The sequence below is a fragment of the Pelmatolapia mariae genome, linkage group LG4 (genome assembly GCF_036321145.2).
Source record: "Pelmatolapia mariae isolate MD_Pm_ZW linkage group LG4, Pm_UMD_F_2, whole genome shotgun sequence".
NCBI classification, from domain to species: Eukaryota; Metazoa; Chordata; class Actinopteri; order Cichliformes; family Cichlidae; genus Pelmatolapia; species Pelmatolapia mariae.
The window spans coordinates 35,073,437-35,216,113 of record NC_086230.1 but is presented as its reverse complement, the minus strand read 5'-3'; the positions used below and the strand labels follow the sequence as shown (position 1 = coordinate 35,216,113).

Below are 142,677 nucleotides of genomic sequence, written 5' to 3'. Positions count from 1 at the left end.
GTATCGGTATCTGTGATACTGGCCCGTATTTATTTGGTATCGGATCGATACCAAAATATGCAACATCGCACACCACTAGTATCCAGTTGTTAAACTGTTTGCTCACATGGAAACGAAACATTCTCAGTACCACAGCTGCATGTTTGTGGAAACCTTCAGTGAGGCCACACTGTGGTTTAAGCTAAGAGCTCTTTTTTCATATACTCTGAGAAAAATAATATGCAAGTTACAACAGTAGTAGTTGTTTCATTGATTAGTGCAAGTTACAGTGCTGATGTAAACATCTATGTTTGTTGGGAGCAGTTCTGATTGTACAGTCTGACAGCTGCAGGGAGGAAGGACCTGCGGAAACGCTCCTTCATGCATCGAGGATGCAGCAGTCTGTCACTGAAGCAGCTCTGCAGTTCAGCAACATTTACATGCATGGGGTGGGAGACTCTGTCCATCAGAGATGTTATTTTGGCCAGAGTCCTTCTGTCTCCTACCACCTGCACTGGGTCCAGGGTGCATCCCAGAACAGAGCTGGCCTTCCTGATGAGTTTATCCAACCTCTTCCTCTCAGCTGCCGATAAACCGCTGCTCCAACACACAACACTGTAAAAAATGACAGATGCCACCACAGAGTCATAGAAGGTCTTTAAAAGCGCTCCCTGTACTCCAAATGACCTCAGCCGCCTCAGCAGGTAGAGTCTGCTCTGACCCTTCCTGTAAAGAGCATCAGTGTTGTGGCTCCAGTCCAGTTTATTATTCAGGTGAACACCCAGGTACCTATAAGAGTCCACTATCTCAATGTCCACTCCCTGGATGTTCACCGGTGTCAGTGTGGTGGGTCTGCGTCTCCGGAAGTCCACCACCAACTCCTTGGTTTTCCCGGCGTTGATCAGCAGGTGGTTCTGCTGACACCAGTCTACAAAGTCCAGAGTCCACTGTCTGTACTCTGAGTCGTCCTCACCTGTGATGAGGCCGACTATGGCAGAGTCGTCAGAGAACTTCTGTAGGAGGCAGCGTGGGGAGTTGATGGAGAAGTCTGCAGTGTAGAGGGTGAAGAGGAACGGTGCCAGCACAGATCCCTGTGGGGCCCCCGTACTGCAGACCAGCCTGTCAGAGACACAGCCCTGTGACCTCACATACTGTGGACGTTCTGTGAGGTAGTCCAGTATCCACTGGGACATGTGGTGGTCCACTCCTGATAGCTCCAGCTTGTCTTTCAGAAGTCGTGGCTGGATGGTGTTGAAAGCACTGGAGAAATCAAAGAACATGATCCTCACAGTGCTTCCAGGCTTCTCCAGGTGAGTCAGAGCTCAGTGCAGGAGGTAGATGATGGCGTCCTCCACCCCGATGCCAGGCTGGTAAGCAAACTGCAGCGGATCCAATGAAGACCTCACCAGGGGGCGCAGATGGTTTAGAACCAACCTCTCGAGGGTCTTCATCAGATGTGATGTCAGGGCTACCGGCCTGTAGCTGCTGAGGTCCTTGGGATGGGAGGTCTTTGGTACCGGTACCACACAGGAGGTCTTCCACAGCTGTGGTACTTTCCCCAGTGACAGGCTGGGGATGGTATGTGCGTTCCTTCTCAGGAAACACTGTCACCCGGTTACTAAAAGTGTAACGCCCTGCACACCTGTCGCTCCTGACAAATCGATGTTTTTTTTTTTTCAGGTAAGCTTAGCTGGAAATGAGTTCTTCAGTTAAATAAAAACACAGCAGCTGTTCTGGTCTGATGGAGGATTCCAGCTGTTCAGCAGTCCTGGCTCTGCTTCACCCTGTTGTTGCGTTCATGGACACTCAACAGCGCTGTTTCTCCATCATGGCGACGTGTGGCTTCGTCTCTGCCTGATGGAGCTGTAACATGCACGTGTGGGCGGCACGCTGAGCTGCTCGTAGATGCCGGTTTCTGGAAGCGTTCCTGATTTATCACAGAGTGGTGTTTGAAGGTCACGGTGATCGGCCTCGTCCCTGCGCACAGAGGTTCCTCCAGGGTCTCTGAGCATGCTGATGATGTCGTGTTGCGTAGATGATGAGATGTTCACAGTGAGGAACATGATTCAGTTTGTTGCTGGTTGTTGACGCTCTGCCTTTCTGATACACTCTTTTGATACCCGATCATGTGACCGACCTGCTGACAGGTCACATGATCCGCTGCTAAACAGCTGGAGGAAGCTGTTTAACAGAAACAGCTGTTTCTCTTTAGCACCGCTGACTTTCCCAGACTTTTTGCTTCCATCTAAACCTTTTAGAGACATTTTGATGTAATCAAATTGAAAAATTCTTAAAATGTTTCTTAGTTTAAACGTTTGACATGTTTGCTGTTCTTTTGTTAATAAAACACGTCTTCTGTTTTTATTGTGTCATGTGTTTGTTAAGAAACATAAATTAAGAACATTTTGATAATTGTTGCCAACTTAACTTTCCTTCCATGTCAGAAATCTCTGATTAGCAATAAGACTGTTAACAGTCGCGCACTCGTCGAGTTTTGGAACCTCAGCTTTGCTCCAGAGCGATCAGCAGAGACCGGCTCGGCTTCTCCTGCGGGGCGGGTCAGAGACGTCTCGGTGAGTGACGGCTGTCATCGTGTCATACAGTGAAAGTCAAGCATCACGCTGGGAGAAAGCCAGGAAGGGTCAGAGATCAGCTTAGGGTGTAGAAGCAGGTTAGGCGACATTCACTGATGGCAGCGAACCGAGAGGGCAGTTTCACTGTGATTTTAATCCCCTCCCCTCGCTGTGTGAAACGGGCAGGTTTACAGTCCTGAGGAGGGCGTGATCGGCTCCGAGCCCCGGCGATGAAAGATGGGACGCTGCGAGCTGGGCGTGGGGTTTCACAAAGGAATGGGGAGGGGTGGTCATAAACACAGTGACAGTCAGAGTAATGAGCAGGTTCAAAGGGCGGGGGATTAAAGTATTCCAGCTCAGGAGGTTTCCAAAGAAAAGTGATGACATTCAGCTGGCAAACACAGGCGATTGTTTGAGAGCAGAGAAAGTCTCCTCTGAGGAAGAGAGAGGCTTTTTTTTTTCTTTGCCTGTCCTGTTTGGTTCTTTAGGCCAACAAAGATACCCAACGGATTTACTTTACCAAGTGGATCATCACGGCTTTGCCATATTGGTCCATTTGATCGACCTTTGTTGTTATTACTTATTTTATTTTATTTGCAGTTGTTACAGATGGGACAGACATGGCTGGGGGAAAGGAAAGGGAGAGAGAAAGATGAAGGAAAAGAAAAACAGAGGGGAAGAGGGACAGTGAGGAAGGACACTGAAAAAGAAAAAACATCTCCCGGATCACCTGTTGAGAGAGAAAAAAGAAAAAAAGAGAGCAACATAATAAACACAACACCATCGCAGTAATCTAGCTAAGTGTAAATAACAGTAAATACTAAATAGTGAATGTTGTTGTGCAGCACGCAGGACCGAAAGGTGTAGTTTGTGTCTATGAACAGTGAACACAGGTGTTCACACAGGTGTTCACACAGGTCGAGGGGTGTCGAGGGGTCACCCAGCACCCACGGAGCAGAAGCCAGAGTGAGCCAAGCCGCAGACCCATATCCCATACCTTCCTCCTCCTGCTCATGTGTAGTGGTGCTGCGTGTTGTTCTAAAGTGCAAGAGACAGTCTTCTTATGTAACCGCCTGAAAACAGAGGGTTACATGAACGATACTCACAGAGCAGCTTTACTTTGAAGCAGCATAAATTAAAACATGTTGTTTTGGCTTTAATTAGAAATTATTGGTGTGTTTCTGAGTAAACGGCGTTCCTGAACGCCCACGTGTGTTTGCCCTCCTTTTACTCCGACGGCAGCGACCCTCGACCTGCCCGGACTCCACAGGTGTGTTCGCACCTGATAACCTCAGATCATTTCTCACAGAGCTCATCGACATGTCAGCCGTGTTTGGATTTCTCAATCCTCAACTGCCTCATAAAACACTCAGCGATCAGCTATTCCCCAGAAGATCTTGTGAATGAATCAGCCGCTCTCAGCTCACTGCAAAACGTCCCTGTGTTCATATCCCCGAGTTCTCAGTACACAGCTCTCTGTGTGAGTACTCTGATTACTGCCGCTGAGGAAAGATATAAAATAAAAAATATGATAAGACATACAGAGGTGATGTCAGAGTCTGCAGGAGCGACTTGGAGAAGGTCCCAGGTGGATTTGGACTAACCTTTCCTAAATCCCTGCAGAGATTTGATGTGACTGAATAAACGATGTTAGGGTGTGTTCAGATTAAGAGCTTTAACCTTTAAAGGTTAAACTCGTGTTTGTTCTGACACCTTCAGAGGCTCGCATGATGAAAACGGGACAATCTGTCGTGCAGGTAGCTCCTGAAGTATCCTGGAGAGGATACAGAGCTGGTTCAGTGTTTTCGCTCCTGAACACGAGGTTGGGCTCACAGGCGGAGCTGCGTTCAGGTCCAGAGACGCTCTCCCCGACCTCCAGCTCGAGGATCTGCAGATTTTTCGCTGCCTCTGTGACCTCAGCCCACAGAGCCATGTCCTGCACTTTAGAACAAACTGTCACATTTTTACAGCTTTCATTAAAAACATCAGAGCTCTGAACAGTTCACTGGTTATCTGATGAATATTTGATGATTTGCACTGATTGTAACTTTGTAGATTCATGTTTTTGTGCTGTGTTTGTGTTAAACTGCTTCACTGTTATCGCTCCTCTGCAGGGTGCCTCCTTATTCTAGCTTTGGCCCGTGTGTGCAGCAGAGAGCCTGACCGCAGCCTGCTGTTGCTGTCAGGCTGTTCCTCGAGGTGTTACCACCCCCCTCCGCACCCGTCATTCCTCAGGAGTCGCTGATGTTTACTGAGGCTTTTGCTGAAGCGTCGTCTGCTCATTAATCTCCCTCCTTTCAGGATGCAAAGGTCGTGCTGAGCCTGCAGGTGAAGCAGGGTTGATAAAAGCATTAGTGTGTTACAGGTTACATTTTTCCGTGACCCCCCCCCCCCATGCCTCGCCCAGCCTCACCTTCTGTTTGAGTGACAGCTCTTAGGCTGCAGGAGTTATAAAAAGGAGGAGAGCTCTGCAGCTCCTCACTCTGCTCTCTGTCGTCTTCAGCTACAGCAGGAACGCAGCATCGACCATGGCCTCCTTCACCCGCTCATACTCCCGCTCCGTCAGGTCCTCCGTGGGCAGCAGCGGCTCCATGAGGGCCAACAGCGTGTACGGTGGAGCTGGAGGCTCCGAAGTCCGCATCTCCTCCTCCTCCGTGGGTGGAGGGCTCAATGGCAGCCTCGGCGGAGGACTCGGCGGAGGCTACTCGTCCTCCGTCAGCTACAAAGTTTCTGGCATGGACGACAGCCTGATCGGCAACGAGAAGTTCACCATGCAGAACCTGAACGACCGCCTGGCCTCCTACCTGGAGAAGGTGCGCAAGCTGGAGAAGGCCAACGCCGAGCTGGAGCTGAAGATCAGGCAGTTTGTGGAGAACAAGGTCGGCCCCTCCACCCGGGACTACACCACCTTCTTCGTCACCATCAGCGACATCACTGCAAAGGTAAAGCTTCCTCATCCTCCCTCTGACAGCTGGTCCCACAGGTACTCTCACCTGCGCTCCGTTTTTAACCCTCTGTTTATTTCATGTTTACGTTATTTTGAATGATGATGTCACTGCGAGCTTCGTCCTGTTCCTTTGAACGTCGTTCATCATGATCTTCAGGATCTGTTCCTCTGCAGAACTTTAGTTTTCTACACTCTCTCCAAGCTGTGACACAGAGCGCCCTCTACAGGCCATACCCAGGCTTTACTTCTCACTCATCTTCAGTTTGTTTCTCACAGAAACACTTTGTTAATGTTTTTCCTCCGGACTCACTGAGCGGTCCTTGGTTGTTTTGAATGAAGCCTTCTTTCCAGCTTAGATCTTTAACTTTCTACTAACCTGTCCTTCAATGAAGTCATCAGCCCCCACGGTCACATCTTTTTAAATCTGAGGATTACGCTCACAGGACGCTGCTTTTAGTTCATGAAGGGACAACAAAAGGCTTCATTCAGCAGCGCTGCACCTCACCCCGCATCTGAACAAAACCCAGAAAGAGCTGCAGACAAAGGTAGCAAATCTCCCGTTTAACCAGAGAGGTGCCTTCAGAAATCAGAGGACTGAAGGATGTCTGATCTAAAATTAGAAAAGAGAACATAAAGCTTCAGTTCAAACCTGAGATTTACACGGTGTAGCTCAGTTAATACAAACTAAAAGTAAAATAATGCATTTATACAACTGTCAAATCTAATCACGCAGGAAGTCTCCAACTGAGTGAACCAGCACACAGTCTGAGGAGGATTTACTTTTCTGATCTGAACCTCAGTCGTCTCTGACAATCTGGGTTTTCCTCACGAAGATGAATAAAGTCTGTTTTAACTAGAATGAATTTTTGGTTAATTAAAAGTTCTGAAATATCTGGAAAATGAAAAGTGAATAAAAATGGAAAATGGGAAAGTATCACTGCTCTGTCTGATTGGTTAGAACTGGCAGGGGGCGGGGCAGTAATCAGTAATCCTGTGGCCCCGCCCCCTGCTGACTTTCACTGGCAGCCATGTATTTATCTTGATTAAGAAACATGACCTTGTGTTTCCTGTAGTACAAACACTCTTCAAAGTAAAAGACCTGCACTGCATCTTTAATTACAAAATAAAAGCACCTTAATGTGCTCTATGTGGAATTATTTTGCTCTTTATAAACAGCTGAGGATCAATAAAGTTTGATCTTCATTCATTATGATGTTTTTTGTCTCCAGATTCAGGAAGCCACCAAGAAAAACGGAGCCATTCACCTGAGCATCGACAACGCCCGGCTGGCTGCTGACGACTTCAGGACAAAGTGAGTCTGCAGGAACCCACAGAGTGGGGTGCAGTTCCTCTGACGCCCAGCAGAGGCTGCTGCAGCCATCAGTCCACATGTCTGATACAAGTCTGAGATCATGTGCTACTTAATGTTAGCACATAACTTTCCAACAAATCCAACATGGCGGAAACAGCAGTCCTGGGTTAAAAGGGACTTCTTCCTCCCCACTGTCGCCAAGTGGTGCTAATATGAGATGTTTTGGGTTCTCGAGACAAAATGAGGCTTCAGGTGGAGACATCGATGGAGCATCGTGACGTTCTGATAGAGTTGCCAACTGGGAAATTCCGTATAATGAGCAAATCTGGTTCATCCCTTATTCTATCTGCAATGTCACACACAGTGCATATTTACACTCTGCCCAGCTGGTTGTGTCCCTTATTTGATGGTTAAAAAATTGGCAACCCTAGCTTCAGATGATGCTTCGAGTCTCCATCAGCAGCAGCAGATCAGAGCGGCGTGTCACGGTGAACATTTGAAATAAAGCATGCACAGGAGCAGGATCTCCTCTGATATGAGTGTCATTGTTAATACTCCTGTTACTGCAGGGGAAAAGGTCCAATGATATTAGGAAGTTTGAACAGCAGGTGGCGCCACAGCAGCTCAGATTTAATCCCCACTGAGCCTCACCTGTGATCCATCCTCCTCATGCAGGTACGAGAACGAGCTTGCCATGCGTCAGTCGGTGGAGGCTGACATCAGCGGGCTCAAGAAAGTCCTGGATGACCTGACGCTGGCTAAGAGCGACCTGGAGATGCAGATTGAGGGCCTGAAGGAGGAGCTAATCTTCCTGAAGAAGAACCACGAGGAGGTGAGTGCTTCTGAAAAGGATTTAGATTCAGATCTCTGAGGTTTGAGTCACAGGGGTATCGCCAAACATGTAGAGGAACAGAAAGGAGATGAAGTCAAATCAGTGTTTTTGCCAGTGGAGTGTGGAGTCAGACGCTTAAACACAGATTTTGTTCTTTTACTGTAAGAAAACTTCTTTTTAGCTGAACTTGAGTGTGTGTGTGTGTGTGTGTGTGTGTGTGTGTGTGTGTGTGTGTGTGTGTGTGTGTAGGAGCTGCTCGCCATGCGGAATCAGATGAGCGGTCAGGTGCACGTGGAGGTGGACGCCGGTCCACAGCAGGACCTCACAAAGGTCATGGCTGAGATCAGAGAGCACTACGAGGCCGTCACCGCCAAAAACCAGAGAGAGCTCGAGTCCTGGTTCCAGACCAAGGTACCTACCGCCATGACATCACTTCCTGTGACCGCAGACGTCTCCTGTGTATTAACCTGTGTGCGTGTTTCCTGCGCAGACTGAGACTCTGAACAAAGAGGTCATCACTCAAACCACCTCGCTGCAGACATCCAGGTCAGAGGTCACGGAGGTCAAGCGCACGCTGCAGTCTCTGGAGATCGAGCTGCAGTCCATGTTGGGCATGGTGAGTGTCACATGACCTCTGTTCTGCAGCTGAAGGAGGAGGTCGAAGCAGACCAAATGATGAAGCTTCAGTTTGTTCACTGTAAAAGAGAGAGGGGCGAGCTGTGAACAGAGGCGGGCGAAAAACATCCGATGAACTTCAGGCTGTTTCTAACTTTCTGTCTGAACATTGACGGGTCACATGAGCCGAGGTTTGACTGAGACTGAAACCGAAAGCAGAGAGGAAGATCAGTAAAAACTAGGTTTTAGGATAGGAACGGCTGAGATGAGTCAAATCTGAGTAAGGGTCTGACTGTAGGTGTAGTTTTTGATCAGCTGACCTCACAAACGCTGCGTTCCTCTGCAGAAAGCGTCGCTGGAGGCCTCTCTGGCTGAGACGCAGAACCGCTACTCCATGCAGCTCTCCGGGTACCAGATGCAGGTGAGCCGCTTTTCATCCTGAGCTTGCGGGTTGTACCTGAGCACGCTGCTCTTCGGTCTCACCTGTGACTCTGTTGTCCTGCAGGTGACGTCACTGGAGGAGCAGCTGACGCAGCTGAGGGCCGACCTGGAGCGGCAGGGGCAGGAGTACCGGATGCTGCTGGACATCAAGACCCGGCTGGAGATGGAGATTGCTGAGTACAGGAGGCTGCTGGACGGAGAAGCCACCAGCAGGTGAGACTCGCGCTTCGATGAGTGAAGCTGAAGCTAATGGGCAACGCAGACGCTAACCTGTGCTCTGTTCTGATTGGTCCGCAGTGTCACCACCAAGTCCTCCTCGAGCACCACGACCAAGCGGGTGGTGACGGTGGTCCAGGAGGTGGTTGACGGGAAGGTGGTGTCCTCCTCTTCCTCCACGACCTCCTCTGTCCTAGCCAGCTGAGCCGCTGCAGACAGCCAATCAGCGTCTCCTCTCAGAGTGCTGACAATAAACCGAGAGTCCACATAAAAACTCAGAGTGTGTCTTTATTTCAGCGCCAGCACAGCCGACCTCCACGCCTTTAAGCTCAGAGAAGAAGAGCGCTCAGTTTTCCTCCAATCAGGGAGTCAGAAGCATCAGAGTAACCTGCAGCATACCTGCAGTGCATTCTGGGTAAAGTGTGGGACAACTGATTGTGTTTTTCCTTCTGGGTCAAATACATTTTTTAATAAGGTCATTTTTTATATGTAAAACATTCGGGGTACAAAGTGGCAGAAAAACCTGAACTGAGAGTCAGGTGAGCCCAGCAGGTGTCAGTCTGAAGGATGGTGCTGCCCCCTGCTGGGCCTGCACAGTCATGTTGGCTTCACTGTTCACGCCCTTCATTCGAACTCTATTTAAACCCCTCGGAGGGTTTTGGCAGCAGCTGCAGCGACTCTGCAGGCTGCTTCATGCCCCGCACCGCTGCAGCCTCAGTTTCCTCCCATCATGCCTCAGGGCGTCATTGCTCAGGTTGAGGTTAGTGGCTCTTATATAAATCAGAGCGTCAGGCAGCAAAAATATGATTGCATAAAAAAATGCACAAATCAAACATCATGAGTTTGACATGTTTTTTATGCTTTTTTAATACGTTTTTGTATTTGTTAGCGAAGTCCCAGCACAGCTGTACCCGTCACCATCACGAGGATTACTGAAGCCAACGCTGGCTCGATGTCCACACTTTGTAAACCAAAGCACTTTATGGCTGTAGCTCAGGCAGTAGTGCAGGTCATCTACTGATCAGAAGGTTGGTGGTTCGATTCCTGGCTTCCACTAGACTGCATGCCAAATATCCTTGGGCAAGATGCTAACCCCAAATTGCTCTCCATACTCTGATGCATCCATCGGAGTATGAGTGTGTGTGAATGTTAGTTATGGGTGCTCAGACGAGTAGAAAAGCGCTACGTAAGAACCAGTCCATTTACCACAGGAAGTCATCACTTTTAAACATTTAATCAGACACTTGATTTAAAACCCGTGAGAGGTGAAGGATGAGCAGGTTTGCACTGTGTCATCATGTTTTTGTGTTTCAACACGAGTTTTTCATAAAGAAGTAAAAGTAGAAACACAAAATCTCAAAGTCCTGAACACAGTCCTCACGTTGTGACACACACACTCACACTCGTTTACAGTACTTATGAGGACCCTCCCTGTCCTGATAACCTGGACTTAAAACCCCAAACCAACTTCAACCTAAAACTAGTTCTAAACATAAGCCTGAATCCAAATATTAGCCCTCACACGGCTCTGCGAGGGAAAAACGACGGGTCTTTATTTTGGAAAAGTTCATTTCCCGGTCCTTCCCCTCCACAGTCCCGTTGTGTGTGTCACTATTTAGAAGACGCTACACAAACAAAGGTGTTCTCACCCAATTTCCATGAAACTCGCACTTTATCAAAACGTGTCCTGACAACAACAGCGTTAGGAATCAGAAACCACCTCAGTATCCAGGAAGTCTTTCTAATTATCCTGAAAATATGATAGAAATAGAAAAGTAATTTCAGAGACAACCTCTACATTAAACAAATGTTGTAACTTTATGTGATCGTCAGCGTCACAAAGTGTCCAACACATCGTGACTTTCTTAAAGTCTTTCCCAACCGTGTTCCTGCTTTGGCACGCTGGTTTCTCTCACATATATAAAAGCTCGACTTTAACATAAATACGGTGACTTGAACACTGGTTTCAGTAACCCTCTGGCTCTGTGTGTGATTTTACTGCTTTTGCAGTTCTCACTGCATTTTAAAATGTTCTTTCCTCAAAGTCTTGGCTGCAAACTCGGTTCCCATAAAGGAGGATGTGAAAGAGCACGCTGAGGTTTAATGGGCAGGTTCAAACATCTATCCAAATCAACACACGTCAATAAAACTGCTCTAAAAATAGCGATAAACTGAGCGCCTGCTGTAGCGGAGCTGCTGCTTGGCACTGAACACGTTTACATCTCTAATCTGATGGTTGTGAACTCATAATTACAGTTTATGTGAGTCGGCCTGCAGCAGTGTGCTGACCTGTGCAGCACTAACACAACTTAAACACAGCGTGACAGTTACAGTGTCATTACCCTGCGTCCACGCCCACGCCGCAGGCCTGAATTTAAATGACTGTGTGCTCAATATAAACCTGACTCCCGTCTCAGAGCAGCCGAGTGTGTTGCTAATTAGATCCAAATTAGCTGTGAGATATTTCACAACTGTTCTTTCTTGTTGACTCGGTGAAAACTTGGCATCATATTCAAATCTCATCAGGACAAAAACATCTTTAATGTCTATTTCCAAATAAACACTTTCGTTGTTTTGCAAACATTTAAATTAGAGGGAGCATTTTTAATTGGTTGGCCATTTTTATTTTATGAAGAAGTCAAAATTTTCAATGATGCCAACGTCAGGTTTTTGTTTTAAAGAAACTGTTGGACTAAATTTGATCTTTGTCACGTTTTCAGTGGGAGAAACGTTTCATCATCACCAGGTGACTTCTTCAGTCTCAGCTGACTGCAGGTTTCAATCTTATAAACAGTACATTTGCATAATGACTGAAATCAGCCCACTGAAGGAACAATGGGCTGGGAGGTCAGTTCTTTCATCATAATTATGCAAATTCTCATGACCATTGATCAACAACCACTGACCAATATCCATGAGTACCATTCACAGAGAGTTGGGGAATGGCTGCAATCACAGCATTGTAAGATGGTGAAAGATGATTGAGCATGCACCAAGAGGTTTTAGTTTTGGCTCATGTGATTAGGTAGAGGATCAATAGGGGGTCCATGACCCTCTTGGGGACACTCCCATAGGGCTTAAACTTTCCAGGGAAAGTTCAGTTTCATGTTCTCTACGCCTGTTCCTCTCACTGTGGTTAATCTCATTGTTGGAGCTGATTATACAGAATCACCAGAGAATAGCCTGAACGCAGCAACTATAAACTCCGATAGGTTGGAGATCTAGGGTTGCCTACTACCACAAAGTGCCCTTGAGCAAGGACTTGAACTCAAAGTGGCAAATGTGGCTGACAGCCAGCCTGAAGCAGTGCTGAGCCGAGCCTACGTGAAGCTGCACCATCAGTTTGGTTTCGCTGGTTTCCATATTTTTATCTGCGCTCGCTCCTCTGGTTCACACCAGCCTGAGATCAGTTCTGCTGATGTTTCACAGTCCAGCTCATCAGTGTCACGTGCTTCACATGCATCAGGTCCACCTCTTCAGCCCACTTAGGCTCAGCTTTAGGCTCATGTCTGCTTTTGTTGTTGGAGAGATCATCTAAAAGGTAACACAGTTTCTCAAATTGTGTTTGATCAGCATGTCCCAACTTCAGCACACCAGTGACACCTCCTTGGTACTTCCCAATGGACCGACCTTTAACAGACGAACTCTAAGGCCAAACGGTGTTTTTGCCACTCTAAAGGTCATCTACCTTTTTTAATGCACATGTCTAGCCTGCAGCTGAACATGATCTTGAAATGGCAGCTGGTCATCTGGTAATATGTTAAAACCTTAAAATAAGACGAGCCAGTTAAGCTACATGAGACATTTCAAATTAAAATCACCTGAACTGATGGGAGTCGACTTGGACACTGATGCTCTTGTTCTGAAACAGCATCGTGTTCTCACAGAGCTGTGGACATGACCCGGGACCCGTCTCTGACCTGAACTCATTGTTGGAGCTGTTGGTTTGGTTCATCCTGAGACTGGTCTGTCTGTAAAGTACATCTTTGTACTGTGTTTTACCAGGAAAGGTTGTGAGTCTGTTGGCTTCATTCCCCCAGCAGACTGAACATGCTGCCGTGTTCAAAGAAGTGTGTGACAATTTTTTAAAATTAAATTCAAATTAAACCTGAGTCGACATTTTGAAGTGGAAGATTACAAAAAGAGACCTGGAGATTTGACTTTCAGCAGTAATAGTTCATAAATGGGCTCACACATGCCTGCAGGTTTGCATGCAGAGAAATATGAGCCTGTAAATCAGCCGTGGTGTTTTCAGCTGCAGGGCTCTGGCTGGTACATGTGACAGCAGATCTTCAACTGCCAGCCACATCCACTTCTTGTCATTCCAAAGATCAGACCTCATTTTGCTGTCGGCCACTTTGACTCCCAGTGAGTAATCGGTGCAGTTGAAGCGTTCCCCAGACTGACGCCTGAACACGAGCACCGTACATGGACGGCACAGTGCAGAGATTCAGAGAGAAACATTATAAAAGAAAAAATAAAATCAAATATAAACAGACAACAAAGTGATCAGCGATGCGGTTACAGTGCAGTATCAAGCTCTGACAGGAAAGTGATTCGCTGGTGTTGTCCAGCCACTTGTTGAAATTCTTGGGTTTTGATCTTGGAGGTTTATGTGAAATGTGTTGGTTCGGTCTTTGTGGAGATTCAACCTGTTGACAAAGCTACAGAGTTTCTGGTCGACCTTTGTGTGGGCACTCGATTCAGGACACGGTGGTTCTGTTTTGGTGCTGTGACTTATTGTGTTTGATTTGGGAATACTGGAGCTTAACAGTCCTTTGGACAGGACTGGCTCACAACTCAGGATTTGCGTTGGAATTTTGTTATTTTGTTATGTATTATTTCTTGACTAGCTGACCACACGCAGAAACTCTGTGATCTCGTCATGTCTCACGACTTCTTGATTTTGACTTGGAGCAGTCTGCTATTATTACATATATATTATAAATATATAACTCCACCTGATGAGTAATGAGCAGGTGGAGTTATTGCAATCAGTTCGGCTTTATATTTTAAATCAAATTTCATGACCTAGAAGCTCGCGTGTCTGCTGGGGTTTCTGCAAACCCTGAATTATACTCAGTGGAGCCTGAAACACATTACTGTGACACTTCAGATCTGCCTGAGCCACATTAACAGGTTGTAATGTTTTGGTGAGCTTTGCCTGTGATTCGTCCACACCCAGCACCTTCCACATACTCACACGGTGCTCTTTTCATGGTTTTCTGTGATGATAAAAAGTAAGATTCTTTTTTAAAAGTGGTTAAAGAAAATGAAGCACAGGTTGGAGTTCTGACCTGAGGACGGTTTTACAGTGGTCACCTCTGGGTTGGTCTTTGCATGTGTTGTGAGAGCTCTTTGTCTCGATGTGCTTCATTTCGAGGTTTTAATTTCGTCTCGCTCATCATGATTTGGACTTGCTGTAAAAATTCTTGGGACTTTTTAATATGTTTGGAGATCTGTCTTTGTTCTTCATTTGGGATTTCTCTATGTTGATTAATCTGAAACTCAATCTCAGACTTGTTGACAATAAACTGGAAAAGAGTCCTGATGGTTTTGTTTGGGGTTTTTTAACATTTATTTATTGGTTTTAACCGGTTTTACATGATACACCGTGAACATAAAAAATAAAAACAAAATAAAATAAAATAAATAATAATTTTAAAAAACCCACAACAACAACAAAAACAACATAATAATAGAAACAAAAACAAAGCAAACCATAACTGAAGGGAAGGGCAGATATACAAATCAAGTTAGCACTTCAGGCCGTTAAGTCCACAGTGTATACGTTAAGTTCTCTAAAAAGTTGTAGAATTTTGACCATATAGCCCCAAACTTGTCCAGTTTATTTCTTAATGCATAAGTTATTTTCTCCATAGTTAGTATAGATGTCAGTCCATTAAGCCACTGAGATAGTGCACATATTTTTTGATTTTTCCAACACATAGCAATACAGCGCTTGGCTTCCAAAAGTCCAATCGTTAACAGAGCTCTATTGTTTGCAGCAGGTACAAAATTACTCGGGTATATATTTAAAATACATATTTTAGGATGAAGTGGAATCACATCACCAATAATTTGACTCAACAGATTTATTACCTTTTCCCAAAAGACTTTCACATGTGGACACTCCCATATACAGTGAAATAAAGTGCCCCTGTCCACTCCACACTTAATACAGGTGTCTGGGATGTTTGAGTTAAAATGATGCATTTTTGACAGAGTAAGATATTGTCTTGTTAACCATTTATATTGAAGTAGTTTAGATTGCACATTAATTGTCTGACTCTGGGCCAAGGAGCCTGATTTATACCACTCATCATCAGATATATCCATTTGCAAATCATTCCTCCATGTCTCTAAAATAGACTGTGTTGATTCTTTGGAATTTTCCATAAATAATTTGTACAATGCAGAAACTTGGCCTCTCCCATTGAGATGATTTATAACTGTGTTCTCTAGAGAGGAGTAGGTGGGGATTTCTAAGCTGTTACCTTGTGTGGTTAAGATAAAATTTCTTAATTGAAGAAATTAAAAAAAAATGTTTGACAGGAATAGAAAAAGTACTTCTAAGTTGATCAAAAGACATATGAGTATTATTCCTAAATATATCAGACACTTTTCTTATACCTTGATCGAACCAAAATTTAAAGCCTGCATCCACCCTACCAGGAGGAAAGCTGTTATTCCCAAATATCGGAGTAAACATAGGCAGTTGTAACATTTCTTCCAAGTAGTTATGTGTTTCAAACCAGATCATTATAGTGTTTTTTAAAAAGAGGTTCTTAGTTTGCTTATTTAGTGTCTTCCTGTCGGCTGAGTAAAGATATAAGTTAGGGGGAATTTTGATTTCTGTATAGACTCCATAGAAACCCACACTGGAGTTTGCTCATTAACAAAATAAAACATTGCCGCTCTGATTTGAGCAGCCCAGAAGTACCACTTTAAATTTGGAACTTGTAAACGCTCTCTTTCATAAGGAAGGTATAGTAATGAGATTCTGAGTCTTGGTCTTCTGTTATTCCAAATAAAGTTTCGGAATAGTTTTTGCAAATCTAAAATCAAAGAGTTTGGTGGAGAGAGAGGTATTGATTGAAAAAGGTAAAGATATTTTGGCAAAATTGACATTTTTAGTATATTAATATGACCAATTAAAGATATAGGTAGTTTCATCCATCTGTTTAGAAGTGTAGTAACTGACGTCGTTAAGGAATTATAATTGGATGCCAGAATATTTTCAATTGAGGGAGTTAATTTCACACCCAGATAAGTAAACTCATGTTCAGATAGCAGAAAGGGAGTGTTGATTGGAGGATTTTGTCGTTCATTTATTCAAAAATAATATTTCGGATTTATCAAAATTTATTTTATAGCCCGAAAATGTACTAAATGTATTAATGAGACTTAATATGGATGGTACTGATTTGTTTAAATTGGTGCAGAACAGGATCACATCATCTGCATATAGGGCAATACGGTGGTCAACATTGCCTACTTTAATTCCTGATATGTTTTTATGATTCCGAATTGCCATTGCAAGAGGCTCAATTGCCAAGGTGAACAAGAGAGGTGACAAGGGGCACCCCTGTCTAGTTCCACGATATAATCTGAATGGTGCGGAAAAAAGACCATTAGTTAAAATCTCTGCTTGAGGGTTGGAGTATATCAATTGAATCTATTTAAAAAATCTGTTTCCAATACCAAACTTTTTCAAAACTTCAAATAAGAATGGCCATTCAATCCTGTCGAAGGCTTTTTCCGCATTCATTGAGATTAACGCATTGTCTATGGTCTCTTTTTTCTCATAAATGATATTCATGACCCTCTGTATATTGTGAAACCCCTGCCTCCCCTGGATAAAGCCATTCTGGTCTGAATGAATCATTTTAGGCAAGACTGTCTCTAGTCTCGTAGCTAATAGTTTGCAAAGTTTCTTGTAATCATAATTCAACAGTGAGATTGGTCTATAAGAACTACAATGTGTTGCTGGCTTATTAGGTTTCAGTAACAGAGTAATTGTTGCAACATTAAGTGAAGGGGGGAGAGACCCAGATTCAAATGATTCCTGATACATATCCAATAAGGGCTGGATCAATTTATCTTTAAATATTTTGAATATTTCTATTGGTATTGTGTCAGGTCCAGGAGTTTTGCCCCCTTTCATGTTCCTTATAGCATTAGTCATTTCTTCTACTGTTATATTAAGCTCTAGTTCATCCATATCGTTTTCCGTTAGTCTAGGAAAATGCAGCTGATCCAAAAAAAAATTTTGTTTTTATGAAAATGAATTTAAATGCTCAGTTTTGTATAGCTGTTTATAAAAAGTACAAAAAGAGTCATTAATATGTTTAGGATCAGCTGTGATCTGTCCTTCATCTGTAGTTATAGAATTTATTGTTCTTTCAGCCTGAGCCTGTTAAATACGCCAGGCCAGTATTTTACTTGCTTTTTCACCCTGTTCATAATATGACTGTTTCAGTCTTAGTAAACTTTTAGTAGCTTTATTTAATGACAAAATATTAAATTTAGTTCTGAGTTTATTTAACTCTAGAATTAGAGCATTAGATTTGGATATAAATATCTCTTCCTCAATATCTTTTATCTTTTCCTCCAAACGGACCAGTTCCATCCTGGATGCTTTATGTTTAAAGCTTGTAAAACTGATCATTTGCCCTCTCAGGAAAGCTTTAAAGGCCTCCCATTTTATAGTAGCCGTAGTTTGAGTTGTGTTATAAGCAAAGTAATAATCTATTTGCTTTCTAATGTATTCTAAGGTAAATAATGGTAAGTTGGGTAAATTTAGTTGAAACAAAACGGTGGAGTGATCTGATATGACAATACTATCATACCAGGATTTAGTTACCATGGGTACCAAAGATGCAGAACGTAAGAAATAGTCAATTCTGGAAAAGGTGCCATAAGTGCTAGAGTAGCAAGAGAAAGTAATCTTATCTGGGTGCATGTTTCTCCAAACATCAACTAAATTGAGTTCAGTCATAAATTGTAATATTTCCTTTCTAGACTGCTTATGAGCTGAATCGACTCCAGTTGATTTATCAACACTTGGATAAAGCGTGCAGTTAAAATCTCCCCCAATAATAAGATATCCCGAAAGTGGTGCAAGGGACAAAAACAGATTTCTAAAAAATGATGGATTGTCATTATTGCATCCATATATATTAACCAAGTTCAATTTGAGTGAGGCTATCTCACGTTGAACAATAAGATATCTGCCATAACTATCACTAATAGTGTTAGCATGGGTAAATGGTACTGAGTTATGAATTAGTGTAATTATGCCTCTGGATTGAGAATTATATGAAGCATGAAAAACGTGACCCGGCCATCGTCTCCTTACTCTAACAATGTTATCAGCAGTTAGGTGGGTCTCTTGTAGAAATATTACTTGGGCTTTAATTTGTCTAATTCGATTCATAACTTGTTTCAGTTTAACCAGTTTATTTAGCCCTCGAACATTCCAGGAGGTTATGCTCAGATCTGGAGCTGTCGGCATTTATAATAGGAAATATGTAGACATGTACAAGTCTGCCCTGAAGATAAAAACAAACAAACAAAAAAAAAACCCAACACAATAGTGCAAAAGAAAACAGGTGCACAGCGCGTAACATTAGAACACCAAGACAAAACTAAACCAAAGTACGTTTGTGATTCACACTTGTGTGCACCCGACCCATTCCAATTTAAACAGGCCCGGCTAATGTTCACGGCCGATCCACCATCTGCCATACCTTGCAGAGGAGCAGCCAAAACAAACAAGCAAACAAACAAAAGAAAACAAAGCCGCTCTCTAATAATAAAACTAATAAAGTAGAAAAGTTAACTAAGAATGGATGGTCAGATATTATAAAATAATAACAGTAAATTGCCACCACAACGAAAAAGAATTAAATCAGGCCATGACACTTCTATGCTCAAAGTATATTTGTTATTCACTGACTATATGGCCTGGAATGAAATTATCCTTAAATCCAACATTACAATCATGACAACAGAAGTGTAAGTGAGCATTTGCCTTTCAGGTCGTAACATTCTCTTGTCCATTTGGCTTGAGCTGTTGTACATATGAACTTGCCTCAGATGGATTAACAAAAATATATCGGTCCCCTTGAAAGGTTATCAACATCCTTGCTGGGTAGATAATGCCAAAACAGAGGTCCGGGATGCGAAGTGTTAACAGCTGGTTTTTTACCGGGTCAAACAACCTTCGTTGTTTACGGAGCTCCACTGAGAAATCTGGAAAAAACATGACTCTCTTGCCCTCATAAAGTACGCTGCCCTTTTGCCTGGCGATTCTTAGAACCCGAACCTTATCAGTAGAGTTTAACAACTTCAGTATCACCTCGCGGGGACGTGTTGGATTTAGTGTTGACTCTGAAACATCCTGGGGTCTCCCGATTCTGTGGGCTCGCTCAATCACTATGGGTTCTGGGAAAGATTGAATCCCAAGCACCTTTGGGATCCACTTAGTTAGGAATCCACACATATCTTTGCCCTCGTCTCCTTCAAGGAGGCCCACCAAGCGAATATTATTTCTTCGGCTATTATTCTCCAGCTCTTCTACCTTGCGTGCTAGTGTCTCCAACTTCGTTTCCAAAGCGGTATTCGTAGCTTTAACAGCAGCAATGTCGTCCTCGTTTGTTCCAATTCTGTCCTCTGCCAGCGCGACACGGTTTGCCAGAAGTTGTATATCACATCTTGCGGCTTTGATTTCGGCAAGCACAATATCAAATCTTTTCCCAAAGTCTACTTGCATTTACTGAAGTACGGATGTTGGGACAACTTCGCTAGCATTAGCATCCGTAGTTAGCTCATCTTCCGTAATCTCGCTAGCTTGTTGTTCCGGATCTTGGACAAGGCTAGGCTTTTGCTGTTTTGAATGTTCCTTCGTAGTTTTGGGAGGCATCGTATTCTTTTTCGTATTTGGCACTTCCAGTAAAGTTAGAATTTGATGGAAATTCGATTAAATAAGTGGTTAAATCCTTGAATGTTAGGAGCGGCTCTGCCACGCGACTGCTCAGCAGCGAACCAAAGCTGAAGTCTGATAGTTTTGTTGGTAAAAATCTCAGGACTTGCTCGTCTTGGTTTGGACTGTTTTGGCGGGTATATTGCTGATTTTGTTGCAGTTCTTTATTCTGTAACTTGACTTGGGGGTTCATAAAGACCTCTCTGCACTGAATCATACTTGTTATTAATCTCTGTCTCTCTTCCACAGCATGTCTTTATCCTGTCTTCCTTCTCTCACCCCAACCAATCACAGCAGATGGCCCCGCCCCTCCCTGAGCCTGGTTCTGCCGGAGGTTTCTTCCTGTTAAAAGGGAGTTTTTCCTTCCCACTGTCGCCAAAGTGCTTGCTCATAGGGGGTGATATGATTGCTGGGTTTTCCTCTGTATCTATTATTGTAGGGTCTACCTTACAATGTAAAGCGCCTTGAGGCGACTGTTGTTGTGATTTGGTGTTGTATAAATAAAATTGAATTGAATGAAGATGAACTTTGTGGTCTTCATTAGCTTTTTAACTTGGAAGTTAATGATCTTGTACTGACAGGTGACTTCCACCACTATACCAATGACACGCAGCTCTGTAATCCAGTAAAACCACCTGATTTAACAAACTTCTCCAACCTTACAGACAGTCTGACTGATAACAAGAAAAGGATACTGAACTCATATAAAACAGAAGTTTTTATAATTGACTCAGGCTACCTGCATCCAAGCATCAAGTCCTGGGATAGCTGAGTCTAACCTCACCTTTGAGAAACATTTAAACCAGTTTGCCCAGTCCTGACACTTGAATCAGTCCAGAGTTTTAGTGACACTCCGAATTCATTCATGCTTTTATTTTCTCAACATGGGAACAATTTTCCAACAGCTGTCAATCAGAGAGCATTAAGTAAACTTCAGATTGTTCACAGCGCAGCAGCCAGACTTCTTACAGGAAACAAGAGAATCTAGCATATATTTTGAAGCGCTTCAAGTCTCCAGCGTAGGCAGCACGAGATCCTCAGGTTCATAGGTATGAATATAAGGTGATCGAGCATTTGCTGCTGGACGACCTGCCTGAGGAACTCCGACTCATCTCATCAATGTCTTTGTTTAAATTGCTGCTGAAGCCTCATTTATATTGTTCAGATTTGATATTTCTGTTTCTTTTACTTTTAGATTCATATGTTATTCTTAAGTTGTTGGAGTCATGCTGAATCTCATTCTGGCTTTCATGTTGCGCTTCAGTCGTGTTCGGTTTTAATTGATTTTCATTTATTTTTTTAAACAATGATCTATTGATTTTTTTGGAACAACACAAACAGCAACAAATCAGCACAGCCAAATACAAATAAGAAAAAGAGAAGAAAAAAACAAATACAGGTACATGAGTTCCAGATGTACATGTCTGGGTCAAAATATGTGCAGCGTTTCACGTTTGAAGTTAAGGGAAAGAAAAAAGGAAAAAAAGGGGGGAGAGAGAGAAAAAAAAGGGGAATACAGCCATTAATTATTGTGTTTAAAAACAAAATGTGATCCCCTTTATGTAATAGCACAGCAAGGTTAGGAGGTAGGTGATCAAGCAAAGGCCGCCATATCCTACAGAATGCATCACAATTGCCCTTTATAATGGCACTAAGGCGCCCCCATTGGCAGCACCTTGAACATTTCTCTGTACCATTGTGTAACAGTGGGGGCTGTCTCTGATCCACTGAAACAGTACACATCGCCTCGCTAAATGTAAAAGTTTACCTAACAAAAGCATCTGTACAGAAGACAGAGAGAGCCCTTCTATAGACAGACCCAGAACAAACAACACAGGGTTCAGTGGGATCGTCTGCTGAAAGACTGAGCGAAGCTCTGTAGCAATATTTTTCCCAAAATCTGGTAATTAAAGGACATGGCCATATGCAATGGTAGTAGGTCCCCACATCCGTATTGCACTTTAAACAAAGAGGAGAAATCTGAGGATGAATTTTATTTAGAAACTCTGGCGTACGCTGCAGTCTGTGTACGATTCTGTAACGGCTTTCCTGGAGTCGGTTACAGGAAAACAATTTCTTGGCAGATCTAAAAGTTTGGGACCATCCTTCTGCACTAAGCTGAACTTCGAGGTCGGTTTCCCACCGAACCCTGGCCTTATCAGTGGTTACAAAATTCAAAGACAATAATTTCCCATAACAAAAAGAGATAAATTTCTTTTTTTGATTATTTCCTCCTTAAATTTAAGAAGAAAGCCTTCAATAGGATTCAAAACAGGCTGATTGGCTGGAAATTTAAGGGAATTTACAAAATGCCTTACTTGCAGGAACCCAAAGAAGTGTTTCTGTGGTGAATTATATTTAATTTGAATTTGATTAAAAGCCATAAAACTACCCCTTTCAAACAGATCGCAAATAAATCTTATATTTTTAGAACGCCAATCATCAAATATACTAATGCCAATACCTTTAAGCTTTATTCCTAATTAGAGGCTGCAGTGCACTAGAGAAACCTCTTCTTCTGACGTGGGCAGCAATATTATGCCAAACCTTAAGTGTAGGCAACAAAATGAAATGATTTCTGACACCAAGAGGAAGGTCAGCCAGATCAATAGATAAAAGACTAAGAGGCGAAAGAGGGTCACAGCACCAAGTATCTACTGGTGGCTCGCCTGGGTATAGAAAGGATTGTAACCACCCTGAGATTATTTGTGCGTGGCAAGCCCAGTAATAATATAAAAGGTTAGGAAGTGCCTGCCCCCCTCATCTGTAGGCAGTTGTAAAATCTGTATCTTTAGTCTAGATTTCTTCCCATGCCATATACATTTAGAAAGATATCCCTCAATCTCTGAGAATGTTTTTCTGTTGATCCTGAGAGGCAACATTTGTATGGGACATAATATTCTGGGTAAAACATTCATTTTGATTAAACTTATTCTACCCATCCAAGATGGGGGGGGGGGGGGTCAAACCACCTTCTGAGGTCATTCTTGATTGAGGCCACAATTGGTTTAAAGTTCAACTTGTACAACTCTGTTGTGTCTGCGGACACTCTGATACCTAAATATGTAAAACCTGTGGTCGACCACCTGAAAGGAAAATTAGGAGCAGTGTCCCACCTCCCCCCATCACCCAGTGGCAAAGCTTCAGATTTATCATAATTTATTTTATACCCTGAAAAAAGGCCAAATCGATTAATGATATGTGTCAGTGCAGGAATAGATGTTTCTGGCTTAGTGACAAAGAGCAACACGTCATCCGCGTAAAGGGAAATTCTGTATTCAGTGTTCAACAAGGTTACCCCACAGATCTCAGGGTCAGTTCTTACAGCCTCTGCCAGTGGCTCCAATGCAAGTGCAAACAGTAGAGGAGAAAGGGGGCGTCCCTGATGCGTTCCTCTACCCAGTGGGAAAACATCTGAGACCGAGCCGTTAACCAATACCCTTGCAGCCGGGGCCCCACACAATAGATTCAGATCCCAAACCAAATCTGTCCAATACATCAAATAGATACTCCCACTCCACCCAATCAAACGCTACTGGGGTCAGCCGGGAAGCTGGCCCCAGGGAGGGGCAAGAAGCCCCTCCCTTCTTTTCCTCCCCATCCCCGACTGCCTCCCTCTTCCCGCTCCACCACACCCACCCACACAAGTAGGGTCTGTGTATTCAACCCCACCTCTGGCGCCGGTGCCCACCTCTCAATTTTAAATCCATGTAGACATTGAGGGTTCTTGGGAGGGGCCGTGCTAACACCTGCTGCTCTCTGGCAGCAGCACCATGCCCTCCTGTGTTTTAAATGCACTTTAGAACAACACGCAGCAACACTACACATGAGCGGGAGGAGGGAGGTTTGGGGCCTTCACACACCCCTGTTCTCTGCTGGCCATCAGGGCGGGGGGGCTGGGCGGAGGTGTTGGCCTTCCGATTGGGATCTGGGATGTGGGGCCTCCCTGCTGCTGCGGAGCCAGGGCAGTCTGCTTGCCTCCACCCCGGGGGAAAGGGTAACATCTCCTGGGTCTAGGTGCCGTTTCCCCCTCTGGGGGCGAGGGTACCTGGAACCGGGGTATAGAGTATGTTTGGGGAAAGTGATTGTGTGTACAGTGTCCACTGATGCCCTCAGGGGTTGGTGCATTGGTGGTTCTTGGTGTCCGGGGCTGGGCGCTCAGGTATGTACCAGCTCACTCCCGATGGCTACTTGGCGGGGCCTGGCGCCTGTCGCTCGGTCAGGCCTCTTCCGGGGCGTAGGGGGCCCTCGGGCCTCCGGCCTCTGGTCCTGCGGCTCGGTTCACTCTGGCACAGCTGGCTGCCGGCAGAGCCAGCGGGCACGCCAGTGCAGCCCCCTCTGGCTTCTGCTCCGTGGCTGCTGGGTGACCCCTCGTCTGGGGCTCTCCTCAGCCCTTCCCAGGAGGGTGGCACAGATGCCCCTCCGGTGGTACTCCTTGGGCTCTCGCACACTGGGGCATCTGGATGTCTGGGGCCTGGATCTCCTCCATACCTGCTTCATGCCCTGGAGGACGGGGCTATGGCCCTCTACACCCTCTAGCAGACCGTTACATGGGGAAACCTTTGAATACAACCGCGCTGATCCACACAGGTGTGCACACGGGTGTTCACTGTTCGTAGACATAAACTACACCTTTCTTGGCTGCTACCTCAAAGCACATTGTGCGCTGTCAGTCCTGTGTGCTGCACAACAACATTCAATATTTAGTATTTACTGCTGTTTACACTTAGCTAGATTAATGCGATGGTGTTGTGTTTAGTATGTTGCTCTGTTTTGTTTGTTTTTTTTGCTTGTTTTCTCTTCTTTTTCTCTCAACAGGTGATCCAGGAGATTTTTTTAAGTGTCCTTTCTCACTGTCCCTCTTCCCCTCTGTTTTTCTTTTCCTTCATCTTTCTTTCTCCCTTTCCTATCCCCCAGTCATGTCTGTCCCGTCTGTAACAACTGAAATACGGCAAGGCCATGATGATCCACTTGGTAGAGTAAATCCATTGGGTATCCTTGTTGACCTTCAGACAACAGTTCTGACGGCTAAAGAACCAAATGGAACAGGCAAAAAAAAAAAAAAAAAAAAGAACTGGTAGAACCTCCTCCAATCGTCTAGATAAAATTTTGGACAGAATCTTGCAATCTACACCGAGTAAACTTACAGGTCTATAAGATGTACACAGATCTGCAGGTTTATCCTTCTTTAAGATCAGGGATATATGGGCAAGGTTTAAGGTGGGTGGAAGTGTGCCCCTCTCAAGAGATTCCACATACATTTTTAATAAAGGACCCACCATGTGTTTAGCCATTTTTTTTATAAAACTCTGGCCCAAACCCATCGGGGCCTGGAGCTTTTCCACTCTGTAAGGATTTGATTGCATCTAAGATGTCCTGTGCCCTAATAGGACTGCAAAGATCTAATCGACTTTCCTCTGATAGTATAGGGAGATTAACATTATCAAGAAACAATTTCCTAGCGTCTACAGTATTTTGACACTCAGGGGAATATAAGTCCTGATAGAACTCTTTCATTATTTTGCTGGTAAGTTTAGCCTCGAATTGTAAAACGCCTTTCTTATCTTTTAGAGAGGGTATTGCATAAGAGCCCTTTTTCCCCTGGGCAAGCCGGGCAAGTAAGCGTCCAGGTTTGTTGCCCGATTCAAATAATCTATGCTTTGCATAAAATATTGCAGTTTCTGCTTTCTGAGTTAGTAGCTGGTCCAGGGCTGATCTGGCTGCATCCAGTTTTTTAAGCACAGAAACAGACGAGGATTTCTTAAACTCCCTCTCCAAGTTAGTAATGTTGCGTTCAAGTACTAACTGTTTGGCTAAGTTGCTCTTCTTTTTCGCTGAGGTGAAAGAGATAATAGAGCCCCTGAGAAATGCCTTACACGCCTCCCATAGAGTAGAAGCACTAACCCCCAGTAAGTCATTTGTAGAAAGAAAAAGTTCCCACTGATCTTAAATATTTTACAAATTCAGGGTCACTAAGGAGAGCTGGGTTTAGCCACCAGTGTCTAGACAAAGGATCATAATAAGGTGGTAATAACTCCATTGAGACTGATGAGTGGTCTGAGAGAGCGCATGTGCTGATCAAACAACCCCGAGTTCTGTCAAGGACAGATCTACAAACAAACATGTAATCAATTCTGGAAAAAGAAAAACGGGGGCGTGAGAAAAATGTCTTTCACATGTGGATTACAAACTCTCCAGGCATCGAAAAGACCAAGATCTGAGCAGAAGTCCATTGTAGCCTTTGCCATTTTTGAAGGTGGTTGAGATTTTGGTGGATTATAATCAGTGTCAGGACTCAAACCACAGTTAAAATCCTAACCAATTATTACGTGATTCGGACACACAGAGGAGGTTTCTGAATAAAACAATCTATCAAAAGTATTTGGTGCATAAACACTTCTAATAGAATTTGTTCCCCATATAAAAGCCCAGTAATCAGAATAAATCGTCCGTCCGTGTCCCTTACAATAGTATTTAGAGTGAACGGTAGATTTTTATGGATCAATATTGCAGCGCCTCTACTTTCAGAGTTAAAAGAGGAATAGTACATTTGTCCCACCCAATCATGCTTGATGTTTAAGTGTTCAGAATCTGTGAGGTGAGTCTCTTGCAGTAATGCAATCTGAACTCTGTCTTTTTTGAGTGAGGAAAATATTTTGCGTCTCTTAATAACGTGATTAATTCCCTTGACATTGAGAGTTATAATTTTAATGTTGCTCATTGTAAAAGTTGTCAGTCACTGGACAAAAAGACCCATCATAATAAACACACTGTAGAAGATTTAACCCATGGGCTGGACTGGCCGTGCTGACATGAACAAAACCATCGTAAACGAATGGCAAAGGAACCTTTACACACAACAAACTGCATAAGAATATAGGAATTAGGATAAACGTCAAAATATCACAAACCAGAAACAAAAAAAACAAAACAAAACAAACAAAACAAACAAAACGAAAACGAAAAAGTCACCCACTGGGTGGTATTACAAGACCAGTGTAGCCAAAAGAAGTTTCACTCCACGGGAGAAAAGAGAAAAAAAAAAAAACTACCCCCGCTTCCCAAACCTGAATAAAATCGGGTTACTGTCAGTTGTGAAACAAAATGAAAGACTGAGTAAACACTTAGTACTGTATACTAGATATTGGCCCTGAGGCCACTTTAGGTACAAACAATGAACAAATCTCTATTTTCCCTTTAAACGGTCTCTTTTCCCTCAGGCTGCATTAAACACAGTGGACTTAGGCGTCCTATGGCGTGCTGAACCAATGTCATGTTCTAAGTTAAATCCAACAGTACCACAGTTTGTACAGGACAAGTATCAGTTGTCTTTTAATCCAGCGCATTGATGAAACTTTGTGCATCTTTAGTCGAATCAAATCAATCAATCGCGTAGGAAAAATCCTGGTGTATAAAGATCTGCTGTCCGTCGTAGTGAAGCTCTCACTGCTGCCATGATCCGCGGTTTGTCTCTGGAGTTGTGGAGCTTAATAATCACCGGCCTGGGGTGAGCACCCCGCGGGCCGAGGCCCCGGTGTGCACAGTCAGTTTTAATGCGGGCTTTACCCGTGGAGCTGTTCCCCAGCCCGAGCGTAGCAGGCAGCCAGGCTTCAACAAACTGAATAGGACTCTCACCCTCCGCGCCTTCTTTCAGATTAATAATGCGGATGTTGTCGCGCCTGCTGCGGTTCTCTAAATCATCCAAGCTTTTTGCCATGATCTTAATCTTCTCAGCTTGAGCCAGTCTTCCCGCGAGGTCAGTCACCCCGTCTTCCTCATCTGAGATTCTCTGCTCTGCCTCCGTGACGCGTTTGGAGACGTTTTCCAGCGAGGATGAAATTTTCTCCAGTGTCCCAGACAGTGTAGACAGTTTTTGTTCAATTACCTCACTGATGCTATTAGTCACCTCACGGATGAGAGCTGCGGTGTCCACCGGGGGCGAGGGCTGGTCGCCCACTGCTACTAGCATGTCAGTTTGGCTAGCACTGTTCGTCATGGCGGCCGTCGTCTTTCGAGTCTGTATCTTTGTCTGTTCGACATTACTTGTTGTCCAAAAAGCGTATTTAGTGCTGTTGTGTATTCCCAAAACTCTCAGTCAGTAGTTTAGATAAAAATATAGACAATAGCGCGCATTACACTGTAATAAATACAGGTGGGGGCGGGAGCACTGTGAAAGCACGTCTTCTAGCCAAACATCTTCACCGGAAGTCCTGTTTTAATTGATTTAAAGTTCTAAACAAGTTTTATTTCTTTCTAGTTTGTTTGGCTGCTTTTGGTGACCTCCACAGAAAATGAACTAATTATTATTATTATATTTGTGGGTACTGAATGGTCCTGTGTTGGAGCTGACCTGTGCATTGAGGGCCCCACTGCCACGCCACTGGAACCTGATGTGTGATAATCTCCTCTCTAACAGACTCCATTAAAGCTGAATTTATGGCTGAGCTGCTGGATTGCACTCACCTGCACAGGTGTACTTGATTTAAAGTGCTGAGTGTATATGTTGCTTGCTGTGAGGTGGAGGCTGGGCTGCAGAGGTTAACTTCACACAGAGTTTATACAACAAAGAGCGTTTCTTTGTGACAAAAGAGAGTCACTAAGATGCTGCTCTCCATGACGATCCTACAAACAGACGCTAAGCCGGGGGCGTTTTCCCACAGTGAGCACCTTAAATAGGACGCTGACAGGTGAAAGATGAGCGCTGGGTGCCAGAGGGCATTCCAGCTGCTGCCATCATCAAACTGAAGACTCTTTGTGCTGAGTGATGGAACACGATATTCACTTCATGTTATATAAAGTTATAGCACGCAGGCCAGAGGCACCGATGTAGTCACACCTTCATACCTTTGAAAAACAGAATCTGATGTGTTTCTGCAGATGTGACTGTAAAGTGGTGAAAACATGAACTTATTAATGCACTCTGCATGTTTTCCTCTAAACCATGTTTTTATGCGTAAAATGCTTTTCCACACACGCCCATTTCAACCCAGCTGTGTTTACTTCAATAAAGACTCGACGACAGCTTTGAAGCTGAAAAACTAGTTCATGCATTTATTACTTCCAGGCTGGACTACTGTAATTCATTATTATCAGGATGTCCTAAAAACTCCCTGAAAAGCCTTCAGTTAATCCAAAATGCTGCAGCAAGAGTCCTGACAGGGACTAGAAAGAGAGAGCCGGTTTCTCCTGTATTGGCTTCCCTTCATTGGCTTCCTGTTAAATCCAGAATTCAAAATCCTGCTCCTCACATACAAGGTCTTAAATAATCAGGCCCCATCTTATCTTAATGACCTTGTAGTACCATATCACCCTATTAGAGCACTTCGCTCTCACACTGCAGGCTTACTTGTTGTTCCTAGAGTATTTAAAAGTAGAATGGGAGGCAGAGCCTTCAGTTTTCAGGCCCCTCTTCTGTGGAACCAGCTTCCAGTTTGGATTCAGGAGACAGACACTATCTCTACTTTTAAGATTAGGCTTCAAACTTTCCTTTTTGCTAAAGCATATAGTTGTCCTTGTCCTGTCTTCCTGTCCCCACGACTCGACCCCGGAGAAGCAGAAGAAAATGGATGAAATGAATATGAATTAATTCTGCTGGAAGGTTTTAAAATGAGAGTCTATAGGACTGACTCACTGCTGGAGCTTCTAGTGGATGTCAGTGGATGTAACGAGTGTAACGAGAAAGAAGCAGAAATTCCCCTCAAACAACGAGAGGAGAAGTTAATAATGGAGGAATGTGCAGCTGAGGATCTGTCAGAGCAGCCGGGTCAGGACGAAGATTTGGTCTCAGCTGCTGTCGTGTTCAGACAGATAACATGGAAACATGAAGCCTCTGAGCTCTGCCGTGCCTCACACGGAGAACATCTCTCCCGTTTGTGTCTCATGAATCAAAATCAGAGAGACTTTATTAATCCCAGAGGGACACTGAGCGGTCACAGCAGCACACATACAACAAACGCCAAGCATTCATATAAAATGAAGTGTAGAAACAGAGATATCAATAGATAAATATTGAGCTATAGGTATAAATATAAACATGAATACACATAAAAATATAAAAGGACAAAAATATGTGTTTAAATATATGTCATGGTGTGCAAAAGTGCCGAATGAAGTCGGAGAAAAGAATTCAAACTGGAGGTAGGACATTGTGGACCGCGGCCCTCCCCTCTAACCCTGCCCTCCCCGATCCTCCCCCCTAACCCTGCCCTCCCCGATCCTCCCCCCTAACCCTGCACCCCGATCCTTCCACCCTAACCCTGCCCCTGTACGTGCAGTTCAGCCCACCTGAGAAGCTTTAAAAGCAGCGACCTCCTCACTCTCTCCTCACTTCTCTCCTGCTCCTTCCACTGGAGAAGACAGACTGACAAGCACCTCCTCTTTTCTGCTCCATCACTATGGCTACCATGATGCTCTCACGAAGCTCCATCGGCGGAGGCTTTGGCAGCAGCCGTTCATCCAAAAGCATGAGCTCGTACAGTGTTGCTGGAGGAGGCGGTAGTATCAGGGTCTCACAGGCCGGGAGAACCTTCGCCGCTGGCGCTGGTGGCGGCCTCGGTGGAGGAGCTGGTGCAGCTTTCAGTGCAGGTGGAGGTGGAGGATTTGCTGCAGGTGCAGGTGGAGGATTTGGTGCAGGCTTTGCTGCAGGTGGAGGATTTGGGGGTGGCTTTGGCGGAGGAGCAGGGATGGACGACAGCGTCATCGGCAACGAGAAGTTCACCATGCAGAACCTCAACGACCGTCTCGCCAACTATCTCGCCAAAGTGGCGTCGCTGGAGAAGGCCAACGGCGAGCTGGAGCTGAAGATCAAGCAGTTCGTGGAGACGAAGGCTGGCCCGGCCGCCAGGGACTACAGCGCCTTCTACACCACCATCGCCGAGCTGCATGCCAAGGTGAGGAAACGGGGCAGCACGGGAGATGGAGTTCAGGGGTCTCCGCTCCTATTGGTCCACATTTTAAAGTTTACATTTATGAAATCACATAATGTTTTATGAAAAGACATGAAAATAAAGTTTGAAATTGCATGGAAGCTCAAGTGAACAATGTTTTGTTGTGCCTTTAATACTCATATTTAAAGTTGGAGAAAACCTACATTTGATTTATTTATTTTTTTAACAAATCCACTCACAGTGCAGTCCAGACAGATGTTTGCACTGCTGGTGTTTCATTCATACTTTTACAATTTAAAAAAAAAAGCACTCAAACCTTCTGGTGATTTTGAGAAAGAATAGAAAATCTTTGTAATTACAGCAGCTTTTGACTTCCATAGAGAAGAGGGCCAAGAGGCTGGAAAGAAAAGAAGAGAAGTGTTAGTAATCTGGTGGGAGGCTCCCAGTGAGTGGATGGAAATCTGAGGTGAACCACACCTGTGTGAGAGTGCTCCGGGTGAAGCAGCCACGTCCTCCAAGACTGATGTCACCTGTAAACCAGTCACTTGTTTTTGGTCTTCGTTTAGCTCCAACAGGAAACACGAGCTTTGGTTTTTCACATAAAAGCAGCTGCTGCGACTGATGGGCGTGTTACGGCGTGAGGAGATCTGATTGGCTTTGTTGTTATTCTCTGTAATGTTTGATTTATTAACCCTTCTTTACTGAATGGCATCATCTGATTAGCATTATTGATAATCTACCATTGATTGATTTCCCCTTTTTTTTGTGGCTCTGTGCTGGTTTTCAGATCCAGGATGCCATCATCGCCAAAGGTACCGTCATGTTGAGCATCGACAACGCCCGGCTCGCATCAGACGACTTCAGGTTGAAGTCAGTGGCTCCTTTTTTTCCCTTTTATTTACCTTTTATTTCTCTTTCTGTGTTCTTTGTACTTTCTTGCTGCTGTTTTCTTCTGACAGAAAAATGGTGCTCTGAAATAGACGTCCTGACAGTGAAAACCTCCCTACTGTGATATTGCCTCTCTTCAGCCCCCTCTGCTGTCTGCTGGTAGAAAAACATCAAGAACAGACAAACTCAGTCTGATTTTTTGATTTTCTCTCCTCCAGAAAAATCCCCCAAACACCATCCAGCAAGAGCAAAAATTAGACTTGGTATACAGATTAGATAAACATGAGAACTCATTGGAGCTCATTTGTTAGAATTTAAAGATGATTTTAGCAGCTGTTTCTCAGAAAGTCTAAGATTCACTTCTCTTTATTAAAGTTTATTTGAACATTTAACTGTTTAATCCGTAGAAACAAGCCTCAAGATTACTAAAAGAAAAAAATAGTGATGAATAGAGTTCTGGTTTTTGTCTCGAAATCAGCACAAACACCAAATGCTGATAAAAGTTATTCACAGAATTGTTGTTTGGATTTTATTCATCAGAACTAACCCATTATTTTCTGTGTCTTTAACTTTAACAGGTACGAGAACGAGCTGGGGATGCGTCAGTCGGTCGAGGCCGACATCGCCGGGCTGAAGGCGTTGTTGGGAGAGGTGGACGTGGCCAAGACTGACCTGAACATGCAGATCGAAGCCCTGAAGGACGATCTGGCAAGCATGAAGAAGAACCACGAGGAGGTAAGCAGATCCGTCTCACACGCAATGTTAAAACATGCAAGTGCCCATACTGGTATCCTTAGCCCCGCCTCCCTGTCCTTTAGGACCTGGTGTCCATGCGCTCTCAGATGAGCGGTCAGGTGAATGTGGAGGTGGACGCTGCTCCTCAGCAGGACCTCAACAAAGTCATGGAGGAGATCAGAGAGCACTACGAAACCGTCGCCGCCAAAGCACTCAAAGACGCAGAGGGCTGGTTCCAGGCCAAGGTACGTCAGCTTTCTGCTATTCAACAGAAACCTGCAACAGCTTGTTTTTGTTCACTACTTCCTCTTCTTCTTCTTTCAGTCGGAGGTCCTCACCAAGGAGGTGGCAGCCACAGAAATGACACTGAAGACATCAACCGTGGAAGTGAAGGAAGTGAAGAGTCAGCTTCAGGCTCTGGAGATTGAGCTCCAGTCTCAGCTCAGCATGGTGAGACGAACCGTTTAACTCATAATTACATCAATACATTTTTAATAATAACTTTATCTAATGAGAGCAACTTATTAAAAATGTCAAACAGTTAATGATGAGCTTGAATATCAGTGGTCCAAGCATCGAGCCCTGAGGAACTCCATCCCTCTGAGGGTTTACTTACCGTATTTTCGGCAGTTTAAGGCGCACTTAAAATCCTTTAATTTTCTCAAAAATCAGCAGTGCGCCTTATAATCCAGTGCACCTTATGTATGAATTCTGGTTGTGTTTACTGACCTCGAAACAATTTTATGTGGTAGACAGTGCTGAAAAATCTGTCAAAAAATGTTTTAGTACAACTTTGCTAAGCTACGAAGCCGCACAATCCAAAGCCGGATTGTCGGAGCATTACAGCTCCCTTAGTCAGGAGCCTCGCAGAGTAATCTGGGTCCAAAACTCCGTCCGTTTCAGGTCCCAAAGTCAAACGAACACTGCAGCATCACTGAGAGTTAAAAACTGTCTAAAAACTGTCTTTCATCTTTAATAAAATGATCAGCGTTGCTGCTTTACCAGGTGTAACTGTGAAGTTTAACATCCAGGCATCCATGAAAACAGAAGTTATTACATTTAACAGAGTTAGAAGTTAGCAGGAAGTTAGCTCGCTAGTTTCCACCCAGTGTTTGGTGTAACGCGTTACTGTAATTAAATTACTTTTCCACTGAAAAAGTAGAGTAACTAATTACTGTTCATTTTTAAGTATTTTAATTACAGTTACTTACAATGTACTTGCGTTACATTGTAAAATAATTAAACTCGCTGAATATCATTACTTAATTTCATTAATTTATCTTCTAAACGTAGAAGTAAACTCTGCCGCTTTAACATCGCTGTAGTGCAGCTGCACGTCATTTTGCGCCAGTTTGCTGCATAGTTGTATTCTACAGCGGAAGATTTCGGACTCGGCTGAAGCGTGTGGCTGTTTTATGAAGTGGACATATTCCCGTCTCTTCACTTTTCTGAAACAAGCAGACAAGAACATTACAGTAATATGTAAGCTATGTCCTGGTGAGAAAAAACTATCGACTGCTGTTAATAGCGCGAGTAATCTACTGAAGCGCCTGACACAGCATAGACGAACACTTCTGAGGGATCCTTGTTCATCATCCATGGATAACACCGCGGCAACTCCTGCTAAGCAGGCAAAACTTGATTTTACTTCAGCAGCACAGAAAGCGTCTGAAGGTGAGCTTAAAAAATGTTTGCAGGCTACATTGTGGAAGACATGCTACCGCTGCGTACTGTAGAGTCTCCGTCTTTAAAAAAAATTATTTATTATTTAAAGAGTTTAATTTCTATTGTTTGTCCACTCAAGGTTTATAGGGATTTTAAGAAGTATTTAGTTAAATTACTTATTTAGTAATTAAGTTACTTTTCTGACACAGTAATTAGATAAGTATTTTAAATACAATATTGACTAAGTAATTAGTAATTAGTAATTAATTACTTTTTTAAAGTAACTTACCCAACACTGTTTCCACCTAAGCATGATATAGCATGTTCTGACTGAGAGATGACTGAAAAAGTCAAACGTACAGCTCTGTTATCACTTCCAACATAAATGAAGACAGAAAATTTTTGATAAAACAGAGGCAGTATAATGTCCTCAAAAGTGGATATCAGGCCCTTGTAGAGCAAAATTTAGTATTTTGGCCAAAAATGAGATGTCCACATATGTGGACGCCAGGTCCTAGGAGGTTAATATACTGCAACAACATGGAAATAGAGCAGCTGTGAGAGAATTCAACATTAACAATCAATCATACAGAAGTGGAGGAAGCAAGAAGAATGAGTTGAGTATAGTTGGACTTATCTGACTGTTTTGTTTCACTTAATGCGCCTTATAATCTGGTGCATCTTATGGTCCGAAAAATACGGTAAATCAGTGTTAATTTTCAGATTTTGAAGCACAAGTGCAAAAAGTAACATGCTAATGCAACCTAAATACACCACAGTCACATGACCTCAAAATCACCACCGCTAAGTTTTCCATGATGAAGTTTGATTTAGCTGCTTGTTAGCAAACATCTTTAACACTCATCAAAGCTTCAAAATTCATAAGTTTATGTTCGAGAACAAAAGAAGAGGGGGTAACAAAGGACACCTTTACAGGGTTTTGTAGTGTTAGCTAGCTTCCAGCTGATCCATATGAGCAGGTAACATACTGTTAGCTAACATTAGCCAGAGGAAAACCAGCTCGGGGTCAGTTCTGATCCCTGAAAATAAACAAGAATACAGCAGCCACTAATCTCTCTAATGTTAGTGCCAGAGGCTGCTGGACAGAGGGAGCTAGAAGAGGGCACAGAGGGGTCCTCATTCAAAATGTCAAAGGACAAAGTCAAAGAACAGGAATTGTGAGAGTACTAAGTTCTGGGTTTTAGAAAATCCTCCCTGGGGAGTAACATCAGGCTGGTTCAGTTACATCTTCACATCGTGGCCTCGTTTTCTCTGATTCCTAAAAGCCTGAGTCGCAGAGAGGTGGCTGAAATGTAGCCCAATGTCACGACCTCATCCACAGGTAGAGGTTCTGTCTCTGACCTGCTCGTGTTTTTACAGAAAATGTCCCTTGAAGCCCAACTCGCCGAAGTCCAGAGCAGCTACGGCATGAAGATGGAAGGATTCCAGATGAGGGTGAGTCCTGCTCTCATGGGGTCGCATCCAAATGTTCCGTCAGCTGCTTTCAGCTTTTACACTCACACCGGGTTCACCTGTGCAGGTGAGCAGTCTGGAGGAGCAGCTGGTGCAGCTCAGAGCAGACCTGGAGAGGCAGGGACAGGAGTACCAGATTCTCCTGGACATCAAGACCAGACTAGAGCTGGAGATCGCCGAGTACAGGAGGCTGCTCGACGGAGAGGGAGGCGGGTAAGAAGAGCTCACCAGGACGGCCTCAGCTCTCTGTGGCCCCTGCTCTCTCCTCCTTCTCCTTACAGAGGTTACTTGGAAAACTAAAATATACAGAGGAAATATCCTTAGTTTTAGTGTTACCATCGGCTGCTAACATCAGTTCAATCTGGAAAGTCCTGATGAATGTACCTTTAATGGTACATTGTGTAATTCCCCTCTGTAAAATGTAAACTGTTCACCACAAAGTTTTCTGAATATGCAGAATTAAAGCTCCTCGTTAGCTTTGAAGAAAAAGAGTGTTTATCTAAGGAGCCTGACAGTGTCCAAACTCACATTCATGTTCCTCTTCCTCTCGTGCTGGTCACAGAAAGTTGCACTGCCTCTTTGTGCCCTCTTGTGGTGCAAACTGGCATTACACAAAAGCATGGTCTGGCACTCGTTTTTACTTCAGTTTGTAGATGTTTCGGCTTCAGCTCATTTTGGTCAACTGATGTTGGAAACTCGGGAATTGCACTACAGCACCTACCTGTAAACGTGTGAGCGGGTTCTGCTTTTCAGACGAGCATCTCTGACCAGCTTTGTCTCATTTCCCACGCAGATCTTCGCTCTCCTCCTCTACCTCCACCACAACCAAAACAGTCATCACAAAGGTTGTGGAGGAAACCATCTGAGGCCAATCACGTGTCTGTCTGCCCGGGGTTGGAGTCGGATCTCCACCTTTCTTCACCTTCCTGCATGCTGGGCGAGCGCACACCTCCACCTGAAGATCGCTTCTCACCTTCACATCACACCAGTTTCCTGCTTCACAGGAAACCACAGCCGGTCTAAAGATGGAGGGTTTGTGAGGGGAAGCCTTTTCTTGGCTTATGCTGGTGAAAATTTACTGCTGTGCCTGCAGGTCTTCTGTGTGCCGCTTCAACAAATAAAACGCAACAAAACCCAAAAAGTGTCTGAAGTTAATGTCTGTGCTCACAAACTTCCGCGTTACTCAAACGAAACGGCTTTATTCTCAAATATCAACCAAAGGCAGTAAAAAGTATTTTTAAAACACACCTTCACATCCTTTTCACCTCATAGCAACTGTTTCTTCTGCTTCATGAACTGAAATTCAAAACGGATACATCTTTGCATCAGCTGTTAAAGAAATCGATCACAGTAAGATGAATTCTAAAAACTTTGAAAATTAAAGGTCCCAAACTACTCCAGCTTATTATTCACAATCACAGCTCTTACTCTGAGAAGGTGGATACCTGTAGGATGTTTCGAAAACTAGTTCTCAACATTTTTGCTGGACATGTTTCGGCGTTAGAGACCGAACAGCAGCAGCTCCTACCTGCAGTTCCTCTGGTGTCCAGCAGAGGCAGCAGTGAGTCAGTCCCCATAGACTCTCATGTTAAAGCTTTTGAGCAAAAACAAACATGTTTCCATACAACCTGTTTGGTCTCTATAGATAAACCCCCCCCTTCATGACTCTGTGAGGACGGCAGACTTCCTGTTTCTGAAAACAAGCCGACACATTCCAGCAGAAACAGACGGAAACTGCAACATGTATCATTAGTTTCTTTATTAACTTTCTTCCAGTACAAGATGCTCAATTGCCTCCACCTTCTGTTTCTCTTTTTTTAACTTTTATTACATTTTATTTTGTAGGAATTACATAATCAATAGATTTGTACACAGTGAGCGATCTAGACGGGAGGGGAGGGGGGGTTGGGCTCCTTTGTGCTGATGATGAATTTTGGTCCTCTGGAGCCCAACAACGCTAAAAACTGACTTTAACAAATTATTAAAAAATAATAATAATAATAATAATAAACGGTCACGTGATTATCATCAGCAACAAAAAGACGCCTGCCGTGTCCCGATCAATCAATACTGCTCAATAAAAACGTGGAAAAGATCAAAGAGTTTAACAGTACATCCACATCCTGCGAGTACCCACACCTGCAAGTAAAATACTAGTAAACTGGCAGGAAGTACTCTCACCTGAGTTTAAGTACTTTGACTGCCAAAAACACAAATGGACGAACCTGAAGAGGTCAGACCCCGTTCACCGAGAAATGCGACGTTTCTTCTTTTCACATAAAAACTACAACGCTGTAGCAGAGTCGGTCCAAGGTCAGATTCACGCGAGCTCGCAGACATGAACGTCGTACACTTATGAGAATACTGAAGGCTCTGTTAGGGGCTTCATGTTGCAGCTGTGGCTCAACCTCATGACCCACTACACCCGTTTATCGCCCACAGGGTTACCCTCGAGAATCAATGAGGAAAATCAAAACTGGAAGAACAGTGAGCTTCCCTTTCCATGAGCGGGATCGCTGATCGCTCTGCTGTCAGTGAACGCCACGCGTTCAAGTCACTGCCGGCTGACAAGCATGAGAGAAAGGAAAAACAAAACAAAAAAAAAAAAAAAACCCACAAAAAACTAACAATCCCCCCGGCTGGACAGAATAGGCACAGAGATTCCACCGAGTTTCAAAATAAAAGCCTAGTGTAGACCAAACCATTCCAGCAACACTGTAAAAAGTTACAGTTCCTGTAAAAAAAAAAAAAAAAAAAATAGGAGGGGAAAACTAGGAAAACAGTCGACCATCATCAATCTGATTCCTGGAATAACGTAAACACACATTTCTTTCTTTAATCTGAGCTCTGATCAGTAACTAAGTTTGTGATCAGCTTCTATATTTCTAATTTTAGAGATGTTGCACAAATGGAAGAAAGCAGTCTTACATATGTGTTTAATATGTGCATTGAAGGACATGTCCTGGTCAAAATGACTCCAAGGTTCCTCACAGTGTTACTGGAGGCCAAGGTAATGCCATCCAGAGTAAGAATCTGGTTAGATACCATATTTCTAAGATTTTCAGGGCCGAGTACAATAACCTCAGTTTGATCTGAATTAAGAAGCAGAAAGTTAGGGGCCATCCAGATCTCTAAATGTATGCTATGTCTTCTAATGATACTGCCTAAGGGAAGCATGTATAATGTAAACAGAATTGGTCCTAGCACTGAACCCTGTGGAACTCCATAATTGACCTCAGTGTGTGAAGAGGACTCTCCATTTACATGCACAAATTGGAGTCTATTAGATAGATATGATACAAACCACTGCAGTGCAGTACCTGTAATACCTACAGCGTGCTCTAATCACTCTAACAGGATATTATGGTCGACAGTATGGAACGCTGCACTGAGGTCTAGCAGGACAAGCACAGAGATGAGTCCACTGTCAGAGGCCATAAGAAGATCATTTGTAACCTTCACTAAAGCTGTTTCTGCCCATATGGAAAAGATATATATAAATCTTATAAAGTTTGTATCTGTCTTGTGTGAAACTTGTATGAAAAGCATACAAGAGTGAAAACAGATATAAGATCCCTTGAAAAATTATATAATGAAACTTGTATGTTTTGGATACTTACTAAAACAATATATGAAAGTAATGAGAAAGTGGCCACTTTCATGAGTAAATCATATAAGTTTTTACTATTTCTTTTCCATATGGGTGTGCTGAGCTCTGAAACCTGACTGAAACTCTTCAAATAAGCCATTCCTCTGCAGATGATCTGTTAGCTGTTTGACAACTACTCTTTCAAGGATGTTTGATATGAAAGGAAGGTTGGAGATTGGCCTATAATTAGCTAAGACTGCTGGGTCTAGAGATGCTTTTTAAGTAAAGGTTTAGCTACAACCAGCTTGAAGGCCTGTGGTACATAGCTGATTATTAGAGATAGGTTGATCATATTTAAGATTGAAGAATTAATTAATAGCAGGACTTCTTTGAGCAGTTTTGTAGGAATGGGGTCTAAAAGACACGTTGATGGTTTGGAGGAAGTAATTATTGAAGTTAACTCAGAAAGATCGATTGGAGAAAAAGAGTCTAACTTAACATCAATGGTACTAAAAGTAGCTGTAGATAATATTACATCTGTGGGATGATTATTGGTCATTTTTTCTCTAATGATTAAAGTTTTATTTGTGAAGAAGTTCATGAAGTCATTACTAGTTAACGTTAAAGGGATGGTTGGCTCAGTAGAGCTCTGACTGTTTGTCAGCCTGCCTACAGTGCTGAAGAGAAACCTGGGGTTGTTCTTATTTTCTTCAATCAGTGACGAATAGTAAGATGTTCTGGCTTTGTGGAGGGCTTTCTTATAAAGCAACAAACTATTTCTCCAGGCTGATCTCTTTGCAGGGACGGTGGAGAGCGCAGCAGACTCGTGAGATATTTCAGAGAAACCTGAATGAATCAGAACTGCAGCCGATATTGTTTGGGTCACATAGATTTATGTTACAGAGGAAGGATAAAGCTTCCATCAGTTATCAGCGACTCCACAGAGCGACTGGACTACGAAGCCCGATTCTAGTGCGCTGTAGAATGGAAGGCTGGGATTTTGGACCCTTTCATGTTCCTTTAGAGCGTACCGAGATGGCGTGGCGTGTCAGTGCCGTGAGTGTGCAGTTTTCGGTAAACGGGGTCACGGTCTGTCAGGAACTGCTGGTCTGAGTCAGTAAAAAACAGGAAATAGAAAAATGAAGTACTCAAACTGTTGGTCTCTTAAGTATTTGTGCTTGTTAAGGTCTCCAAAAATAAGTCCTGGTACTCTACAGTCAGTCCAGTTTAAAGATTATCTACAGCCCCACCCACCCGCCCGCCCCCCAGACACACGGTATATAACGTGTACGCACACAAAGACACTTGCATAAGAGCAAATGCGTCAGTCCGCCCTGCCCACAGATAAAATGCAAAAAGAGCACAAAAGGTATGAAAATGTAAGAAAAACTCATGAGGAAAAGCTTTATATATCGTATTTTTTTAAAAAAAGGAATAATACTTTGTTTTTCCGGAGGTTAAAGGGTTTGCAGTTAGCTACTGTCACTGCCCACGGCACTGCTGCCGCCGTCACTGCTGGTGCTCGCCGTGTCCGCTCGCTCTCGCTTGTGGATCTGCTCGTGTGCTTTGAGGTGGCCCGACTGGCTGAAAGTCTTCCCGCACTGGGGGCAGGCGTACGGCCGCTCGCCCGTGTGGATCTGCTGGTGCGCCTTCAGGTGGCCGAGACGGCCGAAGCTCTTCCCGCACTGCGTGCAGCCGAACGGCCGCTCGCCCGTGTGGATCTTCTCGTGGGTTTTTAAGACGCCCGAGTTGCTGAAAGTCTTTCCGCACTGCGAGCAGGTGAAGGGCTTCTCGCCGGTGTGGATCTGGATGTGGTTGCGGTAGCTCGTCTCCTTGGTGAAGCTCTTGCCGCAGTGCTGGCAGCAGTACGGACGCTCGCCCGTGTGGCTCAGGTGGTGCGCCTTCAGCTCCTTGGACTGGCTGAAGCTCTTGCCGCAGGTGGTGCAGATGAACGGGCGCTCGCCGGTGTGCAGCCGCTGGTGTGAGCGCAGGTCGTCGGCTTTGGTGAAGCCTTTGGGGCAGTGGGCGCAGACGTACGGTTTCTGGCCCGTGTGGATGAGCTGATGCCGCTTGAGGTTGCCCGCCTGGCCGAAGCTCTTGCCGCACTGTGAGCAGGTGTATGGCCGCTCGCCCGTGTGTATGCGCTGGTGCGTTTTCAGGTTTCCCAGCGTGCTGAAGTTTTTCCCGCACTGCGTGCAGGAGAATGGTTTTTCACCCTGCATGTTGCGAGGTTTCCTCACCGTCGGGCTCTGCGTTTTAGTCGTGACCACCAGACTCCCTCCTGCCCTTCCTGCCGCCATCATCGCCTCCGTGGAGGACTTCCCCACGTGTGCGGGCTGCAGCTCGTACAGTGCCCCCCCTCCGAACTCAGCGTCTGGTTTGCCGATCCCGTCCAAGAGCAGGGAGTCGGGGCGGAGCTTGTTGAGCTCCGTGCGCAGCTCGGCCATGTGGATGGACTCGAGGCCGTTGTGCTGCAGGTGGGCGGACATGGCGTTGGTCTCGGGGTACTCCGACTTGAGCGCGCTCAGCTCGGCGGTGTAGTAACACTGTAGGTCCACGTGGTGGTCCGACTTGATGTACTCCAGAGTGTCAGTGACCTGCAACAAGAAAACAGCTGCAGTCACATCTGCTCAACTTGAGCACGTTAGCATTTCACACTGAGACTTCTCTCAGCATCGAGCACATCAGGTCTGCTGACCAACATTTTATTAGTGAAGAAGTTCATGAAGTCATTACTAGTTAACGTTAAAGGGATGGTTGGCTCAACAGAGCTCTGACTGTTTGTCAGCCTGCCTACAGTGCTGAAGAGAAACCTGGGGTTGTTCTTATTTTCTTCAGTCAGTGATGATTTCTTATAAAGCAACAAACCATTTCTCCAGGCTAAATGATAAAGAACAGCAAATCAGCCTCTGATTTCTGGTCTGCTCTCAGTGACAAAACCTCAAGGAAGACAAGAAATGTGACCTTCAGCTGCTGATAAAGCAGATGTTCATGCACTCATGTTTGATGCTATTCTGCTGTTTTCACACTGCTGCGTGTCTGCGCTCTGTTCTCAGACACAAATCTTTGCATTTCTCTGCTCTTTGTTGCTATTGCTCAACTGACTCTACAGTAAACTGCATGATAAAAGACTACAGAGGAAGCATCACTGTCAGTACTAGACAGCATTAACGGGGATTCAATCACACCCTTTCTGTCCACACAGACCTGCAGCTTTTATGAACCCCCACTAGATCTGGGAAGACTTTCTGCAAGACGTCAGTGTCTGTGGGACGTTCACATCATCCATCGCGGGCCTGAGATACCTCCATGGACGGCTCTTTGTGCACTTCCAGTTTGCAGGTACTGGATTTTATACGCCTGTGCCAATCAGGCTTAAAAACACCTGAGTTCACAGAGGCGTGGCCCACACAGTGTGAGAATGACTTTATTGTGAATTCAGCTGTTTAAAAGGACAAATTTCACATGGCTGTGATAAAAACGCGCTGAGAGAGTCTTGTGTGACCGACCTCCATTAAAGGCTGTCTGAGAGTTTCAGCCCTGATCTGCTTTCAGACCTCAGACAATGAAGCAGCATCCTCACCACGATTCATCAAATAACTCGATTATTCAAACTAACAGTTTTTGCTTCGATAGCGAGAATGCCGACACGCTCGACTTTCTTCATTGCAGCCACCATGTGCGTCTTTAAAGGCTCACACACACACACACACACACAGCCAAAACTAAGGCATGTATCTTATTTTAACATCACTGTACTTGTAGTTTCTTACTAAGATGTTTTCTTTAAAAGAAATATAGCAGATAAATACAAAATGAAATGTTTTTTATAGATAACACTGCATTTTCAAAGAAAAGTATCCAGTTACTCGATTAATCAATAGAATACTCGATTACTAAACTGATGGCTAGCCTCAGGCCTAAAGCTCAGGCTCTGCTTCATATTCAAATAAGTGTTCAGAATGATGCAGTGCGTGGTTTGTCCCTCTGAGCTGTTTAAATGAGATAAACAGGCGTGGGATCAGCTCAGGTGTTTGCTTTAAAAGGATTTGCAGTCGTGAGCCTGATGATGAGGAGAAGCTCCTCGCAGCGACGACTCCCAGCTTCGTCTAACAACAGGCTCAGGACGAACACGGTGACGACACGAGCGTCGTTCACAGTGAGGCACCGCTGCTTCATCACTGCTGCTCATTACAGTAAAATATTTGAGCCAAAGACTCCACACCAGCGTCCTATGAAGCCTCTGTGACTGAACACAGAGTGGAAATGAGCGTGTGGGCTGTTGCCGACAGTTTGGTAAAACCTCAGCTCCCTCCATCTCCGGAACCATCTACACGAAGAAGGAACCTTCAACATAAAAACATCATCATGAACACAGTGAAGGACACCAGCGGAGGGAAGCCACTTCATATTTTGGGTTATCTAAGATTTCCTCCATCGCTGACCCGACTCACAAAAGAGAAAAGTCACGACAATCATGAAAGACAGCAACACAACAGCAGACACTACTAAACTGCAGAGAACCTATTATGCACTTTGACCATGAGCCACAGCCTTCTGATTGGTAGGGAGACAACCAATCAGAAGGTCAGTGGACTGAAGTGCCCTCGGGCAAGATACTGAACCCAGAGTGCGAGAGTGGGAATGTTAGACAAGGCGATTAGGCACAGGAAAGAGTGTTTGTGAATGAGGGTTGTAGTAAAAAGTCAGATAATATAAATCCAGATTATCATTAATTGTGTAGTGCTTTCCCACGCTGAGTTCAGAGTCGTTCAGTCAGCGTGATGTTTACAGCCTGATGTTATCGAGCATTTCAGTCAGTCTGACAGCGTTGCTATGAATTATGCGATGGAAATATCTCCTTTCATAAATGGACCCTCAAGTGTTTACTACACTAAAGGATCTCATGAAGCAGGGGTGGGGAACTCCAGGCCTCGAGGGCCGGTGTCCTGCAGGTTTTAGATCACACCCTGGGTCAACACACCTGAATCACATGATTAGTTCATTACAACTTCAGGAGATTTAAATCAGCTGTGTTGGATCGAGGACACCGGCCCTCGAGGCCTGGAGTCCCCCCATCCCTGTCATAAAGGAAGCACTGAGGCCTTTTCCTTCATATACAAACAGCTCTGACTCCAGGTCATCTCCAAAATGCTCTGATCTCCTAACAGGTTTCAACTTTGGGGATAAATCTTTGTTCGTAGAAAACACCAGAGTTCTGTGAACATCATCACCAGGAGCTTCTCTTAGTACAGCTGTCATCAGATCAGGTCCAGAGTCTCATAAAGGGAGAGCACGTCTAAAAACACTACGACTTCTCAAATATGGCAAAAATTAAACTCAGTTATTCAAGTCACAGTTATCACTTCGTTGTGTTGCTCTTACCACTTTTAATAACCTCTGTATGCTTTGGTTTACTCACAGGGCCTCCTCACACTCCTCTGACCCTCAGGTGTGCGACGAGTTACCTGCCAACCACACACCTGAGCTCTGAGCTGACCCCTGGGCTCCTCCTGCTTTGGTAAAATTTTCAGGGTTGCAAATTTACTGAATTTTAATCTCCGCCGTGATTTTGTCTCCCCGCACTTAATTAAACACGATCAACCAATAGTGACAGTTCATTCTCCCTACATGAGCCAATCACAGCTGTCCCCTGCACACCAGATTAAAGTCAGATAAACAAACAGGACACGACCAAAAGCCACAGCGGAAGGTGAAGCACTCGCAAAGAGCCTAACTGATTGGACCATCCGACAAAACATGACAACCTGCAGCATAACAGCCGCACGAAGGACGAGGAAAACAAGGCAGCAGCTGCAATCGTGAAGCGCCCAACATCACCTCAGATGTACACAAAGGTGAGAGCGTCCAGCGCACTAACAACATGAAGTGGACGCACACTCACAGCGTGCCTGGGATGGATCGCAAAACTTCTACAAAGATACCACCAACAACAAAACACACGCCACATCTTTATATAATATATTCAGACCTTTCAAACACAACAGAAGTAAATAATGAAACGAACAGCCTGGCGTTGATGGCGTCTGAGTTGGACTGAGCCTTTTACGCTGCTCTCTGACAGGATAAACAACCTCAGGGTTTCTGTTACATCAGCAGAATTTTAAACAGACTCTGGTGGGCGCTTTTTATTCACAGAATATGAAAAACTTTATTTATACCCAATGTATGAAGATACTTTGAAAAAGCACGAATGATAATAACGGTAATAACACAATAACAGCGTCGTCGCTCTCAGCTGCCGGCCTCTGGTGTTTTACCTGGGAGATGTAGTCGAACACTGAGCTCGGCTCGTAGTGCGACTTGTAGTCCAGCTCTGTTACGTCACTGTGGTGAAACGGCCCCAGGTGGTGGTTGCCGTGGTGACCGTGATGCTCAGACTTGATGTAGTCGAGGCCACTGATCTCCATCTTGATCTGGTCCTGGCCCAGCTCGGCGGTGGACAGCGGCTGGATCTCTGACAGGTCCACGGTCCTGATGGGCTCCAGGTCACCGTCCTCCGGCTCGCTCTTCACGCACGGCAGCATCACCAGCGGCTCTGCGATCTCCGCCGCCAGTGAACTGAGCGTGGGCGTGGGACAGTCGGAGGAGAGGAGGGCCAGAGTGGGCGTCGGGGTTGAGCCGATGGGCCCGGCGCCGCAGTCCACCTGCAGGGAGGAGTCCAGCGGCAGGGGAGGCGAGCCGCATTCGGGGGACAGGCCCAGGCTCAGGCACTCACTCTCCAAGTCTGTCATGGTGAGGGGGTGGAGCTAATCCTCCTCACCTGCTCCGTTTCAACACCTGAGGTATCGCTGAGGTTGGTAAAAGTCGTCCTCCTCCTCCACTCCCCTCCTGCTGGTGAAGTCTGCTGGCCCTCACAGGAGGAGGGGCTGGGGGGGGGGGGGGGGGGGGGTCCCTGAGAGCGTCCTCTGGAAAACGATGACGTAGTGGAAGATCAGCCAGATGTCAGCATGTATGGCTGACCATCACGAGCCTGTAGAGAGAAGACAGAGGAGTTGATTACCATGACAACAGCAGCTAAAGCCAATCAGAGTCTTCGGCGACGAAACATGAGGAAACCCCCAACACTGCAGCACCTCTGAGCATGAAAGCCAGGTATGCAAGCATATTCTGAAACCAGGATTCCCCCCGCCCCCCAGGGGCTTGAGGCCACCACCGTTAGTGTCTGGCCCTGGCGCCTAATGTGTGCAGACTGGTGAGACTCTACTGAGTTTTTGAGGCTGCACCTTCAGCATGAGCACGCCTGAAAAACTCAGTCTGAATAACTTTACAGCAAGCATTTTTACACTTTCAGGGGGGCAGATACCAGCGCCAATGATAGAGATGACTCTTGGGAACATCCCTATCGACAGCTGCTGCGGTTCCGTTTCTGCACTGGTGCATGACAACAGTAAGACTGCAGTCAGCCGGTCACCGCCATCATGCAGACAAAGCTGATGTGGTGGCAGCTGTAAATGGGGCACAGGTCGGCCTGCAGAGGTGCGCTGTTTGCAGGAGCAGGATGTCATTAGAGGAGACAGTCAGCTGCTGCAGCTGTGTGTGTGCAGCGGCCTCCCACACACATGCACTCTGAAAAGTTTTCAGGTAAAGTAGAACAGCCGCTCTGTGCACAGTGCTGCAGCTTCCTAGCCTCCCTGCCGCTCAGGTGAACATTACCTGCGCTCCTCCCTTCCATATTACCTGTCACCCCGCGAGCACTCAGGTGGCCCCTCCACTCGCCACGCAGCCGCCGCACTGCCTGCCTCCCGGGCTGCTGGCGGTGGTTCTCCCCAGAGGTTGCTCCTCTCCGCTCTCGCTCTAACACCTCCACATTCTTCACCAACTCTGCACAACTTTTACTGCGGTTCGCACACACAAGCTCACGGCTGCCAGCGGAAGGACACGCTCCGCAGCCGCCTCACAGCCCTACAAAGACGGGCAGGCTGCCATGTCTATCTGGCTGGCTGGCTGGCTGGCTAGCTAGCTAGCAGCTAGCCAGTGGCCATCTTGTTTATCGTCTGCAGCCTGCTAAGCTAGCGCGCTGCTGCTGCTGCTGCTGCTACTGCTAGCGGGGGGAGAAAGTGAGAGTGAGGCGGGGAGAGGGCGCCGCAGCGGTTAGCCTGGCCCCCTCCCCGGGGTTCCGGCGCTACGGCGAGCGGCTGACATCGCAACACAAAAGGAGCCAACAAACTACGGAGCCCGAGCGGCGGCACTACGGTCATCGAGCGTCCGGCGGCGCGGTAAAACGGCAGGAAACCGAGCGGAGCGACGCGGCGGCGAGCGGCGCGGCGACGCCGAGCAGGCGGCCGATAACGGCGGGACGTTACCTGCGGGTGGTCCGCTTCATGGCCGGCTGGCTGTCCACCTCGGTTCGGCTCCGCTGCCCGTCACTCGTAGCTCACTCCGCCGGACCCGCCACGTCCACCTCGGCAGAACACCCGCCGCCTCGCCTCCTCTCCTCCCCTCTATCACTGACTAATTCCGCTCCCTCCCTCCTTCTTACCTTCCTTTCCTCCCTCCTTCCTCTCTCGCTTCTCCCCCCCTTTCCTTCCTTCCCTCCCTTCTCGCTCGTGCACATACCCGACTGAACGGGTATGTAGGTAACTATGACAACGGTAGTAGGTGGGTACAGCTCTCGGTGTCTGCGCGCGCAGGGCGGTATGCGCTCGCTACATTGTTGCAGCACAGACACCGTCGTCCCCTCGCGCTCCCTTTGATCTCGGCTTGTTTCCATCCGCACGCGCCGGTGTGTTAATATGAATGAATAGGGAACAGCACGCGCCCGCTGAGCCGGGTCAAGGCGGTCAAGTGCAGTCGAGTGACGTCAGCGCGTGTCCATGGGGTGGGCGTCTTTTTTTTTTTTTTTTATTAAGGCGGGTATCAGCTGCTAAAACCGGGGTCAGCTAGCTGAACAAAAGCAGGTGGGCGTCTTTAAAAAATATCTTTGAAATAAAAGATTTTTTTCCTGCAAAAAATATCAAAAATAAGAGCGCCGCCATGTGTCCTGCTACCAGTTCAGAATTTTACAGAAACAAGTTCAGGGTGTATGAAACAGCTGACATTCGCATAGTTGCCAGTAGGTGTAGGTAAAACTTGACATTTATTCAAAGCCTCTTGAAATCAGATGACTCTTTCTGATACACCTTGTATTAATGCAGAACTGTTTTTTTTTATTGTTAATGTTGATCACAGTCACACAGATTGGCTGTCCTTATATGGTCATCTTAAGAGACCCTACCCACCTGTTTAAACCTGCCAATCAGGTGAATACTGGCTGAGGAAGGGGGCAAGGTGTTTGTTTCAGGGCAAAGTGAAGAGTGTGGTTTGATTCCAGACACCCAAATCCCCTTCGGGGGTCACTTAAAATCAAACAAGTGGACCTACCCACTGTGGCGCCCCCTTGTGACAAGGCGAAGCAGCTTATAGAAGCTTTGTGTCAAAGTTTGGTATTTTTAGCCTTTATGAACGTTTTGTATTTGAGTCTAAATTTGGAAACACTTTAACTAACCTCATACATAAGTGGACTACGAATATTTCAAGACAGCATTTATGTCTCTGAGGGGGTTTTTTTTAATCTGTTTAAACAGCATTTTGTTTAAATGTTGAAGCAACCAGGTCAAGTTGCTGAACATTTGTGAAATAATATTAAAGAACAGTCAGCGTTCCAGCCGGGTAGTTATGAACATTTATTTGTTTCCTTTGAATGTTAACACTACAAAGTATCCGTTCTGCTCAACTAAAACAGGCAAAACATTTATTTTTTTTTAAAAAACAGTCACCGTAGCCTTCATCATCATCATCATGGCAGACCGTTGTAAGTTGGTGTTTAATGACATTCAGCCCATGCAGCGCTGATAAAACCAGGCACAAAGTAAACAACCAACACATCAGAGTCTGATAACTCACTCAGAACTGACACTGGTCACACAAGGTCAAAGGTCACATCAAGTCTGACTTTTAAAAAAAAAAAAAACAAACAAAAAAAACAAATCCTGAAGCATTCAATCTACCATTTGGCTGATGTCCATTAAAAAAACAAAATTAAATTAAAAAACAGGGAACATTTTATAAAAAGTATTGCATCACATCCAAAAAATGAGATGAACTGTTCTTTGACATACAGCGTTCATCAAGGTTAAACAGGAAGTAGAAATCCATATTTAAAGTTTAAAACAAACCCACCCCCAAAACAAGTTCCCCCCTGTGTCTTCACAAAGAGCCTGACTTACAGGAAAACCTCCAACTGGAAATATTAACATGAAAAAAACAAAAGAAAACAAACCCGTTCACCCCTCATTCACACGTCTGCATCCAGCAATCAGAGGACCGCGAAGAGTTCCCTGAGGAACTCCTCGCCAACTTTTAAGGATTTTTATTAGTTTTTCGCTCACACCCAAAGTTTTAACTACAAAGGACTGAAGTACGAGTACCACACAACCACTTTTCACTGCTAACAAAAAAGAAAAAAAAAAAAAAAAGAGCTCTGCGATGAGATTGCACGAATGTTTCAGTACTAGAAATGATACGACGACACGTTACAGCCACGGACCTCTTCTGGAAGAGAAATGCATCTGGTCAGCTACAAACATAATAAATGAATAAAGACCACCAGCAGGGAAATGTTACTCATTAATTATAACTTAAGAGACCTTTTACTACTACGTGAGATCAGGGTTTCACTCAATTTTCACCATCTGGAAAGAGTTCGCTTTTTGCGTTGAGATAAGATCAGATTTAATGGAGCTCCAACATGTGCCTCAAACAGCACATAAACAAATGATGACAGTATTATCACGCATTTATGTTGATATCCAGGTTTTTAAACACAAAGTGTTACGCGACTCCTCTTCAAAGTTATTTCTAATATCATGTTTGTTTCTAGGCAGATGCATTCCTCTGTGTAAACAAGGACAGGAGTTGTCGTCATTGGTTAAACAGGTCACATGATATCTCCAACGATCAGTGGTCCGACTCTTCAGGGCAGCATTAAAGTCAAACAGACGAAGCTTGTTCCTACACACTGTACATAAAAGATGGACATAACGCTGTTCTCTAGTGTCCAGCAGGAGGCGGCTCCTCTGGTCCGAATGGGGAAAATGAGCATCCTGCTCAGCTGATCTGAGCTCAGTAAACCCTGTTCTGATGTGTTTATGGTTCAGGTCTGACTGAAGAAAACAGGAAGTTTATTTTGGAGATTTTGGTCCCATCAGTCTCGGAGGGGCAGGAAGTACGGAAGTCAGTGCAGAAATCCATCGTCTTGCATCACGTCTGCTTTCTGAAAGCTGAGACGGTAAAATCCGTCAGCTCAACTCTTCATAAATGCGCTGACCACTGTTTATGCCCATCTTTTACATACAGTCTATTTATGGCCTGTGATGGCAGCTGTGTGACATAAAAAGAAAAAAAAAGGCCTGATGTCATCATAAATGTGTGATCTCTCATTCAGGTCATCTCCTCTGGCACCTCCGCCCAGTTTTCCAGAGTTTTGTCCCGTTATGCCGAGTGAAGCTGCTTCACGCTTCAACTCTCAGGAAGTAAAACCTGACGAATGGAGCGATCCGGCCCGACCGATGGGAAAAATACAGTCTGGACTTTAGGTACTGGGTTCGGTTAATTCTGTCAGCACAAGCAGCCACACGAGGTTTTCAAAACTCCAACAAGTTCTCAGTTTTTACTGAAATGTAGAAATTTGAACAAAGCAGTTTTGTGGCTTTATTCATATATGCACAGTTTAGAGGTCCAGAACCCTAAAATCATATTAAATAAAATAATAACGGTGCAAATTTAGCGCTTCACACATCTGAAGTAAAAGGAGAGCTCTGGGCTTCTGTCAGGAAGGCCACGGAGACCCCCGAGGACTCACGGAGCAGCTGAAAGAAGCTTTTACGTCCTGATTTATCCGCCGCCCGGTGTTTGGCATTCCTCATCTGTCTACAGCTTTAACCACCCCTGATACATGAAAACTAAAGCAGAGACCAAAGAAACGCCCCACAGCCACGTCAGGAGTGCCAATGTTGGAGTCTGTCCACCAGAGGGTGCTCTGCCACTTTCCTATTGGCCAACACAGTTGATGGAAAGGCTGCTGCAGAGGAGGATGCTGGGATAGGGCAAGCTGGTTAATCCGTCAGCTGAAGCGAGGAGAGAGCGAGGGACGGCTGCAGGAGGCGCACAAGGAGGGAGCCTTAAAGAGAGATCGGCCAAATTGAGCTCAGGATTCGGATTTTTCTGAACTTTAACGGAACGTCCGATCCTTCTGCCGCTGGTGCGTAAAAACCACAAAAGCGAGCTTTTCTTATCACCTGATTTTGTACACACGGAGCAGCCACAGTCCTGACAGACAATTGAACTCCTGTTTGACAATAAAAAGAATTTCATTTTTACTGTGTTTACATACACGTTTAAATTCTTCACCAATGTAAACAGATATTTACTTAAACTCAACTTAATATCAAAAAACCAAAAAAAACCAAACATTTTTTGTCAGATTTTGGATTCCGTACGAATCAAACCTTCAAAGAATAAAGACATAAAAAACAAAGAAACATCTCATGGTTTTTATGTCAGACCAGGCCTGGGGAAAAAACTAAAATCTGCTCGTTGATCAGGTGAGATTTCGCCGCTGCGCTTCAGCTGAGGTAATGAGGTCTCATGGAAACAGGAAGTCAAAGAAACACTTGAAAAATGAGGTACGAAAACGAGACGAAGCGGTCGGTGAAGCAGAGACAGGACAGTAAAAAAGTCTGATTTTCGCCTGAGGAGACCAGAGTTCTGGATCCTCCAACGGTCAGACGCCCCCGGCTCGCAGACGGTTTCATTTTGTGAATTTCTGTTCCTTCTTCAAATTGAACCACGGAGCTCTGCAGAGCTCGCCGTCGTATTGCTTCAGAGTTTCAGAGTTTAAAAAAAGGTTCACACATTTACACAGCGTGAAACAACGGATTCTGTGATTGTTCGTGCTGACGTTTCTCAGAGATAAAAACTAACTCTCAGGATGAATAACTTCCTGTCACCTGATCCTTCCTCCCTCCATCCTCTTCCTCCGGCAAAACATGAAAACGACACGCAGAATAAATCTTTAGATTTTCTTATTCAGAGTTTGACTTGGCGAACACTAAAAGACTTAAAACAGATGTTTACGTTGCATTTAACTATTTGACAGAGTGAAAAATTTGAAATAATGAAAAATGTAAGAATGCAAATGTTAAAGCAAAAAAATTAAATTCAGGGGAAAAAAATTGCCACTCAAAGTGAAACGTTATGTTATGTTTTTTGGTAGGAATGGGCTTCCGTAGAGGACACAGCAGACTTACCAAAGAAGATCAATTCTTAGAATCATTTCCAGCTGATGAGCTACGGAAGCCCAGTTGTGCAAGAAAAGTGAAGATTTTGCCTTTATAAAATCAAAATGTTTCACAGCCTACGAAATCCTGAATTAATGAAGAATAAGTCAAAGTTTAGATCTCATAATCCAGCCTTCATGATAAAAAACTGACTGCTGCAGTTCCTCTAACGCCCAGCAGAGGCAGCAGTGAGTCAGTCCCCCTAGACTCCCATGTTAAAATAAACACGTTGGTCTCTGTGGATCATTTCCTTCTTTGTAGCACCTGTACGGGGGCAGAATGTTTTCACAACTCACCTGTTTAAAGGTTGCATTATTAGGGGCGTGGCCTCAGATAGGTGGATGGTAACACAGGTGGCTGTAGCTGCTAGCTTCACCTCACCCCATAATATGACTGCTGTGAGCTCAGCTGGTTTAACCAGTCTGAGCTGTGGGTAAAATGCTAACGCTGAGGTGACTCATAGCTTCATGGAGTTAAATTATGTCTGAACAACAAAAGATGAGAAAACAAAGAAATTCTGCAAGTGTGACACATTTTGTGTTGGTGAGATGGAAGGAGGAAGGAGCTCACCGCCGAGCTTCACATTGGAACTGAAGACACCTTCGATGGACAGGAAGTCGTTCCTTCCCTGTTTGTTTTCGTCCTCGGAGTTGATCGAGGAACGCTGATAAAACCACAGACATGCACTCGACGATAATCCAAAGAGAAACCTAAAAAAGGGCACTTCAAAACCAAACGAGTAGAAAACGTGTGCACGCTGCACAGACACAAACCAGCAGGCAGCGAGCAAAGAAGCAAAAAAACCAAGCCTACAATTTACAGGAGGAGGATGTGTGCGTGTGTTTTCCCTCGGTTACCCCTGACCTTTGACCTCCTCCGCCTCAAAAGTTTCTGCACTGGCTCAGATTCACGCTGTCGTCCGAGTCACCTCCAAAAAACGTTTCCAGGTTCTCAAATGTGCGAATTGGCCTCCGTATAAACCCAAAGACATGCAGATTTTACACCGATCTTCCTCCTGAATTTGAGGCTTTAATTTTGAAATTTTTCTAATAAACTTCAAATAAATGTCGGATTTTTCCTCGCATCCGTCCTCGCTCGTCTTCCTGTCAAACTGAAATCAAACTGTTTCAGCTTTCAGCAGTTTGCTCCAGATGAAACGTTAATAAACGTGACAATTTCAGATTTCTTTCTGTTTTGAGCTCAAATTTCAGAAAAATTACTGAATTAAAAAAATAATCTGAAAATAACCTAAACGAATTTCAGACGCAGCCCCGCGACTGCGTTTTGTTTCCACTGTCGAAAGTTTTTCTGGTTAAGAAATAAAAAAGTTAGAGACCTGAAAACTTTCAGGAATTTTAAATATTTGAAGAAACAAACGTCAAAGTTAGAAAAAAAACTTTGGCAGAACGTTTTCGTTCTAACGTTTCCTGTCGCTGAGCCGGATCTTTCAGAACCCGGGATCCCGCTCCGGGGGTACCGATGACAGCGAGGCCGCTCTGATTAGAGGTTAGTTTTGCAGTTACTTCCTGTGGCCTTCCAGAGTAAAAGTGTCTGTGTAACAGAATAAAACGTCCTGCTGCTCTCGCCTGCGTACCGTCTGGTCCCAGATCAGGATTGGTCGCTGTGATGCTGAGTCCGGATGTGGCTGTGGAGACGGGTTGCCGAGGAGAACCTTTTGCCGCAGTCGGAGCAGCGGAGTGGCGAGGCAGCTCCGGTGGGCGGCGATGAAGGCGACGATGTGGCGGCATTTCCGGCGCTGTGAGTCTGGCGGTGAGCCTTCAGGAGGGATATCCGGCTGAACCTGCGGCCGCACTCCTCGCACTCAGACCAAACCCGCCGCCGCTTCCGCTGAAAGACAGGAAGAGATGTCAGCTCGCCATCTAAACATTAAAAATCAACCTTTGTCTGCTTCCTGCCCTCTTGTGCGCTCCTCACCTTCATCCCTTTATCCTCCTCGTCTTCCTCCTCTCCCTCCTCCTCCTCCTCCTCTCTGCCAGTCTGAGCAGGCGGCTCGACGGCGTCTTGCGGCCTGATGGAGCCGTCAAACGCCAGAGACCCGAGCGTCTCCTTGGCGGTGGCTTCCTCATCGTCATCGAGCAGCTGGGAGGGGAGCGTGAGGAGGCGATGAAGCATGGAGGCTGAGGAGCGTTGACCTGAAGGAGGGAGCGAGGTCAAAGGTCACGGTTTCAGATTCCTCTCAGTGTCAATAAAAACATCATCAGATCTTTTTACAAACACAAGTTTTTTGACTTTTTATTCATGAAACTAAAAATCATCCATCCCGTCTCTCCCACTTCTCCTTATCAGGGTCATGGGGGGTGGAGCCTATCACGGCTGTGACAGGGCGAGAGGCGGGGCACACCTGGACAGGTCGCACCCAAAACTAAAACGCAGCCATGCAATATTCATACATATATGTATGAATACATATACATACTGGAAAAATACATATTAATACATATAAATGATTATTAATGTTGCTCTTTTTTATAAGATCCTTATTCAGTTGTTTCCATTCACGCTGCTTTTAAGGAGCATTTTCAAAAGGAGCTGTGTGTAAACATTACTATCATGCTTTTAGATGTTAAAACGTTACTACTGATAATTCCTTCTTACTTAATCATACATAAACCTGTTAATGTTACATTACATATTTCCTGAAGCACTGAGGATAAACTGCAGGTGCCTCACATGTGGGGCTGAGGGGGGGTCCTGGTGGAGGTCCGGGTGGAGGTCTGACAGCGGCGGCAGCGCTTATCAGACTGCCCGCAGCTTCTTCTTCATCAGGAGAAAACACCTCCATGTCCTCCAAAGGAGTCCAGCGGGGGTCCTGCTGTGGGGAGGAGGGGGAGGGCTCCAGGGTCACTGCCGGGGTGGGGGCGGGGACAATATGAGTCACACTCTCTCCTAACCCCCGCCCACTTCCTCCTCCTCCACCCCCGCCAACCTCTTTGACGTTCCAGACGTCGCTGCACCACTTCTGACCGAAGACTTTGTCCAGGATGGGAACCCAGTCCTGAGAGACGGACAGGACGGGGGGACGCTCCGGGACTTTGGGGGGGGGGGGGGGGGGGGGTAAAGAGGGGGTGGAAGAAGGTTAGCTTCAGCTAAAATAACAGTCACTCCACACACCTGATCTGACTCACCTGTGGAAACACAAAACAGGACACCAGCCACACCCAGTCAGGCTCACTGACAGCCAATCACAACCAACCACACCCAGTCAGGCTCACTGACAGCCAATCACAACCAACCAGCCCCGGACAGAGTACGACACTCAGTTCCTTCCAGCTGATCACTCACCGTGTGTCTGCGGCGTCTCTTTGGACGCAGTGACCACAGCGACCTCCTCACGGGCGTCCTCTGAGCCGCTCGGGGACACAGAGTCGTTCTCCGAGCCCCTCCTCCCCCTACCTCCGCCTTTCCCTTTGTCCCCGCCTCCTCGTTCAGCGCCCTTTCCCAGCCTCTTCTCCAGCAGCTGCTGCTCTCGCTCCATCTTGGTGATCTCCAGCAGCAGGTCGTCAAATGACGCCTCCACAATCTTCGTCAGCTCGCGCACGGCAAAGTCCAGGACCTGCTCCATGACGGACTTCAGCTGGTCTGTGGGACAGAGATGGGGGCGGGGCTAATTATTGGAGAGACTGGCTGTGAAATCACAGTTCATGATGAAACAGGTTGCAGGGCCAGCTGAACAGCGCCCAGCAGGGCGGAGCTTATTCACACAACTAAAACAACTATTTTCTGAAACTTTGATTGATCGATTGATTGGTTGGCTGATGGTTCTGTCACAGTGACAACGACTTTCATTAAAGCTGCTGGCAGCCGTGACCGAGCAGACGTCGCGGATCAGAGGATTGTCAGCACGCTACGATTCGGGGATACTTCAGTGACACTCTGTAAAACTCAGGCTTTCACCAGGTTCACCAGCTGTCAAGCATCGTCTGACCGTCAAAGCTTTTCCCTTCAGCATCATCATCCTTTCTATCCACACACAGCAGTGTGACCTTTGACCAGTGGGGTGTGTATGAGGACGTTAGGAAGTGAACTGATGCTTTCTGACGCCGCCATCGCTGATGTCCTGAACTCTGGCGGTGCATGACGGTGACCTGGTAATCTCGGCATGTGGGTGGGGGTGGGCTCAGCAGCGTGTTTGTGCGCTGCAGTCGACAGATGTGTGCATGCATGCGAGAGAGCGTCTTTTATCTCCTGCTCACGTGTCCCTGCATGTGGACGCTGCTGCAGTGCAGTGAGAGAGAGAGTGTGTGTGTGGCGTGAAGACCTCAGCACAGCGGGCGCTCATCGTGGGGTTACTCCGATTCAAATCATTTCCTGTTTTTTCCTTGAGTCTTTGTGGGAATTTCAGGATAAAGTGGAGTCCCTCACACTCCTGACGTCTTTCCCGCTCGTGTGATAAATGAAATGTTTCTCATCCTTAAACACGGCAGCTGCTGAGCAGCGAGCGGACGTTTGCTCGTCAGACATTTTTCTAACCTGCTGTGCAGTGAGATCATTTATGTAAACATCTGGAAAAAAGCTGTTTGTTTGACATAAAAAGTCATGTTATTGAATCAAAGTGCTCACAGTTTAAAACCTGCAAACACGACATGAGCAGAGCTCAGAGCTCTTTGGGTCTGTCTGAGCGTGCAGGAGAATCCTTCCGCAGGGACCTGACTGTAATGGCGAGTAAGGCGAACACACCGTGCGGGGGTGGGTTCAAATCAAATCACTTTTATTGTCACATCACATGTGCAGGTACACTGGTACAGTACATGTGAGTGAAATTCTTGTGTGCGAGCTTCACAAGCAACAGAGTTGTGCAAAACACAATAACGTAAAACAAGCAAAATATAAAAATGGCTAATCTAAAAAGTAATAAATATATGTACAATATGTAAAGGTATATACATTACTGAATGTGTATACTAAATATGTTTTTCTACGTGTGTGTGTTTGAGTGTGTATATAGTATGTATATACATGTTTTACAAATGAAATAGAGTAAACAATAAAATAAGATATATAAAATATACAGAGGTTGGTATGTGCAAAACAGTGGTATTTATATACAGTATGGAGTGCATAATGTTGAAGTTCCAGTAGTGAGGGTGAGGTGTCTATGAAGTGTTCAGCAGTCTGATGGCCTGATGGAAAAAGCTGTCTCTCAGTCTGCTGGTACGGGACCGGATGCTGCAGAACCTCCTTCCTGATGGAAGTAGTCTGAACAGTTTATGGCTGGGGTGACTGGAGTCCTTGATGATCCTCCCCGCTTTCCTCAGGCACCGCTTCCTGTAGATGTCTTGGAGGGAGGGAAGCTCACCTCCAATTATCCGTTCAGCACACCGCACTACTCTCTGGAGAGCTTTGCGGTTGTGAGCGGTGCTGTTGCCGTACCAGGTGGCGATGCATCCAGTGAGGATGCTCTCAATGGCACAGCGATAGAAGGTCCTGAGGATGCGGGGGCTCATGCCGAATCTTTTCAGTCTCCTGAGAAAGAAGAGGCGCTGCTGCGCCTTCTTCACTGTTTTGTTTGTGTGTACTGACCACGTAAGATCCTCAGCCAGATGTTCAGTTTCTGCATCCACGAGTCCACTCGGGTCCGACTTCAGCGTCATGGTGAATCATCCACAGAGAAACACTGACCGGGGAGGATTTCAGAGCAGCGTGACAGTTACGAGTTTAACCTCAGTGTGAACCAACACAGCTGGACTCGGTCAGAGCGCCAACAGACAATTGGAGACCGGCGTGCCGACACATTCAGCCTGAAACGAGCACGTAGGCGTGAGACGCCAGTCTGTAATGACCTCCTTCTGACTCCAGCCGAGCCGCTTCCTGCAGGGTGATCATGACCCGACAGGACGGGCACCTGTGCGGTCATCACCTGTGTGGAAGAGTACTGAAATCGTCCCGCCGGCCGAATCAGCTTCGTGCTGTGAAGTCTTTTCTTTCAGCATGATTCTCCGGCAGGCTCCTCCCACCTCCACAAATGAGGAACGCCACACTTGCGGACACCCGTGGCCTGGAGCGGTCGTGCTCCGGCTGATGAATATGACCCGACATCCATGAAACGTCACTGAGGCGTCACTCAAGTCACTGCGTCAGGTTGACAGTCAGCATGTCCTGTGCTCTAAATCACCAGGAGGAGGAGGAGGGGGGTCGGTCTCCCTCCCTTTCTCCTGCGGTCTTCTGCATGCCCCCCTCCTCCTCACCAGCACCCCTCCTTTCCTGCGGGGAGGGGGTGGCTAGTTTTACGATCCTCGGGCTGCACACCTCGCTTTTTATTTTCAGCCCTGCAGCGTTCACGCTCGAGTTCCTCGACTTCTCCTCGTGAAACTGCAGCGTTACCGTCTCTGACGTGACGCTCAGACAGGCGATTACACGCAAACGAGGCCGCTGAGTTCACGTTTCTCTGCAGGGTCACTGCTTCCAGCTTCACCTGTATCACAGACACATTAGAACCAATTGAAATGCTCCCCCAGCACATCGAGTGTTCTCGTCCAATCACCTGCAGGCCTCGCTTCTCTCGTAAAGCCTGACATCAGCCTGCACAGTTACACAAACATGGCGTGCTGATGGAAGCTGTCCGTGCAAGCTTCCACAGGGGGGGCTGACGAGCTCGTCCGGAGCGAGCGAGTCTGCAGAGCACAAACTTTTTTTCTTCTGGAAGTTTTCGTCACCTTTTTTCATCGAAAAGATGACATCACAGCTGCACGTGATAACACGTAGCACCGCCTCCAAACGCCACAGCCAGCTGCTCTCAGACTGGTCGCAGTGGTGGTGTTTCCATGGAAACCAGTAGAGCCCATGAAATACATGTCAAATCCAGCGAGCTTCCACCGCACACCCAATGTCACAAAAAAACCACTAAAACACGTGGAATCGTTCACGAATCATCAAGTAACTCGTGTCCACCGAGCACTGCAGGCTCCTTCACCTGGATCAGGGCTCAGCGGGCGCTCAGGTGTCCCACCACACGGTGTTTTAAGGTTTCTTGTTGAAGGCTGACGTGTTTTATTTGTTACAATCGAAAAAAAAAAGGATCAACTAAAACGTCCAGGCGAGGTCCAAGTAAGTCGACCTGGAAGGACGCCAAGGTAGCGTCAGACACGTCGTTTGTCGTCCACCTGAGACCGAACACCGTGTTGGACAGCGTTATCGTTTGGAAGCTGATTGGTCAGTCATGGATGACGTCATAATTACGTTGAATTTGTCAGAACTAAAGTAAAACAGTGTGGAGCACGAGGGCTGCCTCACAGCGCCTCCTGCTGGCCAGCAGGCATGTTTGTTTGTTTGTTTTTTGGAAAACGGGATTAATAGGAAGTGAAACGTGTGTGTGTGTGTGTGTGTGTGTGTGTTGTGTAACGGGTGCCTACCCACGACTCGTCCTCTCTGCTCCAGGCGGCGTGTGTCGGTGGGCACGCCAGGCCCCGTGCCCTGTCCCCCGGGCTGCTGCTCGGGTTTCGCCCGCCCGCTATCCGCCCTCTCCCCGGCTTTGTTCTTACCAGCCACCGGGGAGCCTCCTCCTCCTCCGTCGTCTGAAGCGGAGGCTCGGCCCCGTTTCTCCCGCGCCTGGAGCTGGAGCCGGAGCCGGCGGTTTTCCTGCTCCTTCACGGCCGTCTCCAGCAGGAGGCCGTTCAGGCTGGAGCCCACCGTCTTGCTTATTTCCTGGACGGCGAGCTGAACGACCTGCTCGAGCACGGACTCCAGCTGGCCCTGGAAGAACGACATATACACGGCCCCGTTCATGTTTGCGCGCCCTGCGGTGAGAGGGCTCTCTCATTCTTCTGTGCCCGAGCCCCCAGCCCACCGCCTGCCCGAGTCCCCGACGGAAATCTGGGTTAAAATCGGCGGCGGGTCGCGGAGCTCCTCCAGCGGCTCTTCGGCGCTGCTGCTGCGGCTGCTGCTGCTCTGTGAGTCGCGCGTGTTCAGCCGCTCCGGAGGAGGCCGGAAAGACCCGAGTAGAGGCGCAGCAGCATTTTCCCGCCCACATGTCTTGGCCCACGCTCGCGCCCTTGCAGTCAGTCACGCCATTTTGGCTGTGAGAAAATAACATCAGTCATTCCCAAACATCAGACTGCAGCTGACCCGGGACCAGCCGCAGCATCTCCTGCAGCTGCTCATAGAAAGCGCCATTATTAATTAATGTGAAGCCTAAATTCTGTGACCTTATGCATTTAGTGGACCCGCAGCACACACTGTATATAAAAGATGGCCACAGGCTACTGTTGCCGGTGAGCTCCGTCCTTTGAAGCCTCGCCTCCGTCACCGAGCTGGATCTAGGAGCCGGAAGTGAGGGTGGAGTTATCAACTTATGCTAGCATGCTAGGTGTGCAAGCTGCCTGATCCACAGGGAGCATCACACAGACATATGCTAATAATTGCTAGCATCCCAATGTTATACAAAGGCGGATTCAGGCTTCTGTGGGGAATCTTTGCATCACTGTTGGCATTTCTGCTCATGCTTAGCATTCTGTGTTAATGTGGTCTTCTCTCGCTGATTTAGAAGCGATATCAGATGATGGAAAAATAAAATGATGGGACTTCCTCTGCTCCTGGGCAGTAGCGGTTTTTGATACGGGCGACACGGGCGGTTGCCCGGGGCGGCATTGTGGTGGGGGCGGGATCACAGCATCGGAAAAAAAAAAAAAAGAAGAAATTGCTCGTACTCATGCTGCCCCGACGTCATGCCAGCGCATACTGGGGATGGCTTAGGCACCGATCGGTTTTCTATCGCCCATTTGCTGGGAGTAAGGGCGCCCTCCGTTTGCGAGGTGCGCCTGCTGCTTGCGGCACAGGGAGGAGAGGGCGGGGCGGCGGGGGATTCTCTGGCTGGCTGGAGCAGCGTCTAATAACCAACTTGCAAAATAAAACAAAATAAAAACAAACCAACAACACGAAAACACCAGACATTATGATACAGACTTATAATTTGCACCAATGTTTTTTCGAAATTCTATACGCGAAAAGTGAGCGCGAGAGCCCTCGGTGCGCCTGCGCGCTGCTGAAGTCAAAGTAAACTTTATTGTCATCTCCGCTACATACAGTCCAGTATATAGAGAGACGAGACGACGAGGCTCCAGTTACAGCAGTGCAAGTAAACAAACAATAAATATAAGAAGAGTAAGAAAATAAATATACACTTTAGGACCAGGGGTAAAGGGATCAATAACAATTTAAAATGTATAATTTACAGTTTGATGATTTAAAGTCTCACACACAACCCGTCGAAAAGGGAGGGGGGGGGGGGCGGCTGCTTCCAAATAGAGCACATTTCATTCATAATGTTGTAAATCCAAGCCCATTATGGATTCATGATTTGAATCCTGGGTTGTGCGAAATCCCAGAAATACACCTTAGACAAAGTGAATCTGTGAACTAAGGTGTAGGTCTGTTAGGTTATGTTGTGGTGATTCTCAGGTTGGGGGATGGGTGTTCATACTGGAGTGCAAAATTAAAACCAAGATGGACAAGAAAAGTTCAAAGCCATCAGGTGCTCAGTTTAGAAAAAAGAGAAAAGAGGAGTTGGAGAAACGAGCAAAGATACAGGTAAGCAGATGTGTGATTGGATAATGGCAGGTCATCCTGAAACAATCAGAATCAGAATACTTTATTTGTCATGATCCAGAGTCTGTGGACTCCGTGTTTATGTTTAAGTTTATTATTATTCTGTGGTCTTGTTTATTTTGGGGTTCTTTTTATGATTATCCCTAGTGTTTTGTGTCCATTGTACTCCCCTGTTCCACTTTTCAGACTCCTATGTTCTGTGTCCCCCAGTCTGTGTTAAGTTTGTGTGTGTAGCGTTCAGTCGGTGTGTTTCCTGTTTTATTTTGAAAAAAGGTCTTGTGTTCTGTGTTCATGTGCTTAGTTTTACTCTCCCCTGTCCTGTCTTTAGGTTCATGTATGTCAGCTGTTGCCCTCGTGTGTTTCCTCTTCCCCTAATCACCTCCCGTGTATTTAAGTCCTCTGTTTTCGGTGTGTCATTGTCAGGTCGTTTGTTTTCCTCGCCATAGTCACGGTCACTGTCATAGTTAGCTTTCATAGTTTGTTCCCAGTTTAAGTTTCTGTTTAGTTATTGCTCTTATTGCTCGTTCTCGTTTGTTTTATTCGTGTTCATCAGCCACAATAAAAGGCTCGCTTTTTTTTTAAGTTCACTCCCATCTCCTCACTTGTGTTCGCACCTGGGTCCACCACACACACACCTCCACATGGTCTGTCCCCACAAACCGTGACATTATTAACCCTAAGGAAATTATGTGGGTTACAGTTGCTCCAAGAAGAAATGGTAAACATAGTAACAGTAACAGACTAAACTCCAAACAATACATTATGTTACAGATTTTAATATTAATTAGTCAGTGTCAATTGTTGATTTGTCCTGTTCTCATTGTGTGACGAATTATGTCTGTTTGGTAGCCGTTTGCATACTATGCATGCTCTCTCTCTCTTCATATGTGTGTGTGTTTCTCTGGTGAAATTCAGTATGGTTCCGACAACAGTTTTATGTTAATGTACAATCCTTAATATGTTTTATGTTTGTGTGTGTGTGGGGTGGGGGGCGCCAGAGGGAGTGTTCACCCAGGACGCCAAACAGGCTAGGACCGCCACTGCTCCTGGGTCCTCGCTCTCTGGTTTCTCAGGTCAAACATATTTGTCCCTCATGGTTTTCCAGTTTGTACGTTCCCGACAGCTTCATCAGTCTCTCTGTTCAAGTCACTTCAGGATTACTTATTAGCACCAAATCACAACAACAGTTGCCTGAAGTTGCTTTGGTATTAGTGAGTCCTCACGTTGAAGCTGTAATTGTGATTCTCTGTGCTGATTGTTATTCACAGATAAACTCAAACAGTTGGTGAAACGCTCCTGAGGAAGCGATGCTGCAGACCAACCGCAGTAGCTGCGGTCTGGGTCAACCCGATGTGTCATGAAATTTTTCTGCAGGGTGCAGATGAGCGACCTCCGTGGGGCGTTCCCGCCTGTCGCTGTTTGGCAGCTGGGATGGTGGGATAGGTCTCACCGTGTACTCATCCACCTTTTGCTCAGTAATCCAGGTGAGACAGAACAGGAAGTTGCTTCTGAGCGTGTCCCTCAGTGTCAGCTGACACATTATAAACAGCACAGCTGCAGAACTGAAACCAGCAGCACTGACTAACAATGAGCCAGCAGCTCGGTTTCATGGTGTTAACGTGCAAACTGTCCACTCATGCAGGCCACGATCCACGCTCTGTGAGACAGCACAGAGCCTCACACCTGCAGTGTTACCATGGTGAAGTAGAGCACCTTTATACGACTGTCAAAGTTTATTTGTTAGACTCAAATTGACCTCTGAGAGGAAACACCAAGACAAACACACACAGACACACACACTCTCTGATGGATGCATCGGGGAAACTCTGGGTTCCGTATCTTGCCTAAGGGTGCTTCGACATGCAGGTTGGAGGACGCAGGGAGTGAACCCCCAACCTCCTGAGCCCCACCCCAAACATCTTAAATTGGGAGTTAGTAAAATCAGAGGAGCTCGATGCCTCTGCAGGTGTCTGTGTTCAGGCTGAGGTCGTGCCGGGGTTCACATAAAGGCCGGTTCCTGCTGTGTTCAGGAGCCTGGTTTCTGTCGGTTTTCTGAGCCACATGCGTCGCAGGTTTGCAATGGAAATGAGTCAGCCTTTGTTTGTGCAGTAAAAACGAGTCTTATGTAAGCTCATGAGCTCTGTACACAGAGCTGCCCGTCCACCAGAGACAAGCTCACTCTCATTGAAGAGCCATCTTTCTTTTCTGTCGACCAACAAAGCCACGTGCAAACACGTGTTTCACAGAGTTCATAAAGCTTTGACTCAGAGTCACCTGAAGCCTGATCCAGGTGTGCTGCTGAGGTATCTTTAACGTGCGGTCAGAGATGGAAGAATCTTTGTTGTGTATCGATGTGTTAGAGAACCAGGACTTTGATCCGATGTCGATATAATTTTCACTGTTAAAGGCAGAAGCAGTGGATATTTGTGTGTTGGAGGGCTGGGAGGAGGTGGAGTGACTCATTTCACCGCTCACATCTGAGGCTTGGTTTGACTCAGACGGCTGACAGATTTTTACACTTAACACGGATTTGAAACAGAACAGACTCAGGATCAGATCCTTTCATGACGACCTGATGCAGATGGGTGTATTTAACTGTCATTGGCTGCTGGGAGATGTGATCTGTGTTTGCAGGTCTGGGTGAGGCCGGCTCCCACAGGCGGGCCCTGCTCTGGTGTCAGGGACCTGCAGGGATGCTTTTGCGCCTTTATTTCGGGATTACGTCACTTACAACATAAGTTGCCCCCCCTCTTCCCCACCTCTCTCTCTGATTGAGCGCATGCGGCAGAGAAGCGACACGCCCCCTAAAGTCTCGTGCGCCTCTTCTCGAGTTACTACGGCAATCACGTAAAATCGGTGCTCGAGAAGAGGGCGGGGCCTTCCCGTCGATCATCTGCGGCTTTGTTGTCGTGAGAAGCCGAGCTGCACCTGTCCCCCTCCCGCGGCTCTCCGTCCTACCGACCCGGCCTCCAGGAGCTCCAGGCCGCCGCGGGGCTCCCCTCCGCCGGCTGCAGAGGCCGGGGCGGCTCGGTTGGTGAGACGGAGAGCCGCGGGAAGTGGTTTCATCATTTCCTCCTTATTTGTGTTGTTTACCGCGTCACTTACATAAAGGAGGAAAAGGCCGCGAGCGGCTTTAATGTCGGAGCTTCAGTTTAATCTGAGCAGGAAGAAGCTCTTTCACTTCCGGCCTCAGATCCATGAAAACGCTCTTAAACACGTCGCGAGCCCCATCGTAGCAGAGCCACTGTATGGAAGCTCATTCGTGACGAGATTTTTCGAGCGTAAGAAAAAGTATATTTTTTAATTAATTCTTAAGTTATTGTTAAAAAATGCTGCTTCAGTCTAATTGACGGGGGAAGTCAAAATTAAAAATGTTTTTTTTTTAATTAAACTTTTAAAATTAGAATTATGGAAGAAATAAAGTGAAAGGTCAAATTTTTAAACAGTTTCTTTAAATTGTTTTCGATAATAGTTAATTCTAAATCTTAACATAAATAAGAATTCAAACAATTTAATTTATGTTAAATTTGTTTTGAAATACAAACATCAGCACCATAAACAGACTTTAACTTAAAACTAGCCTCACGAATTCAAAGCAGGGCTTAAAGTCAGAATTAATTAACCGAAATTCTAATTTTTTTAATTCAAAATGTTTAGAGATAAAAATAAATGATATGTTTTTATTCCACTGATTGGGTTTTAAGTCTGAATTAACAGTTAGTCTATGAAACTATAAACATCACTTTAACACAGAAACATGGAGGTTGTTTCTGAGCTGCTGGTTTCTTCTTCACTCTGAGACCACGGAAACCTCCTCAGATCGCTGGTGGAGGATGGCGCTCACCAATAATTCATAAGTCCTTCTCAAAACAAACCCATCTGCTGCTTTCTACTGTGATGGGAACAAAAAATCAATTTCCTCTTTGTCAGCATAACGCCAGCTGTGACAGATGTGCTTCATCTGTTACGCTTGTGTTTGTGCAGGAGGCAAGCACACCAGCTCAGCCTGCAGACACAGACAGAGGGAGAATTAACCCTCTGACCGTCAGACTTTAGCTTCATTAAAGCCACAAGCGTCAGACTTCAGGAGGCGGAGCTTCGTCAGATTTATTCCTAACAAACTGAGAATGGAAGTTAGAATTAAAGAACGCGCCCACCAACACTTCACGGTCCACGTAATATTCCCACTTCTTCCTGCCTTTGAGTTTAGTTACTTCCTGAAGTATCTGCAGCCTAATGAGAGTGGGTTTAATGAGGGAAGGACAGAAGGAGGAAAAGAAGGATGGAAGGAAGAAAAAGAGAAACAAGGATAAGAAAATGAAACGACGGAAATTAAGGATTAAGGGAAAGAAGTTAGAAAACAGGAAAAGAAGGAAGAATTAGGGAGGAAAGAAAGGAGTGAAAGTAGAAAGGAAGTGAGGAAAAGGGGAAGGAAAGAGACTGAGGGAATGAAAGAAGGAAGAAAGACAGGAGAAGGAAAGGACAGATGTAGGGACGGAAGGAGAGAAGAAATGTTAGCAAAGAAGAAAAGAAAGGACAGAAAGCAGAATTAAAGAAGGAAGAAATCAAGAAAGGAAGGGCAGGAAGAAGGAAGGATGGAAGGACAGATGAAAAGCATGAGAGAAAGAAGGAAGCAAAAGAAGGAAGGTAAATAGAATCATGACATAAGTAGGAAACCTTTGGGACTATTGACACATTTCTTTCCTTTTTTACTGAATAAGGAGCTTCAGTGCTTCTTTCATTACCTCCTTAGGGTAGGTAACACTGGAGCATCCTTTATGAAAAGAGAGGACATAATGACATCCCATAATTCATAGTGTAGCTGAGACTTGATAGAAACCTGATGGTGAGTGAGGTCAGAGTGAACGAGTGGCCTTGTCTCAGAGGACTCGGTGGGATGGGGTCGGCTCGTGGAGACTCCTTCCTCCAGTTTTATCTGCCCGGCCGCGTTCACACATGAACTCTTGCCTTTATTTGTCTCCATTAGTATGTCGCAGCCGGAAACCCGGAGGAGCCGGGCTGTTTGGGCTTCTCTTTTCTCTCCGGATCATTTCTGACTCTGAGACGAGCGTTCCCGGGCCGGTGTCCAAGGCACACGCAGTAAAATCCCTGTAACTATAGGAGCCGAGCGCACGTAGGCCTCGTAAAATGGAGCGGGCCCCTCGCCCGCTCCACATCAGCCTCCACATCAGCCATGAACTCTGAGAGAAAGACGAAACTTTGACTCCTGGCCGTCAGGAAGCGTGGAGAAACCAGCCGCTGGGTGACGGATGCTCAGAGACGGGGAAAAAAACGAAGTGCAGGAGCCAAACAAGTTTAGAGGTTAGCCTTTGTTACCATCGGCCCGGTGCTCGGCCATTTTTAATGGTTTACACCAGGGAGGAAACTCAAATTGTTCCCAAAACATGAGAATTGTTTTGTAATTTTACAACCAAATTTATAAAATAAGTCCAGTCGACTGGATGATTCTGGGATGTTGAAGGGTTAAAATGATGAGGAAGAGCTGACATCTGGTCCGTCTAATTAATACTTACTTTAAATATTAAAATAAGTTACAGTGTTATGATGGTTTTAGGAGTAAAATGAATACTTAAACCTTTTCTTCCAAGTCTATTCAAACATCTTTAAACATTTTAAAACATAAAAAACACATCTGGTTAATGAACTGTGAAGCTGTGTTTGCTCCTCTCAGACTGTCAAACAGCGCTGTAGTGTCCTCTGTGAAGTATAAGGAGAGGAAACTCAGTTGAGCTCTGGGACCAAAGCTCACACACTCAGTTTCATTTCTGGCTTTTAAATTTCTGGCTTTGCTTCAGTTAAAGCTCCAGAACTCCATCCTGAGCGGGAATGTCGGCTGCTCGGACATTTCAGTCTGAAGCTTCCACGAAGACACATGAACTGTGGAAGTGAAACAAAAGATAAAAGAGGAATGATCAGTGCAGAGAAGGCCACAGGAAAGGATGGAAACCCCACTGTGTGTGTGTGTGTGTGTGTGTGTGTGTGTGTGTGTGTGTACGGGTTCGTACTATCCTGGTGGGGACCAAAATCTGACTTTTACTATCCTGGTGGGGACTTTCTGCACCGTGGGGACCAAAATCCAGGTCCCCTCGGGGTTGAAAGCAATTTTCACACTCAAAATGCGGTTTTACTGTCAGGGTTACAATTAGGTTATGGTTAGGTTTAGGGTAAGGGTTAGGGTTAGGCATTCATTTTTAATGGTTAGGGTTAGGGTAAGGGGCTAGGGAAAGCATTATGTCAATGGGATGTCCCCACGAGGATAGCAAACCAGACATGTGTGTGTGTGTGTGTGTGTGTGTGTGTGTGTGTGTGAGCTGGTGGAGGGTGCACACCTGACTTCAAGGAACAGGTTTAGCTTCAGTGAAAGAGAGTCCTCACAGAGATGGACTAACACACACACACACACACACACACATTGCCCTTCAGCCTCCTCCAAGGTGAAAGTCTGCTGCAATGTGACAACAGACCAGCAGGGGGCAGAAGAGACAGCAGAGAGACATCAGGAGGAGGAAGTCTTCAAATGACTTAAAACTGTAATCTTTGGAGTATTTTTACTTTTTCTGAAGTCAGAATTCTGCACGTTTCTCCGTCTGTTTTTTACATTTTTTAATTTGAGCGCCAAATTTCAACCTGAAGCTCTCGTCCCTCCTTTCTTCCTTTCATGTTTCTTCTCATGTTTAAAGCTGTATCGTAGGAGGACAAGAGGATGTTTAGCAGCTGTGATTTAACTCAAACATGGTGAAGTTTTAAAAAATAAAACTTTAATATTCTTGTGAAAATCCCACTTTTCATTGCCTCTTTTATTTAAAAGTGTCTGTTTGGCTTTTTTCATGTTGTTCACCATGTTTTTGTTTTTTTGTTTGTTTTGTTTTTTTAAAGGTGTTTTCATATTTTTGATACATTTTTAAATTGTAATTTTTAAAATGTTTTTACATATTTGGTTCTGAAGTTTTTTGAAGTCCTGTTGGATGTTTCATAAACATGTTATTAATTTAATTAGTTTTTAAATTAATCTTTACATTGAAAAAAACAAATAAATAATTTAATTAATTAACATCCCGGATTGTTCCTGTTAAAAGGGAGTTCTTCCTCCCCACTGTCACTGAGTGCTGCTCGGGTGGAATTGTCTGATTGGTGGGTTTCTCTCTGACACTGACACTGAGGTGACTGTTGTTGTGAATTGGTGCTGTGTAGAAACTGTCATCACTTCTTCAGGAAGTTGTTTTCGTGGTTTCACAGTCGTGACAACAGTTTGACTACAACTGCAACTTTTCTGCTGAGTCTGTGCAAACACACACACACATGCACACACACACACACACACACGTACACACACACACACACACACACACACGTACACACACAGACACACACACACGTACACACACACACACACACACGTACACACACATACGTACACACACACACGTACACACACACACACGTACACACACGTACACACACACACACACACGTACACACACGTACACACACACACACACACACACACACGTACACACACGTACACACACACACACGTACACACACACACACACGTACACACACACACACACACACACGTACACACACGTACACACACACACACACGTACACACACACACACACACACACACACACATGTACACACACACACACACATGTATACACACACACACACACACGTACACGCGCACGCACACACACACAGCCTCCTGGTCTCCTTCACTCCTATAAGGCTGCCGTGTTCTTTGCAGAGTGAAGAGCCTTTACAAACAAGCTGTGTTGTTCAGTCTGTTTCTAATTGTGTTGCCATGAACTTCAACCTTTAACCTTTGACTGAGGCCTGTGGAGTCTGAGATGGAGCTGACCTTTGGGCTTCAACACACCTGACCTGCAAACTGCAGAGGTGCTCACTCTAATGATGATTAGTTATGAGAAATACAGAAAGGTCAAAGGTCGCAGTGTTTCAGTCATTTAAGATAAGATAAGATAAGATGACCTTTATTAGTCCCACACGTGGGAAATTTGTTTTGTCACAGCAGGAAGTGGACAGTGCAAAAGTTATGAAGCAAAAATTAGAATAAAATAAAATAAGAATAAATACAGTACACAACTGTACAGAATAGAATAAAATAAAATACTATATACAGTAGAATAAAATAGAATAAAATATGCAATAAGATAAAAATAGAATACAAATGCTATATACAACAGAGTAAAAATACAACGATGCCAGAAAGATTATTGCACATTTGTGGATGTGTGTGTTGATCAGTTGGAGTCTTTGTTGTGCAGTCTGACAGCAGTGGGGAGGAAAGACCTGCGAAATCTCTCCGTCCCACACCGTGGGTGCCGCAGTCTCCCACTGAAGGAGCTGCTCAGTGCTGTCACAGTCTCATGCATGGGGTGGGAGATGTTGTCCAGCAGGGATGACAGCTTAGCCACCATTCTCCTGTCACTCACAACCTCCACTGGGTCCAGAGGGCATCCTAGAACAGAGCTGGCCCTTCGGATCAGCCTGTTCAGTCTCTTCCTGTCCCCAGCAGAGATGCTGCCACCCCAGCAGACCACACCATAAAAGATGGCTGAGGCCACCACAGAGTCATAGAAGGTCTTCAGGAGTGGGCCCTCCACTCCAAACGACCTGAGTCTCCGCAGCAGGTACAGCCTGCTCTGCCCTTTCCTGTAGAGGGCGTCTGAGTTATGAGTCCAGTCCAGTTTGCTGTTCAGATGAACACCAAGGTACCTGTAGCTGTCCACAGTCTCAATGTCCATACCTTGGATGTTCAGTGGTTGCAGTGGAGGATGTTTGTGCCTGCGGAAGTCTACCACCAGCTCCTTTGTTTTACTGGCATTGATCTGGAGGTAGTTCAGCTGGCACCAGTCCACAAAGTCCTGAGTCAGTCCTCTGTACTCCTTGTCGTCCCCATCAGTGATGAGGCCGACTATAGCAGAGTCATCAGAGAACTTCTGCAGGAAGCACTGGGTGGAGTTGTGGGAGAAGTCTGCAGTGTAGATGGTGAAGAGGAACGGAGCCAGAACCGTTCCCTGTGGGGCCCCCGTACTGCAGACGACCCTGTCCGACACACAGCCCTGAGTCCTCACATACTGTGGTCGGTCGGTGAGGTAGTCCAAAATCCAGGTAGTGAGGTGATGGTCCACTCCAGAGTTCTCCAGCTTGTCCTTCAGAACCGAGGGAAGAATAGTGTTGAAGGCACTGGAGAAATCAAAGAACATGATTCTCACAGTGCTCCCAGCGGTCTCCAGGTGAGCGAGGGAGCGATGTAGGAGGTGAATGACGGCATCATCCGCTCCAATGCCAGGCTGGTAGGCAAACTGAAGTGGGTCCAGTGATGAGCTCACAAGGCGCCGAAGCTGAGCCAGGACCAGCCGCTCCAGGGTCTTCATCAGGTGGGATGTCAGAGCCACCGGCCTGTAGCTGTTGAGGTCCTTGGGGCGTGAAGTCTTTGGCACTGGTACAACACAGGAGGTTTTCCAGAGCTGTGGGACTCTTCCCAGCCTCAGGCTCAGGTTGAAGAGGTGCTCCATCACACCACACAGTTGGTCCGCGCAGGACCTGACGACCCTCGAGCTGATGCCATCTGGACCCGCTGCCTTCTTGGCTTTAATCCTCCTCAGTTCCCTCCTAACCTGGGTGGTTGAGAGAGACAGTCTGGAGCCTTGTGTTGATTGTGTATTGGATGCTGTTGTTGGGGGTGGGGAGAAGTGAGCAGGGTGAATAGAGGAGGTGTGAAGTGTCTGAGGTGTCAGAGGTGGAACAGCAGCAGTGGGGGTGGGTGAGTCTGCAGCCGATGTTGGAGACTGCCTCATGGCTGAATCAAATCTGTTGAAGAAATGATTCAGTTCATTTGCCCACCTCACATCCCTCCCAGGCAGAGAGTTCTGATGTTTGTGGCCTGAGATGGTTCTGAGGCCTCTCCAGACTTCACCAACGTTATTTTGCTGAAGCTGGTTCTCCATCTTCTGTCTGTAGCTGTCCTTCCCATTCCTTATCAGTCCCCTCAACTCTCTCTGCACCCTTTTCAACTCCTCTTTGTCTTTGGATTTGAAGGCCCTCCTCTTCTGCTTGAGGACGGCTTTAATTTCTGGGGTAATCCAAGGTTTGTTGTTGGAGAAACACCGTACAGTCCTGGTAGGTACGGTGTTATCCACACAGAAATTAATATAGTCAGTAATGCATGTAGTAAGGCTGTCGATGTCCTCTCCGTGGTCGTCACAGATCACCTCCCACACAGTCGACTCAAAACAATCCTTAAGAGCCTCCTCGCTCTCCTCCGACCATCTCTGTACTGTGCGGGTGGCTGGTGGCTCCCTGCGCACTAAGGGCTCATACACAGGGACAAGGTGCACCAGGTTGTGATCAGATCTGCCCAGGGGAGGGAGAGGTGATGAACTGTATGCCTCTTCAGCATTGGCATACAGTAAGTCCAGTGTTTTATTGTCTCTGGTTGGGCAGGTCACATACTGGGTGAAGGTGGGCAGTGTGGAGTCCAGTGAGGCATGATTAAAGTCCCCTGATATTATGAGGAGGGCTCTCGGAGATTGTGTTTGCAGTCTGCTGACCACTGAGTGGAGAGTGTCACAGGCTGCATCCGCGTTGGCCGAGGGGGGGACATACGCTGTTATCGCGATAACATGCGAGAATTCCCGGGGCAGGTAGTACGGACGCATGCTAACGGCTAACAGCTCAATGTCTCTGCTGCAGAGTTGTTCTTTCACAGTGATGTGCCCAGGGTTACACCATCTGTCATTCACAAACACTGCCAGTCCCCCTCCTTTCCTCTTACCGCTATCTCTCGTCCTGTCCGCTCGAAGCAGCTGGAATCCCGGTAGTGTCACGCTCGTGTCCGGAGTTAGCGGTGTTAGCCACGACTCCGTTAGCATCATGATGCTACATTGCCGGTACTCCCTCTGTGACCAGGTTAGCGACGTGAGCTCATCCAATTTATTGTGCAAAGAACGTACATTTCCAATAATTACAGAAGGAAGAGATGGTCGATAACGTCTCCTTCTCGGGCGACGGCGCTCCTTCCCAGCACGACACCCCCGTCTTTTCCTCCTCAGCTCGCTGGGAATGTCAGGTCTGTCCGCCGGCAGTACAGCTGCTGGACGCAGCGCTAACAGCTGATCCTTACTGTAAACAAAGGATCCCTGCTCTGGGTCCCCACACACGGGTGAAAAAAGTAGAAAAAAACTAAGAAAAACGACCAGAACTAGCACAAAACGGTAGAACATGGTTGCAGAGTCTAATTACTAATACGTTAGTTATAAAAAATTACGAGAGAAAAGATAAGAAAGAAATAAACTCAGAATGAGCAGAGCTGCTGTAACAGGCTGCCGCACACGGGGGGCGCTGGAATGATTTAATTGAATTATTAATCATCCAGTAAGAAGGGAATTAATAAAGTGAGTATAAATGTTATGATTATTGCAGGCTGAGACTCCACAGCTGATGACTTGAACAAATCTTTTTTCAAAGTATTTTATAACTAATAACTGTAGAAGCGTCACATTCAGGAGGTTAGTGAGGCAGAAATCATTCAGCGATGATCAGGTTCAAAGGTGAAGGACAGATATGGTTCAGACACATGTTTCACTAAAAACTTTACACCTTGTAGACTTAACAGAAATATTAGATTCCCAAATGAGTGGAAAAGGCAGTAGTTTACAAAGGAGGGGATGATGGTTAGACTGTTTCCCAAAGTCTCGTCAAAGGTTCTTTGGGTGGTTCTGGCAGTCCGATCGGTCCTCCACCACAAAACACTTCAGACCAGAAAAGCTGAAACTGCAAACGGATATTTTGTCGAACGTGTCAAACACTGAAGAAGTGCGACGCTTTCCTTACTGTGTGGAGGTGTGATCACGCAGCCACGCCTGGTTTTAAACGCTGCTCCTCGCACAGCAGACTTCACTGATCGCCATCATCAGCAGGTCAGCCGCCTTTCTCATGTTTTATGTTTTTAACGCTAATGTAACTTTAAATATCTAAAAAACACAGAATTATTTATACTTGTTTTTTTAAATTTGCATCGTATATGTCAAAGTTAGAAAATGTCAAATTGGCTTTTATATGACAGAAAACACAGGATAAAGATAGAAATACAAACATGAATTCAAATAAAATGTTTAAATGTGGTTTAAAACTTTATATTTAAAACAAATAGAAACGTTATTTTTAAATATTTTTTCATGAAAAAATGTAAATTCTGAAATATAAAATGATGATTTCATTCACATAACAGTTTTATATATAGATCGACACAGATGTCAGAGATCAATGAAATTCCTGATTTTGTATCTGAATCGTGTTTTACATGATGTCATATCCTGCTCTCACAAAACCAGATCCGTAGTATAAATGATTATATATGTGTGTCATCTGTACACGCAGCTGATCACACATGCAGGAACGATGGTGTGAGAAAGTCTTGATTTCCTATTTTTCGTATGTTTTTCACACTTTAGTGTTTCACATCATCAAACTCATTGTAATATTGAACAAAGATAGCACAAGTAAACACAAAATGCAGTTTTTAAAAGACGATTTCATTCATTAAGGGAACAAACATATCAAACCCTGTGTGCAAACTGCCCCCCAACCCTGATGGCTGTTCCCCCCGCGGCAGCAACGGCTGCAGTCAGTTATTCCTTCAGTGAGTTTTTCACGTCACTGTGGGGATTTTTAGCCCACTCTTGGAGGGTTTTCCAACACGAAGCATCTCAGTCTTCTAGGCCAAACCCTTCATGTGGGGTGGCATTCTCTTTTTTATTGTTGAATAACGACCTCTGACCTTAACTGAGTGAGGCCTGCAGGTCTTTGAATGTTGTTCTGTGACCTCCTGGATGAGTCGTCATTTTGGTCAGCCGGTCATTCCTGGGAAGGTTCAGCACTGTTCCGGGTTCCTATTGACTTGGAATTATTCTACAACATGAATTATGAACGACCCGTCCAGTACTCGGGTTATCTTTGCCTAATGTTGAAATGTGCTTGCTGATCTGAAACATGTAAGTGATTGACTTTCTTCTTCCTCCCAGCTGCGATGCTGTCCTCCTTCCTCCTCCTCGTCTTCCTCCCTCTCCGTCTGGGGTGTCAGACCAGCTCGTTCACCGAGTGTCAGAAGGTTCCCTTCGTGCCGGGTCACAATCTGGTCGGCGAGGGTTTCGATGTGGTGAAGCTGCAGACCAGCGGGGCCCTTGTGGTCAACGTGAAGGACTACATGGTGGGGGGCGCTCAGGGGAACTGCACCGTGTGCCACAACCGCCTCCTCAACCAGGTGCCTCCCCTCCCAAAGCTCTTTCAGCAGTTTCAGTCGTGCTGCTGCTGTTTCTGCTCACTCACAGAGAAATGCTGTCCTCCTCCCACAGATCCAGAAGCTGCCCGTTTCAGTGCTCGACTGGCGCATCAAGGTCAGCACATTCACACGTTTTATTTATGCAGACAGCTTATGTGAACTATTAAGAATGAAAGAAAAAATAATATTCACATCTATTTTATGTCATTCTCACACTGTCAACATGCGCTTGCATGACTGACTTCATTCTTTAAACTTTGTTTTAAATATTTCAAAATAATCCACACAATAATTCCAACAGGGTTAAAAAAAAGTAATTAAAAATGTACGACATGTGCTAACATAAAAATATGACACAACACAGATAAAGTCTGATGATGAGATGCCACTTCCTTTTTGTTCTTGTAATCTTACAGATTTCATTCTTAATTTTTTTCTAAATCGATAGATGTTTAAATGAAAGCAATAAAACCAAACAAAGTTTAGGTTAATGTCTCTAAATATTCCGATTCTTATTTCCTCAGCTTTCACATTTCTGCTCTTAATGCATTTGGTGTCAACTTCTGCAGAAATTCGGGTTCTTCGTCTTAAGCACTGACAGCAGCAAAGCTCTTTCTGTCCAGCCAGCAGCACTCCGGAGCTCATTACCAAAGCGTAATGCAATAACCTTTTGCTACATCATAACCACGTTCAGGATCCATATGCAGGAACTGCTTCACAAAGTACAAACAGTCACCTCTGCTGGCTTTGGCCTCCACTCCATACGCAAATGCCCCAGAAGATTCTCATCAGACATCGGAACGCCATTCAAATCGGAACGTTTTGAAAATGCCTTCAGATGCTTCCTCCTCGGCTTGTGGCTGCACTAAACTTTGTCAGGGAGCTGATGTGAAGCACATGTAAAAAATAACTATTGTTTCGACTTTGGTTCACCGTCTGCTGATGTCCTTGGGATGTGCTCAGAGTAAAATCTGATTCTTCCCTGTGCCTTACCAAGTTCCTTGGAGGTGGTTCATATTCCTTGGCCATGGAGTTTTACAAAGTGCAGGTTGCTGAGTGTTTCTTTTCTTTCTCCAGCTGTTTCTGCTTTGCCTGCTGGAGTTCTTACTGGACACACAGTGCTAAAATCATCACCAGCCTCAGTTTGACCTTTACAGGTGATGACACAACTGACACCATCTTCATCGCCACCCCGTGTCATCAACTATTTCAGTACATCACTGATGAAGTCATTCTTTATAATCTTGTATAATCTCTATAATCTCTTTATAATCTTTCAACATCATCACCATGGAGTAAATGAAAGGTCCTGACCCTGTTAAGCATCCTTCCTGCCCCACTGAATCCTAAATCCATGGCCACCTTGTTCAGTTCCTTCGGCGTCAACAATTGCCAACCAGCAGCTTCTGTATGGCAGCATCAGTTTGTCGTCGTAACGTCAACCTTCAATCACAGCAGGTATCACGTGACAAAAATGTATCATTTATTGTCACGTGGTGATGTAGCCTCATCTTTATATTGTTAACTACTAATTAACATATAAAGATGAGGCTACAGCCCCACAGACCAACACAAATCCCAATGCTAATGAGGACACGTGTACAAGCTTTCTTTTAGTTTTTACATATGAGCACAAAGCTGAAAGCACAAAGCAAAGAGACTTCAGAGAGGTTGCCATGGTGATTTCACAGTGAACACTTAAACAGGTAGAAACAGAAGCTGCAGGCCGACTGATCATCACTGCCTTTGTTACCTGTTGACGTTCAGGCTCTGGCTGCTGTGCTCGGGTCTGCATACATTCATTCTTACGTTCACTGTGTTTTCTTTGCTAGCTTTGTGTTAGCATGTGTCTGTACAGGTGTGTTAGCAGTATAATCCAGTTGTTTCTGTCCTGCAAGCTGTTTCCACTTTACAATCACTTGTCTCTCTAACTTGAAGAAGTTATAACATAACAGAAGTTCTAGCCAACCCCTTTTTCTCCTCTTTGGAGAGTAAACACAGTGTTTATATCGACGTGAACAGCATTACCCAGCGTGCTCTCTGTCCTCAGGTGCAGTGCGAGCACAGCCTCAGCAGCAAGCTCTTTGAGTCCAGCCAGTCAGTGATGAAGGAGAGGAGTTCATCGCTGGGAGTCAGCTGGAAGGTTGAAGAGTTTCTGACTTCAGCGAATAACACACACAAACTGCATATAAAAGATGGACTGAAGCCCATTAAGCCTGCATTCTATTAGTGTCCAGCAGGGGGCGACCTGAGCCTTGGGGAAAACCCCCACAGGCAACAGGGTGGACAGGACATAACACTGATAACACACCTATGAATATTTACCCCACCCTAAAGTAATTTGATTTACATTAATTAGATGAAATGCTGCTTCAACTTCATGTCCCAGTCATCCTAATTCACACTGTTTAAGAAAATTATAATCCTGTAAACGTTTAAAAGTTTCCAAATTCAATTTAATATATAATCCTAAAACTTTTAATAACACTCTTTCATGTTTTCAGCAGTACTTAATTATTTTTTAATTTTAAGTGTTTCATGGACACTTGTATTAACTTTTGGCATACATTTAACTTTTAAATGAAATAAAGATTATTATGATAATTAATGATTTCCTAGTTTTACATTGGTTGTATTGGTTGACATGGAAACCATACCAGTTGACTGACTGAATTAGGCGATTAATATCCATAATAAAGAGAGAGCTGCAACACTTTTTTAGTAAGCCAGAGAGAAACCACGGGGTGCTTTGGATGATGAAATATCATTTTTATTAGTATTATATTTTTATGTCATAATAAAACACTCGTGTCAGCATCAATCTCTTAACAAAATGCTCAATTTAATTATTTCAACAGCTTTCAAATTAATCACAAAGTGAGCACTTCAATTTTAATCTATTCTATGGTAGAGGGAGGGTAATGGTGTAAGACGAGCTTTAGGAAATAGATATTGGTCCATTTTTGAACATAATACACTCACTTTCTGATCTCTGAGCTCAGTAAATTCTGATGGTCTCAGTCCAGCACTGCGGTCATGGTTAACAGAAATATTGGACTATGATTTTGAAACAGAAAATGAAACACAAGTTAAAGTTTGATGTTTGTTGATCCTTTGCTCCACCCTGACCTCCTGTCTGCTCAAACTTCCTGCCCTCCGGCCATAAAACATAGAATCAACATGTAAATCAGATCAAAGGGACCACATCAAACTCTTCGCTTTGCTTTTCCCTGGAAGTTAAAACACGATGCTCGCTTATGCTAAATTCTCTTGTTGATGTTGATTTGAACACTCTTTGAGTACCATGTCTCATGTTTCTGGTATACCTCTTCTCAGGTGGGCCTCGGCATTAAGGGAATTGCTGGTGTCGCCATTGGAGGATCTCACTCCATGTCATCAACGTTTGCAGAGTCTCGCAGCCGGAGTGATAAGTTTAGCTTCACTAGCCACGAATTCAAATGCAAATACTACACGTGAGTTTGATTCTGTCGTCCTGACGTCACCTATCCAGGTGACTGTTTGTGTCGGTCCTGAAAAGGTGTCCCTCCTCTGTGCTCCTGTATTCTTGCATGCCTCAGTCAACCCTTACCTTCTTTACCTTCAGCTTCCGTCTTCACTCCCGTCCCCCACTGAGCAAAGAGTTTGAGGTGTCCCTGAAGAACCTTCCCTCCACCTATGATCACAAAAACACCTCCGCCTTCCGTCAGTTTATCTCCATCTACGGGACCCACTTTATCCGCAGAGTTCAACTCGGGGGTCGGGTTCACTCCATGACCGCAATCCGAACCTGCCAAACCTCCATGTCTGGACTGTCAATCCAGGCTGTCAGCACCTGTCTGTCCGCTGAAGCCAGCGCAACCATTAAGGGCATCCCTGTTCACGCCTCCAGTGAGTTCTGCCGCCGGAAGAGCAAGAGCCTTAAAACGGCTTCAACCTTCAGTGCGGCCTTCTCCGACAGGAAGACCAAGGTGCTGGGCGGAGATGGGGGTATAACAGACATCCTGTTCAATCCCAAAGGGTCTGAGGGGTATAAGAAATGGCTTGCGTCTCTGAAGAGTGTCCCAGGAGTGGTTTCCTACCAGATCAGCCCTCTGCACTTATTGGTGAGGAACAAATGAAGGGTAAACTGAGCTGATAAAGTTATTATTTCCCTTTAAATGTCTTCAGATGGAATTCTTTTGGTTAGGGTAACCATGGCAGTTTGAGTCATAAAAGTCACGGTTAAAAGAAATCTGACTGCTGACTATGAATTAAAAATGAAAGTTTGTTTGGGTGACCCATCTCTCCACCCTAACCTCCTCCTTATGCCATGCTGACAACTACTTCAGCAACTAGAGGGTGCTGCTGCTTTAAAATATATCTATGCATCATATGAAGAAAAGCCCAACCAACTCCTGAGTTTTTCTTATTAAAGTGGCGTTTGTTTAATGCTTACTTTATTTTATTTTTGGGGTTTTTTTTTAATGTGCGATTTATACAAATATGGTTCTAGTTTTAATAACAGATTTTAATAGCTAGCTAAATCCCCAAGCATTATATTCTGCTCACATTTTAAAGGCCAAAGCAATGTTTACACAAACTGTCACAATATTCAGGTCACATTTGTTCTGTCTGCATATAGACATGTGTACAGTTTAAAGATATCAAGTAGAAACTTAAGAGCATCATTGTTTTTTTTAACCAAATATAACTTGCATGAGTTTAGTTGCCTTTTAGCATCAGTCTGAGCCTCATTCAGTCTGTTGGTTTTACTCTTAATCTGTTACTTTCAGCCTCAACCAGATTATTTAAAAGCTCTCTATTCTCCTTGTTAGATAAGAGGCAATCCCATCCTAAAGGTCAACCTGCGAGACGCCATCAGTGACTACATTCTCACAAGCGCCAAGCCGCTCCACTGCCCCGCCAACTGCAAGATTGGCCACCGGAAGCAGAACTGTGCGTGCCAGTGTCAAGGTCATCGAATGGTTGACTCCCATTGCTGTCCTGCCGCGGCAGGTGTAGCTCAGATGAACGTGACGGTGGTCCGAGCTGAGGCACTGTGGGGCGACTATTTCAGCAAGACAGACGGATATGTTAAAGTCTTCTACAACAACCAAGGAGGCACGACGCCAGTGATCTGGAACAACAACTTCCCCCAATGGAACTACCTCTTTACTTTTGGAAGCATCAACCTCAAAGAACGAAAGTGAGCAACACTAATTATTACTAATCAATTTCAGTTTCTGCAAGATCTGAGACTTACAGCCACTCTATGGGTTGCAAACCAAAACCTGCAGTTTCTCTAGCAGTGAGTCAGTCCTCATAGATTCGCATGTTAAAATGTCCAAATCAAAAAGAGCGTGAGGTGTTCAAGAACCAAAATAAAAGATTTCCTAAACAGTAGCTTAGAGAAACACAAGTAGAATCAGGTGATCTCTGATGTAGTGCTTCTGTGTCTCCTCCACAGACCCGTTGTTTTCGAGGTTTGGGATCGGGACAGCATCTGGGACGATGACCTGCTGGGGAAAGTGTCTGTCATGCCCACGATGGGTCGAAACATCAACAAGAAGTTCAAGCTGAAGCACGGCTCCGTGCTGGTCCGCCTGTCTGTTGTGTGCGGTCCCAGCCTGGAGGGGTCGCTGTGCGAGCGCTACATCCCCTCGCCTACCTACCAGGACGTGATGGGATATGCGAAGAACCACCAGGGTTACTGAAACTGGAGGAAAAAGCAGTACATGGATTACAAAATAATTTAATGAAATCCAAGCAAGCATGAAATGTTGATGTTATCTCAAGACCGGTCGCCAACACCAAACCACAGATGGAACAAAACGTTTGATTTGTTCATTCTAATGTAGAAATAAAATGCATGTTTCTGTCTTTTTAAACCCAATACAATTTGATTGATGAGTAATTTGGCCACAAAAAGCCATCACAGGCAGATCAGTATCACCAGAGGAAAAGACTTTGAAACCAGTTATGGTTATGTATGAGTAAAATGTCTCATTTGTATGGTGAATTTAACATATCTGGACTGTCACAGGAATCATCCTCTGTCCCTGATATCATTGATATTAAACCTGTTATATGACCTAAGCAGTGTGTAGTCTGTCAGATCAGTGGGAGGACAAACATCCCCCAAAGGTTGGAATTTTGCTCAATTCTCTCAGTCAAGAAGGTTTAAATTAAAAAACAACAACTTGAACACAGATTTCCTGTTGTTAGAAAGTCCAAGAAGGACATTCAGGAGACATTAAATAAAAATATCAGATCAGAATCCGAAGGCAGAGAAGGATGTCCAGAAGGCACTCGAGAAAAACCTATAGCAACATTCCTGAAGGACATCAAGCTATGTTCAAGGTGGACATTCAACTAAGATGTCCAGGACGTAACATCTTCAACATCTGCCCAGTTTTCATTTTGGAACCAACATCAGACACAGAGAAAAGATCAGCTGATGGTTGCTGAACATCAAAACGTTTGCTGTTTGGGAATCTTCAGCTACTGTTACGGTTGTAATCACAATTTCCTCTGCGTAGCATCCAGATGTTAAACTTCTCAAAAGTCTCCAAAGCAGAATGAGCTCACATCATGGAAACTTAGCAGCAGGTTGTTGTAAAATGACCCGAACACCAACAAAACTTCAAATCCAAATGAGCTTCATCATTATCGATATAACCCAGCAAACACATCGATGTTGAACAGCTGCCCAGCTCCTCTCGCTGTCCAGTCCGGGTTGAAAAAGAGTTCCAAAATGAAAATTGTGCTGATGACAAAGAAGGAATTTCACCATCTGCTGGACATCAAATAACCTTTGACCTGTGACAGTCCAGACATGGTCAGTTTACCATGGCAACAAGTAGGATAGAATTTAGATGTAAGGTAAGCTTAATGGCCTCAAAGTGTGGTTTAAATATAAAAGCAGGTTCTGATCACAGTCATTTAGAAAAACAAGTGTGGAAACAGAGTCACCATGTGTCCATCTGTGCTTCGGTTCTCGCAGTGATGCAGAGACCAGTTTTTACTGGGACGATACCATTGCTGTTCCTACCATGTTTGCTGGGAAGCTTCCCACGGTTGGAGCTTCAGGCTGATATTTGGTGGATTTCCTTTGGTATAATTGGTTTTATGAATCAGCTGCATAAGTAAAACCTTCTAAATGTGCAGAAAGTTTTTTAGCCTTTGAATGACTGACAGAAGTACAGGATGGAGTATTTTACAGAGTGTTAACTCCACTTTAAAGCTCACAGAGCTCAAACAGTGATGACAGATGTAATGAAATGGTGAATATTTCAGCCACTGTCAGCAGTCCTGACTGTTAAACAGTCCAAACACACACTGCTGACAGTGTGACACACACAGGCTGCGGTAAACTGTCAGTTACTCACTGCTGAAGACTCCTCAGCAGAACAGGAACAAACACAAATCCAACATGTTTGCAATAACAGTGTAGTATGTCACCAATAAATGACAATAATTAATCAGCTGAAATTAGACCAACCTGTCATGTTATGAATTTAGGGGTCTGTTTGTCGGTTATGTTTGAGATTAGAGACCTGCAGGAACAAAACCCATACCCGCTGGCCAATCAGATGTCTGGAAAGTAGCGTCCCCCTTCCTGGAAGATTCCTCAGACTTCACAGTGCTGACGGAAGCTTTCAGTCTGTCTTTATCTGATAAGCATCAGAACTATAGATTAGGAGAAACTTTATTTCTGCTTTTTTCTGTTGGCTGCCATTTTTAACTATTTTAATCTTCTGTAAGTCCTGATATTTGACCTTGAGCAGGACATTTATTTGTTTTTGCTGAGCTCGTATTAAATTTCTAAGCAGATTAATCCTGTTTGAATTCTGGTTTCTGACTGATCATTTCCAGTGTCGCTGAAGGAAATTTGTGCATTTTATCGTGAAACTGTGTTACGTATTAATTTAAAACCATGAAAGGCGACTTGCTTTATGTAGTCTTAGTCAAATATCAGTGAAGGGAAGTCAGGCAGGTGAGGTGACTCTGCCAGGTGAGTCGTTTATTTACAGAGCTGAACCTCAGACCAGAGAAAACTGCAAAATGAAACAGTAACTGAGAATAACTGGCCCCACCTCTCCTGACCCGAGGGACCTGCTGACTGACTGTGCAGTCCTGTGAAAGCGTCCATCCTTACTGCTTCCACAAGAATTAAGAGGGTGAGCAGCAGCCAGGTGCTGCTAATCAATTGCATTGATTAACTGATCACCATCAGTGTGATCGTCTCCGTAAAAGCTGAAGTTTTTGGCATTTTGAAGGTCTGGAACATTCAGGTGTGTAAACACAATTCCACAATCTTCCTAAGTGTGCAGAAAACCCCAAACCCAGACTCTACAGTTAGCAGGTTAAAGTTCATGACAGCACAATTAGACAAAGGCTGAACGAGGATGGATTGTTTGGATGGGTTGAGGGAGAAAGCAAAAAACAAAAGAACATTACAGCACGGCTTCACTTTGCAGAGCTGCACCTGAAGGAAGAAGAAATGAGACCAAAGTGGAGCTGTTTGTTTATAATGCACAGCACCACGTTTGGAGGAAACCAAACACCTCACAATAGCTGTCAGCACGGCGGTGGAGGGATCAGGGTTTGGGCGTCTTGCAGTCACTGAGAGAACTTGGAGAAAACTGGGTCATCAGCAGGACAGAGGTCCATGCACTGCAACAAATCTGAAACAGAACAGCTGAAAAAAAAACCACCAAATCGAGGTGCTGTGGTGGTCCAGAGTCCAGACCTCAACCTGGCTGAGAGGCTGTGCGTACACGAATGCTGCAAAGCTGAATAAGCTGAAGCAACGCTGCAAAGACGAGTGGACCAAAACCCCCCACAGTGATGACAGAGACAAACCTCCGTCACAAACACCAGACCTGCATGGAGGCCTGCATATACAGTTGACCTGCACGGACAACTGTATATTATCGTCTTTTCAGCCTCATTGCTATCACTGGTTCAACAGTTAATAGATGATCAATCAATTATGATCAAAACAGGTATGAATCAGTGTGACTCCAGTGTCAGTGTTTCATCAGCATCTCAAAGATGATCTAAGATTTATTAAGTGCTCAGATTTTAATCTCGATTATAAAGACAAAGTAAACTCAGGATTTCAGAGTCGTTTTCCTTTCTGGGGAAGCAACGCTGCCCGAGCGATGGAAAACCATGGCAACTGAACATGTTTACTGTGGTATTAAATGTGTTTTTGTGCCCTGAAAATCTTTGGTCCTTTCATGACAAAATACAGTTTACTAATCACTAATTGACAACATAAACATAAACTGTGTTTGTGGTGCTGACCCAAGAGCAGGAAAACACGACGGGCAGAACTGGATTTGAACAAAAAGCGAGCCTTTAATTGTGGCTGATAGAGGAACGTAGAAACAAAAGGCAACGTCCAAACTACATTATAACCTAAACTGAGGAAGCCAGCATTAACCATGAAAACTGTGAACCTGAACCCAAGCTCGAAAATAATTCCTGTGACTTGAAGTACACGAGGCTAGAAAAACAAACGACCCGACACCGAACAGAGGGAGACAGCGGACTTAAATACACAGAAGGGTAATGAGGGAAACACCTGGGAAACACAGCTGACACAAATGAACCTGATGCGACAAGGGAAGTAAAACTAAACACGCTGAACATGGAAACACAGGACTTTCAAAATAAAACAGGAAACATAATGAAACGTAGACATGACAACACAAGCTTGACAGTAGAACATGGAAACACGCAGACATGACAGACTGAAGAGACACAGAAACACAAGGAGAGACATGGGGACAGATAAGGGAGACGAAAGCATAATTAAACATTAAACATAGAGGACAAGAGAGACTTACACAGAAGACAGGAAAAGACTCATAAACATGAGACATGGAAGAAACACAAACCCTAACTAAATAACACAAGAACTTAACATTAAAGCAATCTAACATAAGAAAAACAAAAATACAAAATAAAGTCAAAACACCAGGTTATAGACCCAACCCCTGAAAAATGAAGACAAAAGCTAACGCTGATGTAGCTTCACACAGAGACAGTATTAGCCAGCTAGCTGCTATCTTGGGTATTAAGTATTCTGTTAGCTAACATTAGCCAGAACAAAGACAGTTTTCTCAAACAAAGACCATCAGATTTGATTTTTGTGAACATCCGCAGGACATTTGATTCGTGAAGGAATTCTTTGATTTGGAGGTTCAAATCCAACCCTCAGCTAATGTTAGCTAGCAGTTGCATGCATGCTAACATGGACAGATTGAGTATCATGCGTCTGAGAAGCTCGATTCATTTTAAAAGACTTTAAACTGGCAGACCTCCAAATGTTCGGTCATCTTTTAGAAGACCCCAGCTGGTTTTTACCATCAGCTCTGTAAGGCCCTCCAGCACCGTCTCTCTGTGCTCTGATTGGTCAGAACGGCATGGACTCGTGACTCAGCTCTGACTCACAGCGTTGACCTCTGGCCGACTGAGTCAGGAGGTTCAGAGAGCCTCGTTTACATTTAACGGTGGTGCGAGTGAACGTACGTCAGACGTCTGAGATCTTCGTCGTTAAAACACGTCTGCATGCCCTCTCCTGCCTCACAGCAATAACCCTGTTTCAGATATTTACAGTTACAGGGCATTATTAAAACTGTAGATATCTGAAGGCTCCAGAGGCAGCTGGGAGGATGAGGAAGGCCTGCTTCAGAGGTAGAGAAGGACATCCTCAGGTTAGAAGTTGTCGTAGTCGTAGAGTCTTGATTTAATACATTCTGAATGGGCTGCAGGGTTCGCATCACTGCTTTTTTACTATTGTTTCACAGATTTCCCTGAAAACCACATTTAACGCAGCTCCTCCCTGACTTTTTATATTTTTCATCCTTTTTCTTTTGTTCATGCTTTTAAAATATACAAACTCCACTTTGGACCAGTGGTTACTGAAAAAGTTCAGAAGTAGATTTGTGAAGTAGTCAGACTCGAACGTCAAGGAAGGTGGTAGGGAAGCAGACTACGCAGACATTTCGGGTTTCCAGAGGTGAGCAATTTATTTACAGTGAACTCAATTGAATGTGTAACTTAACAAAACTTCCCCCCAAAGTAACTCAATTAACAAAACTCAACAGACCACAGCTCTGTTAACACAGCTCTCCTCTGGCAGAGACTGGCTTTAAATAAGGCCATCAATTAGCCCAGTCTGTACCACTCACTTGAACTGAGGGATCTAAAACTCTACACAGATGATTAAAAAAGACACAAAACCGCACACTTCTAATATGCACATTTACACAACTGAGTGGCTGTATTAATGAAAAGAAAAAGATTCAACAAAACCTTTCAGACCTTGACACAAACAAAAGGAAGCATTTCTATGGACAAATAAACCCCTCCACTTGGTTCGACCTGCTGATGTCATGTGTGACATCATCAGGACTTTAAAATGGGGAAATGCTAGGCGGGCGTTTCCCCACACCTGGCCCACATGAAGACTGAAAAGACAGAACAAAGCAAGTATGAACAAATGACTTAATCTGTAACACAATAAAATATAAAGAAACATGTAACTGAGTATTTACCTTAATTTGCCGAATGTTTGATTTGCCTGAAACAGAACGCTTCCACAAACAAACCCGGGATAGTGAGTGCAGCAATGTTACATGACAACTAGCAAATCATAGCAAATAAATAGAAACAGAATAATGTGTATAATGTGCAAAAAAAAGGTCAACACATATGGGACAAATGGAGAGCATTGCTACTGATCATCCACTTTGTCACAAGATTAAAATATCAAAAGATGTAAAATATTAAGAGAAGCAACAAAACAGCTTTAAATCCAAATGAAAGATGGACGACCAGCAAAGTTCATGAAGACGTCGGTGAGCTCAGATTATTTCTGTAGCACATTTAAATACAGCTGACGTAAAAGCAATCTAACAATTAAATATATTGTTAGTATAAAAGAAGTAACAATGATAAAGAATAAAAATAATAATAAAAGACACAGTGAGAAGGAAAAGCTACTGAGGGGAAGAAGAACGTTTAAAAGCATTCAAACATTCTGATCAGCTTTTATTTTGAAATTATTTTCCAACAAAGGCTCGAGGTAGAGGAAGCAAACCGCAAACTGTCTGCTTCAGAAATCTGGAGACGTCAGCAGCCACAGCGAGGGATTTGGCGATGACCGAGCCACACCAATGTCCCGCTGGCCGCTGTGATGTCACCTCGGTACTTCAAGTCCAGTTTTGAAGCATGGATGTGAATAATCTGGCCGATGCCGCCTTGGTGCTTTGAGGCTGGCTGTGACGAGTGAGGGCTTGCTGTGGAACGACACCCTCATTGCCTGCAGTCACCAATCAGTGAGCGTATCCTGGGTAATCTTCCAATGAGCAACATTTGTACAGATGACTTTTATTTTCATTCACTGTGACCCGACATGAGTGACTGAGCCCAGAAACTGATCAGCAGTGTTACTGAGGTCAGGCTGATTCAATAATGGGTCACACTGTTCACCTGCGGGGCGGGGCGAGATGGCAAGGTGAATCTCTGATGACACCAGAGTCCTTTTACCGTCACGTCAAACAGACCTCCCTCCTCCTCCTCCTCTCCGATCACACGAAGAGCTCCTTTTTCCCGTCGAGCACCGAACATTTAAATAACGATTTGACAAGTGAGGATGAGGAGGGGGTGAAAGGAGTGTGGTAATGGAGGTGGCTGGGGGCTGGTGGTGCTTCTCCCGGGCGCTGAGCCAGCCCGTCGGAGATCCAGAGTTCATCTCCACCATTAAAACTCCATTTAGGAGACTGAGGACTCGTTTATCACGCCCCCCTGAAAGCTCACATCTCCACGCTCAGACCTCATATCGCACCGAACACACACTGGACACTTTATTAGGTACACCTTTGTCTTTCACGGATCAGATTCAACAAGCTGCTGGAAACGTTCCTCCATGTTGACATGACATCATCATGATATCATCACACAACTGCCTCATCCATGATGGGAATCTGCCGCCCCTCCACATCCCAAAGCTGCTCTGAGATCTGTGACAGTGGAGCTGTGCGCTCAGAGATGCTCTTCTGCAGACCTTCCTTGTAAAACGTACTTATTTGACTTCCTGTTTCCTTCTTATCGGATGCTCAGTGCGCGGCTTGTCTTCACCATACAAGCCTAAATGCCACCGCTGCCACGTGATTGGCTGTTTGGGTTAATGAGCAGGTGAAAAGTTAACAAAGCGGCTGGTGTCTCATTTGAATTATTAATAATGTGTGAAATCTTCACCAAAGTTTAATGAACTGTTTGCATGTTGATGTGTTTGGGATGTTCGTTCATATGTTTATGAACACGTGATGATCCAACAGGAACGTTCCTGTGCTCTCTTACCCTGCTGTGATTTACATGTATGACCCCCCCCTTCTTGAACCTGATTCATCTGAATTCAAGCACACCTCCTCCCCCTCCTCCCCCCTGCCTCTGCTGCGGAGGGGGGAGGAGGGGGAGCAGGTAGGGAGGGCGGATGGAGGGCGGGGAGGGAACTGCGCCTGCGCCCTGTCTCTCCATCCCCTCCGCATCGCCCCCACTCCTCTCCTCCCTGCCTCCCTCCCTCCTCTCTCTTTTCTGCAGCATCAGTACCACCTCCCCCGTGCCTCCTCCCCCTCTCTCTCTCGCTCGGTTTTCCTGCCGGGCTGCTGCTTTGCGCGCTGCGGGGCCACACTGCGACCACACCGAGGAGGAAGAAGAGAAAGCCGCGGACCGACGGGGGGGCCAGCCGAGCCAGAGCGGCGGACATTTAAAAAAAAAAACCGAATAAGAAGAAGGACGCGGGAGGAAGAAGGAGGCGCGGACAGCGAGCCCGAGGAGCAGAAGCAGAAGGCGGAGACGCGTTCCTCCCTCCATCTCTGCCTCCGTGAAGAAGAGCCGAGAGGAGCAGCAGCAGGAGGACCGCGAGGACCTCGCAGCGGAGAAAACGACGACCGACGCGGAGCCGGAAGCCTCCCCCCCCTCCCCCCTGGACCAGGGACGATTCTCTGTTTGTAGCAGCGGCGCGGCGACACGATGAAGGACCGCACGGCGGAACTGCGAAGCGTAAGCTCTCCTCCTCCTCCTCCTCCGTCTCCTCTTCCCTGTCGGCCTCCATCATGTTCGCACATCCTCCTCCTGCGGCCTCCGGAGGAGCGGGGGGAGGGGGGAGGGGGTCTGTGGCTCTGCGGAGCTTCATGCTGTGAATACAGAGCGCGAGGACGGACCGTTACTGTCGGCTTGAGCTCGTGCTCCGTGCGCGTGCGTGAGTGGAGGTCACGGCTGCGGCCGGACACTTTCCCGCTTTTTTATTTCTGCTGTTTTTTTGGGTTTTGTGGCGCTAACATCAAAGGCCGCCGCAGAGCCCCCCCGTGCATGATGGGAAAACGGCTTCAACACGCGCCCATCCGCGCGCATTCAGGCCGCGCGTGCCTGTGTGACCTGATGGGGGGAAGGGGGGGACCAAAATGCAGAGATTTTTTTTTTTCAAGGCCGCATCCTGGAGCTGCGCGCGCCTCCTCCCTGACGGAGCCGCGTGAGTGTGGGGGCACCGTCAGAAGGGAGGGATCCGGGAGGGGGGGGGGTCACGGTCCTGTGCGGCTTTGACGCGCGTGCGGAATGCGGAGAGATGCGGCGTTTATGCGGCCGCCGCGAGCGAACAGCTGATGCTGGGTGGTGGTGGTGGTGGTGGTGGGAGGGAGGAGGGGGGTCACATCAGCGAGTCAAACTCTGCAGCACCTCCACGCGCCTCCCGCCGCCGACACCACCTTGGGTTCAGCCGGGTTCGCGTGAGGCGGAGCAGAGCTGCACGCGCACATCCGTACACGCATCGATCCGCCATCAGCGCGTGTCACCGATTATTGATCGACCCTGGGATGTTTTTATGAATGAATCCTCATTTGTTGCGGTTTCTTCACCTCCATCTTTCTCCTCCACCTCTCTGTGTTTCTGGGAGGAGCCTGATCAATAATACGTGATCAATAAATCAGCAGCTGAATGCTCTGTGTGTGTGTGTGTGTGTGTGTGTGTTGAGGTGATTTGCATTGAGAAAGTGAGGGGCTCAGCAGCGCCTGAGTTTACCGCACTGCTGTCCGTCCACCCCCCTGCCTCCTCTCTTCCTCCTCTCTGCCTCCTTTTCCTCCTCGCTGCCTCCTCTCTGCCTCCTGTGAGGCTGTACCTGAGTGGTGTGGCTGTTTACACCTGAGTGTGGGTCAGCTGCTGGTGGGCTCTGCTAATGTTAGCTTGTGTTGCTGTTCTTATTGTTGCTCTGTAGGTGAGACACACTCGCCTGTTTATTTCTGTGAATAACTCACCGAATGACAAAAAAACTTCCTGAATCTTGAATCAATCATCCGCCCTTCTCTCATTCTCTCCTCATCCCTCCATCTTCACCTCTTTTCCTCCACCCATCCTTCCTTTAACGTGTATTACCTCCATCACTTCTTCTCTCCTGTCCCTTTTTCATACTTTCCTTTTCCCTTACCTCATTTTTCATCTTGCTTCTTATTTCCTTATCTCCTCCCTTCCTACACCGTCCTAGCTTCCTCTCTTCTCTCTTTTATTGTCCTTTCTCCCTCTGTCAGTCTGCCTCCTGCTTCCTGATAAAAAAGAAAATCAGTGATTGGAACTTGAGAGCAGCTGAACAGACAAAGATTTGACTCTTTCCTCAGACAGAAAGACTAAAATCAGCCAAATTTCACTGAATTATCAGAAAATCGTTGAACAGTTTCCTGCTGTGTGAACAAAGAGACACACCTGATGTAAAGAGGACGATTCTGCCTGATAGATGAGCTCAGACTTTACAATGAGCCGCTCGGTCTGCTAAAACTGGTCCCAACCCCAAGTCCTGGACTCACCAGAGCCTCTGATGTGTCACCAGAAAACGGATCCGTCCGTTCTGCTGAGAAGTCGTTTCTGAAACTTTTCTTCTGGTGAAATCACTGCGAATCATTCTTGTGTCAGACTTAACTTTATAAAATGAAATGTGATGAATAAAAACGAAGAATAATAAAAGTTAGCAGGACAAAGATGAATGAGGTCGTCTACTGTGGACACCTGCCAGCCGACCAGTTGGCAGGCGGTTGCTGGTAGTTTTCAGGTGAAAGTGGTCGAAAGATGGTTGCTTTGGTTTCTAGCAGGTTGCCATGGTCGCCCATAATTTGCATGGAAGACGCCGACTTGTCTGCAAACACTCGCCAACTTCTCTTCAAGTGGTGAATCTGCGAAGAGTCACAAATTGGAAATGGAGACCAGTCACCTCCAAAGTAAAAGTTGCACCTTTTTGCACTAGTTAAGCACAACTTTTACTTTGAAAGGACAGTCTTGTGTCGCCCTCTCTCCGGTCTCACCGCTCGCTCGTTAGAAAGACGCTAACATGGAGATGAGTTGCCTTCTTCATTGTATCTAAGTGCAACTCTGGCAACCTGCTGGTGACCAAAGCAATCACACAGAGGTTTTTGGTGCCCCCATCTTTTGCGACCGATCTCACGCAGTGACAGCCAGCACGTTTCCCTAGCAACCGATGGTTGATAGGCGGCCTGGGTGATGAGGGCCAAGCTTGTCACCTCCCTGCTCTTATGTGAACGCTTCAGTGCTTGATGTTGGTGTTCTTCATGTTTGTGGGCGTATCTCTGCTGCCTTCATGGTCGCAGTGTCAGTAACTAACCACCACGAGGCAAGCTAGTCGTGCTTTAATTAGCAGTTAGCAAAGCTAGCTGCCGGTGAGTAACTGTGTTCTTAAACACGGTGATTGTTCCCCGCAGTGATTCCCACATTTTGATGGTGAGCAGGTCACGCTGCCCGCTCGCTCTCTTGGTTTTGGTAACGCGATTTCATTGGCTGACGGCTGTATGGGAGCGTTTGACTCGATGTGAATTGGCTGATGCCTTTGCTTCAACAATTGAAATTCTTTCAAATTTCAGTGCAAACAATTTGAGCAAAGCGAAACACTTCAGCACGTCGCCTCAAAGCCAACGGGAACACTGAAGCCCGAATGCCACCTTTTCTCACGGCACACGGAGCAGAGCAGGTGGAGACCGGAGAACCGAAATAACCAATTTAAAGGCAACAAAGTTCACAGAGTTCACTTTAACGCAGTAATGAGGTCAGACAGTGTTTAGGCGAGGCTGTGCTGAGGACGTCCTCACAGCTACCGCCCTGTGAAACACCTCTGATGCTCAAATCGTACAAAGACCGGAGACCCATCAGCAGCCCTGCTGAGCACGCAGCTCGCTTGTGTTGTGATTAATGTTAGACTGTAATAAAGACACGATTCATTCAAATAATCGACTCAGGATAGAGTTTACTCCTTCTGTCTCCACTTAGTGCTTAATAACTTCTTACAGAACCTCGTTAGAGGCGTTGCATGAATAAGACAAACTGCATGAGCTTCATTTGGACCAAATCTGAGTCTCAAGCGTTTAGTCTGCTAATCAGATCTCAGCCTCATGTTTGAAGCTGGAATAAAAACCAAAGGTGGAGATGGAAGATGCTTTTATTAGCTGCAGACAGAGCGCTCTAAACCCGATAAATCTGACGTAAAACTCACTGACACTTTTCAGGATGTCAGAGTTTCTGTCTGTGCCCGTTCTGACTTTTATTCCTGGACTCTGTTAGAGGAGCTTAGCATGAGTCACGGTTCAGAATAATCCTTCCTAATCTCACGTTGGGCCTGCGTGCAGCGCCTCAGTTCATCCTCTGTCTGAAATAAGCTGGAAGTTTAAACAGCAGATGGGCGGGGCTTCTGAGCCTGAGATGACCATATTAGGAATTCGTATCGTGGCTCATACAGATCCAAAAATGAGACGGAGATGTGAAGATGAACCAGCTGCTGTGGCCTCACTTTATTTTTGCTCTCTGAATATTTTCTCAGATTTTCCTCCACCTTTCATTTGTGCACGTGCTTCCTGCGTCTTTCTTTTCTTTTCTCCTCCACCACCTCTTCCATTTGAGCTCTCCATCACCCATTCATGATTTTCCTCCCTCCATTTCATCCTCTCCTCCATCTTTCCTCCCACCTCTTCCTCTTTTTGCTGCTTCTCTGCATCCCTCTCTTATTTCCGCCCGTCTCCTGGCAGCTTTCCTTCTTCCCCGTGTTTCCCGTCGGTGTGAAGCACCAATCTTTTTGATTCCTGGTGACTGAATCCCCTCGCTCCTTTTTTCTTTTCCTTTTCAATTGTTCCTGAATTCTTCCTCTCTGTCGGCCATGTTGGATGATCACCGGAGTGAAATCCAGCTCACGTAATCCTGCCGGTAACAGATGCTGCTGTATCATGCAGCAGCAGCAGCTCTGTAGTAATAATTATTTTTTTATGTAATCGTCCACATCACTGTGATGCTGCCAGCTCTCCTCCTCCTCCTCCTCCTCTTCCTCCTCCTCCTCCTCCAATCTCCACAAGTCTGAACAAATGCTGCAAGTGAGGACAGTACAAACCTGCTGTGGTGCTTTCATTCCAACACACACCAGGCTAACTTCTAGTTTTCATGCTAATGCTGTGCTGATACACGACCTGCTTTCACATATGTTTGTTGTGAGTTTAACTTGCTGTTATTTTTTAAATAACCCAAACCTCCAGGAGGAGCTGTATCCTTGTGCTTGTCCCATGAATATTTGAATTTCAGCTTTAGTTTAGGAACAGAAATGAGAGAATTCACAAAGGAGCACATTTTTAACCTGTTGGCGATTCTTTAGTGTGCTCTGTGGTTATGGGAGCGTTGAGTCACACCTGTTCCTGGTGGGAGATGGACTCTTCCAGGAATGCCCTCCGGTTCCCCGGCGTTGAACCCGGACAGTATCTGTACGTTTTTGTTACCACGGCATGGAAAGGTTTAGGTGTGAGGATGATTTGTGGCTTCCAGCGTGCACCGGGGTTGTTGGTTTGAAGCCAGTGAAGTGGTTGCTTTGTGTTGGGAAAGAGTGGAACCAGTTTTTCAGGTGTAATGGTGCAGCATCAGCAGTGATGAGGATGCTGCGTTGGTCTGCTGTGGTGGAGGTGATGGTGAAGCTGTTGATTGAGCCTCACCTGTAACCGTGAGCTGTGACTGAACGACTGAGGTCAGAAGCAGCAGAAAGGAGTTTCCTCAGAGCCGGTGTGAGGGTCTCCAACCACGAGGAGGCCCGGGACACGTGGGAGGAGATTATGTCTCACAGCTAGCATGGGAACATCCCTGCCACCTCCTCCAGAAGAGTTGGGGGGGGGGTGTCTGGGCATCACTGCCCCCGAGACCCAGATAAGTAGCTGAAAATGGATAAAATGTACGAGTAGTCTCTCCTCAGCTCAGTTTTAGACTGAACATCTTCAGGAACGGAGCTGAAAACCTCACAACCAACAGTTTCATACGAGCAGCTTCCTGAAAATGCTGCAAGAAAATCAGCCCAGCAAAGAAAGTGCTGCATCATTTCTCCATCTGCTCCTGCAAAACGCTTCGTCATGTTACACTGCTTCACCCTGCAGCAGCAGCGGTTCCATGCTGCCGTCATTTTTTGATGATGCCGCAGGTCGTCGTTGGCTGGACGTCGGGGCGGCCTTCGGGTTTCGATGCTGCAGGAGAGAAAGATTTTAAATCAAATGAAATAATAAAATATTTCACTGATATTTCTGAGCAAACGCAGAGACAGAAGGACTGTGTGTGTGTGTGTGTGTTTGCATATCCTATTTCAGTTTCATTGATTGTAGCAGCTGGGGGGTAGGTGGGGTTGGGGCAGGTAGGGGCTGGGGAGGGGGGGTTTAAGTGGCGTCACTGAGATGGAAAAAAAGCCACGTGTCACTGCAGCCACACACGGTCTAGTTTCCATCGCTGCTCCTGCAGACTCACCTTTAAAGCAGGTTTCATGATCAAATGTATTGATGGACCTCACGGGGACGTGGTGTCCACAGAGGGAGCGGTCCCCACTGTGTGAGCGTCTGTGTGTGTCCTTTCAGTAACACAGACACACTCAGGTTCTCTCATTTTTGATTTAAATTGTTGTCCTTGAACGTGACGTTACCTTCTCACCCAGGTGTGCAGCTGCTGGTCAGTCACGTGGTTCACTCTGTAGCTGGTGTTGCTAACCTCAGGTGTGAGCGTGCTCAGTCAGAGACACTCGTTGTGGTTTGTTTTGTCCTCCTGGCAGCACCAGGTGGGTGGTCTGTGTTTGTTTGACTTTATTTACCCAGCAAACACACACACACACACACACACACACACACACACACACACACACACACACACACACACACACACACACACACACACACACACACACCTGCAGCAGGGACTTGCTCAAGGGCACCTTGATGGCAGATGTCTGGCACTTTCAAAATAAAGTTCAACAGAACTTCTTTTAAAGCAAATGACTGATAAAGAAAGAGCTGCTGTTTAAATGTGTGTGAGCCTTTTAAACAGGATGTCCTGATCAGTAGATCATTTTTCCTAACCACAGCATCACGGCCTTTTGATTTTTAGGATGTTTTCAAATCACATAAATCACATTTACAACACAAGTGGCTCCAAAGATGCACGTGCATTGGTTTCTATCTAATTGAATAATTATTTTAAAAGCTTTAAATTGAAATAATAAAACAAGGCCTCGCAGACAGCCACGCCCCTAATCATGCAAACTCTAAGCCTTAATATCATGTACACAGGTGGGTTATAACACATTCTGCCCTGTGCAGGTGTCATCTATAGAGCAGTTTTTGTGTCGTGCTGTAAACACGACTGGCGCCTCTGCTGGACGATGAAGGAACTGCAGACTTGTATTCCTTTTCCTGCTCCATGTTTCAGCCTCACAGTACACAGATGTTTGAATAGCAGCTCTTTCTTTAACACTTTCTAGTTGTGTCTGGTGCTCTGTGGACTCACGGCTCAGTCTCACTGTGGATCTGTTGTAGCACGAAGGTTAGCAACAGGAGCCAGAGGGTAAATACACCAACAAAGACGGAGTCGTCCTCCAGTCTGGGAGGGTCCGGCCCTGCTTTGTGTCTCCTGCTAATCTGCAGGTAGTGACACGTTGGGTGGAGCTGCAGCGCTGCACGGGGCCTGCTGCTACCAACAGTCTGCAGGTTGTTAACCCAGCTGCGCAGGTTAACGAAGCCTCGGAGAGTTTAACTTTACCGAATAAACTGCAGTCAGCTGTAGCTCTGAAGATACTGTCCTGGCTGAAGGCTTGATACTAATGATAGCTAGCTCATCAGTCTGAAAGCCTGTGTGTGTGTGTGTGTGTGTGTGTGTCAGTGGCCATCGTTCAGCCAAGTCAAGGGCAAACCCTCATCACTGCTGGCACGCCGGAGGTCACTTTTCCTGCTTGCACTTTCTGTGCTGCTCTTTTTGCTGTTGATGTGGTTTTTTTTCTTTTTCTTTTTTTAAATTGACGTTTTTTCTCGTTTAATTAGCGCGGTGCGTTTCGGAGGCAGCCGTCGTTTAACCCCGACTCGTTTTCTCGCTCGAACGCTCACAGAGGTGAGATACAGTTGATTTCAATTGGATTGTGGTCTGATTAGATTAGCAATTTCCTCCTATTAGTCCACACACAAACACACATTTGTACGTCTGCACTTGTGAAGACGCTCATTTTCATAAGCTTAAACTAATTGTGGGTTCATTACAGAGCTCGCCTGTGAGGAAGGAGGGCTGGACGTAGAGTTTTAAAGTAGATTTCAACAACTTCTTTATTCATGGATTAAAAAGGCATCATTGAATCTAATTTACAAATACGTGATCTTCTTCGTCTGGTTTTTCCTCTTCTGATGAGCTAAAATTGAATAAAGCAGATAAAACAGGAAGCTAAACTTACAGTGCAGCTACACTGTGAATAGTAAGACTGAATAATAGCTCCAAAAATGAAACGTACTCACACAACAAAAAGGTCTTCACTTCAGAAATAACCAGTAAGTCCCAAACATTGGTCCACAATCCCATTTTAACATAAGAGCGACACTTTCAAAATAAAATGTAAGCAGGTTTTCTTAAACATCTGCCAAACATGTCCTCTGTACGTCCTGCACGTTGAATTGAGGTCTTTGGTTTTTGGAAATGGCTCATTGTTCGTTAGTTATTCTAATTTCTCTATTTTAAAAACATTTCTAAAAATTGCTTCACACATGTTCATTTTCTTACAACATATTCAAACACTTCTCTTAATGCTGTCCCATTATATGATGTTCCTAAATAACGCCTCGCATTCCCAATATTCCTTTGTTTTTCCACTGATGTTTGTGCTGCTCCCAGATGTTCAGAAATGTTATAAATCAGTTTTCCCTGAAAATGTCCCCAGTTCCTAAAATGTCCTCACTTACAGGCCTTAATAGCTGATCCCCACAATGGCAGCAATACGAGCGCACATACACACCGCTCCCACGTACTATCGACCGCGCAGTATCTGCTGACTGAATCCTGTGTGGGGGCTGATTGGTCAGTAGGAGGCTGGTCACGTGATTTATGGCTGCGTCTCCATTTAATGGCCCCGCAGTCCGCCCTGGCCTCCTTTGTGTGTGCGTTCTTGTGTGTTTGCTTATGTGCGTCTGTGTATGTGAGTCCTCATGCATTATAGATGTACCCCTCCCCCCACCGCAGCTCGGAGAGCAGCCTCCTGACAGCGGCAAACGTCCTCCTCTTCATCAGCTCCTCGTCTGAACTTCGTTCCTTTTATTTCACTCAGCATCTCGTTTTTAATCCGCTCAGCCAATCAGATCGCGGCTCAGTTTAATTAATCAGCCGTGAGACACATGGACGCAAACCTGCTCTGTGCTCATCTGTGATGGGAGACGTGGTGAGGCAGTGATGTCATGCTGATGTCACAGCCTGCTCTCAGCATTAAGCATTCAGTCGTTTTCTCCCTGACCTGAAACGACGGACTTTGACCGAACTTCAGCTCTTTGCTCAGAAACGTTCGTGTTGACTGTTTGTGGAGGAAGGACTGTCATTAACCAGAGAATACCTGGAGGGGGTTTACTCTGTGTTAATAACATCTAAGACATTTCATTAAAACAACATTTATGTCTGGATAAGTTTGGATTTTTATATATTTTATTTGTTAGTAAGACTTTTTAAAGACTGGTGGATTTGGGTTAATGGTGACAGCAGTCCAGCAGTAAACTGGCCGAGGAAACGCTGAGAGCATGTTTGGTGTTGAAAGGTTTCCTCTCTGCGTTAAATAAGTGCTACATCTGTCTTTATTGATTGTTAGGTTGACAGCAGCCCGGGGTGATAGGATCAAACGTCCTTCTGATTTAAACGTTTGGGATTTGGTTGATGAATCACTCGAGTGATTACAGCTCAGTCATGTTGAACTGCAGCTCTTGTGTTAATATTAAGTTCTTTGCATTTGTGACCACGAATCCCTTTCATCCTCAGAACGTCCAGCGCGTATTTCGTTCAATAATCAGTTAGATTCATGAATATGTTTGAAAATCTAACATAGTATTGAAAAGGTAAAACAGGCTCCACCTACTCGTGTGTAAATCAGCCTGTAAGGTTCCTTCTACGCGTCTCAGGAACGTGCGTAAAAATAAACGTTTAAAACCTGCTCACAGTTTCACCTGCTGACTCATCGCTTCAGCTTTTGTCCTACTTTTAATCGCTTTCATGGCTCCCATCCAGAGATGCAGATGGAGTATACAGGGGAATGTCTGGTGTTTTGCTCGTGGGCACTTTGGCAGAAGAGACTGCTGTTACTGTACCGTCTGTAGTGCAGGAAAACGCAGTATAAATAGTCCCGAGCCAAAGTGATTACAGGCAGTTATTGAATTGAATTAGAGCATTAAAAGGTCGGCGGATGGCTGAACTCGCCTCCCTCAGCCGGAGCGTGCCTTTCCTTTAAATAGATTCCTGCAGCTAATGCCTGACAGGAAGTCGAGCTGTGAGCAACCATTACCTCATCCTCAAAGTTCAGAGAAGAAGAAGAAACGGCAGCTCGAGGCCGTTTACTGGTCATGTTTGCTTACTGGAAGTATTCAGATAAAATCAGCCCCAGCACACCTCACAGGTCCTGAATACGACTTAAAGAAGTCCGTATGAAGGAACGCACCTACGCTTTCTTTGGTGCTCGAGCCTCGACTTTGCTTTAAATATTTAAAGGCTCGAGCTTTTAATGCTGTTTACATGACCTGGACTTTGTTCTTTATTTGAATATCCTGGATGTGACGAGTTCATTCTGAATTAAATGGACGTGATTTTAGACTTTTACTCGTTTTTGTTTTTTCATCTTTTTAATTGAATAACGAAACTTGGTTTGATTATTTTAGGTGATATGGACTCTTCATAATTGCTGACTTGGTGCTTTTGAGGGGAGACTTGTTCTCGTTTTTGAGCGATCATATTACCCAGATTCTCCAAAGTCTTTGACGTTCGTTCATTTCGTGTTAAAGACTCGACATTCTGAATGATTAAGGACTCGAGCCTCCGTTGGGTTTTTGGATGACTGCAAACTAAACTCGGTTAAACTGATTGTTTCCAAACAAAACCAGAGCTGAGCGGGAATTAGACCAAAGAACTTTACCCGACATTTAAAATGACTTTTTGATTTCAGCTATAGACGCAGCTGCTGAGGTTTATGGGAAATGCAGTTCTTGCAGATGAGCTGTTCTCTAACAGTTCTTCTCTATTTGCTAAAAATCAGGACGGGGCACTGCGTGAGATCAGAGAGGGTCACGGTGAGGTCACGCTTCACAGCAGAGAGGATTCTGGGTAATAACTTCACTGTTCTCTCTCTGTTCCCACTCACTACAGGAGATCACATCACGCGTGAAAGAAAAATCAGATTTGGGTCACTGTTACCTGAACACACACACACACACAGTGACATGGTGCGCTCTCTGGGGAACAGGAAGTGGAATCAGGACGTTGTGGGAAAGCAGGAAATTGATCCTGAAGGACGTTTGGGTCGAACAAAACCAGATATTTGCTCTCATTAATTTACTCAGAGGACCGCAGAGCAGTGTTATTATAACGATGATGATGAGCACGAAGGCCTCGGATGATTTCTTCATTATTTGTACCTCACAGAGGAACGAGCGGAGGATTAACGAGTTAATGGAAGGGAAGTCGGTGGCCCGGTTAGCGAGGTGAGGCGGTGATGAATGAATCAAACGTCCCCGCATCAGTGTGAGCGTGAGCAGCCAGACAGGAAGTGAGTCATTTATCTTCATCATCTGAGCTGCCTCTTCACCCAGGTGTGTCCGGCGTGAGTTCACCTGTGCTGCTGCAGACGGTTCAGCTTCTTTGGAGTGGGTTCGTTTAAGGATCTGACCCACAGTCACTGTGTCACCTGCAGCAGGTGGCAGTAGGCCACGCCCCCAAACAGACAGAAACTGGAGCCATTTACAGCTGTTGACACAGATTTTTACACACCTGAGAGAATCAGTGTGGGTTTAAGTGGATGACAGAACTGCCATCAGACAGGAAGTGCAGCAGAGTCCATTCATAAAAACGTTTTCTGTGTCGTGAAACGGCTCTGTTTTCACCTGGCTAAATCACCACGGTAACAGATGCTATAAACATCACGTTCAGGGTTTCAGTTTAAAATCCTCTGTTAGCGTCGGGTTGTCTGATTCTTTCATGTTTTCAGGGCGATAACGTCTCCGCTGGGGGAACGTGTTTTGTTGTTGCACGTGTCCTTCATCAGGCTGTGGGACAATAAGTTTAAAGTTTCAGAGCTCGAATCATCTCACCTTTGATTGGAGCAGGTGGCGCTCATGGGGGCGGGGTTAGGTTTGGATGAGTCACAAACAAAGCCTGGATATGTTGGTCTATAGTCTGGTCAGTGTGTGTGTTACTGTGAGGTTCCCAAAATGAGTCTGGCGGCTCCTTACTTACTGCGTCGTTTCCACAAATCATTAACATTCGACTAATGTGTAACTTTTCATTATTATTGTTGTTGTGGAGGCGGGGCTTCAGAAGGAGAGAAGAGCAGGAAACAGGAAATGCTTTATATATAAACAATGTGACTAATTATGTGTTTAAAAATATTATTGACATACTTCTGTTATTATGTTTAGTCCTAGTCTCCACTGTCCAAAACACTTTGCTCTGGCTTCAGTGTATTTCATGCGTTCTGTCAGGTTTTAGTGTTTCGTTATTTATTGATGCAAAATTTGAGTAAATGAGATTAAAATCACGTTTGCAGTAAAAATAGATCACACATCGTCCATCAATCAGTCCTCAGAGGAGAGGTCCTGATTGTGTCACTCTGATGCTTATTGCCATGGGTCAATACCTGATCAATGCTGTATTGATCAGGAGCAGGTGCGGTGCTGGATGCGTTTAAGAGCTGCTTGAAGAGCCAGAGAAACCCATCAGGAGGGCTGTGACTGTCCTTTCTCAAGACGTGGTACAGGATAATTCCTGGTTTCAGACTTTATAAATTCAGCTTTTTATGTAGAAATTCATGTGCAGCGAACGACATGTGAGCGTAGCTGAGACCTTTATCTAGATTAACATGAAAAGCAGCTGCCTGAATGTTTTTTCTCTGCAGTAGTTTTAGTTTATTTAATGGAGTCATGCAGAATTTTACTTTCATACTATGCATATTTTCAAAATAAAAGCAGCGGGTTGAAGTTTGGTGCTCGTTTTTTCCTCATAACTTCTAAGCACAGCTGATATCCACGCTGAATGTTCAATGGTTGTTGATCAATGATCATGAGAATTTGCATAATTCTGATGAAGGAACTGACCTCCCAGCCCATTGTTCTTTCAGTGGGCTGGTTTCAGTCACTGTGCAGATGTACCGTTTATAAGGTTGGAAACCTGCAGTCAGCTGAGACTGAAGGAGTCACTTCGATGAGTGATGAAACGTTTCTCCCACTGAAAACGTTTCGTCCAGATGAACAGAATCAACTTTTGGAGATAAATTAACAATGCAAAAAAACTAGTAATTACAGCAGGACAAAAACATGCAGTTTGTATAAAAGTGGACAGAAGCAGAAACATCTCCTGTCTCCTGTTTGATGATGATGATGGTGGATCAGTGAACCCACTCCATTTATTTTAAAGCAGCAGAGGCAGAGATGTCCCCGTGAAACCGAAGCGAGGCAGAAAAGCTGATGTCATAGTAACTGAATCGTCGTTTTGTTTCATGGAGGAAAACGTTCACAGTTCGGGTTCAGACGCAATGAGCCGACGCCGCTCTCATGATCGACCCTCGGCTGATGCTCTGCTTTTTCCTTTCGTCTCGACGTGTGAGGGTAACGGTGCGAATGAGAGCAGGTTAGCTGTCGATGTGATCGGTGCGCGAAAGCAGGATGAACCGGAGTGAAATCAAAGCGCTGCACTGAGGACAGAGAGCGCCGGTCTGAGGCCGCCTGCCAGTCGTCTAGAAGAAGATCGTCGATTCCCTGACTCACTGGATCCTGGGAAAGCGACTTGATTACCCAGAGTGCCTCGGTGCTGCTGTGGAGGGCTTGTGTTGTTGGCGTGATCGTTTCTTCACGTGCGCTTGGTTCACGTTCTGACGACACTGAGCGCATCACTCAGGCCGAGCTGCTGTGACGCTGCGTCTGCACATGCAGTCAAGTTTCTGCTCTCAGCTCGAGCAGAGCGGCTCAGCATGAGCCACAGATCAGAATAATCCATCTTTAAACGCTCTGTCAGCTCCTCCCCCTTTAAGGCAGGGTTCTTCTGATTGGCTGTTGTTTAAGACCTTGATTGGTTAAAGTTAGCCAGACAGATTTTATCACCACTTATTTTACTTACTTTTATTTACTATTTTATTTTATTTTATTTCATTTTGCTTTTTTTTTTTTTTTTTTTTTTACAAGTTCCCAACTTTATGTATAACAGTGATGTCTAAGCTTATGAAATGTTATCCTCAGTGATTCTGCCTAACCTTATTTTAAAATGAGCTCATCTAAAGTTATCTCCGAGGATATTATCTAAACCTTACTTAAACTTAGCTTTATTTTAGCTTAGCTAATTTTAGGATAATTTAAGCCTGGATTCTCACAGGCTGACTGTAGCTCACATTTGGACCAATAAAGAAGTTACTTCAGTTTAACCTTCATCCAGGACACGTCATAGATGTTTCTCTTAAAACGATATTTGAATGAAGCTAAAATTCAGTTAATCATTCAAAATGTATTTATATAATTTTCATACATAGGTGATAATTAAAGGAATCCAAGTGAATTAATGAATCATTAATTAATCAGCCTGTAATTACATTAATAGTATGTAAAAGTAGAAATTAGAAACCAAAAAGTTTAAAAAACGATAAAATGATCTTTAATCTGTGAATAAATGAGTGAAATCTCAGATTTCACCCTCAACCTCCTCCATCCTTCCTCTTTCTTACCTCAAACCCCGCCCCCACCCCCACGTGTCCATTATCAGACCCCTAAAAGCCCCGTCCACCCTCGCCGTCCTTTCTTTTGTCCTCCATCTCTTTATTCGCCCGCTCGTCCCTCTGGCGTCTCCTCAGCAGAGAACAAGTCTGACTATTTATTTATAGATTCAAAGAAATAAAGAAAGAAGACGGATGCAGAGTGTGTGTGTGTGTGTGTGTGTGTATGTGTGTACGGGTTCGTACTATCCTGGTGGGGACCAAAATCTGACTTTTACTATCCTGGTGGGGACTTTCTGCACCGTGGGGACCAAAATCCAGGTCCCCTCGGGGTTGAAAGCAATTTTCACACTCAAAATGCGGTTTTACTGTCAGGGTTACAATTAGGTTATGGTTAGGTTTAGGGTAAGGGTTAGGGTTAGGCATTCATTTTTAATGGTTAGGGTTAGGGTAAGGGGCTAGGGAAAGCATTATGTCAATGGGATGTCCCCACGAGGATAGCAAACCAGACATGTGTGTGTGTGTGTGTGTGTGTGTGTGTCAGGACGGTTTGATGTCACTCAGCTTGTCGTCTGACTCTTCTCGGAGGTGAACACCTGGTCAGGTCGCTGTCATCAGAGGCGCCGATGGTCGGATCAGCTGTTGGGAATAAATCTGCCTCCCTGGGTTCTCCTGGAGTCACGCAGCCACACTTTGAGCTGTTTTCCTTTTTTAACCCTGAATGTGATGCTGAAGTATGCGTGACCTCGTGCTTCTATGTCGCTTCAAAGGTCAAACGTCAGGCGGCAGAATCAGCTGATCCTGTTGATCCTTTTGAATCAGAGCCACCAGAGAATTAGCTTAGCTGGGTTCAAACAAACCCTGACGAGGGGAAACACATTGATGCTGGAAACAACGTTCAGCAGCTCTGTGATTGGTTTAAAGGTTTAAAGGACGGGTCGTACCTGAAACACGAAAGAGAAACAACACTCTGTGACGCCTGCAGCCCGCCTCACAGCTTCCACGCTGCTAATCAAACGTTATTAACTGATCATCGTCTCTGTGAAAGCTTAAGCTTCGGCTGTTTGCAGGTCTGCAGCATTCAGGTGTGTTAACCTTCTCAGGAGTGAACGTCCCAGCAGCTTCCCCCTGAGGACCTCAGTGAGCAGGTGAAAGGTTAAAGTTCATGACAGCACAGTTAGAAACAGGCTGAACAGGTTTATTTGAAAGGGCTGCAGGAGAAAGCCTCCTCTGTCTAAACAAACATGGCGGCGTGGTTTAGGTTTTCAAACACAGAGACCAAAGTGGACATGTTTGCCCATCACGCAGAAAACCAAAGACCAGCTGTCAGCACGGAGGAGGGACGACGACCTGAGCTCGTCTCTGCACCAAAGTGTTCGAGAGGCCGTCTGACCCAAAGCTTGGACCAAAGATCCAAACAGAGCACCGAACGGCTGGAACAGGAAACAGCAGCGCTGCTGCAGCAGTGCAAACCTCAGGCTGACAGCTGTGCAGGAAGGAGCGCTGCGAACCTCAATGAGAACGCAGTTTTCCGATTGTTTTATCGATTCTCAATGGCTCCGCTTTGAGAGTCGCAGCATTGCTAAGCAGCAAATCAAAGATATTGCATTCATGCAGATTATCAGCATGTTAGCTGACTTTCAGGCTCTGGCTGCTGGGCTGGGTTTTTGGCTAGCTTAGCATTAGCGTGCTGTCTGTGCAAAGAGCCAAAGTTAGCAGTGTTAGCATCTGTTTCAGTCCTGCATGCAGTTTCCTCTTTACCGTTGCAATCTCATCCTTTTGAGCAATAAAAGTCAAAGTAATGTCCATCTCCAGATTGTGCTGCCATTTTCCTCCTGACACACAAACCGAGATCAGCTGATCGTAGCGCGAGTGCAAGAACCAATGGGCGGGACCCACAGGCAGGCGGGCTAACTGGTCTTACAATGAGTTCACAATAGACTGTCATGGTGGTTATGTCCATCTTTTATATACAGTTATGGTTCAGACTAACATGAGAAAATCACAGAAATCGATTTTTTTTTTAATACTTGGACACAAACAGAGATGTTTGGAGGAGACGCATGAACGCCAACCTGAGGGAGAAACTTATTGTCCAAACTTGATGACGGAGGATCTGGACCGCCGTCTCTGTTCTCTGAGCCAGTGTCGATCCACAGCCTCCAGCCTCCTGGTCCTGCCTGTTCAATCAGCAGTGAATTATTATTACAGCAAAATGTGTCATCGAAAAGTTCACTTTAAACACTTTGAACAGAAAAACTGAAGAATCACATAAATTCATCTGTGCGAAAGAAACAGTCAAAATATGTTTAAGCAGCTTTTTTATTTGGTTTTAATCTTCAGACTGAAAACATTTGCAGCCCTGTGTGCAGCAGCCCTGTGTGCAGCAGCCCTGTGTGCAGCAGCCCTGTGTGCAGCAGCCCTGTGTGCAGCAGCGCTGCGTTTGAGTGCTGATGAGAAGCTCTGAATTCTGAGTGTCTGCTGCTGAATCAGCGCCTGAGCTCTGAAAGTGAACGATTAAAGGAGCTTTTCAGGTTTTAAAAATCGGGAGAAGTCGGTTTGTGGGGGAACATGAGCGGTCACACGGAGCACAGATGGACTCTGGGTAGCGCCAGAGATCCCATGGGATTGTGGGTAACGCGGCTCGCTGCTGGCATGGTTTACTGCTAACATGCACACACACATAGAGTGTGTATTCATGCGTGCAAACACACAAACGCACACTCTGCTGGCATCACTCTGACACCTGAGGTCAGCGTCCTGATTTAAGTCTGCATGACATGAGAGGAAGAGGAGGGGGAGGGGGAAAGGAAAGGAGGAATGGAAGGAAGGAAAGCAAATAAGAAAAGGAAGGAATACAAAGAAGAAATTAATATAAAAGTTATGAAAAAGAAAATAAAAGACCAAAAAAAGAAAAGACTTTAAAAGCTTTATTTATCCCAGATTTGGGATATCTGGGATAAATAAAAATCCGCATTAAAAAGTGATAAAGAATAAAACACGCATAGACAAACAGTCTCATTATGTTTATTAATAACAACTCGTTACTAAAACCAACAAATGGATGCTGACATGATGAAAATGTTTCTCATTAAGGAAAACAGATCACTGATTGTTGTTATTGTTACAAAGTGTTTGTTGTTACGAGACGTCCTCGTTATTACTCGACCTGACAGGTGGAGGCGCTGACGTGAGGTCATGTGATCAGAATCAGACAGATATTGGATGCATTACAGCCGCAGCGCTCCTGTCCTCCTTCCCCTCCCCCACCCCGCGGTCTCCGCTCTCTTCACCATCACCCTCCTCTTCCTCCCCTCCCCCATGTTATCCACCACCTCTCTGCGCCTCCTCTTCATCTCCTCGCTCTCTTGTCTTCCTCCCTGCAGAGCTGCGGGCTTCGTGTTCGCTCGCTCGCGTTAATCGCATTCACTTGGCCGTAAACACACACACACACACACACACACACGTGTGTGTTCATCTATGTGTGGACGTCTGTACAGTATAATAAAAATATGATGAGCGAGGAGTCGCTCGCTGACTGTGCTGTTGGGATTTATTCAAACTGTGACATCATGAGCCGAGATCTGAACTTTCATTTATCCGACTCGTTTGGAGGCGGGGATCAAACTCAAACGTTTGTTTGGTTATTCATCAAACATGACGAACGAAGTTTGTTTATGAAATTATTTAATGTTCGACTGAGATCGATTATTTTTACACAATATTCAATTCAGTTTTATCAAATCACAACAACAGTCGCCTCAATGTGCTTTACTGTGTACTGTATTTATTCTTATTTTATTTTATTCTAATTTTTGCTTCATAACTTTTGCACTGTCCACTTCCTGCTGTGACAAAACAAATTTCCCACGTGTGGGACTAATAAAGGTTATCTTATCTTATCTTATCTTTATACTGTAAGCTAGACCCTACAATAATACATACAGAGAAAAACCCAACAATCATATGACCCCCTATGAACAAGCACTTTGGCGACAGTGGGAAGGAAAAACTCCCTTTTAACAGGAAGAAACCTCCAGCAGAACCAGGCTCAGGGAGGGGCGAACAAGGGCGACATGGACTCTTCATGATCCTGAGTTCAGATGAACCTTCTGAGGCCAAAGGGGGAGAAGAGCTTGTGTTTCCACTAAAAAGGGGGAGGAGGCTGGGGCAGGTCACCTACTGGCCGGAGGGTTGCTGGTTCGATCCCCACCTGGATGCATTGGAGTGTGAATGTTAGATTAAGTGTAGTGAAAAGTGCTTGTATGAATGTGTGAAGGAGGCATGTTGGAGCTCAGAGTAGAAAAGAAGTGAAGTGAAAACGCGGAGCTGATCGATTAATGGATGACAATCCAAAACAGATTTCATGATCAATCCCTGACAGACCAATCAGGTCCTCATCTCTGCGTTCATGTAAACCCAGTGAGTCGAGCTTTAAGCTTTCAAGATGATTATTTATCCATATGTATCATTTTAAACATGTTTTATTGATCGCAAGTAAGTCAAGCTCATTCTGGTTCACTTCGGTTTGTTGGTGTAATCCATTGTCACGCGTGCAGTGCATTATGGGAAAGGTCAAAGTAGATTTATTGTATTCGGGGTCTGACACGGATCGAGACTTGACCTACAGCTGGGCTCGTTTCTTCACTCTCGTTTCTTCCTCGCTCTTATTGATTTGTTCGATCTCACCCAGTGGGTAAGTGATCCAACTCACACAAAAGGTCACACACTCGACGTGGTACTGTCCCATGGTTTGGAAATCTGCATCACGGACATTAAGAACCTAAGGATTTGAGGCCATTTTCCGATTTTGTTTCATACTGTTATTAACAATGTTGATTTGTATAGTGATGGTTCTCTACAGCAAACGCGCTCGATGAGCTCTCAGTCAATTGCTCATTTCACTGCTGCTTTTCTTGATTCTCCTCTTTCTGATGTTAATGGTATTGTGGATTTATCAGCGGAGGAACTTGCCAACCTTTTTAATACTACATGCGCCGACATTCTTAATTCGGTGGCACCTCTGAGGACAAAAAGTGCCAAATTGTTACGCCAACCCTAGCTTAATGACCCTACCTGCGCCCTTAGGCGCGAATGTCGGCACGCTGAGCGAAAATGGAAAAAAGATAAACTCCATGTCTCTCTGGACATGCTTCGTAAACGTCTATCTAGGTATCGAAAGTCTGTTAAAGCTGCTAAATCTGCCTCCTTCTTTGGTATTATTAGGTCTAACTGCCATAATCCCTTTTTAGTATTTGTAATTCCTTGATAAACCCTTGCCCCTTCACTTATAGGGATGCCTCTCCTGTACTTTGTGATAATTTTTCAAACTATTTCACTGACAAAATTTCAGTTCTGAGGGCATCTCTCTCATCTGAGTCGTTCTTAGTTTCTGACCCTGTTCCAGTCCCTGAATGCTTGACTGTCTTTCAACAGTTCAAACCACTGTCCTATTCTGATTTAACAGCTATAATTGATCATCTCAAAATCTCTAACTCCCCCCATGATATCCTTCCCTCTCGTTTTCTTAAGGAAGCTTTGCCCACTATTGGTCCCTGTATCCAACTTTTACTGAATGTATCCCTGTCAGTGCAACCCATTATAAAGAAAAAGAATCTTGACCCTAGTGCTCTAACTAACTACAGACAAATCTCCAAACGCCCTCTTATATCCAAAGTTCTGGAAAAAGCGGTTCTAAAACAACTTCAGCCCTTCCTTGATACTAACGGTATCAATGAAAACTTTCAGTCTGGCTTTAAACCTCGCCATCGCACCGAGACAGCGTTACTTAGGCTTTTTAATGATCTTCTTCTAACTGTGGACTCAGGCCATTCTGTGGTTTTAGTTTTACTAGATGTGACTGTGATGTGATTTGTATGCGACGACATACAAATTTATTTCCCTTTGACATCGGATGTCTCTACTTCCCTGCAACCCCAGTTTGACTGTCTAAATGAGATCAAAACTTGGTTATCACGTAACTCTCTCACACTGAACAAGGATAAGACAGAAGTTACAGTTTCTGATAGTCACACCCGCTGGAACAACTAACTGATGCCTTAGGGCCCCTTGCTAGCCATCTCTCGCTCACTGTTAGAAACCTCGGTGTTTTCCTGGACAGCTCTGGTAAAACAGTTTCTACCAGCTGCATCAGATGTCTAAAGCAAAGCCATACCTCCCTTTGAAGGACCTTAAAAAACTCATTCACGCTCTTATCTCTTCCAAATTAGACTACTGTAATTCCCTCTACTTGGGCCTCACACCTTCCTCTATTCACCGGCTCCAGTTAGTTCAAAACTGGTACTAGAAATGATGCCCACATCACACCAGTTTTAGCCAACCTACATTGGCTCCCTGTTGAATATCGTATCAATTTCAAAATTCTTTTGCTTACCTTAAAAACTTTTAATAATTTGGTTCCCAGCTATCTATGCGAACTCCTTCATTTGTATATCCCTAATAAGGCACTTAGATCGTCCAATCAAATGCTCCTGACGCAACCAAGGTCTCGTCTGAAGTCCAGAGGTGATTGGGCCTTTGCTGTCGTAGCTCCCAGACTCTGGAATAACCTCCCTCCTTATATTCGTTCCTCCAAGTCCACCCAGTCTTTTAAATTGTGTCTTAAAACTTATTATATTAGCCTGGCTTTTGATTCAAACTAGTTTGTTACTTCGTGGCTACTTTTTGTTTCAAACAGTTGTCATATTGTTTCCTGCTCTCCTTTTAACTGTTTCTTTTCATTCCTTCTTATGCTTTTGCTCTGACCGACTCTGAAGCACTTTGGTCAACTTTGTTGTATTTTTATGTGCTATAGAAATAAATTTTGATTTTGATTTTTTTTTAATTTTTGATTCACATCGGATCGTTTTGGCATCGCGGCGAGCTGCGATCATCCCGGACGTGTCAGGTGGCTAAGGTCAAAGGTCACCGTATCTAAGGCTGCAGACAATAGCTGTGTCCCAAAAAGTAGGCTGCATCCTCCTGAGGCCGCATTTGTAGGCCGATTACATCACAGCGATGCGCCCAAGTCTGTCCCAATTCATAGACTCCTCCAAATGCCGCTGACAAATGCGTCCTCCTTTTCCCCGAATTTGAAGGATGGGTCAGGTGTGTCCTTCGTGACCCAACCTATCCCAGAATTCATAGTGCGGCCAGCCAATTCCAGTTTCCAACAATGGCGGCCGCTACTAAGTTTTTAATATTACTCTTTCTGGGTCGCAAAATAAACTTTTAACATAACAAATATCTGCTCGGTTTATCAAGACATCACATATTTGCAAAAGTGCTCCGACGTTTTCGGAGACGTCTGTTACCCACCAGCTCGATAGCTGACCGGGGTTCAATGGTCACTCGAGCCGGCAAAAACAGCGAACTCCCGGCTTCATCGTTTTCAAACCCCCCCCTCCCCTCAGTCTTTCGCTACTCAGGTTATTGTTATTGTTTGGTTTTTTTCAGTGTTTTATTTGTTCCTGAGTAAATCGGTTTGGCTGAGATTAAAGTTATAGTTTTTACACAGCTGAATAAACGTCAAGCAGACAGCTGATTATCAGAAGTGTGAGATGCTCGAGAGTTTACTCCGGTGTCCTGTTATATTTTAGATAGCAAGGAGCAGACGGCTGAGTTTATTAAACTCCACCGAGACAGCGGTGACGCAAAACTGAAGGCTAGACTGTCCCATTTCACAGCCTCGCACTTCCGGCCCTCTCGGTCTTCGAAGGACCCGGCCCACGTAGACCGCGAAGGCCGGGTCCTCCGAAGGATGCCGCCTACGTTTTGGGACACAGCTAATGATGTGGAACACCTGACTGTCCTCTGAAACCACAGAAACGTGTTTCTGTGTTTACGTGCGACAGACTGTGAACGCCTCAGCCACACGTGGCGTCGGGCCGACGTGTTAGCGGCCGCCGCACACGCGCCTCTTCCTGTTCTTCGCTGGTCTGACTCCTCTTCATCATCTTCATTCCACCTTGTTTCTGTTCGTACTCAAAAATAAACGACCCTGCGTAAACGTCATGTTTGATGTGGATGTGTGTCGCGTGCCTGTTTTATTTAAGAATTTGATTTCGTATATGTGTGTGTATATTTCACATTTGTCCGTTTTAGTTTTTATTTAAGGCTTTATGACATAACACGATGTTATGTAATGAATAACTAATAAACAGAATCCTGCAATGTATGAAATGAACTCATGGAAACCCAAAGAACACGATCACAGCCGAGCCGACACCGAAACGTGAAGGTCGGCATTTTGTGCAGTTTTTTTATTTTTAGGATCTTCGGCCTCTTCACTGATTTTCTTTTTTCTCTCCGTGCTCTGATGCCTCTTCCTCCTCCTCCTCCTCCTCCTCAGATGGTTGGATAAGGAGAAAACAGCCGAGTGTGTCTCAGCCTCTGCTGTTATGTAACAGTGTCCAGATATTAGTCAGGGCCGGCCTCCTCGTTACACTCAAAGCTGAGACCCTGCAGAGAAACTGAGCGCTGGATTTCATCTGATTAAAAGGTTCCTTCACCCAGATTTTACCCGCTGAGCCCTCAGTGGGATTATCCTGACTCACAGGCTGACGCTCCAGTTTCAAGGCATCGAAGACCCACCTTAGCTCCTCGCGCCGCTCTCGTCGGGGTCCTGCAGGTCGTCACATGCTAAACTGCGGAAACACCCGGAAGCTTCCTCACATATCCTGCTGAGGGGGGAGCACAGACTGTATATAAAAGACGGACATGATGTCGAATCGAATCTGATGAAAAATGAAACAGCTCAAAAACTTTATTTACACAATCTAAAAGAAAAAAAAACAGCGTGTTTGGCTCCTCCCACCTGAGCAGTGACCAAACGCCGTGCCCATCCATGAGTGAAAACCAGTAACTGCTAATTGGCTCATTCATTCATGTGAGAAACGGGTGGGTGCTTTAGTTGTTTGGTTGTTTTTAGCGTCTGTGCGATGTCAGACTGAACACACGTAAGAACACGCCCACCCGCCCCCAAGCTTCCAATCAGCTGCTCTCTGTCGCCGAGGTGCGGCTGTGGCTATTTCCTGGAACAACCTCTGCAGCACAGGCAGGTTTCTCCTGCAGCGCCCTTGTCAGGCCATCTGAGAGGTTCGCGTGCTGGACAAGAGCAGGAGCGATGCTGCATCAACATTTATACCGCCATCACAGCGTTGCACCTCCTGCCTCTTCCTGCTGGTCTCAGATCAGCGTTTACCGTCACGGCCTTCACGTCCTCTGACGGCCGGGTCACGCGCAGACCTGCAGGCTGAGAACGTTTCACTGATTAATTATTAATCAAACTCTGTCCATTAACTTCCATCAGCCCCTGACCTTTGACCTCTCATTCTGCGTGTGTGTGTGTGTGTGTGTGCATTTCTAAACTGGATGGTGATGTGGAGGAACAGCAGCGAGGGAACAGACTCTGATTGGCTGGTTTTGGAGGCAGGGATGATGCCGATTGGCTGCTGGTGGAGCTGTTTTCAGACTGCCTGAAGTTTTATATAAAACATATTTTTAAGGCGGAATTAAATATTTAATCTTACAGGATCATTTTCTTTGATAGATTTCAGAAAGTTTATAAAACATATGAATTTATTTTTTTTTTGAGGGGGGGGGGGGGGGGGGGGTCGTATTTGGAAAAAGATTTATTTAAATAACTTGTTTTATATTATTGGCCTTACACCTAAAAAGCCAGTTTAAAATGTGAAACGTATTCATGTAATTTTGTATTTTATGTGTTTTTTGTTTCAGATTTGATCTTAGCTGTGTGTGTGTGTGTGGGGGGGGGGGGGGGGGGGGGGCATCTATCTCCTGGGTGTGTTTGAAGGTCAGCGAGTCCTCTGCTGTCACGTCCTCAGTTAAGGATTTCCACAGGGAGGCGCCCACGGTGCCTTCAGGGACCTCGTCTGACACGTACATGTTTGTACTGAACATCCCCAGACCCTCAACCCGAACCCTGAGCTGGACCTGAAAACCTGAAACAGTCGTTCCGGACCAGAGCAGCGAAACCATTCTGATGAAATTTGTTGCTGGAAGGATCCGATGATTTTAAATCGGTGAAGAATGCAGTGATTTTAACAACCTTACTGCAGCCGTAGGCGGGACGACAGCGACGTTTACGGGTTTTAAAAACATGAAATTGGTGCATCGTGTCCAACATTCGCCCTGAAGGCCGGCAGCTTGTTATCAGGAGGAACCAGCGAGAGGAGCTCAGGAGAAATTCGTCTCCTGGTCGATCGGCTCCGCGCTGAAGCGATGAATGAACTCGTTTCTGCCTGCAGATGCTCACTTTATTATTTTTATTATTTTTCCTCCTGTAGTTTTTTTTTTTTCTTGAAGAAGTAGAGCGACCCAGTTTCAGACATGTGGTGTGTTTTTTGCCGGGGGGATCGGGAATAACGAACCATCTGCAGGATGGAGTCGGCGCCGTGCGGGTCGTGAACAGACGCTCGTACGTTCAATCTAAAGCTTTTCCTTTTTCCTGCACAGCGTCAGGCTTTACAAACCGCAGAGGATGGCCCCAAACGTGACAGATGAGGTGCTGCGATGAGTTCGTAGCCTCATCTCCATAAATTCACATCAGATATGAACAAAGTAACATGTTTAGCACACGCTGCAGGAATCCATGACCAGCGATTTTAACTGCATGATCTAAAAGTAAGTGAGAGCTTCCAGGAAGTTCTTGGACCCAAACAGACACACTTACATCTTCTTAAACCGTCGGCCGTCCCGTTAAACACAAAGCCAGAGTTCGAGTAACTGTTGGAGGAAGTTCTTCCTCTTTGTCCGCTCTGCAGGAGGCGGGACTACCGAGGTTCTTAGAGCTCAGTTTTTAAAGGAAGAAGAACATAGTGCACCGTGATTGGTCAGCATGTCAGCGAGTCCTTGTCCTGTCTCTTCCCCCTCAGCCTGAACCGGCCGCAGCAGATGGCCCCGCCCCTCCCTGAGCCTGGTTTCTTCCTGTTAAAAGGGAGTTTTTCCTTCCTACTGTCGCTCATAGGGGGTCATATGATTGTTTAGGTTTCTCTGTATTATCGCAGGGTCTGACAGTATGAGATGCTAAAGAAATAATAGTGAATTAAACATGACCTGTGCACTCAGCAGCACTTCACTCGGACGTGAGGAGAATTACCTGACAGTGATGTCGGTGTCGCTGAGGGTGTCTGAAACAGCTTCAGCACCTTTACCTGGTCAGGTGTTACATCACTGCAGCTGCTGTCTCATTAAGTTAATTTTGGAAATGTCAGTCACAATGGACTGAAGAGCAGGGGGTTGGGGTACCCTGTGAGTGGGCGTGGCTACTCTACGATCATGTGGTTTAATGCTGGGTTTTTCAGTTCAGCTTGAATCGCTCGGCTTGAAGCTTCCAGACGAGCCTTTGCAAACCAGTGGGTGACATCATGGATACGTCTGTCTTTTATTTACAGTCTATAGTCTGTCCTGACACTGGGAGAGTTCAGGTCCGTGGACAGAGCGATGCTGATGTCTGCCTGTCTCACTCTGGTGTGTCGGCGTGTGTTTCCTGTGTGTGTTGATGCCGTGGCCTCGGGTCTTTGGCTCAGGCTGGGATGAGCATCAGGCCTGCAGCTAGCTGACATCATTAGCATCGCCCACAGTGAGAGCTGTTGGCAGGATGGACTGAGGAAGCTGCCACGGCCTCTATGGGCGGGCAGCGGAGCCAGGTGGAGACACCTGAGTGGGACTCAGAGGACATGTTTACAGCAGAAACGAATAAATCACAGTGCTGATAAAAGCAAAGGCAGACGTGGCGCCTCATCTTCAAGGCAGGCGTGTGCCGGCAGAAACGTGTGTGACGAGTGGATTTAATGTTTGGTTTGTAAAACATAAAAATAGATATGTTAGTGACACCTTCTTCTTCTTCCCAGCAGTTAAAAAACTGGAACCGTGCAACATGATCATTAGTAATCAGTGAGTTTGGGGGCTGATTAATCCAAACACTGTAAACTCTGAGAGCGCGAGAGTTTGTTTGGGAGTCTCCTCTGCAGAGGCAGAGTGACGCAGGGAGAGGACAGAGGGTGCAGAGGGACACCATCTCTGCAGTCCTACCACAGACCTGCAGGGGGAGCTGCAGATGCTCTCAGCTGACATCTGTGGTCACGTTTATGCTCGTCCTGATGGTGGAGATTCAAAATCAGTGAGGAAGACGAGTTTTTAAAAAAACATCAACTTTTTTAAAGTTTGTAACATTTTGTCTACACAGACTGTAGATAAAAGATGGATGTGTGTGTGTGTGTGTCACTAGCATTCACCTGACAGTCAAAAAGGCCACGCCCCTGATGTTGCAAACTTTCAGCCTTACAGTTGTTATGAAAGGTCAGTTTATCGTCAGAGATCAGGAGAGTGTGTGTGTCAGGCTGTAAACACGTTTATTTTAACATGGGAGTCTATGGGGACAGACTCGCCGCTGCCTCTGCTGGACGTCAGAGGAACTGCAGGTTTCGATGGGTTTAACGGAGCTTTAACAACGTGCTGAACGCTGGTTTAGATTTGACTGAGCAGGCACAGAAACAAAGTTCACTTCTTTTATCTTCCTTTAGTTTTTATGGTTTTATGGAGGCGGAGCTTCAAATGGGCCTCACAGATACAGTAACCTGATCCCACCTTCAGCCTGTCCACCTGGGCGTGTGTCGGGTATCTGCAGAGAGTTTACTGAACATCAGGGATTGTGCTGCATCGTCTGCGGTCAGCGGACACACACACACACACACGTCTGTATTAACAATAACAGAATTCCATTCAGTGTAACTGGACACTGTTTACCTGCACTGAGCACCTGTTTCAGCCTGAAGCACCTGTCCATCTCTCCGCTAAGTTTTCTGTCTCTTTTGTGCGAAACTCAATGGAAAATGGAAAACATCCGAGTTTAATAAAATGTTCCTGCGTTCGTCTGTGAAACAGCTCCATCATCTTCATCTTCATCCTGGACTCTGTCTGAAAACATATTTCATATTTCTTTTTATTCCCCTGTGTTAGTTTGTCTTTAATTTTCTTAATATTTTATTTGAATTTTTAGTGTTTTAACATGTTTGTGTATTTACTTTATTTTAAAATGTTGTTTCTTCTCTTTCTTCATTAAAATACTGATTTATTATTTAATTTTAAATTTATTTATTTGAAGGAATAATATGTCATATTTGTCGTATTCAAGTTATTTTAATATTTTTTATTTGCTGTCTTTAAATTTTTATTTCATTATTTCTTTAAATATTATTTCATTTTTCAATTTTATTTAACAATAATGTCATATTTAAATAAACTGAAAATTACTTTCTCGGTCGTTGGCGTGGTGACGCTGTGCTGCAGTTGCTTGGAAACTTCCTGTTTGCTTTCATGGAGAGGTTTCCCTCCTCCAGAGCCGAATGTCAGCTCGTTTCTGTCTGTGTGTCCGTCTGTGGGCCTCAGCGTCAGTCTTCATCACTGAAGCATCATCACCACACCGATGACATCATGTTTCCTGTCTGCAGGCAAAGGACAGCGACGACGATGAGGAGGTGGTGCAGGTGGACAGGGACCACTTTATGGACGAGTTCTTCGAACAGGTGAGACTGCAGGCAGTCCGCTGGGTTAAACCATAAACTGGACACTGTGAGGGTCGTAAACATCAGCTGGGAACACCAGAGACAAACGATTACTCAGAGGTCGCTGTTTGCACCGAAACAAAGACACAAAGGTGTCCTTCTGAGGCAGACGCGACCGAAAACCCAGAAATAAAAAATGTTTTGGCTGTGATGGAGCGAGCTCAGGATTCAGGCTGCACGCCATCAGACGTGTTGAAAAATATCAGCAAAAGCAGACAAAGAAGTAATGATGTGCAAAATCACATTAACCCTTTAAAGCCCACTGTAGAACCAAGTCTGCCAGAGCTTAGCTTTGTATCTTTACCTGCTGTAGTGACGTTGTTTGGAGCATTTCAAGTTGCTTTACATCAATAGGCAACCGTGACATCCCAAATTTTAATGACATGTTTGCATTAAGTTCATAATAACGAAATACATTGAAAAAAGTGCAGTAAACAACAAAAAAATTAAAAATCGTTCCTGTTTTTTTACACATATTTCGAGCTTCATAGGTTCATCCCTCAGAATGCAAAGAAGTTGCACAAAATCGTTTCAACCACAGGAAATTTATTCTGAGTGTCTTCATAGTTTCATTTTTGAGATTCAAGAATTTTTACAAACTGCAGGAAAAACAAATATAAATATTATTGTTCACAATTTACAAAAACAGCATCAAAATAAACTATTTCCAACAGTGAAAGTACTCAGGCACAAAGTAAACCTTTGGACCTGTGTGGCAGACACACAGCTGATCGGATCAAAGCGTGTTTCTGATTATTATGTTTTTGATGTTTTCAGCACTTTGTATGCAATTTTTGCAAAAAGCCATTTGTGGAAGGAACCGCGACCTGGGACAAGCTGAGTGCATTATGTAAGAACAACTCCTCCAGTTTCATATGCAAACTAAATTATTGCGCTAGCTTATGTGGTTGCAATTCTACCAGGATTTAAAAATAGTTGCACGAATCAGAGCGTGCACCCTTAAAGGGTTAATGGACATTAGGACGTCCCAGAGTAGAAGAACATAAACATCAATATGAAAACATCAAGTGAGCTAAAACTCATAAAACATCTTCAAAACATCAGACACAGGCGACAGAAGCTGTAAAAAAACTAAAGCTAACTAAAGCCTGGCTTAAACAAGCTGTGATCAGGTTTAATGTTATCACTGACTGAGGCCCTAAAACCAGCTCATGATGGGAAATAAATGATCCTGTCGTGTTTGAAGACTCTGATTTTGTTCTTGTGTGTTTTTGGTTCAGGTGGAGGAGATCAGAGGCTGTATAGAAAAGCTGTCGGAGGACGTGGAGCAGGTCAAGAAGCAGCACAGCGCCATCCTGGCCGCACCCAATCCTGACGAAAGTAAGACCCTCAGGCAGCCTCACAGAGCCGCCGCGGCGTCTCGCAAACGTCTCAGTTTCAGCTTCTTTCTGAAAACCAGAGCGTCAGAAAGCTGCAGTGTCACTGACAGGACACATGGAGGCAGCAGAGCAGACACTAAACAACGATAACGTGCCGACTCCATCGCCGCAGAGTACAAGTAATGCAGTGACCAGCAGGTGGCGATATCTGCGGTTCTGTAGGAGTCTGTTATCTAAGGAGCTTGGACAGGAATGATTCGGGTGATGTTACCATGGTCGCTACAAACGAGAGTTTAACACCGAGCTGTGGCGACTTTCATTTTTGTAAAGTCGCTAAAAAAAAGTCAGAAATTAGCTTCAAAAATCATAACACAAACATCAGAAGGCGACTGAACCGTGAACTGGTCAAATATAGGGAGGTATGAAGAGCAGCGTCACAGCGTATCCCTCCGCCACAGCAGCTGTGTGAGGTTGTGCTGGTCGATCGGCGGGCGCTCTCAGACCTGAAACGCTGTCCACGTGTCAGAACCCTTCAGTAACTCGACCCCCGACCTCAGAGTGACCTCTAATCCCGTTAACTGCTCGCTGACGAGTGCTGCAGCTCGCTGCTGGCAAACCGCCACTGAGCGCGCCCATCCGTTGCTCCGCCGCTCGTCCTGACACTGTGGGGGGACGATAAGAGCGTCTCTGGTCTGAGAGCACGAGGCTTGGCGAGTCCCAATCTCGACACGGCGTGCTGTGACTCAGCAACAATGACTCAATGTCAGCGCTGACACCGACAGCCACGTCTGCGCCGTCAGAGTCTCCACCTCAGGGGTTCCGCTCCACGTCGGACTTCGACCCTTTTTAGCTCTTCGTTGGCGAGACGCCGTCCACGCCTTTTACCCCTGAAATCCTCCTGAGCAGAAGCCGCCTGCTGTCAGGTTTCCTTCAGTGTCGAAGAGGTCCAGAGACATTTCTGTCTCCATGCACGAGCCAATCAGGATGTAGCAAACTGATTTATGTAATGTGGAGTTTGATGCTGGTTAACGCCGTGCATGAGCAAAATGAGCCTCTGAGGACGTTCTAGCAGCAGGAAACGTAAACAGGCGCTGAACGGCGACTTTGTGCTGCAGCTCGTTTTAGTGTCGAACAGCTGACTGTGAACAGCTGACTGTGAACAGCTGACTGTGAACAGCTGACTGTGAAGTCATCAGCTGGACCCACCTGCTGTGATCTCGTAGCACCCGCACGCAGCCCGCTCCTGTTTAGCCGTGTGAGCGAGACAGTTTCTGAGGAGATGATTTATAACCTTCTGTGTTGCGTCTGTTTGAAGGACAGATGGATGCTGGGATTTTGAGTCGTTTTGAGCTGCGGCTTCATGTTTGCACCTTTTCTGTTTGCTCTGCATGCTGTCCGACTGTCTGCATGCTGTTTTTCTCTTTTGTTGCTGCATGATTTAAGTTCTTTTCCTGTTTTTCCATCCTTTCCTTTTTCCTTTCCTTCCTCTCCTCCCTCTCTCTCGCTGTCTTCGTCTCCTTCGTCGCCGTCGCTCCCTCTGATCCCCGCCCTCATGCTGTGAAGTCTGTTTAAACTGCATGAAGTGACGTTAACCTCGGAGGAGATGACGAGCCTCGGCTGCCTCGCCGTAAGTGTGTGTAGAAAACGCTGTGAGTGTGCAGTGACATGTGAAACCCTTCGGTCGGCGTGAGCTGTGCAGACATGAAAAATGACCGAAGGGGAACGGGTGGGCGCAGCTCTACCTGAGATTCAGTGCTGTTACACATCGATGCAGGCTAACGAAGAAACGCTGCGTCTACAGGGTGACCCCGACCAAACGCGCCCTCGCTGCAGAGCTACTCTCAGATGCATGCTGGGAGTTTGTAAGACAGGGAGGGGCAGAAATTCAAATATTACTTTTATAATCCACAAATCTGAGAAAAATCTCTGAAAAAACAAAGTTTAAACCTGGTTTGTGTTAACTGAAGAATTCTTCCCAGCACACGGACGCTACACGATGCAGAATCATTGCTGCATCATAACTATTGACTCCTGATATCTATGCTGCTGGGTCTACGCTCTGTGAGAGCTGAAGGAACAAGCTCGTTATCCAAACAGCTGAAATAACTACAAATGAAACTGAGTCTGAGGAAAACAAAGAGGAGCGTGAACAACAGTCACTCAATGGGAACAAAAGGACAGGACTATTTATACACTCTGAGGGCTGACGGGTAGAAAAGGATACACAACAGAAAACCTTTATGTACTATCAAAATAAAACAGGAAACGAGGTCAGGCTGAACATGAATGAACTTACAATGCAAAAAAGAGACGGAGCAATTAGAGAGGAAGGAAAAGTGAACCAGGAAGTAACCAAAATATAAACCAATCACAGGAAGACTGCAAAAAGACACCAAAGAGGATCGCGAAGCTGAAGGTTCTCATTAGTAAAAAGATCCAAGACTCAATCACAGCATCAGCACATTCAGGATCCCAAACTCCTCAAAACTAAACCCGGAAAAAAAATCTGAACGTTTCCAGTTTCCAGAGCAATCGAACGATAGACCGTGTGACATCACAGTGATCCTGAGTGTTAGTGATGCTTTAAATGTTTACAGTCAGACCGGGACAGCGAGGAACATTAAGCAGAGTTCAAACACGAGCGCAGCCACGTGGTCTCCAAGTATTTTAGGTTACATGAAAGCAGAGAGTTGAATATCTTCTGCGGCTGCTTTAAACCTTACAGCGGATCGAATGTTAAAGGATGTTCGGTGACGTCTGCAGTAAAAACAGCGGCTGAGGTTCTGGAGCTCAGACGGGATCTCTGATGTCTTTAAGCGTCACTTCGTGTTCGTCTGACCTCCGACTCTTCTTCTCCCTTCTGGTGAAAACATGTCGCTTTCTGTCTTCTTCTCCCCCTCAGTTCTGGGTCAGCTCGCGCTCAGCTGCCGACAGGCCGTCATGCAAAATGCATCCCTGTGTTTCTGCCTGAATAATGCATGATGGGAATTGTAGTGAGAGCAGAGGAGTACAGATGTAGCTCCCCAAACCACAGCCCATTCATAAACACCCCGCTCGGCCTTGTTCGTCGCAGACCGATATCCGTCTAACGCTCGTCGTCATCGCCTGACAGGAAGAGGAACAAACCGGTAACCTTGACTAGCTCGTGGTCTCAGTCGCTGGTTTCAGGTCTCCCTGAATAAAACGTGACGTTTGGGCGTGATGGTCTCATCAGCATCAGGAAGGAGCAGGCAGTAGGATTTTCTGTGTGGCTGATGGGTCGCTGCTGCACGGATCCACAGTTTCTCAGGCAGAGCCGTCCCTCCGTCGTCACGCATAGTCCAAGAGTACTGTGGGCACTTCCATCTTTTATGTACAGCCTGTGGAGTCAAAATGGAGGCACCTGTGTTCAGGCGTACTGGAGGTACAACAACTTCCTGTTGTTATGGTAACACGTTGAAATTGGCACCAAAGTAAAGCTATTCAGCATCACTCGTTTCTTCATATCGGACCGACGTCATGTGATCTCGATTCTGTAGGAATTTGTCCTGATTTTCAGAATAAAAGTACCTGAAAGTGTAAAGAAAGATTTTTGAAATAAAAAGAAACCGATGAAGCTTCAGGTCACGTTGGAGACCAACTTCCTGTAGGTCTATAACATGGCCGACGACCACAGAGGGGCAGAAAATGAGTGATTATGATCAGCGTCTGTTCTTTTATTGATTATAAATCGGTCTTCATGCTGTTTGATGTGAGTCTGCAGATGCTGAACATGTTTCAGCTGCTGATCAATAAAATCAATCGCACAACGACGCCAGCCGCGGTGTGTCGACATCAACTCCGCCTCATTAATGCTGATTGGTCCTTTAAACCAACCGACCAATCAAACCCTCCGACTGTTAAGCAATAAAATCCTGCGTTATACCTGAGCTCAGGAAACCAAAGACACAGGCTCGCCGCACAGAAAAGTAAAGTCAGTGTTTAACCGTCACGCGTGGAGAGGACCTCGCTGAGGCCGCCGCTACAGCGTCACACGTCTTTTCTTTACCAGCAGATTAAATAAAGTCGCTGAGTCGTCAGAAATGAGTGAAAAAAGGTCATCAGTGGGCTAAACTGAGCTGTGTGCAGCCTCTGCAGGCATGGATGTGCTGACGGTGGAAAAACCGCAGAAATCCTTCAGCTTCACGTTCGAGTCCCACTCGTGGAGGGTTCAGACTGTTCCCCAGCTTTAGCATGACATGCTAATGAGAGCTGCAGGAGTGAAGCGGGCGAGTCAGTGGCGGGAAAGGCCAAGCGGCGCTGCAGCGCTTGTAAATCTCAGCGCGCAGCTGCAGTTGGCGCCTGCTGCCTCCGCTGTCCTTTTCCATCATGGCTGACAGGATGTGATGTTTCTGCACGCCCTCCTGCTCGTCTGCTTCCTCCTCACAGTCACAGGCTTCCTCCAGCCTCAGCGCTTACACGACTGTGCGTGCATCGACCTGATTGGACTCTTAGTGGAAGCCTCGATACACCAGCAGTGAAGGGGGAGGCAAACACGACAGCTCAGCTTCTACACAAAACTAAGAGGACAAAAGCTGCTCAGCAAAAACAGCTAACAGCCAATCAAGAGCCTCTGAATTCAACTCTGACTCATCGCTGGGAGTTTGAAGGAAAGAGGTGGAGGTCAGGTGGAGTTTGAAGAGGCTGCTCTCAGAACACCAGTTTGTTTTTAACCTCGTCAGATCCAGCAGAGGTCTCGTAATGGTGAAACACCCGAGCCGATCGATCCTAGAGTTTGTTTGGAATGAATAAAAATGATCAAATATGAAATATAAACTAAATTAACCATGAAGGGAAATACAGATGTTTGTCTTTCTCTGGCGTTCCGGAAGCTTCCTGAAGAGATCAAATTTGAATCATTTTTGTTTACTCATGATCGCTTCACAAATAGCAGCTCGTCAAATATGAGGAATAATAAAAACCTGATGATAACCCAGAACAACCGGTTTATTGGGTCAGGAACACCTGTACACGAGGTGGTGTCATTTGTTTTTGTGTGTGGCAGCTAGGGCTGCACGATTAATCGTTAGAAAATCGCGATCTCGATTCATACTTACGTGTGATCTCATTTCCAAATGACAACGATCTAAAAAAAAAAAGAAAGAAAGAAAGATGACGACGATTGTACCGCATTTTGATCCGGGACATAACCTGCATGAAAACAAGCGCTCACTCTTCCTGCTCAACAAATGACAAGGGCGGAGCCTTATACCACGTGATACAGAAGCTGTGCCGTGATGCTCAAATTGGCAGGAAAGAAACAACAGAGAACACGTCAGGGATGACGAGAAAGTGACAGGAGAAAATCTGTCCCGGTCAACCACCCAAACATCAATAACGGGAACCTTATACAGCGCTTCCTTATACATGTCGAACTCCCGCAGGCACAAAGAAATTACTTACTTATCACCTGACCAAAGATATGGCTCCCATCAACACTGTGCAAAACGAGGGATTTAGGAAAATGATCAACACCCTAGACCAGGGGTCGGCAACCTGCGGCTCCGGAGCCGCATGCGAATCTTTAGTCCTTCTACGGCTCCGCGTGGTTTGGGGAAATAAATAATTTTTTGTAAGTAATTAGCTAAAGTCTATTTTATTTATATTAGTTCTTTTTTAACTCGTAGTTCTAAATTGGAAGATTATTGTGATATTGAAATATAAATATAAAATTATATTCTATTAGTTTTTGATCGATCAAAATAAGCGTCACACTTGCGGAAGCCGATATACCCGCCGAAACGCCGTGCGAGACTTTCAACCCCAGGAAGGCCAATTATGGATCTTCGGATCCACATTATGTCAGCAGCTGTTCTCCAAAAACAAACACGTTCACCCCTCACAGACGGCAGCTTACAGTCGTGCGTAAAGATGAAAGTGACTTCGTACAGCCCCGATCGTACAGCAGACGCTGTGCGCAGAGGTTCAGGAGCGGAAGTCCCATTGTAAACATATCACGGCAGACCCGACTATGTTTCCATGAACACGCTTTTCAGCATCTTTTTATTGACCACTTTTCACACACGGTTGCTTTACGCATACAGCCGGTGTTAAAGCTCGCAGCCCGACACACACCAACACAACAGCATAGGTGGCACAGATGTTAAGGCGGCGAGGCGTGATTGCGGGTACCGCTAAGGTGCGTCCGCCTCCCCTGCAGCGGCGCTGCAGTCCACGCCCCGCCACACATATTAACCAGGTAAAATACATACTTAGGCGGAATTTTGCAAAGTTCAAAATGTGTTAATTACATAAATAAAATGTAATTTTCTCTGTAGCACTTCATGCATTTAGGCAACACACCTTAGTTGTTCACACAAAGCATAAAGGTAAAAAAAAAAAAAAAACTATATATACAGTGTTATGTTCATTTTAGATGTCAAAAAGTATTTGCGGCTCCCAGAGTTTTCTTTTGCGTGGAAATCGCGTCCAAATGGCTCTTTGGGTGTTAAAGGTTGCTGACCCCTGCCCTAGACAAACGCTACACAGTGCCCTCCCGCAACTATTTTTCTATTGTTGCACTACCTGCTCTATACACGCAGTGTCGAGCAACGGTGGAGACGGAATTTCAAGCAGTACAACATTTTGCGGCAACAACAAAATGTGAGGCATTTATTGTTTTTATGTTTATTTATTGTTTTTATGTTCAGTTTCAACTGTTACGAAGTTGATGTGCAGTTAATAAGTGCAATAAATATTTATATTGAAAAAGAAAATCGTGAGAGAATCGTGATCTCAATTCTAAGCAAAAAAATCGTGATTCTCATTTTATGCAAAATCGTGCAGCCCTAGTGGCAGCTGACACCGACAGGAAACAGGCTCAGGCTCACAGTGTTGGATCTTTATGATGTCAAAGAGGACCACAAAGCCCGCCCACCCGCTCTTCAAACTTTTTGCAGCCAATCAGAAAAAAGCTTTAGCCTTAAAGAGTGAGACTGTTTCAGCTTTAGCTTCAGATCTCTGCTGTTGGTGTCACAAACTCACAGCAAACTGTGTTGGTTCTTTTCTTTGCAGAGACCAAGCAGGAGTTGGAGGACCTCACAGCTGACATTAAGAAGACAGCCAATAAAGTTCGCTCAAAATTAAAAGGTACGTCCTGGCGCTGCTGCAGGAAACATCACAGTGCAGACGAGGAGCTCTGATGAGGAAGCATCTTCTCAGACAGAGCAGAGACGCTCGTATCCAAACCCATTTATATCGACGTCCTGCTGCAGACAGAGCCGAGTAAATTCACGACGCATTCTTTAATTACTTTACAGTATCTACTGCGAGGCTCTAGAAGTTCTCATTACTGGCTGTAAGTCAGTTTGGGTTCTCAGGGAAATCTCTGAAGGACGAGTGTATTTATATTCCTGTCCCATCCCAGCAGCATGAATCCGTTTCCTGCTGCTGTTTGAAGAGGCAGGACTTCGTACTGCAGCCTGAGAGCTTATTTCGGTGCGCTGTGAGCAGCTTGTTTCAGCACAGAGTCAAACATGAGCTCAGCGCGCAGCTTGCAGGTGATTTTCAGCGTCTGCTGATGTGAACGTTTGAGTTTTGCTGGTTGCTGTAAAACTCTTCAATTAAAAGCAGGATAGTGCACATACAGGTGTAAATAAAGACCCAGAACAAGGTAAAGAAGGATTATTCTGAACGGATTCATGCAAAGCAGCTATATCAAAGAGTCCAAGAACATGCAGATGGAGGTCCTTAGATTACCTGTAAATGACGCGTGTGTCAGAGGATGTAAAGCTTGCCGTTGTCCCGCCCCCTGATCCACAGCCAAGCTGGCTCACAATCTATCCAGAAGTGGTGATGTCATGTAAGTATAACTTTTAGAGGAAGTTGTACGCTTCACCCAGGATCTTTGGTCTATTTGTGTGTTCCTAATATTTTGGTCACTGACCTCTGAAAGCTCCTCTCTCGTTTCTAAACTCACCTGTGTGAAACATGTGACCAGTTCAGAAACAATGTTCAGAAACAGGCGTGGCGGTATATCGAGCAGTAATCGTTGGTACAGCAACACACACACACACACTCGCAGGCCAATGAGCTTAAAGCTACTGAGTCAGTTCATGCTGAAGGTTCAAGGACATCACTGCTTTAATATGAACACCCTGAGGATGAAACACACTCACACACACACCAGAACGATGTGTGTGTGAAAACACGCACACAGACTGTACATATGCAGTCTGAGAATAGCAGTGATGCTGGAGATAAAGCTATAATTGGAATCCCTGCGAGGCTACAACGAGTGTTTTTATAAACACACACATACACACACATATACACACACACTGCAGCATGTCCTACTGTAGATCTGTCATCCTCGGGGTGTGTTTGAGGGATGGGGGTACAGACAGGCTCTGCCCACAGCAGATTTGTGTTCTTAAAAAGTCTTTGTCTCTGTGTCTGAGCGACTGTGGGTTCAGACTGTGAAACTGTCCAGTTTTTAAAGAGACAGTACCCCTGAATAACATCTGAAATAAGCCCGGCCTGCAGTTCCATAGCAGCTTACAGAGGTGGGGGCAAGCACATCCACGCCACGTTTGAGGTGTTCTGGCGTGACGAGTCAATATTATGGAGGTGTTTTTGATGTTGTCAGCGGTCAGGATGTGTGCGATGAAGCCCTCATTCAAAGGTTTCACTCATCTGCTGGACTTTTACCAAGAAGAGCAAAGTTTGGGGATGAAACTCCTTTTTTAGACATTCTGCTTCCTATTTCTATCTGTATCAGTAATATCAATAAGTGATCAGTGTGTTTCTCAATATGTCAGATTTTCTGTTTCATCATGCTTCTGGACTCTTACTGTGGTCAGCATGAAGCTCATATTCCTGCAACAGATTGTTACGTAAGAACAAATAAACATGTTTTTTTTTTCTAAATAAGCTAAAGATGCTAAAGTCGTCCTCAAACACACAAGGACCCACAATCTGTTGCTTACTCACCGAGTTTTCATCTCACTGTCACACAGACAAATGCACACCAACACTGCGCACACGCAGCATCAGTGCTATGTGATATTGCTGAGTCATTGTGGATCCAGCAGCGAGCAGCTGGGCCACGAGCCAGGAAGTACACACACACACACACACACACCGTGATTTTATCACTTCACTTTACAAGATATCAACTTGCATTAATTTCATGGAGACTTAAAGCAGGTCCTAGCATAAGATTTCATCATCTTCATTACGGGGGCACGGTCCCCACAGTGTTCCCAACAGACATGGGTCCCCACATTGTATCTAAAACAAGAACAGTGACTGAGTGGAAAACATTATGTAAGCATTTCAGCTCAGCTCATCAAATGCCAGAGACAAACTCACATCAGAGTCACATGACACAGGACAGACCTGCAGCCGGTTACCATGGTGTCCACGCACGCACACTGCACTGAGGTAACGTCCAGCTGTGACGTTCTTTTCATTTTACATTCCTCACAGATCTCAGTCTGTCTGACCTTACATGAGTTCATCTGCAGCTAGACTGTAGGTCCATAGTCTTTGCATCGCCCCCTTCAGGCTGACGAGCTTATTACAAAATCCACACTTCAGGAGCAGTTCCCATGCTGTGGGGCAAAAAGCCACTAAAGAATTGGCAATAATCGCGAAATATAAAGAGAAACTAAGATGAATAACTAAATCAAATCAAATAAATCTACTGCGGAGTTTGTGCTGAAGTAACACAAACAAATGTTACCAGCAGACGAGGAGAAACGTGTCTGTTCCTGTTACTGCAGCCAAAGGTTTAGTGTTTGTTAGTTTGTGTTATTCCTGTAATGTAGGTTTAACAGTCTTTGTGTTCACTGAGCAGTCAGGCTGCTTCTGTTTAGTTTGACATTGTTACAATTAATAGAACTTTTGACGCCATGTAGCCGACCTCTGCTGTTTGCTTCCGTAAAGCTAAATGAATCTTTGTGTCACAGCTTCTGGATTGTAATAAAGTTTTTAATCTGTAAAATTGGACTTTTATAAACACAGTTCATGTTTGAGAATTAGAAAGTATCTCTAACACCAGCTGTACAAATCATGGACGTCGTTTATGGTCAGAGCAGCGAGAAAACAGAGTTCAGCCTGAATATATGACAACATAACTTTAACTGATTTTGATACATCGATGGGATCCGTTGTTTCTGTGGAGCTTCTTTGGTGTTATTATTCAACTTCATTCGAGCGCTGAGGCGATGGTGATGAAGCAGGGCGAGTATGAGGAGGGCAGTGTTGGTGAACAGGCTGTTTAACATCCCACAGTTTACTGTCTCATTCTTTCATTTGTCATATGGAAAAAAAACATTTTCAAAAATGTGTTTCCCTGCTGCTAAACGTCCCCAAAGGCAGCGAGTTTCAGATTCCTGCATTAATTCTGAAAGAGGCCAAAAAACATTTAGCAGAAACACTGGGCACAAACCGGTACGCTGGTGTAAGGATAAAAGATCATCGTCTGTTTGCTGTTACTTTGAGTTTTGGTGGTTTCAGTAATTTAGTGTTGTTATTATATTGAATTTGTCACTCGATTTCAGTCTTTGGTTGTAGTTCACTATGATAACCTTAGTTTGAAGCCTGTCTGTGTTTGTTTAACGGTTTTCTCAGTGAATCTGCTGATCTCTGAGCGAGGCGTTTGGTCCTCGCTCGCCCCCTCGCTGTTTCCCGTTAGTGCGTCTGTTGCGTTGCCAGCTTTGCTTCAGCGTTGAACTCGCTCTGTTTGTTTTCCCGCAGCAATCGAGCAGAGCATCGAGCAGGAGGAGGGGCTCAACAGATCATCAGCGGACCTCAGGATCCGTAAGACGCAGGTGAGCCGTGCTTTTATCAGGAGAGCAGATGTGACGTGGAACATCTGACCTCTGAAACAAGCCTCGTGTACGGGGTTGTGTTTCAGCTGCATGACAATAAATTCATACCTTTCAAGTGAAACCTCATACGTTTGTTTTGACATCACAGTTTCAAACAGGCCAGAAAGCCCTCCTCCTGACCCCTGACCCCTGACCTGCTGGATGTTAGGAGGCTATTTTGTGTCTGCTCTTTGTCGTCGTTTAATTGCCCTTCCAGCTGAAACGTTAACAGCCCCTTCATGCAAACGGTGACCCTTGACCCCGTGCTGTCACCCACTCAGGGATCCTCCCTTCCTGCTGTACCTTCCTTTCTTCTTTCTGTTCTAACGTCCTACTGAGCGTGTGCGCCTCCTCACAGGAACCATGTGACTCGGTGCTATTTGTGTTCTCCAGGCGCCCTCTCGCCTCCGCAGCTCGTCTCGTGATTTGTCTGTAATTTGACCCTGCAGTATTCTGCGCTGTCATTGGCTCCTGGCTCCCCCCACTCCTCTCCAGCAGTCTGCTCCCTGCTGCCTCCTGGTGGCGGAGAAAAAGAACTGCAACACCACTGACAGCAGCTTGTACAACCATCAGTGTGTGTGCTTTATGTCTGAACGCACACACACACATGATCTGATGAGACAAAGCTTTTGATGCATTTTTAAGCTTTTTAAAGCTGTTTTATTGTCATCTTATAGTTTTGTCTAAATGTGTGACACACAGGTGTAGATTTCAGGGTGGAGGCCGAACGAACCACAAAAGTGCAGTGATGTTTTTTATGAATCCAGACGTGGATGAATTTATGGCTCCAGGTAAAAGTGTTCTGTGTTCCTGCAGCACTCGACATTGTCACGCAAGTTCGTGGAGGTGATGACTGAGTACAACACCACGCAGTCCAAGTACCGCGACCGCTGCAAGGACCGCATCCAGAGACAGCTGGAGATCAGTGAGTACACAACACGCCAGCAACACGCAGTCTTACTACATGCTGACTGTATGTCAGCACCATGGCTGTTCAGAGGTCAGAGGTCATCTCTCAACCTGAAGGCTCGAAGGTCTTGATGACTCTGAACTGCCTGTAGGTGTGATAAAGCTTTGACTGGTCAGTGAGACTAGAAAGGCAAATACAGCACAAACCTGTGGATGGAAGATAATGACAATCAGAGCTGCTGCTGTTTGAACCCACATCTGTCTGTGTGGGGCCGGCTCACTGCTGCCTCTGCTGGACGTCACAGGAACTGCAGCTGTTGGTGTTTCAGTCAGTCAGTCAGTTTGATGGCTGTAAATAATAAATGAGGTCAACACAGTGCGTAGATAAACATCACAGGACAACACACACACAAACACAGGGACACACACACAGACACGCACACGCTCACTCACACACTGATGCAGACAGATAAACAGACTGCAGAGGCCGCGTGCAGCTACTTTCCTCTCAGCAGTCCAGCATCAGCTGACCTTCACACAGCTGCCAGACTTACCCTGTGTGGCCAAAAGTTTGTGGACACATGGCCACTGTGAAAACATAGAACATATTAACGTTTTCATCATGAGCCAAAACTCTGGCCTTGATTATTTTTTAATTCTACATAAGTTTAGTCTCTCGGCTGTGGGATTATACAAAGCACATGACCAAAGAGCTTGTATTAGTTATGTTCATACAGATTTCCTATTGGATCGTGTTCAGGCGTGTAAGATAACGTGTCCAAGAATAGCGTCCCAGCTTTACTGTTTAACATCGGGCTGGATTCAGTTTTCTGTCTTCCATCAGTCCAGCTGTTCGATTATGTATCCTCTGTTGGTGTGTTTAGCAAAACCTCATTTTCTGTCAGCTTTTTTTTTCTGATTTGTCGTTTTCTCGCTGCGATGCTGTGCGACTCTAACAGTGTCTCTGTTGCTCTGTGTTCTCTCTCTGCAGCTGGAAGAACCACTACCAATGAGGAGCTCGAGGACATGTTGGAGAGTGGCAAGCTGGCCATCTTCACTGATGATGTAAGCAACGCACCTGAGCCCACCCGGCTTACGTTACCTGTGCCGTTCTGCATCCCGGCAAGTGTCTGGGATGCAGAACGGCCACGAGGTGCGCTGAGACATCAAGCGAACACGGCCACTGTCACATGACAGAAAGGGGACGGAGGGGGAGGGGTATGATGGGAGCTGCTGAAGCTTTTAATTTGAAGGAGTTGTGTCATGTTGTTCCTGCTCCTTCAAATTAAAAGCTCCCATGTTTGCTGGTGACTGTAACTGAACACTGAGCTGCCAATCAGCACTGAGCTCGTCTGGTTGTGACATCACAGTATAGTGACTGGGACGCCAGAGGAGCTCAGGAAGAAACAGACTGACAGCAGGTGTTCGGTTACAGCACACAGGTAAGTCATTCTGAAAGGACTGGAGGTCAGAGGTCACAGCTGTATCCAGCATGTGCTGTTAGAAGGTTTAACTGCTAAAATCTTTCATTTAGTATGAATTAAATCGAAAGATTTAAACTGCTTTTCCTCCCAAGGTACTTCAGCTCTGCTTTTTATTTAACTGCAAGATAACATACTTCAGTACAGCTCAAAAATTTCAAATTAAAAGCCTTTCAGGAATTCAGCGGGCACAAACTTTAGCACTGAAAAGGTTTAATTTGAATCAAAGTTTAGAGTTTCCCTCAAAAAGAACAAAAAGAGAGCCTAAAAATATTTCACATAGTTTCACTTTTTCCACAATAAAACCAGCTGAAAGGAAGATCCTATTAGTTTTACTTATCCATCGAAAAGCAACTAAAAAATACTTTATGCTCACTTTTTTCACAAAAAATGGTTGATATGATTTTAATTTGAAAGATTGATTTGAAATATTGTCAAGAAATGTTTAATTGTATTGAAATAATATAAAATGTAATTTAATTTAATCTTTAAAAACATTTGTGCATTTTTTTTCTAAATAAAACCAGTTTAATAACTTCTATAAATCAAAACATGAGTGAGAGTAGAAGAGTGGAAGATCTTCAAACACAGATTCTTGACTTCATTTGTACGACTTCACTGATAAAAAAAATCTGATGACAATAAATATGGAGAGAAAATTAAAAAAAAACAAAAAAACAAGCAAATCAGAGTGGTGGAAAAAATTACAATTACTCAATTACTGCTCAGAGTTGTGACCTGTGTGAACCTGCCTCGCAGATCAAAATGGACTCTCAGATGACGAAGCAGGCCCTGAACGAGATCGAGACCCGGCACACTGAGATCATCAAGCTGGAAAACAGCATCCGCGAGCTGCACGACATGTTCGTCGACATGGCCATGCTGGTCGAGAGCCAGGTGCGTCCCGTGATGCAACAGGAAATTAATGCACCCCTTCACAGGGCTGACATGGGGCGGTTCGAGTTAAATTCTGCCTCCCGTGTGGTTTTTTTAGGGCGAGATGATTGACAGAATCGAGTACAACGTGGAGCACTCCGTCGACTACGTGGAGCGAGCCGTCTCCGACACCAAGAAGGCCGTCAAATACCAGAGCCAGGCTCGCAAGGTAAGGAATCCCGGATGAGCCCCCATTTGTGTTATGAGCGAGATGATGTGTAGTAGAGTAATTTTGTATGCTCAGAGTCGCCCCCTGCTGGACGCTACACCCTGGTGTTAAGACTTTTGACATCTTTAACCACCGTTCTGTTTTCTGTCGTCGCCCCGCAGAAGAAGATCATGATCATCATCTGCTGTGTCATCCTCGGCGTGGTCCTGGCGTCGTCCATCGGTGGCACGCTGGGCATGTAACACGCTCCGCCACCTGCTGCCGTGACGACCGAACACCGACTGACCGACCGTCCGACCGACAGCCAGCAGAGAAAAGAAACACCAACGACGACACAAAAACTTGAAACACAAATGCAAGACAGATAACCAATCAGCTAGGAAGAGATAACGACCCAATCACAGATAAGAGGAAACACCACGGGTTCGGGTGGGGTTCAAAAAACAAGAAAAAACCATGAGAAAACACCATGACATCATAGCTGACTGACTACACTACATATACAAAAGAGGGTACAGATAAACCTATTTATTACAGATGTACATGTAAATGTATTGAACATGAAGCAACACGTGGGTTAGCTACCTGTAAAAACTGATGACCTATAATATGACATTTACTTGTTTGTTTGCTTGTTTTGCCTCTTTTCTTATTTTTTAAAAGTTTCTTTCGTTTTTTCCGGAGTCTCCGAGGACAGTGACGGCGACGGCTGCCGGGTGGGAGTTCTGCCCGTCGAGGCTCCGGAGCTTAGCGCCTTCGGGAACGAGCTCAGATAACAAAATAAAAGGCAAAAAAAAAAGAGAGAGAACATGTTTCTATCACATTCTGGAACTCTGGAGCGTTCCCGAGCTGCGCCCTGGAATACTTTCTGTTCCAGAGCGCAGACGGGAACAAGCAGCCGAAGGTTCCGGAATGTCAGCCTGCAGAACGAGCACCCTCCGGCTTTGGCAGAACACGCTCCGCCCCCTTGTTGCTGGGAGGGGTTTCACCGCTGCCTCTTTAGACCACCTCTCATTGGTTGCTCACTCCTGGCGTTCACCTCAGTCAGCCAATGAAATTAGCTTAACCTGCCGAAGCCCGGCCTGCCACGCGTTATTTAGAACGCATCAAGGACGTTGACCGTGACACGCTTCCCTCTGAGTTCAGGGGAGGGAGGAGTGTCCGCGGCAAGAACCTCCCCTTTTCGTCACACCTATCCAACCAAAGAGCCGGGGGAGGGCCTCTGGTTGTCAGGCTGAATTTGATTGGCCGGCGGCAGAAAAGAACGTGACGTTTGACTGACAGGTGAACGATGGGGAAGAAGGGGACAGGAGGGTTCGGACGAGCAAGAGTCAATCTATGCAGTTTAGAAAACCATGCCTCCCCGTCACTGGGACAGCCAATGAGGATTGGGCATTTCGGTGATCTGATCAGATCCGCGGTCGTCATCTCGAAGCTGTCACAGCTGTTCTTCCGGAAGATCCTAAAAAATGAAGAGAACGCATTAAAAAGTAAAGAAGAAAAACAAATGTAACTACAACACTAAGAAGCGCTGGTTGCCCTGGTTACCTGAGTGTCGCGGTGATATCGTTGCTTTCCCGTTTCTTGATGGGGAACGTTTGTTGCTTCGTTGTTTCCGTGGTGCTGCTGTTTTGGTGCGTGTGACGCGTCCCGTGACGTATCGGCCTGACACGATTTAGCTGTTAATGTTTAGTCTGTACGTTTTAAAGCATTCGCCCAGATCCTACCTGCAGCCCCGAGTGTGCGTGCGTGTGTGTGTGTGCGATTTTTCATCCACGCTGTGTGAGCGCATGAGTTGCACAGGTGCTACTGACCAGCAGAAGGTGTTCCTATTGGTGGATTTTCTCTGTGGAAGGTGGAACATGTGACACACATACATTCATATAAATTCCCAACATATGCTGCTTTCGATTGCAACCGGGAACTTGGAATTTCCAGTTTCATTAACCTGGGAAGTTTCTGATTAATATGACGTTGTTTATGAGTTCAAATCAGTTCTGAACGCCTTCGTCTGCTTTTATGTTCTCTGTGGAAAAGCAGTAAAGCAAACCTGCGGGAACGTTGACGGCTCGGATGTCATTCCCAGTGCTGATTTCCAAATTCCGCGGTATATTAAATGCAGCAGTAGCTCATGCATGAACTCCATGTTTAACTTTTCATGCAGACACACTGGACACTCGCCCCCTAACTCGCGAATTCCCCGTGTTACATATCGAACCAGTGACTGCGTCGCTTATAGCATGCTGTAGCGTTAGCTTGTGTTTCGTGTAGATGATGTAGAAGCTGCTCGTTACAGATCGGTAATCAGTTTTCTTCCTTTTTTAAACATTAAAGACGTTTCTGTCCAGACTGGCACCGGGACAAAGGCGGCTGAAGATGTGGAGTAGAATTTGTTGCATTAGCGGTTAGCTGAACGTCTGCAGGACTGTCACTCCTTACAGCAAACAGCCTATCTCAGGACCGCGTGCCGTGTTGAAGATCGCGCCACCGCCTGCGCTAACATGTAGGACCGCGGTGTTGAAGAGGAAGGGTCGTCTACGCTCAGGCTCTGTGATACGGAGGTTCATCTGCTTCTGTTGAGGCCTCGCTGGACGACCAAATACCACCTTAAAACCTCACGGTCCCCTCCTGCTCAGCGCTCATGATTAGTTTTGTTTGACGGCGTCTTCTCTGGTTTCACCTGTTCTGCTCTGGATCTTTTAGCTGGACCCTGATCGGGCTTCAGACGTCCTGACTTATAGTTTTTGTTTCATGTTTCCTGAGAAATTTATTATTTGAAGCTTTTCAGAGACAGGGCTTTAAAAAACAGAACACGCCGCCTTTCATAACAAGTCAAAGCTGTTTTTTGCTTCCTTGCTCTGTAGAGACCCGCCGACAGGAAGCTGACGTTAGCTTTCGTTTGACAGTCGTGTGTCCTCCTCGGCCAGCGTTGGAAAGCGGATGTTGTTTTGTGGAAAACGTGTTTTCTTACCCATCACAGTAGTTAGCACTAGCTTTAGATGTCTCTGGTGCCGTGTAGACGATTGTTAGGTTTTGTTTCATTCTTGGCTTCCCAAAACCAAAACGTAACGCGTGTTCACCAAAGCTTCGCAGACACCGTCCCCACCCCCGCCCCGACTCCTCCAAAGAGCCCAGCAGATGTGTGGTCATGTGCCGTGTCTGTAGATTTAGGTCGATCTCGCACTTTTCTCTCTGCCCCTGTTGGTTCCATTCTGGTTTTAGGTGTTTTCACATGTAGAGCTGTCAGTTCAATATGAACCAGTGTGCTTGTTTTACCTGCATCTACGTGTCTCACGACTCCCTCGGACATTTAGAGAACCTAAACCCACGTCCCCATTGGCTGCTTCGTTCATCGTTCTTTGTTCGTTCAAGCGGTTGACGGTGGTCCAGGCGGCGTCGCAGTCGTCGCGGCAGTCTCGGGTTGGTGATTGTGGTGGATGCGAGGATGCCGTCATAGCACCAGCCAGCTTGTTGACACTGATTTTGCCATGTGTGAGTGTTTGTTTTCTGTAAAGTTCCCGCTCCTGTGTGGCGGTCACTTGTCGGGTCCCGCCGCCATCCTCTCGAAAACATTGACAAAACCTTACGAAACCCACGCAGGCGTCAACAGTTGGAGATTCGGCTAAGTGAAGGTTCAAATGTTCGTCGGCACGTCTGCCCGCCCCATCCTCTCGTCTCTTCCTGTCGTGCTGTAGATGTTTGGTTGTACAAAAAGATGGCGCAGAGGGTCGGAGTCTGCCCCCTCCCTTCGCCCTGCAGACCCCGCCCATCCCACTGTGTGTACTACTTATAATAATGGTAATAAAAAAGGCATGCAAAAGCGTTGTGGAGTTTGCATGATGGTGTTTTTTGTACCCCACCTCCCCGCCTCACCCTTCACGTCGTGCACTTTACCGCCAATCAGACCCCGTTTGGTTTCTATGGAAACACTTCACAGTTACTTTCGTTTGTGACGCGTCATTTTTACGATGTTTTCTTCAGAGACCGGTGTGATGTTTAAATAAATGTGAAAGGTTAAATTCCCATCCCACGAACTCCAGCCCTCCCGCCGGGTTCGGACGCCTCCGTCACCACCCGATGTCTGCGTGTTCGCTTCCACTGTTGCATTTGTGTGTGTGCGTGTGCGTGTTGAAGCAGCACGAGTGTGTTTCAGTGTGCGAAGCGTCCAATCGCAGGTGGGCGGGTTGCAGCAGGTTTCAAAATTCCACTTTTTTTTTTTAGATTGCGACAGAAGCGAGGAGAGAAGCTTGCAGACGCCATGATCACTGTTACCGCCGTGGCGTTGATTCGATTCAGACCAAAGCGTTTCCGCCCTCCCCTCCAAATGTTCGCCGCTAATCTCAAAGAGCACAACGCGAGTCGAGTTTACAAATAGAGAATAAATATACAAATAGAAAAGATTAAACGCCAGCCCCGCCCCCGCCCACTGCCATCAATCAGACCGACCCGCCTCTCTCCCTCCACCTTTAGAGTCCGAATTGAAAACATGACACATCCGTGAAGTGAGTCCCAGTTTGTTTGCGTCGTAATTTTCCACACAGTCTTCACGCTGCAGGATCAATGCTCCGCTGCAGGGTTACAGGCCACGCCCCCCACACGCCTCCGAACAGCCGGAGAGAGAAAGTTAAACATCAGCAGATTTGGTAAAGGTCAAAGGTTGATCTCAGATTCTCTTCAGAGCGCCCCTATCATCCTCCAGCGAGCATTCTTCCTGTGCGAGAGGCCGACTGCAGTCGTGTGACATCACATGTGTACGCAACAAAAATACAAACAGATAAATCTGAGTCACATCTGGATGTTCGCCGCCGTTCAGCCTTTCTGTTGTTTCCGTTTCTGACAGAGCGGGCGCACAACGCTGTAAAAAATCACGTGAAGAGAGTTTGAGCGCGACACGCGAGACGCCATAGCCTGACTCGCCGTTAGCTGTTAGCCGTTAGCCCGTGTGGGAGTAATGCGGTGTGGGCCAACCCGGACTCTGGGGTCGCGTTCCAGCGCTCTGCGGTTATTTCTGCACGCTGACTCGTGAGCACAGCGGCGTCTGTCTTCCAGATTTCAGCAGACACCGAGCTCGGCGCTTTGTCGCTCCTCCGCTGTGGCGCGGTTAAACCGCCTCCACGCTGATTTTTGTCTTCCTGAAACTATTTTGAAAAACCAAAACGTGCTCGGCGCCCCGCTCTGGGTGATGACATCACAAACGTGTTCAGTGTTCTTTATTTGGCGCTCACGCTCGTCCCGTTGCTCTCCGACAGTATTCACTTTAAACAGTGTTTATGTTCTCTAGTGGGAGGTGTGGGAGGGGTTAGGGGAGGGGCCATAGAGACAGACCACGCCCATAACCACCCCTGCATAACAAGTAGGAAAGACACTGAAATAACATCATTATCCTCATTATTACTGTTGTTATTACTATGATTATTACCAAACAGACAAATAAAGATGCAGTAAACATTTGCAAAAACCCGGAGGGAGACCGAACGGCTTCACACAACGTGATCGAATCAACTTTAAAAATGGAGGTGATGACGATTCTATAATAGCAATGATTTAAAGAAGTACAAAGGAGTTATGTTATCATAATAATAGTAGTCATATGAATATTGAATGCTCGCAATTTTGTCAAACTGAAACTGGATTCTTTGTGTTATGTAATTATTGTAAATAACTTCAAAGAGAGAAAAAATGACTTGCATGTCTATGTATAAATCTACTGAGATATCTATTCCCGTCAAAGTCTGCACGTAGGCCGGCCTCTATCCTCTTTCGCCTCTTTCGCCCGCCCTTGCTGTGGCGCCCCCTCTGTTCGTACCGTGCAGCTGAGTTGCGACAGCAGAGACTAGGAGAAACTTGGCTTCCTATTGTCGCGTCTGCACACGCTCAGTTCAGAAGCTGTGTCTGCGCCCGCCTGTGGACGGAGAAGGCACGGCGGTGTTTTTAGTAGCAGGACGCCCGCTGAGCGGCGCCGCCGTCCCTTTGAGTGCCCGTGTCTCTTAGTTTCTTTCTGAAGGAGCGAATGAAAACACCACACAGGTTTTTGCGGCACAAATGCAGCCACGCCTCCATCTGTTACCCCAGGTCCAGAGGCTCCACCCACTGGCTCCTCTGATGAAAGTGCTTCCCTCCATATTAGGAAAATTAAGCCCGCCTTCAGGGCTTTCCAGGCCACACCTGCACGTCACTTTGGAAGCCAAGTTAGCAGTTTTAAACTCTCCCTCTCTCTCGCCGTCCTGTTCAATCTCAGCCGAAGCAAGCTCGCCAAACATCACACCGAAAGCTCCGCCTCTTTACCTGACTGCTTCCCCAGAGTTTAGCCTGAGCCTAGGTCTAAAAGAACAGACTCAACCTGCCAGCACTTAGCCATATCCAATATCATCCTGCTGCACTGTAAACAATCTGACTGGCGAAAGTGGCTTGGTGTCACGGTGCCATGTTGCTTACGCCCGTCAGAACCGAGACTCGGCGCGTTAATGGAGTCGTCCATCTTAATAGAAGAATCATCGTCTCAGATGGTTAGATGACCTTTGGTCTGCCGCCGCAGTCTTCCTTCTGCGTGGCTTTTCCATCGTTTAGTCCTCACGAGTTCCTGGAGGAGGTCTCAGCTCCAGACGACACGCAGGTGAAGCGGTCCACTTCCTGTGGTTTCACCTGGTCTGACGGCTCAGCGTCACCTCCACGCCACGGCCACCAGCGCCACCACCTGGTTTCAGGCCCGCTCTCTAGCCTCACACAGGCCTAACCTGACGAAGCGTGCAATATTCAGAGAAACAAGGGCTTGTCTTTATCATGCAGAGGCGTTGGCCATGGCAGGGGAACTTCAGACGCCGTAATTGCGACAGCAGAAGCGTGAACCCCACCTGATTTTTAGGGCGTGGGATGAGTGAGGAACAAAGCTATCTCGGGGGAGGGGGACGGCAGGTGGGAGGCGGAGCCCTGAGGTCAGAAAAAAGCAAAGCGATGAATAAGAGAGAGGACAGGGGCGCCGCGCGCAACTTTGACCGGAAATGCAACTTGTGTCCCGTTTTTTTTGTGTGTGTATGTGTGCGTAGCGTAATGTAAAAGCGATCTGTCCCCCCCCCACTCCACCTCACCACCCCGACCCTCTCCCCCCTCCAGAAAAAAAACATCCCCCCCCGACCCTGCCCCCTCCAGCCCCCGCCTCCCCTGTCCTCCCCCCTCTCTCGTACTGCTGTTGGCTGTTCTGTTTAGTTCATGTGACGTGCCAGTATTCCCCCCACCTCCTCACCCCTTGCCCACCCCCTCCTCTCTCCTGCCCCCCTCCGCCCTCTCTCGCTCTCCCCCTCCTCTCTCTCTCTCTCTCTCTCTCTCTCTTCATGGATCTTTAAGATGACAACTCTATGCAGATGCTGTCTTTTATAAGTGTGTCAAAATTTTAATTTAAAATAAAAACTTTAAAAAAAACAAACCCTGACAGACATATTGAAATGATAACAAAAAAAGAATAAAGAAAAGGATTGTTCAGTGTACCCTCGCAGCGTCTCCGGACCTTTATTGCTTTGTCTCTGTTTAATCTCTCACACTCACCTGGCTGCAGGTGTGAGCATTTAAAGGCTTCGTTCACTGGGAAAGTACCTGCATGTCAGCTGCACCTGTTCAGCTGCTCATCAATGCAAATGTCTAGTCATCCAAACACAGGGCGGCAGCACGTGCATTCAGGTATGTGGACGTGATGAAGCTGAGCCTCAGAGTGAGGAAGAAACATGATTTCAAAGACCTTGAACGTGGCACGTGGTTGTTGACCACTTTCAGCTGATAGGCAGGCAACAGGCAGTCAACTAAACCCTCAAGCAGCGTGCAGAAGAGCATCTCTGAGCCTTCAAGCAGCAGAAGACCACACCGGTGTCACACTGTCCGTAAGAACAGGACACTGAGGCTACAAGGGTCAGTACTACAGGTAGAAACATGGGGGGCACCATCAAGAAGGCCCCAAGTAAATGTGGTTATTCCAGCTGGACATTTGTTAAGTGCCAGGAGGATTACCAGGATTTATACATCGGGGAAACCAAACAACCTCTGGCGAAGCGGATGGCACAACACAGAAGAGCTACCTCGTCAGGCCAGGACTCTGCAGTCTATTTACACCTACAGGCCAGTGGACACTCTTTCAATGATGAGGATGTACACATCCTGGACAGGGAGGAACGCTGGTTTGAGCGCGGAGTCAAGGAGGCCATTTACGTGAAAAGGGAAAGACCATCTCTGAATCGAGGAGGGGGCCTAAGGGTACATCTGTCACCATCTTACAATGCTGTGATTGCAGCCATTCCCCAACTCTCTGTGAATGGGACTCATGGCCATTGATCAGTGGGCTTTGATCAGTGGTTGTTGATCAATGGTCATGAGAATTTGCATATTAATGATCATAAACTGACCTCACAGCCCATTGTTCATTCACTGGTGCTGGTTTCAGTCATTATGCAAATGTACTGTTTATAAGAAACCTGCAGTCAGCTGAGACTGAAGAAGTCACCTGATGATGATGAAATGTTTCTCCCACTGAAAACGTCCAGATGAACAGAATCAACCTTCTGGGATTCCATGTTTCAAAGCTCAGATCATCTCAGAGTGATTTCATGAAAATGACGATGACTTCATTGCACTCAGTCACAGATCAGTCCGACAGAGCAGGTATGGGATGTGGAGGATCAGGAGATTGTCACCATGGATGCAGCAGCTGTGTGATGATTTCACGATGATGTCACATCAACATGGAGCCAAATCTCAGCAGCTTGCTGAGTCCAATCTGGTACTAGCACAGTGTACCTAATGAAATGACGCGTTTGCTATGTGCGTTCTTGATCCGCGGTCATCAGCAGAGAACTGAATCTACAGATTTCCACTGCAGAGAAGCTGAAATGGAGGAAACGTTATCAGGACACTGCAAAACTGTGAGTTGACGCTTCTTCTAGCACCACTAAAACCATCCCAAGGACGCTGATGGCGTGGACCCGAGAACAGTTCTGTGCTCCATCGTTGGGTTCCTGTTTGTTTATCTGTGTCATTTCATTAGTTTAGGTTTAATTATTACCAGAAGCCTCATCGGGCCGATGGAAAATAATCTGCTTTTATTTTAGTTTCTGCAACTTTATTTTCTTCCAGAGCATTTTTCAGTTTTAGTTTGCAGCTCGTTTCAGTTTTTACTTTAGATCAGTGGAAGTGTAAAAAAAAACAAATCCACTGAAAAAACCCCACAAATAACATTAATTTTCAAATTATTTCCTGCTTTTCATTTATTCTTTAGTCTGAGATATGCTTGGTTTATCTTTGGTTTTGTTGGTTTGGGGCCTGGACAGCTGATCTCGAGGTCTCACGTGTATAGGTTTTATAACATCAGTTGTTCGTAAATCATTTAGTTTTATATAAAAGTCCAGCTTTAAACATGCAGCTCAATGTTTTACATTTTAGTTCACGTTTTTATGTGTCTGCCAGGGGCGGATCTACAGGGATGGCATGGGGTGGCATGTGCCACCCTAAAATAATCTCTTGCCACCCTTTGTGCTTTGCTTATCACAATTAAGTTTATTAGCATAAGCTAGCATTAACACTTTGAGCTTAGCTACAATTAGCACTGAATATAAATTCTAAAACTGAATATATTACAACACCACTAAAAAATGGTTCAACCCATACCTTTATTTCTTGTTGTCAGTAGCAACCGATGCCTGTGATTGTCCCAGAGCACATTTTGAATCAACACTGTGGGCATTTTCAGATTTCTAGTTGTTACACTGTGGAAATGGAATGAAGGTGAGTGTTATTAACCGTCTGGGGTCAAACAACATGCCACACCTCC

At 45.6% G+C, this 142,677-nt stretch overlaps 6 protein-coding genes across 6 annotated transcripts; 4 read left to right on the top strand and 2 right to left on the bottom strand.

The window, feature by feature from the left end:
* The first annotated feature begins 5,077 nt into the window (after positions 1-5,077).
* On the top strand, positions 5,078-9,120 carry LOC134625673 (keratin, type I cytoskeletal 13-like). Its single transcript, XM_063470930.1, has 8 exons — positions 5,078-5,494; positions 6,729-6,811; positions 7,487-7,643; positions 7,893-8,054; positions 8,134-8,259; positions 8,605-8,679; positions 8,764-8,912; positions 8,997-9,120. The coding sequence occupies exons 1-8, from the start codon at positions 5,081-5,083 to the stop codon at positions 9,118-9,120; spliced, it is 1,290 nt and encodes a 429-aa protein (XP_063327000.1). The 5' UTR covers positions 5,078-5,080.
* Positions 9,121-30,365: 21,245 nt separating this feature from the next.
* LOC134625647 (keratin, type I cytoskeletal 50 kDa-like) lies at positions 30,366-36,642 on the top strand. Its single transcript, XM_065470485.1, has 8 exons — positions 30,366-30,791; positions 31,576-31,658; positions 32,255-32,411; positions 32,495-32,656; positions 32,736-32,861; positions 35,457-35,531; positions 35,617-35,762; positions 36,343-36,642. The coding sequence occupies exons 1-8, from the start codon at positions 30,366-30,368 to the stop codon at positions 36,413-36,415; spliced, it is 1,248 nt and encodes a 415-aa protein (XP_065326557.1). The 3' UTR covers positions 36,416-36,642.
* A 3,765-nt stretch (positions 36,643-40,407) lies between these two features.
* si:dkeyp-113d7.1 (uncharacterized protein LOC407709 homolog) lies at positions 40,408-46,040 on the bottom strand. Its single transcript, XM_063472576.1, has 2 exons — positions 45,420-46,040; positions 40,408-41,735 (listed from the first exon to the last, which is right to left on the bottom strand). Exons 1-2 carry the CDS (start codon positions 45,891-45,893, stop codon positions 40,611-40,613), a joined length of 1,599 nt encoding a protein of 532 aa, XP_063328646.1. The 5' UTR covers positions 45,894-46,040; the 3' UTR covers positions 40,408-40,610.
* A 2,769-nt stretch (positions 46,041-48,809) lies between these two features.
* Positions 48,810-60,420, bottom strand: si:dkeyp-113d7.10 (uncharacterized). Its single transcript, XM_063472577.1, has 5 exons — positions 59,849-60,420; positions 55,782-56,078; positions 55,170-55,529; positions 54,414-54,631; positions 48,810-54,326 (listed from the first exon to the last, which is right to left on the bottom strand). The coding sequence occupies exons 1-5, from the start codon at positions 60,219-60,221 to the stop codon at positions 54,087-54,089; spliced, it is 1,488 nt and encodes a 495-aa protein (XP_063328647.1). The 5' UTR covers positions 60,222-60,420; the 3' UTR covers positions 48,810-54,086.
* A 4,755-nt stretch (positions 60,421-65,175) lies between these two features.
* On the top strand, positions 65,176-81,063 carry prf1.3 (perforin 1.3). The gene is made up of 8 exons (XM_063470928.1): positions 65,176-65,320; positions 75,114-75,352; positions 75,444-75,485; positions 77,421-77,513; positions 78,707-78,843; positions 78,975-79,473; positions 80,185-80,555; positions 80,817-81,063. The coding sequence occupies exons 1-8, from the start codon at positions 65,176-65,178 to the stop codon at positions 81,061-81,063; spliced, it is 1,773 nt and encodes a 590-aa protein (XP_063326998.1).
* Positions 81,064-88,953: 7,890 nt separating this feature from the next.
* On the top strand, positions 88,954-137,305 carry stx1b (syntaxin 1B). The gene is made up of 10 exons (XM_063472578.1): positions 88,954-89,428; positions 117,089-117,163; positions 118,444-118,543; positions 125,575-125,649; positions 129,262-129,335; positions 130,191-130,299; positions 131,275-131,348; positions 132,524-132,661; positions 132,759-132,869; positions 133,031-137,305. Exons 1-10 carry the CDS (start codon positions 89,399-89,401, stop codon positions 133,109-133,111), a joined length of 867 nt encoding a protein of 288 aa, XP_063328648.1. The 5' UTR covers positions 88,954-89,398; the 3' UTR covers positions 133,112-137,305.
* Positions 137,306-142,677: the final 5,372 nt, after the last annotated feature.

Coding starts and splice junctions, on each gene's coding strand:
- stx1b (XM_063472578.1), top strand. CDS start 89,399: ATGAAGGACCGCACGGCGGAACTGCGAAGC. Junction 130,300..131,274: donor CCAGAGACAGCTGGAGATCA/GTGAGTACACAA, acceptor CTCTCTCTGCAG/CTGGAAGAACCACTACCAAT. Junction 132,870..133,030: donor ACCAGAGCCAGGCTCGCAAG/GTAAGGAATCCC, acceptor GTCGCCCCGCAG/AAGAAGATCATGATCATCAT.
- si:dkeyp-113d7.1 (XM_063472576.1), bottom strand. CDS start 45,893: ATGACAGACTTGGAGAGTGAGTGCCTGAGCCTGGGCCTGTCCCCCGAA. Junction 41,736..45,419: donor TGTTCGACTACATCTCCCAG/GTAAAACACCAG, acceptor TTCTTGTTGCAG/GTCACTGACACTCTGGAGTA.
- LOC134625647 (XM_065470485.1), top strand. CDS start 30,366: ATGAGCTCGTACAGTGTTGCTGGAGGAGGCGGTAGTATCAGGGTCTCA. Junction 32,412..32,494: donor TGAAGAAGAACCACGAGGAG/GTAAGCAGATCC, acceptor CCTGTCCTTTAG/GACCTGGTGTCCATGCGCTC. Junction 35,763..36,342: donor CTCGACGGAGAGGGAGGCGG/GTAAGAAGAGCT, acceptor TTTCCCACGCAG/ATCTTCGCTCTCCTCCTCTA.
- LOC134625673 (XM_063470930.1), top strand. CDS start 5,081: ATGGCCTCCTTCACCCGCTCATACTCCCGCTCCGTCAGGTCCTCCGTG. Junction 8,260..8,604: donor TGCAGTCCATGTTGGGCATG/GTGAGTGTCACA, acceptor GTTCCTCTGCAG/AAAGCGTCGCTGGAGGCCTC. Junction 8,913..8,996: donor GACGGAGAAGCCACCAGCAG/GTGAGACTCGCG, acceptor ATTGGTCCGCAG/TGTCACCACCAAGTCCTCCT.
- prf1.3 (XM_063470928.1), top strand. CDS start 65,176: ATGTCGGAGCTTCAGTTTAATCTGAGCAGGAAGAAGCTCTTTCACTTC. Junction 75,353..75,443: donor ACAACCGCCTCCTCAACCAG/GTGCCTCCCCTC, acceptor CTCCTCCCACAG/ATCCAGAAGCTGCCCGTTTC. Junction 79,474..80,184: donor TCAGCCCTCTGCACTTATTG/GTGAGGAACAAA, acceptor TCTCCTTGTTAG/ATAAGAGGCAATCCCATCCT.
- si:dkeyp-113d7.10 (XM_063472577.1), bottom strand. CDS start 60,221: ATGAACGGGGCCGTGTATATGTCGTTCTTCCAGGGCCAGCTGGAGTCC. Junction 56,079..59,848: donor GCAGAGAGGACGAGTCGTGG/GTAGGCACCCGT, acceptor TCTGTCCCACAG/ACCAGCTGAAGTCCGTCATG. Junction 54,632..55,169: donor ACCCCCCCTCAGCCCCACAT/GTGAGGCACCTG, acceptor TCCCTCCTTCAG/GTCAACGCTCCTCAGCCTCC.